Source organism: Symphalangus syndactylus, chromosome 15, assembly GCF_028878055.3.
Source record: "Symphalangus syndactylus isolate Jambi chromosome 15, NHGRI_mSymSyn1-v2.1_pri, whole genome shotgun sequence".
Taxonomy (NCBI): domain Eukaryota; kingdom Metazoa; phylum Chordata; class Mammalia; order Primates; family Hylobatidae; genus Symphalangus; species Symphalangus syndactylus.
In genome coordinates, this window is record NC_072437.2 from 82,330,721 (window position 1) to 82,474,899 (window position 144,179).

Consider the following 144,179-nt stretch of genomic DNA (forward strand, 5'->3'; position numbering starts at 1 on the left):
TCAAATGTGTTTATTTAATCCTCATAGTGTACCTATGAGGTAGGTCTTACCCACCTTTTAGTTGGTTCTTCCTGTGCTATCTTTGAACAGAGTACAGAGTTTCTTAATCAGACAGCTGCTTTCCTTTTGAGGATATTTGCTTTGGAACACCAAAGAAAACTCTCCAAAACAAACGCCCTCAACTACAGAATACCTGACATCTGTGGTTCTCAATTTGAGGGCTCAGATTTCATAAATACTTTTCAGTTTTATATTTCCCTTTGATGATAATTCTTTTTAAAAAAGATATCTTACCGGTTTTCAAGATCTAATTTCTCACAGTAACCCATCCATTGGACGGGCATCATCCTTAGGATGTAACCAAAATGTGAATTTACTTTTGCTTTCTCACGATCCCTAAACTGAAATTTGTTCCATTTTTCTCTTTACCAGTGGATGAAAACTCAAGCAGTAGCAGAAAGCCCTATGGTCACTTTATTTTTATTGTTTATTTTGAGACAGGGTCTCACTCAGTGACCCAGGCTGGAGTGCAGTGGCTTGATCTCATCTTACTGCATGCAGCCTTGACTTCCCAAGCTCAAGTGATCCTCCCATCTCAGCCTCCCAAGTAACTGGGACTGCTGGTGGCACTCACCACCAAGCCCAGCTAATTCTTGTCTTTTTTTGTAGAGACAGGGCTCCACCACGTTGCCAAGGCTGGTATCGAACTCCTGGGCTCAGGAGGCCCACTTTAGCCTCCCAAAGTGCTGGGAGCCTGTGGCCACTTTAAGTAATAAAACACAATCCAGCACAATACACTGCTTAACAGCTCAGTCCTCATTCTCAAATAGTTCGCCCCAGCCCAACTTGGGCATGATTTCTAGCTCGAAGTGGTGGTTTGCTGGAGCAGGCTCCTACTGCCTCACAGGAGCCCATGGTGGGCTTCTCTTCCTAACTCTGTGTTCAGTGACATCGCATTGGTAGCCTGAGATGGCCACACTGGGAGTATTTACCCCATGGAAACAGGTAAATGCTACAAGGCAGGGCTTTTTCCTTGAAAAGCCAGTGTGCTGGTCAAAAAATAGCGATGTGCTGGTTAAATGTCACACCAGGTGTGATCCACTGCTTTCTTTCTTTGGCCTTCTGCCTTTCGAGGCTCTGGGGTCCTCCAAGATAGGAGTGTGGGGTGGGGAAGGAAAAGGGGCACAGGGCCGGGTGTGGTGGCTCACGCCTGTAATCCAAGCACTTTGGGAGGCCGAGGCGGGTGGATCACCCGAGATCAGCAGTTCAAGACCAGCCTGGCCAACATGGTGAAACGCTGTCTCTACTAAAAATACAAAATTTATCCGGGCACAGTGGCAGGTGCCTGTAATCCCAGCTACTTGGGAGGCTGAGGCAGGATAATTGAACTGGGGAGGCGGAGGTTGCAGTGAGCCGAGATCGTGCCACTACACTCCAGCCTGGGCAACAGAGTAAGACCTTGTCTAAAAAAAAAAGTGGGGGTGGGGCACAGAAGTTCCTATTCAACTGGCATTGTCCAATGTCAGCTTCCAGCTCTCTGGGCCTAAACTTGTTTTAGGGCTGACTCCTTTTCTCAGTGGTACTCCGTGGGTTTCTCAAAGGCTTCCCTGGGCCTCTTGGGACAGGGCCTCACAGAAGGGGATAGCAGTGTTTGCCCAGTGTAGGCCTCAGATCACTGGTATTAGGATCGTGATCTGAGGCTTTGTTCACCTGCAGATTCCCAGCCCCACCCACCCAGGACTTACAAATGAGAATCTGAATTTTCACAAGGACTTCCCTCTCCAAATGATTCTGATGCCAGTAGAGTTTGAGAAACACTGAACCACAGGACAATAAATCCCCTTCAGTCGCTAAAAGCCCATGATCCCTGAAGCACAGTTTCTATCATTTCCTGTTCCTGCCCAAAAGCGTGGAAAAATGGCATCTCGTTGCTTGTTTGTTGAGTAAAATCTAAATTCTCTGGGCAAGCTTTCCAGGCTCTCCATAATCCAGCCCTGACATAGCCTGCTAATACTATCCCGCCGCGGCCCTCTTCAGAGGGGCCACATTCCAGATCACCCCACCTGCTCTGTCCTTCCCGTTCCTTTGTTCCACCTTGCTCCCACCTGCTCTGTCTTTCCCGTCGCTTTGTTCCACCTTGCTCCACACCACCTTCCCACTCTTCTTTCCAAGCCCGACCTCAATCCCAAGGCCAGCTCAGCCTTTGAAGTCACCTCAGGTCCTCTTGTTCACAAGGCACTCCCTCCCGCTTCCTCTGAATCCCAAAGCACAGACCTTTAAAAAATGGTGATATAATCTTACGTCTTGCCACCCTTATTATTTCAGTTATTTAATGGGAAAGTCCATGAATAAAAATCAGATTTTGTAATCCCCCTGGGAACCCAGTCCTGCACTCAATCATTCTGTCACATAGTCCTTCCTTTTATCTAACTTAAATACTTCCTGCTGTACTTCTGTATGAAAGCTGCCACCTTTTAACCACCAGCAGGAACAAAATGTTTCTGGGAGGAGGAAAAAAAAAAAAAAACATGAATTTTTGAAGTTTGGCCAGACCAGTAAGTGAGCTGCATTTCTTTAGTTCCACACACACACAAAAAAGCCTTCTTGTTGACACAAGAAACAGTTATTCCTGTTCCCATGCATCTAGGTCTGATTTTCACTGGGCAACTGTCCCATTTTATCCACCATTTGATACTGGAAAAAAGCCCCAAACACATTGTACTTGCCAGGCATCTCCATTAGCCAAAGCAATCTGGGGTGTGATTCAGGCTTGTGTTTGCCAGTCATTTAGGAGTTAGAATGGTTTCCACTTTAGTAGGCCCAGGAGTCATCCTTTATAAGGCCATCACAAATAAGCGCCAATTAAATTCCACTCTCCCAAGAACAGCTCTGGCCAGCACAAACTCATCCTATGGCATAAGGTTAACCTCAAAGCTCTCTTGAGTAACAGCACCTGCCCCTACTGACCAGTGTGAATTAATCTTCATGGCCTAACACTAGGTTCGGTTTCTAAAATAGGGTTTGATCTCAGGAGGCCACTGGAATGACAGAGCTTCCTCGAGGGCTTGATTAGATCATAGAATTCTGCCCCTTCCCTCTGTGCCAAATCTAGCAACTCCTACTTGTTCTATGACTCAGGACAAACATCCTTGAACTCTCCGTGCTGGGTGAGGTGCTCATTCTGGATTATCATTAGGCTGGATGGAGTTCCCTGTTTCCCTCCCTGTGGTAGACAGTAAACTCCCTCATGGCAGAGTCTAGGTCTTACTCTGTTGTATTCCCAGCTTCCAGCACAGTGCTTGGCACACATAATGACTTAATGAATCAGCATTTTAATATAGTAACAATTCTCACAGTGGCACAATGAGATAGGTACCAATAGTCTTCCCATTTTACAAATTAGAAAACAGAAACATAGGAGATTAAGTAAGTTACAGAAGCAGGATTCAAATTCAGGCATTTCATCCGGGCATAATTAATTAATCTTTTTTTAATATATATTTTGTTTAATGTGAGACTTCCTGCACCAACTTAATGAGTCTCTTAAAATATCTTGGTTTCTTTGGGGATCCTCCTATAAAAGTAACTTTTTCCCTTAAATTGGCGTATAACAAGAGAGGACTATTCCTCAGCTAGGTGAAAGTATCTCCACAGCATCTTTCTTTACACATCATCAGCACTCAGTGCATGTTTGCATGATTGATCGCTTGCTTCATTCATTCATCCAATAATGAATCAATCCATCTCAGAGAAATAGTCTTGGTTTCTACCTAGCACCTAAGTGGCAAAGCAAACTAATTGAGCGTCTCAGAAGGCCATAATTTTAATATTTAAGTAACAACAACATAGAACAAGAAACTACATCCCTGTCTCCTAATATCGCTGGCACACACTCTCTTTCTTCCCCTACCTTCCCTTCACCTAATCTGATAGCACAAGACAGGAAGAGCTTTACCAGCCCATCATCATACTCACCCTCATTAGTGTGCTCCTACCAGGGCTCGACCTGGGATGACACGTGCTTTTCTTGTTTTTCTTCAAGAACGCACTTAGGAATTGTGAGTGCAAGCACTTCATGGCCTGGCATCCGGAAAACTTGCCCACCATTGTAGTTTCTTGTTCCATGTTGCAGTTGCTCAAATATTGAAATTATGGCCTGCTGAGATCCTCAGTTAATTTGCTTTGCTCCTTAGGTGCTAGGTAGAAATCAAGTTGGACCTTGTATTGGAGGTTAAAGGTATTTCTGGTTCATTTCTGGACTTCTCAGCAGTAGTTCAGAGTGGAGTGAGCTTTCTAAACTCATTTTCTTCTTTCCTCGTGAGATGATCTATCTCAATAATCTTCAATAGGTCCATGGCCAGGGATTATGCCAAGTTTAATGTTCATCATGACACCCGATATATATTTGACAGTGGTTGATATAAAAACAATAGCTATGACATATAGGATTCACTATGTGCCAGATAATTCTAAACACTTTAATAATTAACAATTTAATTCTCACACTGACCCAATGAGATAGGTACCAATATTATTCCCATTTTACAGATTAGAAAACTGAAACATAAGGAGGTTAAGTAACCTGCCCAAAGTGTGACAACTTATAAATAGTAGATGCGGGATTCAAACCCAGGCATTTCATCTCTGGAGTCTTAATGTATCTTCATATACCTTAATAAATCTACCCTTACTATTATAAGCATATGGCATAAAACAGGGCACTGTCATAAATAATCATAATGATAATGCCTTCAGCAACAATGGCAGCATACATTCTGAAGCCTGATGGCATCTTCAAAGGAGAATGAGGAAGAGGTTATGGGCTCTTCTTAAACCAATAAAAATAAACATTTTGTGATCTAAGACTTCATAGATGCTAACATTGGAACGGAGAAGATGTCTGTCCCTGGTCCCTTCTTCCCTCCTCATCTATCCATTTTCAGAAATATCACCTCATTTATGGCTGTTCAAAAATAAACTAATGTTTATCTCTCTCAGCCCAGTCTAGAGATAGAAATCTCATCATTTCCTCCTGCAACCTCTGCTTAGAAAGAGCTTCACTATTGTTCACTGATTGGTTAATTGATTGATTCATGCAATCAACAAACCAGGCTGGAAGATTCATGAGGCATAAAACATCCTATCCCTCTAAAGCTGCAACCTTCTTGGCATCTACACATGGGCAATTAATGAGGACCTCAGGACTCATATAGCTAAAGCTGAGCTCCTGAGAGTCCATCCCCAACCCCACTCCCCAACCAGCTCCCTCTGCATCTTCTCCATCCCAGTTAATAGCAGCTTTATTCTCCTTGTTGCTCCAAGCCAGAACCCTGGAATCACCCTTGATTCCACTCTCTCTCAGCCTACCTCCAACCCCTCAGAAAATCCTATTGGCTCCATCATGAAAATAGACCCAGAATTGGATCCCTTCTCCAATTCCCCGGTCTGAGCCACCATCCTCTCTCACCTGGGTTAGACTGTGCACCACCTTCCCACCTCTGCAGCCTGTTCTCAACAAGGCAAGCAGAAGGAACCTTAAATCAGCTCATGCCACTTTTCAAAATCCTCCAGTGGCTTTCCATCTCACTCAGAATAAAAACCAAAATCCTGACTATAATCTACAAGGTCCTGCCCGACAACCACCCCACCCATTCATTCTCCTCCCTCCCCATGCACCGAGGCTCCGCTTGCCATTCTTCTAATCCTCTAGATACGTCCTCACCTCAAGGCCTTTGCAGCTGTGTGGGGAGGAAAGCGCTTTCCAGCCACCTGCATGGCTTGCTCCCTCACCTTCCCCAGGTCCTTTAGAAATTATCTTCTCAGTGAGATCTTCTCTGTTTACCCAATCAGAAGCTTCAGCAAATGTCCTGCAGTTTTCCTGCTTTTCACTTTCTCACTAGCGTATACTGATATTTGACATACTGTGTGTGTGCTACATTTATCTTGCTTGTTGTCTGTCTTTTCTACCATGGCACAAACATTTTTGCTGTTTGGTTCACTACTATATCCCCTGCCTGGAACAAAACTTGAAATTTAGTAGACATTCAATAAATATTTGTTGAACAAGTGAATGAATGAGGACAGTAACACAGATAACAGCATTCAAGGTTATGCTGAGCGATAATGACCACCATGAGAATTAAGAAGCATTAATTCTTAATTCTCTCCATAAGAATTAAGATCACTTCTGGTGAGGGCAGTCACAGAAATGTCAAAAAGAAGGTAGGACTCTAGGTGGTGGACAGAACCTAGCATGCGGGATGTAACATGAGCATAACTCAGAAGCAGATTTGGAGAGGGGCCGTTCATTAGAACATGTAGTTAATTTCCGAGCAGTTGATAGACAGTTCCCTACCATGAGAAACTGTTGAACAATAATATCTTTCTTTGGAGTTCTTCTGAGGATAATAATTTTATAAAGGGGACTGGGATGTACTACTGGGTACAGATTAAGTCAGCTGCTGATAACTGGCGCAAGAGGACCTGAATCTCCTCTTAGCAATCCTTTAAAATTAAAAGGCTGTTCAGACTACATCCGAACAGCACTGTCTTCCATTTCCTGTTCTGTTAAAGCTCAGGGTCTTTCCACTCTACCTACAAGTAAACGTTTAATAAACAGCATTTCCTAGTGATCCTGCAAACACCCATCTGCATTGCTGTTAATCTTTTCCCCTATTTCCCTGGACAAAACGTTGAGCAATGAACAGAGCTTGTCAAAGTAGAAGCAGAAATGCAAGAGAGAAGCTATGCAGCAGATGAATCAGAACCACCAGCAGCAATATTCCTATGGAAATAAACAAAGACAACTAAATGAGAAAAGTTAAAAGTGGTTTATTCAGAACTTGCCATAGCAAGGGAGCCAGCCACCATCGCTTGTGTTTTGGTGAGACTCCAAGGCAGGCAGAGGAGCTGGAATGCTTTAAAGTGAGAAACAGGGAAGGTTTCAGGTGTGCCCTGATTGGAGGCTGTCTGCATGGGGGCAGGCTAACTAGAATAGGAACATCTTATGGGATTGGTTAGTGGGGACATATCTGGCTTTCTCTGGTTGGTCCTAAATTAAAAGTAAGAACAAAAATTAGAGGCTGGGCGCGGTGGCTCACGCCCTGTAATCCCAGCACTTTGGGAGGCTGAGGCGAGCAGATCATTTGAGGCCAGGAGTTCAAAACCAGCTTGGCCAATATGACGAAACCCCATCTCTACTAAAAATTTAAATAGCTGGGCGCAGTGGCGCATGCCTATACATCCAGCTACTCGGGAGGCTGAGGCACAAGAATCGCTTGAACATGGGAGGCGTAGGCTGCAGTGAGCCGAGATTGTGCCGCTGCACTCCAGCCTGGGCGACAGAGCAAGACTCTATATCAGGCCGGGCGCGATGGCTCACGCCTGTAATCCCAGCACTTTAGGAGGCTGAGGCCGGGGGATTAACTGAGGTCGGGTGTTTGAGACCAGTCTGACCAATATGGTGAAACCCCGTCTCTACTAAAAATACAAAAATTAGCCTGGCTGTGGTGGCGCGTGCCTGTAGTCCCAGCTATTCAGGAGGCTGAGGCAGGAGAATCGCTTGAACCCGGGAGGCAGAGGTTGCAGTGAACTGAGATCGCGCCACTGCACTCCAGCCTGGGTGACGGAGGGAGACCTTGTCTCAAAAAAAAGACCCTATTTCAAAAAATTTAAGGAGCTGTAAGTTATTAATCAAGTCCTGGGGCTTCTTTTTACAGAAGCTACTGTTTCGCTTCCCGGATTGTTCTAGAGATAGCAGCGTGACTTCCTCCAAGTCTGACTTACAACAGGCTGGTTTCCTGGGCTGTTTATTATGGAGACGGGGCTGTTTCCTGGGCAGGTTGCTGCAGGTTGCGGGCCAGAGCTCCATTTTTACATGTGGTCCAGCCATTGCCCATCTGTGTACACAGTCTCTCATTTCCAAGAGGATCAGCAGTCTCCCTGCAGCTTCAAAACTCCTCTGCATGACAAGATATAATCCAGCGTCCCCTCACTTCTTCCTTCCACTTACCAGTCCGCGCCCCTCTCCTAAGGCCCAACAATGCTTAATCTTCCCTTTGTTTTTTCCTCACTGTAGCATCTCTCCTACCTCACCTATTTGAGCAAGATATCTCTTTTATATTTAAAATCCTTTTGAAAATCACCTTCAGCCGGGTGCAGTGGCTCACGCCTGTAATCCCAGCACTTTGGGAGGCCGAGGTGGGCAGATCACCTGATGTCTGCAGTTTGAGACCAGCCTGGCTAACATGGTGAAATCCCGTCTCTACCAAAAATACAAAATTAGTCGGGCGTGGTGGCGGGCACCTGTAATCCCAGCTACAAGGGAGGCTGAGGCAGGAGAATCGCTTGAACCCTGGGAGGCGGAGGTTGCAGTAAGCCAGATCACGCCACTGCACTCCAGCCTGGGCGACAGAGCAAGACTCTATCTCAAAAAAAAGAAAGAAGGAAAGAAAATCACCTTCATGCAGTCTCCGATACCAGCCCCCTCCCAAAAAACTCCGGTTCCCCTTTTCTTTCTAGAGTGTTTATGGGTCCATTATTTATTTACAGGTACACATACTTATCACGGGGTATTAACATAAGTAACAGTGGCTATGTTTGTTTCCCAAGACTGCTCAGAGCCTGGGATAGTGCCAGAGGTGTGCTTAGTAAATGGTTCTGAAGGATAAAAGACAGAGCTATGCCTTGGAAAAACCGAGAGCAATGCCAGTCAACCAGACAGAAGAGTTTCACATCATCTGCTTGACCCTGGGTGATAGCTTTTCTCCTCAGACCTTCTTTTATTTTAAATTCAGAAACACACCAGAGGCATTTCAGAACTGTGTGCATCCTCTACATTTGGAAAAACAGTTTCCCAGCTCTGTTTGAGGAGTGGTAAAATTATATATAACACCCGATATTATATGCATATAAATATTAAATAACATTTAATGGTTATCATAGGTGAGAATTTAATTAAATCAGTATCTGGATCTGTAAATGAAATCCAGGTACCGATTTAATTAAATTTTCACCTATGATAGCTATTAAACTAAAGCCACATGGCAATAACAAGAATGAAATCAGCCTTCCACATTTACAATCATAACTACAAAGTAAATTGAGTAAGTATAATAAAGATGAACATAACAGCATCGCAATATGACAATGCCCTTTACCTAGATTCAGATTGGCTCCTGAAACACCTTGGATCATCCACCAGGAAAGCCTGATGTGGCCTGAGCTTCTGTCCAATACTCAGTACCAGCACTATAATAAGTTCTATTCAATTAAAATAAATATATGGCCGGGCATGGTGGCTCACGTCTGTAATCCCAGCACTTTGGGAGGCCAAGGCAGGCAGATCACCTGAGTTCAGGAATCCAAGACCAGCCTGGCCAACATGGCAAAACCCTACCTCTACTAAAAATACAAAAATTAGCCAGGCATGGTGGCGCATGCCTGTAATCCCAGCTACTGGGGAGGCTGAGGCAGGAGTATCGCCTGAACCTAGGAAGTGGAGGTTGCAGTGAGCCGAGATGGTGCCACTGCACTCCAGCCTGGGTGACAAGAGTGAAACTCTATCTCAAAAAATAAAAAATTTTTTTAAAAAGTAAAATAAATAAATTTTTAAACCAACCATTATAAAGCTTTCAAATACATACATGGTCAAAATCAGTTCACAGGTATTTTAAAACTGCAACAATACATGCACTACTGCTCTTTTTAAAGATATTCACCCAGTTTATCTGGGTTCAAATTCCAGATTCCAAAAGAAGGGTCAAGAGGGTCATTATGTGTAAACACCGAATCTAAAGAGTGTAAAACTATCCTGTTAAACACCGAATCTAAAGAGTGTAAAACTATCCTGTTAATTTTATAAGTTCTGGCCGGGCACAGTGGCTCACACTTGTAATCCCAGCACTTTGGGAGGCCAAGGCAGGCGGATCACGAGGTCAGGAGTTCGAGACCAGCTGGCCAACACAGTGAAACCCCGTCTCTACTAAAAATACAAAAATTAGCTGGGTGTGGTGGCAGGCACCTGTAATCCCAGCTAATTGGGAGGCTCAGGCAGGAGAATCGCTTGAATCCAGGAGGTGGAGGTTGCAGTGAGCCGAGATCAGGCCACTGCACTCCAGCCTGGGTGACAGAGCTAGACTCCATCTCAAACAAATCAGAAAACAAAGCAAAACAACAACAAAAACATTTGTAAGTTCTGAGTGTTTACGCTCTGTAATCTTGATCTCCTCTGAAATTCTCTGTTGAGGACAGAAACCCATCATCTGCCTGGAACTCAGCCAATGGCCAGAAAGGATACAAATAATAAATACCACTTCTCATTTGCATCCTGCTTTATAGTTTACAAATCAGTTCATGTGAAAGTCATGTGGGCCACAAATGGTGGGTGAGGCATAATCAAACATCTGCTGAGTTCTTTCTCTTACAATATGGCAGTCATTATCAGGGTGGGGGACAGACACAGGAATTTGCGCAGTTCTCTGCAAAGCCCATAAAATTGTATGCAATCCTAAAAAGTAGCCAATGGGGCCTTCTTCCCTGCAGCATATGAACATGTTTCTTTCTGCCTCCTTCCAGCATGCTCTACAAAATAGTCCCGGTAATCGCCCATGTTACCAAGTCAGCTGTCCATGGCTGCTCCCTTCCCCGACCTAAAGAAAGATTCAAGTTCAAGTTAATGCTGGAGACCCCTAGGCAACTGCCCAACTCCCTCCCAGGCCATTCCCTCCTCCCACTTTCTAACCTGTAGTCAAACAGCCTTTTAAAATCCTGTGCTGATTATCTTTTATCCTTTGGGGTACTGGGACTGGGACCCTGCAGCCCAGGCTTCTTTTGGCAACTGGCTGTCGCTGTTTGGCTCTGCCAGGAGGGGTACTAGAGGAAGGGAGCTGTTGGCTTCCTGTTCCTAAGAGTGACCATGATCACAACACCTCATCCCAGCAGCAGCAGTTGCTTCCAGTTTTTCCAACATTTCCAGAATCAGCCTTGCTACCTCCTCCCCATCTCTCTCTGCTCAGACACACCAGCACCTACTGGCTGGCATCCCCTCCTCAGCATGAGGCATCAGGGCCAGCCAAGCGGGACCTTCCTAGCCCAGAGGGCTGAGTCCTCACCCTTCAGGGCCCTGCTCCAAGCCCCTAAGTTTCAAAAAATCTTTTTTCTGACTTTTGTTCACCCAGCCCCAAGGGTGATTGCTGTTTCCTATTCTTCTTTTTTTTATTTTTTTTTTATTTTTTGAGACAGAGTCTCACACTGTCACTCTGGCTGAAGTACAGCGGCATGATCTCGGCTCACTGTAACCTCTGCCTCCCCGGTTCTAGTGATTCTCCTGCCTCAGCCTCCCAAGTAGCTGGGATTACAGGCGTGCACCACCAGGCCCAGCTAAATTTTGTATTTCTAGTAGAGACGGGGTTTCGCCTTGCTGGCCAAGCTGGTCTCGAACTCCTGGGCTCAAGTGATCTACCCGCCTCCACCCCCCAAAGTGCTGGGATTACAGGTGTGAGCCACTGCACCGCACCCAGCCTGTTTCCTATTATTCTTACCTCTGTGATACCTGAGTATCCCCACTTTGCCTTTCTCTTCCCTAATACCTGGCTAACAATCCTTTCTATAAGTTATCTGTTGAAATTCCTGTCGTGGTTTCTGTCTCCTGACTGGACTCAGACCAATAAAAGTCCCTTATAGGAACTCTTTCCATCTGCCTTCTTATGAACAATTAAGAACACAGCTGTTGTTGCAATCTCCCAGGAGGTCTTTATCTTTATTAATTCTTGTTCCAGGGGCTGGTCCTCAACTTGTTAGGCTCAGAAATTGGCTGTGTCAGCAAAAAACAAAAGGAAATCTGTCCCTCATGTCACTGTCATGAGGAGAGAGGCATCTGGACCAGCATGACCACAATTAGCCTGCCACAATTTCATGGATGCTGGAAGGCACAAAACCCCTGAGTCAGAGACAAAGGGCTTTCTATTCATGGCCTTAGCAGTAGCCAGAGTGTCAGTATTTGTACTGGTTCCTCAAGCCCCAATTGCCACATGACACCGTGAAGAGGACTAGGTGACATCTGCATATGCAGTGGATCAAGTTACATAGGGAGCCCTGCTCTTAGGAAACTCATATATTTTATAATGGGCAGTAAGCCTGCCTGTCCTGTGCTCCAGAGAGCCATCATGTCTCTTTTCCAAGGCTGTGTGCTACACAAACATCCTTGAAAAGATAGTCCAGCACAAAGGAAGCGTGAGGGACCCTTGGAGAACTATCTCCCAACACTCATCTAGAGCTTGCAAGTAAACATGGACTTGCAGTGAGGGTAATTAGTTGGATAATTCAATTGGTTTCCATAGCAAAGATCTATCTACAGGAACTAGAGTAATTGAGTCTTTGGGTCAGGATCCCCCCGATCCTTTCTTATTTAGTGCCATTGTGACTCTATGAATCTAGATTTTTTTTTTTTTTTTATTTACAGCATATCAACTCCCCCCAATTTTTTTTTTTTTTTTTTTTTTTGAGACAGTCTTGCACTTTTGCCTAGGCTGGAGTGCAGTGGCGCGATCTTGGCTCACTGTAACCTCTACCTCCCGGGTTCAAGTGATTCTCCTGGCCTAGCCTCCCCAGGAGCTGGGATTACAAGTGTGCACCACCACACCTGGCTAACTTTTGTATTTTTAGTAGAGACGCGGTTTTACCACGTTGGCCAGGCTAGTCTCAAACTCCTGACCTCAGGTGATCTGCCCACCCCTCGGCTTCCCAAAGTGCTGGGATTACAGGCATGAGCCACCACGCCCTAATCCCTTTCTTATTGACATAGATGTGGTTTGGATATTTAAGTATTGTTAGTCAAGCCTTGTTCTAGCCAGTAACTAAACTACCCTGTCTCTATAAAGTGCGTGCGTTTTCTGCACATTACCAATTATGAGATTTAGAGGGCAGTCCTATTTGCAATTCGTTGGAAACTACCTTACTATCTATCCTTTGGCACCACCTATCCCCAGTTCCATAAAAAGACTTAGTTTAAAAATAAAATTGCTTTCTGCTGTTTTTCCTTAATATAAAACTAAAAAAATTTACTTTTATCTATAGATTATATCTTTACAACACACATTGTGGTTTTTAGAATCTCAGGGAAAAAATCCTATCTTAAATGTTAGTAGACTAAGATTCTTGACCTCCTAAATCAGTGTCAAATGTGAGATCAAGCTGATGCCTGGCCTATGTAGTCAGAACTCAATAAATAGTAGTCGTACTGTCAGGACTCTGGAAAATAAGAGAAATGAATCTGAGCAAAAAATAGGAAATTATAAGAATAGCAGTATCTTCTAGAAACACGCAGGCAGAAATGCAGCCAAGTTTGGAATACCTACCCTGCCCTTGCCACTCTGTTTGTACAGTGTGACCCCATTCATTGCTGCTTATTCAGCTACTATGTGCCAGGCACAGTGCCTGAGGCCGGAACACAATAGGAACACAAACAGATACGGTTTTTTACATTGTAAAGCACAGAGGTTACAGTCTAGTGGAGAGAGACAAATCAGATTATCACGCAAGGAAATAAAAAACTGCCACTGTGGTAACTGCTGAGATAGGCAAGTACATGGTGCTGAGCGTGTATAAAAGGAGGACCTGACCCACTGAGGGAGGTCAGCAAAGGCTTCCTGAGGAAGCGATGACCAAGCAGAGACTCAAGTTTAAGCAAGCAATAAGACAATAGGGAAACCGGAAGAGCTTTCCAGACTTAGAGAAGAGCAAACACCTCCTGGCAGGCGGAAGCACACTGAGGAAGCATGGCTGGCGCTCAGGAAGATGAGGAAACCTGCCAGATCAGAGTAAAACCAAGGTCACAGAACAAGGATTTTGCTCACAGCCGCACAACTTCTGGGATACTTTCCTTATGCTACCACCTTCCTAGTCAACAGACATCATTTTCTTTCCTCTCCAAACCTTCCCCTGGGACAGAGGTCCATCAGTTAATGCTCATTCCAGAGTAAAAAAGAAATCACTAAGTAGAACACGAAAAGGAAATGCAAAAACTTGAGCCACAAAAACTGGAGACCTCGCTATGGAATTTTTCTTTATTGAGTGTGCCCAGGAGTCTTGGGGATGGTCTATGTCAGTGATATTCAAAGTGTGGTCCCAGGACCAGCCACATCAGCATCTCCTAAACACTTATTAGAAAAGCAAATTCACAGGCCCCACTCAAAACCTATGAATCAGAAATATGGGAGGTGGGGCTCAGCAATCTGAATTTTAACAAGCAAAAAGCCCCACAAAAAGGGCTCCTGTTGCACAGACAATAGTCTAAATCAGTGCTTCCCAAACCTGTCTGATCATCTGAAGCAACGGGGAGCTTGTTAAAATATTCCTGGGCCACACCCCAATACCTACAAAAATTGAAATCTCAGGGCAAGGCTTGGGAATCTATATTGAGATGATCATCCTGGTTTGAGAACCACTGGTCTATATCAAAGTAACACATCGTCTGACACAGTGAGAAATTAATTTCAAGTGTCATTTGTCCTTGCCAAGTAATTAAGGGTAGTAAGTACCTCAGGCTCTGCCAGTCCAACTCAGTACATTATTTGATTGATATCTTCCATCTCCTTAGCTCTTCCCAATTTTAAAACAATATAAGACACTTCCAATTTTGACATTTATTGAGAAATTTATCCTTGTCTCTCAGTCTCATATCATCACAGCCACCACCAACTGTATGAGACTTAATAAGTGCTTACCAAATTCAAGCATTATGCTTTTAGCTGCAATCTAAAAATCTGTTCTGGAAAATGTCTGTTTCAAAATATCAAAAAGAAAATCATCCAGCCTTGTAATACAAATAGGCACCCAATTCAGAACTTTTTCTTTTCTCTGCCTCTGCGAGGAAATGGATTTTCTACTATTGTGACTCAGTATTTTTTATTTATTTATTTATGAGACAGAGTCTCACTCTGTTGCCCAGGCTGGAGTGCAGTGGTATGATCTCAGTTCACTGCAACCTCTACCTCCTAGGTTCAAGTGATTCTCATGCCTCAGCCTCCGGAGTCGCTGGAATTACAGGTGCCTGCCACCATGCCCGGCTAATTTTTGTATTTTTAGTGGAGATGGGTTTTCACCATCACTGACCTCAAGTGATCCGCCCAGCTTGGCTTCCCAAAGTGCTGGGATTACAGGCGTGAGCCACCACACCCAGCCTCAGCACTGTTTTAAATAAACATACAAATAAATATGGGATGAATTAAGACAATATTATGTTTACAAACAAAAAACCTTCCAGAGCTGAAAGAAGAGATAATATCATAGATTCATTTTCAAGTATCAGCATTTTCAAGAATTTTCCCATATGTTGAAATTTATGCAGCTGATCTACAAATAATATTGACTGGTCTCTTAGAGGTAATTTTACATTTCTCGAAAGCTCTTAAGCAAGACAATGATACGTGACTCACTTCCCACAAGATTTAAGAAGGCCACAGCCCTGGTAAGAAATGAAAAAAAAAAAAAATGAGTAGTCACCTTAACAGGTAAAAAGTGTCTAATTATTGGTTAGGATAGTTTCAGAAAGTTTAGTGGTTACAGGCAGCAACCTTTGAGTACATAAAATCAGAATTTATGAAGTGGCTGCCGCTATGACTCTAATAAAACAAGGAAGCAATTTAATAGTTTTAAGAAAATGGAAAAGAGCATAGGAAGGAAGAAAAGGTAGGCTTGAGTAAATTACTCTGCCCCTGAAGATAGAAAAAAAAAAAACCACTAACTGTAAAATTGTATAATAATAATGAACTGTTTGCTGTGGTATATGGTATTATCATGTTCAAAGGAAAAAAACCCTACAAAACCTAGAAGGCATTATCAAGAAGATAGTCCATGTTATGTGTAAAAGTAAGGGGATTAGAGCAAAAACAAACAAAAAAAGTTGAAGGTCCTCTTCTCTACTTCTACAAAATAGAGAATTTAAAAGAAAAACCTGACAGATCCCTATCTCATACCATATGGAAAACAGATTAAAGACTGATATGTAGTATCACAAAAGTAATAGAAAAAAATACGTATTTGGGGATGACACAAAGCCCCAAAGCCAATGTAATAGATCCAACCTCTGCAAAAGTTAAAACACTAGCAAGAAATTGAAATATTTATCAAAAGATTGAGATCTATAATAAAGTATTTGTACAAATCAAGAATAAAAGGCAAAACAACAGGAAAATAAAGAAAGGATAAGAACAGACAAGTCACAGAATACAAGGGCCAAAAATATACATATTTGAAAAAATGCATGGCTTCACTAGTGTCAGGGAAATGCAAGAAAAAAAGGCATTCTCACCTGACAGAGTAACATTACCATATTTGCTGTTGTGGGATGTCCTTGACTCTCAGTAAGGTCATCTAAATGTAACCTGTGTTGCGTTTGAAAAGTCCAACGCTGGGATCCCTGCACTACTGTTCTGGACTGGGGGCTGCTGACTGACTGGATCAGTCCTCAGGGTAGAGGGTGCTCCAGAAGGAAAGGCACAACTCCCCAACCAAAAGCCATGTGGGGTATGAAAAAGGAGGCCTGGACACTACCTGGTCCTTTTTCCAGTCTCACACTCTCCTGAAGCACCTGAATGATAAGTCCCAGCTGAACTCTGAGGAAAATTTAAATTTTTTTTTCTAAATTAGGATACATCTTACACACTGGCACATTTCAAGCATTGGCAAAACTAGTAAAAAGATTTGTAATACATTGGTAAGAACATGGGTAAAAAGAAATTCTTATGTACTAGTCAAATAATAATTTTCAGAAAGTAAAAAACATAACAAAGTAAGCACAGGTCAAAAAACTGATTAAATTTATTACCAAAGGACCCCGCAAGATGACAAAAGAGAATGTCACACAAGAATGCTGGAATAAGATCTCATAGTTAAATGCTAATGTGGTTAATGTTCTACAAGGCTAAAAAACTGTAACCTCTTTTCTATCACAGAAAGATAACATACCACTCTACCAGATCATCGTTTGAGGCTTACCAAACGATGTACAAGTTAACATCTAGCTCTAGAGTCTGGGCCTTAACAACAGGAAATCATAGTCACAATATGTCAATTACCCATTAGGTGAATTTGTTTGACAATGCTCTAGTACACTGTTTCTCAAACTTTTTTGTTGTTGTTAATTTTTTTTTGAGACAGTCTCACTCTGTCACCCAGGCTAGAGTGCAGTGGCACAATCTTAGCTCATTGAAACCTCTGCCTCCTGGGTTCAAGTGGTTCTCATACCTCAGCCTCTGGCATAGCTGGGATTACAGGCATGCACCATGCCCAGCTAACTTTTATATTTTTAGTAAAGACAGGTTTCGCCATTAGATTGTACATGAATCTAAGTGCAGCATTAGATTCTCATAGGAGAGCAAACCCTATTATGAACTGTACATGCGAGGAAGCTAGGTGTGCTCCTTATGAGAATCTAATGCCTGATGATCTGAGGTTAAACAGTTTCATCCCAAAACCATCCCCCTGCCCTGTGCATGGAAAAATTTTCTTCTATGAAACTGGTCCCTGCTGCCAAAGAGGTTGGGGACCACTGCTCCAAATCTTCAGCCAGTTAACAAGCTCCTTCTCAGTCAAGGTTAAATGCATAAAGACAGCTTATACAAATGCAGGGAAAACATACACCAACTACCAAGAGGGAATCCCTCTTTCCTAGCTAAGAGGGAACATTTAAGGACAAAAGATAGCACACAGAGCCAGTGATAATCAAAGGGGAAAACAAGGAACGGAAAATGTGAAAATTCTGATTGATCTCCTCCGAGATGTAAGGGTACTACACGTATGAAACAAGAATTAGAGGATGGGCGTGATGGCTCATGTCTGTAATCCCAGACTTTGAGAAGCCGAGGCAGGTGGATTACCTGAGGTCAGGAGTTTGAGACCAGCCTGGCCAATATGGTGAAACACCATCTCTACTAAAAATACAAAAATTAGCCAGACGTGGTGGTGTGCACCTGTAACTCCAGCTACTCTGGAGGCTGAGGCAGAAGAATCGCTTGAACCCGGGAGGTGGAGGTTGCAGTGAGCTGAGATACTGCCACTGCACTCCAGCCTAGGTGACAGGGCAAGACCCTGTCTCAAAAAAAAAACAAAAAACGAAGGGCGGCGGGGGGGGGAGCTGGCCATGGTGGTTCACGCCTGTAATCCCAGCACCGAGGCGAGCAGATCACCTGAGGTCGGGAGTTCGAGACCAGCCTAACCAACAGGGAGAAACCCCGTCTCTACTAAATATACAAAATTAGTCAGGCATAGTGGTGCATGCCTGTAATCCCAGCTACTCAGGAGGCTGAGGCAGGAGAATCGCTTGAATCCAGGAGGCAGAGGTTGTGGTGACCCGAGATCGCACCATTGCACTCCAGCCTGGGCAACAAGAGTGAAACTCTGTCTCAAAAAAGAAAAAAAGAAAGAAAAAGAAAAGAAAAAAGAATTAGAAAGAGACAGCAATCTTTAATACATAAATACAAATTACTAGCAAGGCAAGGTGGCTCACACCTGTAATCCCAGCACTTTGGGAGGCCAAGGCAGGAAGATCACTTGGGGCCAGGAATTCGAGACCAGCCTGGGCAACATAGTGAGACTCCATCTCTACAAAAAATTTAAATTTAAATTTAAAAAGTAGCCAGGCTAATAGTGGTGTGCATGCCTGTGGTCCCAGCTAATCAGGAGGCTGAAGTGGGAGGATCACTGGAGCACCAGAGTTTGAGATTACAGTGAGCTATGGTCATGCCACTGCACTCCAGCCTGAGCAACAGAGTGAGACCCTGTCTCTAAAAAATAATTACTAAATTTAAAATGAAATAGAAGAGCTGAATAATAAGGTAATGGATATGTTCAAAGAGTGAATTAGTGGTCAGAATAAATAGATCAAGACAAAATACAGAAGTATAGTGAAGAGGGTAAGTTAATAGGTCTGACATCCACCTAAGAAAAATAATTTTAAAAATCTTATTTAAAATTGCCTTTTAGTACAAGAATGGTACAATGACTCAGATGAAAGGACTGTGGGGTAAGCAGCATGAATGACAAATGTCCCAGGGATCTAGACACAAATTGGTGAAATTTTAGGACTCCAAGCATAAAAAGAAAACCCCAAAAGTTTTTCATGAGGAAAAAATAGGTTACTTATCAATAAATAAAGAGAGGTAACCAGATTGGTGTGACTTTAATCAGCAATACTGGATAATAGTAAATGATTGTGTTATAGCTTCAAAATTCCAAAGGAAAATGATTTTGAGTCTAAACCATAACTCAGTTTAAAAAATTTTAAATTGAAGATTCAACATTTAATTACTTGAAGATATGCAGCAGCACACCAGAAAACTAATCCTGGGATGAAAGTGAAAGCAATCAGAAGAAAACAGTAAAACTCATAGTGGCCTAATAACTATTTACACATACACACCAAGATCCTAGAGATTAATCTAAAACTAAAATCGTATCTGATTACATCACCAAAAGAGGCTGAGGTGGAGAAGTGAAACAATGCTAAGGTTACTGACTTAATTGGGAAATGGAAGATACGGCTACTAATTAACACTAAACTTAAAGAAAAAAGGTAATCACTAAAGAAATAGCAATAGGTTTAATTACTTCCAAACCACTGGAGGAAAAACAAGGAGAAAAAAAATAACAAGCCAGTAAGATGACAAAATAAAAACAAGAAAGCATGATATATAGAAAATACAAAGACAGCCAGGAATAGTCCAAATGTTTTAATAAACTCAATTAATATAAATGTATTAAATTTCCCAGAGCTGGTTTGATTAAGGAAAATAGAAGTCAATTATAGAGGATATGAGAAAAAGTAAAGTATTTCAGTTATAAAAGGCACAACTCACCAATAGTCATGTAATGCTTACATTTCAGGAATTGATTAAATGAACAATAAGATAGGCATGTAGAAGGCAGAAAGTCTGAACAATTAACAAGCTAAATCCAAAAAAACCTGTAACCAAAACAGGCAAAGCACCCCTCTACCCACCCAAAACTCATAGAATATTTACAAATATTGACCATATAATTCCATAAAGTAGAAACCATACAGGCTATATCTCCTTAGAAATTTTAAATACACTTGGAATCTGAAATACCCATTAAAAATAAACAATAGTCACTATAGCTAAAGACTGTCAGACATACAGCCAAGGGAGTACTCAGGAGTATTTTCAGTCCTAAATACATTTATTATCAGGAAACATGAAAAATGGGAAATAAAACTGTTTATATATAATACACCTTAAGGCAGTGTGGGGATCAACAACATCCCTGGAGATATGGTCATCAATGAAAGTAGTCCAGGAGTCCGTGAATTCATTTATTAACCATAAGCCTATAAAATGTGTATGCTAACTAGTAATAAAAGTACAAACTGTGTTATATTTTAGAATATCAGCTCAGTTGTAACACTAGTTACTTCATCCTGATGAGTTGGTTGGGAATCACATCTTTGAATATATCAAAATTAAACTGAGTTCCTTGAAGTCAGACATGGCCTTATTTATTTGTATACCTTTAATATAGGCACAATAGAGGTACATAGAGTAAGCACTCAACAGTGTTAATATGAATTGAATTAGTTAATGTATGAGGCAGATAATTTCCCAAAATATGGGGTTCACTGGAGGAGTAGGGTGAAACAGAATAAACAGATCTGTATGGTGGGTACAAGGCTGGAAAACACTGGCTAAACATGAATCTTCATCTCAGGTCTGTGACGTCACTAGGGTCACATGCCAGGTGTTCCAAGATTCTCGAGAGGATTCTACCAACATGGAGGAGCTATCAGCTTTCTTACCCTTCTTCCTTGACAGCAAGATTCATGAACTTCAATAATCACAATGTTAGGAAAAATTAATCTTCAACTATAACAGATTAATTTTTTTAAAATTTAGTCCCTTTTAGCTGTATGTCAAAAGGGCAGACCAATAGCTACAGCTAGTACAATGACTAGAACACAAGCTCAAATTCCCTGGTATTACAGAAGACAAAAAGATCTCAGTAGCTTTCACTTACTTTACAATTTTTAAAAAGCTTCAATTAAGTACTTCAATTGTATCTAAACATAAACAGAGGCCCCATCTGTATTAATATTTTAAACATTCAATATTTGAGCTATGTAAGTCATGCTAGTAGGTGAATTTAAACATGTCTTAAGGAATATTTACATTTCGAAACCTTCTGATTGCATTAATTTGATCTGGTTTATTTTTAAAATATTCCCCCTTGCTACAGAACATCTTCCTTTTCTGCATTAAAAACAAAATGGCTGTATTTCTCTGCCCAACTTTGCTTAGCTGAATCAATCCTTTTAAAAGCTTTCTTCTTTACTGCTAAACCTATCTTCAATTCTTAACTGACACAACATCAGTCATTCTTACATAAGAACAATACATTAAAATAAATACAAAGAAAAAATTCTCCCAGCAAATACTAGATTCAATCCCAACAATACAGACACAGTCTTAAAAATCAGTTATGTATTTATTTGCATAGAACCAAAGGAAAGACTTAAAATTCCAACATACATCCTACGAGGCTTACAATTTAATTACAAATCCAGTTTTGAGGGAAAAAAGGTTTTGATTTTCCTCTACTAACGAGGATGATACTGTTTCACATGCTTCAGTTATGTATGCTGAAACACCAGACACCTATACATCTTTACTTTTCGCAGAATTAGTATCCAGTCCAAAAAAGTCTTTTTTGATGATGTATCGAACACACTGCAAAATCACATTTCTTTCATGTCGAATGTCCGGAGCTAGAAGCTAAAACACAATTTAAAAGAAGATGAGCTGGTAAATAAATCATATCTGAGAAATACAATCTAAAATATTGCATGTACCCTCTCCATATAAAGAAGACAGAACAATAAGAGATATGTATTATATTTACTATTTTGCTAAAAAACAATGCAAGAACATGTCCTTTTAATTTACATCAAGACTATCTAGCTATTTATTTATTTATTTATTTTGAGACGGAGTCTCGCTCTGTCGCCCAGGCTGGAGTGCAGTGGCGGGATCTCGGCTCACTGCAAGCTCCACCTCCTGAGTTCACGCCATTCTCCTGCCTCAGCCTCCCGAGTAGCTGGGACTACAGGCGCCCGCCACCACACTCGGCTAATTTTTTGTATTTTTAGTAGAGACAGGGTTTCACCATGTTAGCCAGGATGGTCTCAATCTCCTGACCTCGTGATCCACCTGCCTCAGCCTCCCAAAGTGCTGGGATTACAGGCATGAGCCACCGCGCCCGGCCAAGACTATCTAGCTTTTTAAACAGTACTAACGCTTATATTTGGAGTCCTCTCTAAGAGTATCTAGCATAGAACAGGAAAATAGGTTTAACATCTGCAATTCTTTTTTTTTTTTTTTTTTTTTTTGAGACGGAGTTCCACTCTTGTTGCCTAGGCTGGAGTGCAATCGTGCAATCTCAGCTCACCACAACCTCTGCCTCCCGGGTTCAAGCAATTATCCTGCCTCAGCCTCCCGAGTAGCTGGGATTACAGGTGTGTGCCACTATGCCCGGCTAAAAAGTCTACAATTCTTTAACCCAAATTCATAAGCAGTCTAGAAATTGATAAGTACATCTATTTACATGTAACAATGAAAATAGCAGTAAAAAATTCCAACATTCCTTGACTTTTATAACTTTCCATTTTTGTGCTTATTGTAATTAAAAGAAAGCTAAAAATCCCTGGTATTTAGAACATGCACATAATCAAGGAATCACATGTAGTTTGCCAAAAAGGAATTTATTTTATTTTCTGATGTTATTGATAGAGTTCAGACACATCATACAGAAACTTTCAGTGGAAAGCTCACTTAATTTACCAATTATAAGGTAACTTTTTAAAATGTAATTTACTATATATACAAAATGGAGCATATTATTTTCAGATCCATTTTAATAGGAAGCAACTGTGCTACATGTGGTAACTCAAGAGTGTAGCCACTGAACACTTTAGCTACAAAATAAGTACTTAACTTGTAAGTCAAAACCAAACAGACTTTTCATAGAATGTCAACAGTTTTATAACTCCACTAAAAAATGTAAAATACTTTTATCGCTTAGACATGAAAATCTTTGATCTTCGAACAGCTTCATGTCCACTACTGAGAACTCGAACATGCATTGCTTCCTCTTTATAATTTGAAGGCAGCTATTAGATTTTTGAGCACATAATGCTGAGAATAAAGCCACGAATGCACAGAATAAACACAAATAAATAAAGGTATACAAAGAAAAAAAATTAGCATGGTAGTGCATGCCCACAGTCCCAGCTACTTGGGAGGCTGGGGCAGCAGGATCACTTGAGCCCAGGAATTCGAGGTAGTAGTGAGCTATGATCACGCCACTACATTCCAGCTCGGGTGACAAAGCAAGACCTCAACTCTAAAAAAAAAAAAAAAAAAAAAAAAAAAGGTGGAGGAGGGAGGGAAGGAAGACAATCCCAGAAGATAACAAATGAGAATTGTCAGAAAACCTTAGGCCTTTCCTTTTTGTTATGGTGTGGTTCCCAATAGACATTTGTACTAAAAATCTTTTTTTCCCTTCAGCTCGCCTTTGTACTTTTAGCTGTGCTTTCACTGGAAACTTAAAAGAAAGTCAATAAACCTCAATAGATATTTCCTTACCAACTAGTGAAACCTAAATTTATTTTAAGTGGTTGTAAAAATTACATTATTCCACATTCACTGAATATACCAGCTATATGCCAAATGTAGCTGCAGAATTAAGATACAAAGTCTCCAAGGTCAATGTGTCTCTGGTAACCTTAAAACACACACACACACACACACACACACACACCCCAGTGGCTCTATCTTTATGACGTGAGAACACAAAGATTAGAACCTAAAGAAAAATAATTTACCATTTCCAAGAGATATGGATGGTGTGTTCTTGGTTCGAATAACGTTTGATAGTTGTGATAATCTTTTTTCCTCTTAGGGTTTGTCTTTTTAAAACTTTTCTTTCGGTTCTCACTCTTGGCTTCTGAAAAATTTCTAACAGTTGCTTTAACATCATGACTTGGACTCTTAGGAGCACTGCTATCAAGAACCTGGTTTTCTGCCAAAACGTCTGCTTCAGTCTTGATGGGAGTTTCTGAGAGTGATGAAAAACAAACACAAAAATAAACAAAACAAAACAAAACAGACCTTTCAAAAGCAACCAACAAATCCATAATAATCCTCCTAGCCATAATATTGTTCACTTAATAATTTAAAACTATGAAAGATTTTTGCAAGGCATTTATAATGTATTCTAGTATTTTTCAAATTGGAAGCTGTAACTACCAAAAATTAGGAGACTACCATGAAGAGTTACAGAAAGTGATCTCTGTGAAGGAAATAATGCCAGATGGAAACTTGGATCTATACAAAGGAAGGATAAGTGCTGGAAAAAGTAAATATGTGAATAAATATAAAAGACTTTTTTTTCCTCATTGGAAAAATTTTAAAACTAAAGCAAAAATATTAAGTGTATGTGGAATTTATAACATCTATAGAAATAAAATCTATGACAATAGTAAAAAGGAAGGCAGAAGGAATATGTAAGTAGTGTACACTGTAAAATTCTTAAATTACATGTGAAGTAGATAATATCATTTGAAAGTACACTATGAAAAGTTAAGCTGCATACTATAAACTGCAGACCAACTCCTAAAAAGTAAAACACAGAAGTTACAAGGATGAAAGAAGATACCAAGCATATACCAATCGCATGAACGCTGGAAAGGCTGTATTAATGTCAGACAAAAAAAGACTTCAGAACAGTGAGCATCACCAGGGATAAAGAGGAACAGTTCATAATGCTAAAGGGGTCAATTCGTCAATAAGACAAAGAATAACACCTAAGAACAGATTTTCAATATGCATTGCAGCAAAAACTGATGGAACTGAGAAGTAGACAAATCCATTATTATGACTGAATACTTGAACATTCCAATCTCAGTAATTAAAGAAAAATTGGACAGAAAATTCATAGGGCTACAGAATACCGCTAACAATTAACTCAAATTGACAAAGAACACCTGACCTAATATATTTTCGTGACAAGTTCATATGAACATTCACCTTGTGTTGGGCCATAAAATAAGTATCAATAAATTGAAGAAATTGAAAGTATAGAGGTATGTTTTCTGACTGTAACAGAATTAAACTAAAATCATTAACAGAAAACTAGCTAGAAAATCCCCAAATATTTAGAAACTAAACAACACACTTCTAAATAAACCATGAGTTAAAGAACAAATCATAAGACTAGGAAATATTTTGAAATAAATAGGCCAGGCGCGGTGGCTCACGCTTGTAATCCCAGCACTTTGGGAGGCCGAGGCGGACGGATCACGAGGTCAGGAGATCAAGACCACAGTGAAACCCCGTCTCTACTAAAAATACAAAAAATTAGCCGGGCGTGGTGGCGGGCGCCTGTAGTCCCAGCTACTCGGAGAGGCTGAGGCAGGAGAATGGCGTGAACCTGGGAGGCGGAGCTTGCAGTGAGCCGAGACTGCGCCACTGCACTCCAGCCTGGGCGACAGAGCAAGACTCCGTCTCAAAAAAAAAAAAAAAAAAAAAGAAAAAAAGAAGTAAATAAAAATGAAAACATAATGTATCATATTTGTGGACTACAGCTAAAGCAGTTCATGAAGGTACATTTATGGCTTTCAATGCTTAAATTAGAAATGAGAAAAGTCTAAAATCAATTATCTAAGCTTCTACTGTAATGTGGTAGGGTCTGAGGAAAGAGGAAATACTAAAAAGTGAAAATCAGTGGATTAGAGTGAAAATCAATGACAACAGAGAAAAACCAACAAAGCCAGAAGTTGGTTCTTTGAAAAGATTAATAAAATTAATAAATGCACCAAGACTTTTTGAGAAAAAGAGAAATCAATTAACAACTTGAGAAATAAAAGAGGACATCATTATAGATCCTACAGATATCACAGGAAATATTATGAACTATATACCAATAAATTAACAACTTAGGTGAAGCAAATTCTTTTGAAAAACACAAATCATCAAAACCCACTCAAGAAGAAATAGGAAAATATGAATAGTTCTGGACCTATTAAGGAAATTTAATTCATAATTTAAAACTTTCCCAAAAACAAAATGCCAGGTCCAGATGGCTTCACTACTGAATTTTACAAACAAGAAACAAAAAGAAAAACTGGTAGAAATCCTACACAAACCCTTAAAAAAAAGGAGGAAATAGATCCCTACTCATACCAAATCTATTACAATAAAAGAAAACCATAGACCAATATCCCTCATGAACATGTATGCAAAACTCCTTAATAAAATATTAGATCAAATCCATCAATGTATTAAAAGGGTAATAGACCATGACCAAGAAGATTTTATCCTGGGAATACAGGCTGGTTTGACATTTGAAAATCAATTGACGTTTCACCATTATTAACAGAATAAAGGAGAAAAACCATATGAACAGTTGAAAATTCACAAATTTTAAGCTCAGAATCTTCACCTCTCCCCACTCCCCAATGGTTATACTATTTACTTACTATGAATCAGTGTGATATGATATAAAGAATTCTATTCTAGAAGTTGGGAGACAGGGTTCAATTGCCTAGACAAGAGTGGCAAAACCCATAATACTCAAACATTACATAGGACTGAATGTAGAAATTATATTTGAAAAGAAGTATAGGGACAAGTGTTAAAAGCAGACTCTGGTGCCAGACTGTTAGGTTCAAATCCTGGTTCCATCATTTACTAGCTGTGTGACCTTTGGGCAAGCTACTTATCTCTACCTAAATCTCTTCATCTATAAAATAGAGATGATAAATAAGAAAAACCAGGACACTATTTTCTATTATTTCCTTCCCCTCAAGTATCGATCACTCAATTCAGGAACACAAAGTCAAATGAATCAGAACTTATAATTGTCAATTTTCTGCTAAGAAATGAGGACGGGGACTAACATTTATATTTTTCTCTTTCTTGAGATTTACAACATTTCCCACCTAAGTATCATATATTAATGTAATGTTCACCAATTAAAATTTAAATATAGCTCATTCAGTTCTATCAAACATTTAACACCCTTTTTGGTTTGTGGCCTTCTGAAATAGTCTTTAATTTGGAAATCTTCCCATCATAGCTAAATCAGTTTGAGGAAACATAATTTTGGGGAGTTGTAAAACTGCTTAAATTCTAATAGAGTTAAAAAAATGCTAAAATGCTAACATGCAGAATAGCTATTAAACCAACCCATTTGGAAGTATTTCTTATTAAATTTGTATCCTAGTGATTCTTACAGACCCTGATGTGAGTATTACCTCTTCCTTTGCTTCAGTCTTACTTGAGGGACCCTTTCCTTGTTTAAATATCTTTCCAGAAAAATGCTATCCATGTTTAAGATTCCAAACACTTTCATGCAAATTCTTAAGTCAAGACAGATCTTAATTATGAAGACACAATTGTTAAACTCTGTTAGGAAGAAACAGATTGTTCCTATATGCTTAGAATCCAGGTAAATAAGCAGCCTTCTAGATACTATTTCATGGTTAAAAGACCACTTTGTTTCCTTGGTTTATTTATTTAAAACTCCCTATGTGTCAATATCCCGTCCTAGAGCCCAGAATTAATACTGAAAGCTAGAAATTTGCTAGTGACCTGGATGGCTTAATAAAGCTGAATTCAAACTATATAAAATAATTCTTAAGACAGGAATGTGAAGCAAGAGTTTTTTCCTTAAAGCAGGACATTTTAACAATTGGTCAAATATATTCATACAAAATCATATATATAGTTTAACAGATAATATCCTTTGTTATCTATAAAAGAAAAATCTAAGCATTACTGTGCAGGATGACAGTAAATGCCAAAGAGAGAAAGACTATAATGGAAGGCAATGAAAGTTGGTTTCTTTGGACTTTTAAGTCTCTAAACCTATATGTCAGGTCTGCTACATACCAGTTTGCCAACCTTATTCTTTTTTTGAGATGGAGTTTCACTCTGTCACCCAGGCTGGAGCGCAGTGGTGCGATCTTGGCTCACTGCAACCTCCGCCTTCTGGGTTCAAGCAATTCTCCTGCCTCAGCCTCCCGAGTAGCTGGGATTACAGGTGCACACCACCACGCCAGGCTAATTTTTGTATTTTTAGTAGAGATGGGGTTTCATCATTTGACCAGACTGATCTTGAACTCCTGACCTCAGGTGATCCACCTGCCTCGGCCTCCCAAAGTGCTGAGACTGCAGGCATAAGCCACTGTGCCCAACCAAACTTATTCTTTCTATGCTTAAGGTTCTATAAAATAAAGAGGTGATCTCAAAGATCCCTTCCAGTTTCCTTTCTTCCAATTTAAAATGATGGCAGTCTCAAAATTAAGACATGAGTATAAAAATACTGTTCCATCTTAAGAAACACAGAAGCAAGCATTAGTCTCGCCTGTTTTTATGGGATTCTGTAATTCTGGTAATAGTTTTCTTTGCTATCACCTGTTAAGAATACAACTGATAAGTAGGAAATGTAGTATGTGTTTAAAGAATAACTCCATCTTCATACCAATGTATGAGAAACAAGAGCACAAAAAAATGCTGTTTTTCTTAAAATTAAAATGAGGCAACCATCTGTTAAGGAATACTCAGATAAAGCCAAAGTAGCTTATATTTCAAAATTCAAGTAGCTATTAAGAAGCTACCATAGTAAGCCATGGCCTACTTAAAAAAGAAAAAACTTCCCATGTTACAGATACATATAAACATCATTTTTCATATTAAAGCCTAACGGCTCCTTATTCAACATCTTCCAAATACATAAACATTGATTATCTCTAGCCTAGTCAACATTAAAAGTGCTGCCATCTCCATCAAACTACATTTCCTTTTTTTTTTTTTTGAGCCGGAGTCTCACTGTCACCCAGGCTGGAGTACAGTGGCACAATCTCACCTCACTGCAACCTCTGCCTCCTGGGTTCAAGCAATTCTCCTGCCTCAGCTTCCTGGGTCCTGGGACTACAGGCACGCGCTGCCATGCCCAGCTAACTTTTGTATTTTTTCTAGAGATGGGGTTTCACCATGTTGGCCAGGCTGGTCTCGAACTCCTCACCTCAGGTGATCCACCCTCCTCAGCCTCCCAAAGTGTTGGGATTACAGGCGTGAGCCACCATGCCCGGCCCATCCAATTACATTTGAATCTTCTCTTCACTCTATATAAACACTTTTAGACCTGTATTCTTTTTTTTTTTTTTTTTTTTTTTTTTTTTTTTTTTTTTTTTTTTTTTGAGATGGAGTCTCGCTCTTTCACCCAGGCTGGAGTGCAGTGGCGCGATCTCGGCTCACTGCAGGCTCCGCCCCCCGGGGTTCACGCCATTCTCCTGCCTCAGCCTCCCGCGTAGCTGGGACTACAGGCGCCTGCCACCTCGCCCGGCTAATTTTTTGTATTTTTAGTAGAGACGGGGTTTCACCGTGTTAGCCAGGATGGTCTCGATCTCCTGACCTCGTGATCCGCCCGCCTCGGCCTCCCAAAGTGCTGGGATTACAGGCGTGAGCCACCGCGCCCGGCCAGACCTGTATTCTTATCCTCAGTACAGCTCCTACTTTGATTACACATCTTGTCCTGAGACATACACATGAATTCTCTCATGGCCGGTAAAGTCTAAATAAAATGACCACACAGAGCCAGGTATCCACAATAGTGGAACATAGATTTATTCATTAAACATACGCTGGATTATTGATATAAGCCTTGGATTAAAAACTGCTACACTGCATCAGATCAAGAGCCTACTCACGGCTCTTTCAGGTAGCCCTGAAAGAGATGCTGAAGGAAATTAAACTGGTTTATCACAATTAAATTTCACAATGAAGCCTCACATGTTACCATCTGTAACATCATCTTTAAAGGTAAGACATGTATCCTGAACGTTACTGACTTCTCAGAAAGACTCTTGAAAAGATTCAATTTCTTCCGACCTTTAAAATGCACAAGCTAATGAAGACACAAGTATAAGGTTGCTGTGTTTTCCAAATGAGATAATTTATGTAAATATGCTCTAGGAAGAACAATGCCCTATATGCATTAAAAAAATTGTATCACACTTTTTGTCATAAAGGATCTCTCTCCATCTACCAAAGATGCTATAAACACGTTATAACAAGGGTTCTTGAGAGCAGAGAGAAAAAAATGAATTTTCTTTTTGCCATTTCTTTTAGAATTTTCTTCAATTCTGTTAGTGGGTATTTTCTCTTTTCCTTCCTATTCTTTCATTATATTGTATTTTTTGCTTTTTTATTCCCAGAGTAGCAACACATTTCTTTATTACTCCAGAGTTCCTTTAACCCATGTTAACTTTACTTCTGATTCAAATGGAAAAGGAATTTGAAAACCAAATAAAGAATGCACATCCTGAATGTTATTAATGCGCAGCATGCACCAAAGGCAAAAAGCAACAAAACAAAACCCTTTAACAACACATACCATGACTTACCTTCTGGCTCACTCTCTGACCCTGAAAGACTGCCATAGCTACTCATTAATGAGCATAGGGCTGGTGTCACTTCCTTGGGTATCACAGAACGTTGTGGTTTCTCCTCCTTATCAGACTCTGAAGGGAAAAGAAGTCAGATTCAAAACATCTACCACCATAAAAAAGCTGACCATCCCCCACTCCCTCATTTGTTAGTGAAAATTAAGTAATTTCTGATCATTTCCTTAATTTTTCCAAAAAACTAATTCTAGGGGGCCAGAAACACTTCCCCTTGGTTTAGACATCTTCATGGGCCAAGAAACCATTTGCCCCAGAGAAGACAGTGGGGGAAAAGGAAGCTATATAGAGCTCAGTTACTTAGCATGCTTCACAGGTTATACAATCTGAGTATACTCTAAATTAACTTAATTACATAGTCTTTGCTGTTCATTTACAGGTAGTAGGAAGGCCCAAACTTTAACTTCACTGGATTGGGATCACTGCCTCTGAAAATTAGATTTAGAAATAAATGAAGTATTAAAATACCTATGCTTTTAACTGTTTTTAAGACTGTTTTTTGGGATCCAAATAGTATTCAAAGCATTCTATAGGCTTAGTCAAACAGTAATGCTGAAATTAATCCACCCAAAGTTTTTTCTGGGACAGAGTCTTGCTCTGTCACACAGGCTGGAGTACAGTGGCATAATCTCGGCTCACCATAACCTCTGCCTGCCAGGCCCAAGCAATTATCTTACCTCAGCCTCCTGAGTAGCTGAGATCACAGGCGTGTGCCACTATGCCCAGCTAATTTTTTGTATTTTTAGTAGAGATGGGGTTTCACCATGTTGGCCAGGCTGGTCTCAAACTCCTGGCCTCAAGTTGATCAGCTTGCCTTGGCCTCCCAAAGTGCTGGGATTACAGGTGTGAGCCACTGTGACCAGCCCACCCAAAGTTTTTATTATTTAAAACTTCTAAGTACTTAAATAAACAAGGCAACCATGAGAATTTACCAAGCATAATACTAAAGTGCCTGCCAAATGTAAAGTGTCTGATCCAGGCCCAGCAAGCCTAGTTGTAGCCCCAGGACACCACCTATTACATTTCTTTTTGGCAGCTCTAACAATCTATTAACTCTATTCTAGACAACCAATAAAAATAAGGCCTCATTGAAGACAATAAGTAATTTGTCTATTTAATTAACCAACTCAACCCAAAACCAATATAACATGTTTCAAGACTAAGCATTTAATGTTCACCAAGCCAGTCTAGGGGAAACCAAAGCATGCGAGTAGTGAATGGGAATATTTTTCTATGTGAATGTTCAACTGCCACCTTCTGCTGGATGAAGCTAAATCCTCTCTCCTCACTACACACCATCACACCTATAAAAGTACTCCTTGTCAATTTTAAGCTAAATTACCTTTTCTCCTTGATTAATAAAGGGAAAGGAAAGTATGAAGTTTATGTGAATTAGTAGTAGATTAGGCAGAAATCCACCACAGTGTTAGTATGGAGACTTTCCATTCATTGGTTGAATGATGAAAGACCAAACTGTAGCATTTATTTCCAAGACTCAAAGAGAGGTAACAAAAAGTACAGTAATAGTTGAATATTATGCTCTTCAAAAGCATGATCTGACCTAATCCTTATGAGGTATGTGATGAGTGATGAAACAAACATCCAGAGAATTTGAGTAACTTTTCCTTAAGATAACTATAAATCAGTTGGGTCAAATTTAAAGCCTGGCTATCTGACTCCAAATCCAAATTGTTATCAGTGAGATAGAATGCTTCCCACAGACAAATAAAGTCTTCTTAAAATGAAGCCATCCTATCAAAGTGTTTTTATGGTCCACAATAATGCTAATAATGTCTCCCACCTATAGCTCCATTTCTTTCCTCCCTTTTATAGTAAAACTCCAAACAGTTACTTGATATGCAATCATACCTTGGAGATATTGTGGATTTGGTTCCAGACCACTGCAATCAAGTGAATATGGCAATAAAGCAAGTCACACAAATTTTCTGGTTTCTCAGGGCATATAAAAGTTATGTTTACACTACACTGTGGCATATGAAGTGTGCAATAGCATTATGTCTTTAAAAATGTACCTTAATTTAAAAATATTTCATTGCTAAAAAATGCTAAAACTCATCTGAGACTTCAGGAGGTTGTGATATTTTTGCTGATGGAGGGTATTGTCTTGATGTTGCTGGCTGCTGACTGATCAGGGTTGTGGTCGCTAAAGGCTGGGGTGACTGTGGCAGTCTCTCTGCCTTGACTGCTATTCCCTTAGGTATCAGCCCCGCATTTCATTCAGATGTCTTAATGTCACCTTATCAGAGATGCCTTTACTGATCACTTCAGATAAAAGCGCATATCCCCTTTTCTGACCACCATTCCCTATTATTTTACTCAGCTTCAATCATCTTTATAATTCTGTTTTTTTTGTTTTTGTTTTTGTTTGAGACAGAGTTTCACTCTGCTGCCCAGGCTGGAGTGCAGTGCATTCTACCTTCTGAGTTCAAGCGATTCTCCCCTTAGCCTCCTGAGTAGCTGGAATTATAGGCACTTGCCACCACACCAGGCTAATTTTTGTATTTTTAGTAGAGACGGAGTTTCACCATGTTGGCCAGGCTGGTCTCGAACTCCTTACCTCAAGTGATCTGCCCACCTTGGCCTCCCAAACTGCTGGGATTACAGGCGTGAGCCACTATGCCCAGCTCCCACATTTTCTGTATTACTTTTATAATCAGAAAATAACAGAAAAAAATAAAAACAAAGGGAAATTGACTCTGGAAAACTGTATTCTTCACAATCCAATTCATGAAGCATAGTGCAAGGCTTTAATGTCCTTTCCCTCCTCCCTTCTTTTTTAAACTTTGTATTTTGAAACAATTTTGGATTTATACAAATGTTGCAAAGATAGTACAGAGTCTCCATATATCCTTCATCCAGCTTCCCTAATGTTACTATCTGACATAACCAAAGTACTTTATGATAGCTAAGAAGTTAACACTGGTACCACACTAGTATTTAAATTACAGACTGTAATGTAATTTCACCAGCTTTTCCACTAACGTCCTTTTTTCTGTTCCAGGATACAATCTGCAATACTACATTGCATTCGGTTGTCATGACTCCTTAATCTTCTCTAAATCTGTGACAGTTTCTCAGTCTTTCCTTGTTTTTCATGAACTTGATACTTTGAAGATTATTGTCAGGTATTTTTAGAATATCCCTCAGTTTGGGTCTGTCTGACATTTTTGAAGATTAGACTGAGGCTATGGATTTTGGGGAGGAATACCACAGAGATGTGCCCTTCTCATCACAACCCAGGTCCATGATATCAGTAGGACTTATTACTGGTAATGTTGACCTTGACCACTTGATGGTCTGCCTGCTTTCTCTACCACAAAGTTACTATTTTTCTCTTTCATTATTCTATTTCTTGAAATGAGTTACTAAGTTTAGCTCACACTCCAGGGAAGAAGAATTAAGCTTCAACTCAAGTAAGGAATATCAAAGAATTTTGGACATATGTTAAAACCACGGTAATTAATAATTATTGTAATTAATAAATATTTTGGGGGGAGATATTTTGAGGCTATAACAAATATTGTTTCATTTTAACGTTTCACCACTAATTTTACCATTCATCAGTGGATCTTGCCCAAAACAATGATTACTGTGGTGCTCTAATGCTGACTTGCTGTTTCTCTCATTTCTTCTACATTTAATAATTAGAATTATTTTGTAAGAAAGACCTGTCCCTCCTCCCCCACATTTATTTATTTATTTATTTAGGCACTCATATCAGTATAGACTCATGGGTGTTTATTCTATTCTAAGGGTTATAATTTTTTATTATTATTTATTTTGTGGCATCAATTGTTCCAACTTTGGCCCTTGGGAACTCTTTCTAGTATCCTTCTGACATACCCACATCTTCACATTTTTTGAGCATTTTCTTACTTTCTGGTGCTATGAGATGCTCTAGGTTCAGCTTATATTTTCCCTGTTCCAACCCCAGAATCAGCCATTTCTCCAACAGGCTCTGGTTCCTTTACCTGGAGAATAGTATTTGGAAACCACAATTAGAGTGCTAGGTGTACTTGCTCCTAGGAGTGTCAAAGCTCACTATACTTGACTTACCTAAAGGGTAAGTTACAAATTCACACAAATAAACAACTCTTTCCCTATTTTTTCTTCTCCACTCAGTTAAATGTTTAAGGGACAAACCACATGTAATAACACTGTGAAAAATACTGTCCTTTTGGCACTCTCAGAACATCTCCTACAGTAACTTTTCATCAGAAAGAAAGAAAGAAAGAAAGAAAGAAAGAAAGAAAGAAAGAAAGAAAGAAAGAAAGAAAGAAAGAAAAGTCCCTGGGATCTACCTAGTAGTTCTAATGCAGGCATTTTTAGCACCTATCAGTAAAGACTATGCTGAAGGCATTGTACTGGCTGACAAAATAATACTCAAGAAACTTCATTTTATAAAAACAGCTAAAACATCTTTCTAAACTGAAAATACCAGTATAGAGATAGCAGCAATTGATCCGATAAAACCAGACTTTAGCATTTTTATAAAATACGAGCTCAAACAATTTCTCTTACCATTAAAACATTAGCAACACTTTTCTTAGGGTAAATCTCACCTCTCTCTCTCGTATATATGCATCTTGTTCCCACCATCCCCCCCCAAAAAAAACCTAATGCAATGATCTAAAAATTATCCTTAGACTATGAGTTTCTGGAAGGCAGGGAGACTCCTTTGAAATCCTCGGCATTATAGTGAATTACAGTGCTGGGTAAGCCAAACGCAGGACCTTATAAATCCCCACTGAAAGGAAAGTAGCAAAATAACATTGCCCTTTGAATGTCTTGTCCACTCTAAACACCAGCTGTAAAAGCTTCCTATCTGGTTTCTTTCTGTAACTTGTTTCTTTACTTACTTATCCGTACCCCCCACCCACCAACCCCCATCCCACGATTTCCTATTGCCTTTATGGAGCAAAGCACAATTATATGCTCTAGCCCAAGATTTGTAATTAAGTATTCTTTAAAAAATGCAATATATTTTCAAAGTTACCCTCAAAAATAGGGACTTTGCTTTATAGTCTCCAACTCTCAAAGAAGACAGTTACCAATGGGTATCCATGACACGTGATGTGCTGGGCCAGCTTATTTTCTTATTTTAATGCCTACCTTTAAAACAACCTAGGTTAATGTGAGTGCATAGTTAGACTTATGTCCCAGTGTTCTATGACAATAGCTATATTTCAACAAATGACTAATAAATTGGGTTGCCTTTGTCTTGTGGATGCTGAGGCACTTCAGTCACAGATGCTCAATGCCACCTTACTGACCCACTTTCTTCCTAGCTGAGACAACTGACTTACTGTTTAAAACTACAAGCTAGGACAGCCATAAACTTGTTGCATATATGTTTAAACAATGGCAACAAAATGAACTGGATGCTAACTAATGAGATACCAAAATAAACAAAGAAAAAACAATCCTTAAGTTAGGCCAGTCAGCAGAATACACAAGGAAATAAAAAAATATGCTAGTAAGGAAATCTAATGACAGACAATAAGCCACACTCAAAACTGATAAATTGGGAGACTTCTTTAAATAAAAGGCTTTCCCATCAAAACAACATCAATTCTCAATTCAAAGTAGCTGCACAATTACTGAGAGTACATATGGCACCAAATACAATAAAGAAAAGGTGAACCCAGGCAATGATTTTCCAAGCATGACCTGAAAGTTATGAAGATCCTCTAGAACTTGAGTCTTGTTTAAAATGTGAGTGCTCATGTCTGGATTAAGTTCTGAGCCAGAAATAGGCAAAAAAATGGAAGCAATAGGGAGAACTTTATTATTAAAGTGAGCTTAGTGCTGAAAACTATCAACTGCCATATGAGAACAGTGGGTTACGTTATCACAATGCTGGCTGCTAGCCTGCCACGGACAACTTGAATAACCAGATTTTAAGGTTGGCTGGCTCTTGCCCAAGGTAAGAGAAGCTGCCTCCAAACAAGTGGAAAACATATATTGGAGAGTGGAGAATATTTAGGGCAGGGGTGTCCAATCTTTTGGCCTCCCTGGGCCACATTGGAAGAATTGTCTTGGGCCACACATAAAATACACTAAGAACAGCTAATGAGCTTAAAAAAAAAAAATCACACAAAAGAATCTCACATTTTAAGAAAGTTTACAAATTTTTGTTGGGCTGCATTCAAAGCCATCCTTGGCTGCATGCGGCCCGTGGGCCATAGTTTGGACAAGCCTGACTTAGGACATATGAAAACAGGGGGATAGATTGTCTGTAGCTATACCTGCAGTGAAAAGTTAAAGAACCTATGGCCTAAAACAACGGTCCCCAGCCTTTCTGGCACGAGGGACCAGTTTTGTGGAAGATAATTTTTCCAAGGACAGAGGGTAGGGGGTGGATTGGAGATGGTTTCGGGATGATTCAGCACATTACATTTACTGTGTACTTTATATTACTATTACATTGTAATATATAAAATAATTGTACAATGCACCATAATGTAGAATCAGTGGGAGCCCTGAGCTTGTTTTCCTGCAACTAGACAGTCCCATCTTGGGATGATGGGAGACAGTGACAGATAATCAGGCATTAGATTCTCATAAGGGGCACACAACCTAAATCCCTCACGTACACAGTTCACAATAGGATTCATGCTCCTATGAGAATCTAATACTGCTGCTGATCTGACAGGAGGCGGAGCTCACAGTTAATAAGGCAGGCAATAGGGAATGGGTGTAAATACAGATGAAGCCATGCTTGCTCGCTGCTCCCCACCTCCCCATCCCCGCTCCCCACTGGGGTTCCTAAGAGGCTAAGGAACTGTACCAGGTACCAGTCTGTGGCCCAGGGGTTAAGAACTCCTGGTCTAAAACAGATTTGGAAAACGTCAAAGTCCAGAGGAAATCCCAGGTAAAGGATAAGGTGAATTTAAATGACAGCTTTCCTACAAACTTAAGCTACTATAATTTGATCATTAGGCATTGTGATTTCCTTGGTTATAATACAATATTATAAAAATCAATAAATTTTTAAATATTCAAAATTATAAATTTGTAGTTTATATGGGTAATTTTTATATTCAAGATATATGTTCTCATCTTTGACACTCGAAACAGGCATGTTCCCATCCTTGACCCTCATTATAGGTAAGGGTTTCAACATTTAAACCAAAACAAAATTATTTGAGATTTCTCTTTTTTTTTTTTTTTTTTTTTTGAGACCGAGTTTTGCTCTTGTTGCCCAGGCTGGAGAGCAATGGTGCGATCTCAGCTCACTGCAACCTCCACCTCGTGGGTTCAAGCGATTCTCCTGCCTCAGCCTCCCGAGTAGCTGGGATTACAGGCATGTGCCATCACAGCCGGCTAATTTTTGTATTTTTAGTAGAGACAGGGTTTCATCATGTTGGCCAGGTTGGTCTTGAACTCCTGACTTCAGTTGATCCACCTGCCTCAGCTTCCCAAAGTGCTGCAATTACAGGCATGAGCCACCGTGCCCAGCCTGAGAGCTCTCTTTCAACTGCTCCTCAGAATCCAACTGAATTATTTCTACCAATAAGGATGACAGGATTTACCACTGTTTCTCATGTCTAAGGCATCTACTGAGGACTAAGACAAGCTTAAATAGAAGCAAGATACAATCATCTTTTAGTTGGTGTTTTACCAGATTAGTATATACTGAAATACTCTTTTTTAAAAAAAAAAGGGAAAACAGAATTAACCATCTACCAAAGCTAAGTTAACAAAATGAAGAACAACAAAGACTATCCAATATCAGTCTTAGAGTCCTTCAAGTGTTCATTTAGAAAATTGCACAAAGTAAAAGAATTACATAATTTTCAAATTAGTAACTTACTGATTATAATGGTAGTCTTCACATTTGTGTTTTAAGTGTTTTAATGACATAAAAGCTTATATTTAAGTACAGATGGTCTTTTGTCATCAAGGCCACACATTGTGAGCTCTCTCTAAAATTTTTTGAAAGAAAACAAACAAAAAATCAGTGCCCAAGAGTAAACTCAGCACTGGCTCAAAACATCATCTGCCTTTTTCTTGCTCTCTCTCACGTCTCAACTATCCTAGATTCAAACAATATTTTTTTACACAAATTCAGACTTCATATTTAGAGGATGTGTAGTGTACTGGCAGAGTGAGACTCATATGTCCAAATTCTCATTCTGCCACTAATGAGCAGAATGACTAAGATAAACTATTAGGTTGATGCAAAAGTAACTGCATTTTTTACTATTACTTTCAATGGCATAAACATACTTAGTCTCTATGTTCCTCATTTCTAAAATGGAAACAGTAACGGTATATGTGTAAAAGGCTGTCATAAGAAGACTTCATCTATATAAAGCATATAGAGCTCAGTAAGTGCCTTATTCAATGTGTTGATATTAATTTATCATCATTAATGTTATTAAATTTTATCTTCTACTTAGCCTAATGTTCCCTTATGCAATGATCTTTCTCCATCCTAATTCAGTCAACGAATTAGTTATCCTCTCTTTTCTTGCCATTCATAAGTTCCAAAACTTGCCATGTGATTATTATAGAAGCCAACATCATCCAAGCTAAACAGCCTACAATCAAATCTACAATGTCACTAATGTCAGTTCATTCACTAATAATCTTTGGGTATTCCTTTGCAGTACAAAGCATATGCAATTAGATAAAGCCTCACAATGTTACTGGAGAAAAAGGTAGTAAAAATATTTACATATACATCTTATTTTTCAGGAAGAGAAATGGAGTCTCAAAGGCTAAATGATATCTGTATGTGACAGCAGCATTTTAACGCTTTTATTTTTCAACTAATAAGCAAGTTAACTTGCCCTATACGTTTTAGAGGAAATTCAAGAACAAATATATATAAATATAATCTATGCTCTGAAGAAGACAGTACTAATCAAACATAATGAATTAGTATCTTCTGCCCAGAGATCATGCTTATGCTCAGTAGCATAAAGTATACTGACTTCCATTAGAATTGCTGCTGTATAGGTAAAGGGAAAATCCACATATTTGGGCAAATTTGAATGTACAGCATTAATACATTCAAAACAATCTTAAGAAATTTCTAAGATTACATCATACTAATGAAAATTATCCAGCAAATATAGTCTTTCTCCTATAGCCTCCCTGCCCCATGTACCCACCCAAGACTCAGAAAAGATGTTCTGAAATGGCGTTTTAAACAAGATGCTCCTATTAAAAACAAAAGCATCGTTCTGCATTGTTCTACATTCGATATCCAACTTTCCACAAACAAGGCTGTGAATACTCAACTTCAGCATCAGTGTCTATACACTTAGAAATACGTTACTTTCCTGTTTAGCTTACCAGAATCACTGTTTATCAAAACACCAAGAGGATCTGCATTTGCCTCAGGTCGACCTTCTGGCTTCAAACCACACAAGTGATTGCCTGATCCAGTGACTGCTCTCTGTCTAGAATTGTCGTTTTTCCATTTGTGATTCTTGCCAGGACTTCTGATCTTTGCCATTTGTGAATGTCTGGACATCCCCTTCATCTTGCTGGAATAAGAAAATTGCAATTTTTAATATAAAGGCACGGACCTTCCAAGAAAATTTTGAAAAAGACTACTAGATACAGGCCGGGCGCGGTGGCTCACGCTTGTAATCCCAGCACTTTGGGAGGCCGAGGCGGGCGGATCACGAGGTCAGGAGATCGAGACCACGGTGAAACCCCGTCTCTACTAAAAATACAAAAAATTAGCCGGGCGCGGTGGCGGGCGCCTGTAGTCCCAGCTACTCGGAGAGGCTGAGGCAGGAGAATGGCGTGAACCCGGGAGGCGGAGCTTGCAGTGAGCCGAAATTGCGCCACTGCACTCTAGCCTGGGCGACAGAGCAAGACTCCGTCTCAAAAAAAAAAAAAAAAAAAAAAAAAAAAAAAAAAAAAAAAAAAAGACTACTAGATACAAAAGAAACCTAGTTGTAAAATTGATCACTTGTAGCCTAGTACATTAAAGAGACCAAAATAAAAGAAATTCCAGTGACTTTCAAGGACAGGCAAGCCTATGATAGAACTTTAGAAGGACAGCACCCCACAATATACCACACCTTACTGATTCTATGTTGCAAATTTCTACCCATATTGTTATCCCTCTGAAATTGGGCTGCGTCGTATTATCATTAAAGGCCAATTTAACTGGCAGCATTATTTCATTCTTTTATCATACATGAAAGTTCCTTTTTTCTTTTCTTTTTTTTTTTTTTTTTTTTTGAGACAGAGTCTTGCTCTGTCGCCAGGCTGGAGTGCAGTGGCGTGATCTTGGCTCACTGCAACCTCCACCTCCCAGGTTCAAGCAATTTTCCTGCCTTAGCTTCCCAAGTAGCTGGGATTACAGGTACGTGCCACCACACCCAGCTAATTTTTGTAATTTTAGTACAGACAAGATTTCACCATGTTGGCCAGGATGATCTCGATCTTCTGACCTCGTGATCTGCCCACCTTGGCCTCACAAAGTGCTGGGGTTACAGGTGTGAGCCACCACGCCCAGCTGAAAGTGTTTCTTAGAGTTTATAAAGTATATTCACTCTTGTCTACTCATTTTATTTTCTTTTGAGACGGAATCTCACTCTGTCGCCCAGGCTGGAGTGCAATGGCATGATCTTGGCTCACTGCAACTTCCACCTCCTGGGTTCAAGCGATTCTCCTGCCTCAGCCTCCCAAGTAGCTGGGATTACAGGCACCCACCATCAGCCTGGCTAATTTTTGTATTTTTGTAGAGACAAGGTTTCACCATGTTGGCCAGGATGGTCTCGAACTCCCGACCTCAGGTGATCCACCCACCTCAGCCTCCCACAGTGCCGGGATTACAGGCGTGAGCCACTACACCTGGCCTTATCCACTCATTTTTGAGGAGTTAAAGTTTCTGAAGCATTTACAAATATGACTTGTTGGACCTTCATGAACCCTCTGAAATAGGTAAGACAGGTACTATTTTCTCTGCTTTATAGGCCTATCACAACACATAAGCCTATTGCAATTTCACAGCCAGCTCAAATCAAGTGCCCTCTCAACAGCTACAACCACTTTTAGAAAGAAAGCAAGTATTGGCCGGGTGCGGTGGCTCACGCCTTTAATTTCAGCACTTTGGGAGGCCAAGGTGGGTGGATCACTTGAGCTCAGGAGTTCGAAACCACCCTGGGCAACCTCGTCTCTATTAAAATACAAAAAATAAGCTGGGCGTGGTAGCAGGTGCCTGCAGTCCCACCTCCTCGGGAGGCTGAAGCACAAGAATTGCTTAAACTCGGGAGGTGGAAGTCACAGTGAGCCGAGATTGTGCCACTGTACTCCAGCCCGGGCAAAGTAAGACTCTCTCTCCAGAAAAAAAAAAAAAAAAAAAAAAAAAAAAAAAAAAAAAAAAAAAAAAAAAAGCATGTATTTATGTGAGCATCTTCTAATTTAAACTATGTGTGTGTGTGCGGGGGCGGGGAAGACAGTTAAAAAAAAGTTCCTTCATAGTAGACAATAACACAAGGTATTCATTGGTGGGACTGAGTTTTTGCAAAGATAGGCTTTTGACAGTTTGCTATTTATTAGGCAAAATTCATTTTTCATTGATAATTGAGGATGCAGTAAATAATTAGAAATCTGCATCTAAATCTCAACTTTGTCACTTATAGGCTGTGTCTGTTGTACAAATATTTGTATGCCTAAGCCTGTTTACTCCTCTAAATAGAATGGGAATTATACGGACATAGAATTAAGATAATATAAATACAGTACTTCACAGAACAAGATAACACATTAAGCCCTTAATAAATGGTAGTTTACTATCATAACTTTTTTGAAATAATTTTTTAAATCAACATGTTTAATTTATATATCTGCAATCCAGAGATTTTTAATCCCTTTAGGGTCATAACAACCCTTGGAGAATCTCATAACAAAAATTAATATATATGTATAGTCCAAATTTTGCAGAAAGCCATGGACCAATCTCCAATGTCCATCCACAGATGTCAGGCTAAGAACCTAACAGTGTCACTGCAAAGAAAACAGGTCTAGTTTCTGCCTCCGGCCCACTGGCCCCATAAGGATAATGAAGAGATGCCACCTTCTTTGAGCTCCCATTCACAGGTGCCTTCCCTGTATCTTTTCTCTTATAGCATCTGACCACAGCTAGCTTCTGAATGATCATCATTAAGGTATTCACTAATAAGTAATGAGTTAAGATCCTTCACTAATGACATCCATAAGACTTAATTAAGAAAGTAGTATATCTGTTATTTGCACTCTATTTCACCTTCAAGGGAGTAGTTCTGTTATACCACGACTTGACAATCACTTGAAAAGAAAAGTTTATTTAATCAATCATCTAAAAATAGTTACAAAGGCATAATGTAAATAAAAATGTAGATATACATAAAATGGAGAGATTAATAAAAAAAAGATTCCATCCAAAAGAAGGCAAGAAAGGAAGAACAAATTAAAAACCCAACTATATTAGGAATTACATTAAATGTAAATGAACTAAGCACTAGTTAAAAGGCAAAGATTTTCAGTTTGGATTACTAAGAAGACAATTACATAATATATAGGAGACACACTTTAAATATGGAGACACAAAAAGTTTAAAAGGAATAGGTTGTTGAAAACACAATCCTTTCTCCACTGCATTATATTACCAGATTTATCATAAGTTAGGTGATTGTTTCTCAGTGGACCTGTTTGTGGGCTCTATTCTGCTCTATTTATCTATTTATCCTTGGACAACACCACACTATCTTCATTACTCTAGCTTTCTTAGTTGTTGTTCTAGATCCTTTGTATTTTCATATGCAATCATGCGCCACATAATGACATTTTGATCAACAATGGACCACATATATGACAGTAGTCCTATAAGATTATAGCAGAGCTAAATAATTCCCAGTAATGTCATAACATCATAAAGTAAAAAATTACTTAAAACAATTTAGTGTAGCCTATGTGTACAATGTTTTTAATGTCTACAGTAGTGTATAGTAGCGTCCTGGGCCTTCACATTCACTCACCACTCACTCACTGACTCACCCAAGGCAACTTCCAGTCCTGCACGTTCTATTCATGGTAAGTGTCCCATTCAGGTATACCATTTTTTGCCTTTAATGGTGCATTTTAATGAAACTTTTCTATATTTAGATACACAAATACTTAGCATTGTGTTACAACTGGATACAGTAACACACGATATGGGGATGTAGCCTAAGAGCAATAGGCTTTACTGCACAGCCTAGGTGTGTAGTAGGCTGTATTATCTAAGTTTGTTTAAGTATACTCTATGATGTTCATAACGACAAAATTGCCTAACCCGTTTCTCAGAATGTATCCCTGTCATTAAGTGACACACTATAATTTTAAAGCTTATCAATCTCCCCTATCCCTCCTCCACCGAAAACAACAACAACAACAACAACAACAAAACTTCCTGGAATTTTGACTGTAATTAATTGTATTTGGGGGAGAATTAAGATAATTATATTGTTCTCCAGTCCATGAATATTATATATTGCTCCATTTATACAGGCCTTGAATTTTTCTGAGCAATGTTTTGTAGTTTTGAGCATAGAATCTTGCAAATCTTTTGTTAGGTTTATTCCTAGGCATTTGATGCTATTCTAAATGGTATCTTTTAAATTTTCACTTTTTAATTGTTTGTTGCTACTTTATAGAAATAGAGTTGATTTTAAAAATATTGATCTTACATGTATTTGGCAACCTTGCTAAATTCATTTATAAAAGTGGTAACACTGGACATCCTTATCTTGCTTCTAATCTTAGGGGAGGTGGGGGAGTGATCACTACTGCACCATTAAGTACAATGTGGCTAAAGAGTATTGATAGATATTACTCTTTATTAGAGTAAAGAAATCATTTTCTATTACTAGTTTGCTGATATGTCTTTTTTATGAACAGGTGGTACATTTTATCAAACTGTTTTCCTTACTCATTAAGTTAATAGCATTTTCCTCCTTCACCATGTTAATGTGATAAATAAACATGCTCCTGGAATAAATCCCATTTAGTCATGATGTTATATCCTTTTAACATATTGCCAGATTTGATTTGCTAACATTTTGTATAGGATTTTTGTCTCTCTGCTCAAGAGTTGTGTTTGTTTCAAAATTTTCACTTTACATATTTTAAAGCTATGTTCTAGACACATACAGATTTAGAATTGGTATGTCTTCTTGTTGCACTGACTCTTTTAACGTTACAAAATATTCCTATTTATCCCTAATAACACATCTTGCTTTAACATCTATTTGGTCTGACACTAATATTGTTATACCAGGTTACTTTTGGTTGGGGTTTGCATGGTATAACAATTAGTGCTGGATCAACTGTAATTCATATGTGAAAAAATTTTAAAGGTCCTTAAACTCTACACTATGTACAATAATTAATTCTAGACATATACCAGAAAGGCAAAGCAATAAATCTTCTAAAAGAAAACATAAAGAAATAGTTTTATGATCTCCAAATAAGCAAAACTTTTTTTTACGGCAGAACACACACAGCACTGACCATAAAAATAAAAGACTAATAAGTCAGACTTCATGAAAATTGAAATTTTTATTTATAAAAGATACCATTAAGAACTTCTTTTTTTTTTTTTTTTGAGAAGTCTCGCTCTTTCACCCAGGCTGGAGTGCAGTGGCGCGATCTCGGCTCACTGCAGGCTCCACCCCCCGGGGTTCACGCCATTCTCCTGCCTCAGCCTCCCATGTAGCGGGGACTACAGGCACCCGCCACCTCGCCCGGCTGATTTTTTGTATTTTTAATAGAGACAGGGTTTCACCGTGTTAGCCAGGATGGTCTCGATCTCCTGACCTCATGATCCGCCTGCCTCGGCCTCCCAAAGTGCTGGGATTACAGGCGTGAGCCACCGCGCCCGGCCTACCATTAAGAACTTCTGTTTCTGGCCAAAATAAAGTAACAGGGACTGAATTTATCCTCCTACCTGAAATAACCAAAAAACTAGCCAAAATGAATAAACAACAGTCTCTATGACACAGGGCATCAAGCAACAAGAGCAGTGAGCCCTGAAAGACAGAAAATAAATGAATAGTGAACCCTGAAACTGCCCTTGCTTACAGCCTTAAAGAGTTTCCGGACCGCAGAGAAGAGGAATCCAGATGGGACCTGGCAGAATCCCTGAGTTGAGGAACTGGAGTTGAGACACCAGAGAGAGCAAGACATCTAGAGCTTCAGGACGTACCTGAGAGGAAAAAACTACAGAGAGAGAGAGAACTCTAGAGATTTGCAGAGGATTTACCCTGGACTATTTAACAGAAGACTGATTGGCATGTATTTGTCAGGAAACTACCCAAGATTGGGGAAAAAAAACCACCCAAAAGGATCAGAGTTAACAGCACCTCATCTTCACTCGGAGTCATAACTAGGGCCTGTTTGTACCTCATATTTCACAGGGCATGGGGTAAGATACCCAGTAAGATCTTACATCAGTAGTGAGTAGTTAGTTTCAGACTAAACACTGCTCTGGTTTCATCTAACAAATCTTAAAAGCAAGATCCAGAAGGATCAAACTGTTTCTAAGTAACTCAGGTGTGTTCCCAGAAAAAAGTTCAAGAACATTTATAGAAACACAAAAAATATACAGCACCTGGTGTGGTTTGGCTGTGTCCCCACCCAAATCTCAACTTGAATTGTAACTCCCACAATCCCACATGTCATGGGAGGAACCAGGTGGGAGGTGACTGAAATATGGGAATGGGTCTCTCCTGAGTTGTTCTTGTGATAGTGAGTGAATGAGTCTCATGAGATCTGATGGTTTTAAAAAGGGGAGTTTCCCTGCACAAGCTCTCCTCTCTCTGCCTGCTGCCATCCATAGAAGATATGACTTGCCCCTCCTTGCCTTCCTCCACAATTGTGAGGCTTCCCCAGCCACGTGGAACTGTTAAGTCCAGTTAAACCTCTTTCTTTTGTAAACTGCCCAGTCTCGGGTATGTCTTTATCAGCACCATGAAAATGGACTAATACAGCACCCAATAATGTAAAATTTCCAGTGTCAAGTATCCAATCAAAAGTTACCAGGCATGGGGCCAGGTGCGGTAATCCCATCACTTTGGGAGGCCAAGGTGGGCAGATCACGAGGTCAAGAGATTGAGACTATCCTGGCCAACATGGTGAAACCCCATCTCCACTAAAAATACAAAAATTAGCTGGGCATGGTGGCACACGCCTGTAGTCCCAGCTACTCGGAAGGCTAAGGCAGGAGAATGGCGCAAACCCGGGAGGTGGAGCTTGCAATGAGCCGAGATGGCACCACTGCACTCCAGCCTGGGCAACAGAGTGAGACTCCGTCTCAAAAAAATAAATAAATAAAAATAAAAATAAATAAATTTATCTTTTTAAGTAAATAAGTTACAAAAGCAAAGATTTCAGAATTGAGTACATAAGGGTTTTAAGATTTTGTTTTGTGCTCCTTTTCATTATTCATAAGCATAAGAAACTTACCCATATTGTGTTGTTGTCAATACTGCTCCTCTCTTTTCCTTTTCAAGTTTTAACTTCTTCTTCCTTTCAATATTGGCCAGAGTTGGATAGTTTCTAGAAAATAATAAAAGTTAATTATAATAGGGTTTTTAGAGTACAACTTTAAATAAGCAATCAAGCAATTGCTGAATTTAGCAATTTTGTTTAACAACTAACACAGCAAATTATAAACCTTTAACTGCTTCTACAATTTTTTAAGAGGGAAAAAAGTACTTATAACAATGTTACTCAAAGTGTGGACCACCTGCTGATCCACAAACTTTGCCAGCAGTCTGCAACTAGGTAAGTGTACACTGGAATTTAAATCAAATATATCATACAATGTGCTCAAACTGATCTAATTCACCTATATGGCATGTACCTATAAATACTGTAAAAAAAAATTTGTAAGTCTATTCAATTTATTCTAGACATTACCTTTTATTTCTTTCTTATTTATTTATTTATTTTTGAGTCGGAGTCTCGCTCTGTCACCCAGGCTGGAGTGCAATGGCGTGATCTCAGCTCACTGCAACCTCGGCCTCCCGGGTTCAAGCAATTCTCCTGCCTCAGCCTCCCAAGTAGCTGGGATTACAGACACCTGCCATCACACCCGGCTAATTTTTGTATTTTTTGTAGAGATGGGTTTTCACCATGTTGGCCAAACTGGCTTGAACTCCTGACCTCAGGTGATCCACCTGCCTCAGCCTCCCCAAATGCTGGGATTACAGGCGTGAACCATCATGCCCGGCCAAATCTATTCAATTTCTTATGCAAACACATGCTAAGTATATCGAAGTTACCAAGATGAGGAGGAGACAGCTCTCAAAAAATATACACGGTGGCTCACGCCTGTAATCCCAGCATTTTGGGAGGCTGAGGTGGGCAGATCATTAGAGGTCAGGAGTTCGAGACCAGCTTGACCTGTGTAGTGAAATACCATCTCTACTAAAATACAAAAATTAGCCAAGTGTGGTGGCAGGCGCCTGTAATCGCAGCTACTTGGGAGGCTGAGGCAGGAGAATCTCTTGAAACCAGGAGGTGGAGGTTGCAGTGACCTGAGATCGTGCCACTGCACTCCAGCCTGGGTGACAGAGCAAGACTCCCTCTCAAAAAATAAATAAATAAATAAATAAATAAATAAATAAATAAAAATAAATACTACAGGAAGATAAGAAAAGCACACAAATAGTGATAACATAAGACAAAAGTACCCAAGAGGGTATAAAGATTGGGGGGTGGGGATGGAATGGAAAGACTATATCTAATTGGAAAAATCCATAAAGAAAAGAAATGAAAGAAATTGGTCTTAAATGGTAACAGAAATCAGAGTGTGTCAAGTAGGCCAAACAATGCAAACAAACCAAGACTTCAGAAAGTGAAACAGGCCGGGTGTGGTGGCTCACGCCTGTAATCCCAGCACTTTGGGAGGTCAGGAGTTCGAGACCAGCCTGGCCAACACAGTGAAACCCCATCCTATTAAAAATACAAAAAATTAGCTGGGCGTGGTGGCGGATGCCTGTAATCCCAGCTACTCAGGAGGCTGAGACAGGAGAATTGCTTGAACCCAGGAGGCGGAGGTTGCAGTGAGCTGAGATCGCGCCACTGCACTCCAGCCTGGGCGACAGAGAAAGACTCTGTCTCACAAAAAAAAAAAAAAAAAAAAAAAAAAAAAAATGAAAGAGTTATCTGGAGAATGACAAGTAGTTAATGTGGTATGAAACACAGTTATAGGCAATCAGACTAGAAAGGGAGACTCAGGCCAAAATGTGTCTTGAATACCAAACTAGAAAGTTTATATTTTAATTCAGCAGGTGATAGAGAGCCACAGAAAGTTATAAACAGGGAGAGATATGTACAAAGCAGTGATTAAGATGAAATCCGACAGAAGTGTGCAAGATGAATTGCTTTCTTTGTTTCTCTGCACAGCTGTGTGGAGATGCAGACACCAAACTTTCAGGATGAGGGTAATAGATTCTAGGAGTATAAAAAACACAGAAGGAAGGGAACACAGCTCTCTACTACCCCGTATGGCTGCTGATCAGAGTAAGTTTGGAGAAACATCAACCAATGTGTTCTGCCATTGCTTCTAGGACACTTCTCTACCTTCTGCCTTCTTTTTTAACATTTGCATTACTGACTTGAATAGCACAGACAATATATAAAGCCTATGGGTGGGCCATACTGAAAGACAGGAATGGAAATGACACTGGGTGAATGGTTAAGTAATCAGAGAAAAACTCAATGAATTTCAATGAGGACAGTGTGAAGCAATATATACCCAGTCAAGAAAAATAGACTCCATAAAAAAAAAGATGATTAATGTACAAACTATAAATAAACATAAAAGGAAAAGATCAAGGTCATAGGAGACAAAAATCTGACAGTCAGCAAGCAATACATGACTACATTTTTAGAAAGCAAACATAATCTAAGGTTATATGAAGTAGACTCTGGCACTTGCACGAGTGTGAAATCTTCCTCCAGGATACTCAAAAGCAGTCAGATACTCTCAGGGCACTGTGTCCAGTTCTGTACTTCTAAACTAAAGGAACACTGAGAAAAAAAAAAAAAAGACTTGGAAGGGATTCAGAAGAGACTCAAAGATGATTAATAGGATGAAAAATAAAACCTCCAAAGAAAGATGAAAGGAACTATTTGCAGCCTTTAAAAGAAGATGAGAAGCGACAATAAAAATAGTTTTACAGAGAGGATGGTCCAGTTGTTCTCAAACTGAAGAGAATATGCAGAAGTAGAAATGAGAAAAACAGTGATGACTTTCACAGGCCTCACAGTGGTGAGACACGTAACTCACAGCTACTCAGCACCCTCCACAATTCTCAAATTTACTTATTACTTAAGTTTCTTCAACATTTTTGCAGAGTATTGCAGACTCTTACCATGTTGGGCGATATGTTACATGATAAAATTTGGCACTACAGTGTACTACGTACTAGAGAGCAGATGCTACGTAACTCCTTTTCATTGGTAAAGAATTTAAACTTGTTATAGCAAGTGGATTTTAGGTAAGATATAAGAAAGAGTTCCCTAAGTGAATCACCAAAGATGTGATGTGTAGAAACTCCTTTGATGGAAGCCTTTCAAAACAGCTAATTTTCTCTTTCGGGCAGAGTGCAGTATCATGTTCCTAAAGGTAAGGAAACTTGTCTTCCTAAAATTAAGTATCACTTTCCTAAAAGTAAGATTAGAGTTTTAAAAAGTTGTAAGATTTTATTTTTCTTGGTGCTGAAATCAGTAAAATCCTCTTCCAAAATTTTTACATTCTTATTTACACAGAATCCAGATATTTAAAACTAGAGGGAAAAATGGTTGCTAGAAAGCAAATTATCCCAAAAAAGAAAAATCAGAAACACAAGACCTAATTACACACACAAACAACAGTAGGAAGCCCCACTCCACCAACATGAAGCTGAGATAAATGAATAACGAAAAAGAAGGAGTTCTGATGAAGGAGTTCAGGTTCCTAAAGTACAAGAAATAACAAATCCAAAGACTATTGAAAAAAATATAAATTATGTCTTATATTGCAGTTACATACATGTAAAGCTTAGTCCAATATCTCCTGTTAGAGAATGGATAATATGAAGTTATAAAGACCGTGACAAGGGAAATTTTCACAGTTGGTTTTTCTATATTTTTATCTACTAACATCATTTTCTACCTGTACTTCTATCTTTCCTCAGTTCACTAAGAGGAAATGGTCCTGAAACTATGCTCTTTTCCTTCCTCTCTTCTTTCATTTTTTACCTCTTCTTCACCTTCCCCATTGCCTATACCTTATGCCTCCAGTGACAATCTTTAACCACTACAGAGCCAACACATGGGCAAACTGTGCTGACCACTATCTTAGCACAGACCATTCTGGTCACATTATTCTCTCCAATTTTTTTCCTCATGCTCAAATCACAACCCATATATTGGCTTTTCCCCTCTGCCTGTTCTATAAAACACAGTTACTCTTCCCACTGTCATTGAACCACAGCTGCTTCCACACAAGCTACACTATTGTACTTTTATTTCTTTCTGAACATCAAAAAGATATAGCATTCTGTAGGAGCAGATCTCCTGTGTTGGAATTCTGCATGAACCAGGGAAACAAAAGGATTTCCTCAAAGCCACAGTAAGCGTTGAAATAAATTGTAAAACTACTCCACCTAGTGGACTCCCAGTCTGCTGTGAAAAATGTTCCACTGTTTCTATAATAAAAGCAAGGTTTTGGAAACAAACGTCTACCACTCATTTTCCCTAAAGCCAAATCATACAGCATTGGTACTGCATAGGACAGGAATTAAGAAAAAATCATTTTTTTTGGTGGCTTTTTGGGGGAGGTAGGGGAAAGGTTATTAGTGGAAAGCCTTAAAAGTTATTAAATTAAATACACTCGGTACCTCTGAGTCTGACTAACCTGAAAAATACAGAGATGTAGAAGACAAAGATGTACTTTTGTCAAAGATAAGGAAGCCATATGCCAATCAAACCTTCAGTTTTCTTTAAGCTTTAAAATTCTTATTCTGTGAAATCTTTCACAAGTTTTCCTAGTAGAGCAACTACATAAAGACCTTATTTTTCCTGCACGTCAAAGAATATAGTGGCTTCATCAGAAAGAATGTAGCTATCACACAAAGATTAAATTCATGAAATAAGGACTATTCTGTCACACCAGTGTGGAACTTCCTCTTTTTAGGAGTTCAAGTAATATTTTTTAAAAATTGAGAATGACAGGAATGTAGAAAGTAAGTATATTTTTGTAACAGGTTTTTTTTGTTTGTTGTTTTTTTATTGAGACAGTCTCACTCTGTTGCCCAAGCTGGAGTACAGCGGCGCGATCTTGGCTCACTGCAACCTTTGCCTCCCGGGTTCAAGCAGTTCTCCTGCCTCAGCCTCCCAAGTATCTGGGATTACAGGTGCGTGCCATGATGCCCAGCTAATTTTTGTATTTTTAGTAGAGACAGGGTTTCGCCATGTTGGCCAGGCTGGTCTCGAACTCCTGACCCCAAGTGATCCGCCCGCCTTGGCCTCCCAAAGTGCTGGGATTACAGGTGTGAGCCACCATGCCCGGCCCATAATAGGTTTTTAAAAAATTGCTAGTGGGGATAGTATTTGTATATTTTTGAGAAATCCATCAAACAAACCAAAAGAAGAGCAGTATTTCCCATATCCTCTAATAAAATATACATACAGAAAAAATATATATGAACTCTTCAGAATATGTTAAAGAGCAAGAACCTGAGAAACAAACTATGGAAGAACCTCAGATGAACTCAGCCAGTGCCCAGAGAATTTTCAGAGCACTTACTAAACAAAGCAACATCACAGGTACAAATAACTTCATCCAAAATTGCCATCTTCACCTCATTTCCTCATTCTCTTTAAACACCTCTAAATTTCACAAACCTATAACCTCACTTATTCCCTCAACAGATTTTGCCCATTCCTCTTCCAAGGCACTTCTGCCTGCTGTCATAGCATATCTCTGGAAACCAGAGCTAAACTCTATCCCCTCAGCCCCCACCTGTCCTACATAAAAAGAGTCACCAACAAGCCTATTAAACGCTTGCTCAAGCCAATCCTTTATTCAGAAGGACAGAGCTGCTTCCAAAATTCACTTATAGTTTTGAAATTCCACTGTGCCACCAAGAACTAAAGCAAACACTGCTAATTGCCTATTCTCCCCCATTCTTTAACAATTTTGTTTCGGGCATCCATCCCATCAACTCCACTGCCACCGAAGGTGGTCAAGCAGCCCACTTCTAGCCAATGAGATCCATATAAATTATCTCCTGGTTGGAACTAAAAACAAAGCTACTGTTTTCCCAATGAAAAGGGGGGAAACTAGGCTACATGTACCTTTTGTCTTTTTCTCTTCTTTCTGCCTATTCTGTGGCTTAATATTTGCATATGCAAGAACATTCTGGTGACAGACAAGAGGAGAGCCACCTACTCCAGTGCAACGAGAGACACCCTACGTCCATGGTACCGTCATGAAGCAACAGCAGCCCTGGATTTTTTTTTTTTAACCTTGGGAAAACGACACCTCTTTGCACTAAGCCATGGTAGTAAGGTTGCCATTCCATTTCCTAGAGCATGACTAGCTGATGCAAGCACCACTGCACTCTACCATCTCCTTTTATCTGAATACTTTCCATGCTCAAATAGGCATATCTTGATTTAAAACTATCCTCCTAAACAGTTTGGCAGTTTCTCATAAAGTTAAACATATGCTTACCACATGACCAACCAATCCCACTCCTGGATATTTATCCAAGCCAAATAAAACCCTATATTCAAAACAAAACCCTACACATGAATGTTTATGAAGACTTTATATAAAGGCTAAATACTGGAAACAACACACAACTGAGAATGGATAAACAAACTGAGATACATCCATACAATGGAAAAGAGTAATACTCAGCAATAAAAAACAAACAACTGCTACATGCAACAACATGGATAACTCTCAAATGCAGACTAAAAATAAGTGAGTCAGACTAAAAATGCCACATACTGTTTGATTCCATTTATGTGATGTTTCTGCAAAAGTATGAATATAAGAACAAAAAATAAATCAGTGGTTGCCAGTGGGTGGAGGGGAGGCTGCCATCAGGGCATAAGGCAATTTTTCCAGGTGAAGAAACACTGTTCTATATCTTGATTCTGGTGGTATTTATAAGACAGTATATATTTGTCAGAACTATCCACTAAAAAGGGTGAATTTCACTATATGTACAATATACATTAAGATAAATTGGGGAAGGGAGGCACATCACCTCTTATAGGAAGTCTTGAAAAACAAATTGACGCCCCTCCCCTCCAAAAACTCAAATATCCCTTGACCAGTCAGGATTATCCCTACATAGCTAAAATTAATGCTTCAGTTACTTGTGGTCTTATGGCCACCTCATGTATATTTATTCATTTCACACTACAGTGAGAACCCTAAAGGCAAGAAGTTACTTGTGTCTGTTTTTGGTGAACTCAGCCACATATAGCAAAATCTCTGTCCTTTCAAATACTGAATGTTTACCTCTAATTTGCAAACTAAACTATTGTCAAGAAGTTATTCAAAGATAAGCAAAATGTCTGTTAACATATATTGAAAGGTTGGTGAGATTTCTTGCTAACATTAGAAAACCAAACTAGTCTTCTACCAGGAACTTTATATAAATACATGCTGCCTAAGCTAGTTTCCATCTTCAAATATTAACATTCCTCAAGTTTCTGTAGCCAGTGGAAATTTTTTCCTTTAATCATTTGTTCACAAAACCACAAGGGGGCATAGTTCACACTCGTGTAGGGAAAAGCCATTAATACTTTAAAATATGCATGTATTTGGTTTGTCCCGGTGATGGTCTACCCTATGTAGTGAGAATTTAATGTTCAAAACCACAGCAGTTTAAGTACTATTAGTTACACTATAATTTCCAAGCATAATTATTAATCATATCAAAACATTTCTGCCTAATTTCTCTAAAAACAACAAAGATATAGCTCAAACATGACTTATGAGCTAAGAGCAATGAGCAGAACTTTAAAGATGGAGAAGGTAAGATCTTCTAGAAGCGGCACCATGAACAAAACTAAACGGGCGGAAGTTCACAAACCTGGTATGAGATATGATAAATAACAAGTTTGACTGAGACAAAAAGCCCCTATAAGCAAATAATGTGGAAATAACCAGAAAAGACAAGTTAAGCCCACATTATAGGATTCTGGTTGCCAGTTCTATGGAGTTTTATTTTCACGGGCATTTTAGCCGATTAAAAATAAAATCAGTTTAACAAACTTTTAAATTTTACACTACACAGTCATCTACATAACTAAGAGACATATGCATATTGAACATCTAATTTTGCACCACAAAACAACAAATACAAAGAAAATACCCTAAACTTCTCTTTGGTCAAGTCAACTCCTTAAGTCAGATAGCACTGCCAAGTGTTCACTTGCAGACTACATTTCAATTGTGTGGTTTTCTTGAACAGTATGTAGCAACTGAGCCAGAGCTGGGATTTTGCCAGACGAGTGCAATAGAGGATGACGGAAGAAGGAAGCTGAGATATCGACTAGAGCAGCTGAAGTGAACTAGGCTGGGAAGGGAAGTGAAGGAAGGAGGAAGATGAAAGAAAAACAAGGTAAAGTGGATGGAAGCCTCAACTATTCCAAGCCCTGGTAGAGGTGACAGTGAGCCGGACGGATGGAAAGAGGAGTATGTCCAACTTTAGAATCCAGGATGTGGCCATGAAAGTAAGTGGCTAAAACCGCATGAAGGTGAAGGGCACTGGAAATTTATTTTGTTTTGTTTTTTTGAGACAAGGTCTCGCTCTGTTACCGAAGCCGCAGCGCAGTGGCATGATCATAGCCCACTGCAACCTCAAACTCCTGGGCTCAAGGGATCTTCCTGCCTCAGTCTCCTGAGCGGCTTGGACTACAGCTGCCCACCACTGCACCTGGCTAATTTTTTATTTTTGTAGATACAGGGTATCACTTGGTTGCTCAGGCTTGGCCGTTAGAAACCTGAAAGTGAAAAGGTACTGAATGAATTCAAAATATACACAATTCCACTGCAGCATCTAACATGCCAACGGCAAGTGACAAAGGCAATCAATCCCTGGGGAGGGCGTGAGAATTGAAGACAGATGGCACAGAGCTCAAAGGAGAAGGGCCAAGGAGTAATCATCTGGAATCCTCATCAAGGAGGCCCTGTATATGTCACAACATCACTCACTTTTTGTTTTTGTTTTATTTGACCTTTCCATTGTAATCTGCACTGCTAACCATATCTTCCTTCTCAAAATTTTCCCCTCCACCGGCTTCCAGAGGAAGTTTTCTTCTACCTCTCTGGTTCCCACTCAGCAGGCTTGTTGGATTTTATTCTCTATTAGACCTTCAGATGTTGGAAGGGATCAAGGTTCAATATGAGGCTACCTTCTCTTTTCACTCTACCCTGTCTCTGTGGGGAATCTCTTCCATATTCCCAGTTTCATGACTCAAAAGACTATCTCCAGTCTAGTCTGGTCCAAGTCCCAGTGCCTACACAACATCTTCAAATAGATGCCTCAGGATCTCCTCAGACTCAACAATGTCCAACCCAATACCTCCAAACCCCATCCTCTTCCAGTGTTCCCCGCCTCAGTAATAGGAACCCCCTTTCATAGAGGTGCTCAGCCTAGAAACCTGGAAGTCTCCTAAAACCTCTCTCCTCTTCAACCTCACAATCATTTAATCCCCAAACACTGCCCATTTTCACCTCCCAAATGTTCTACATCTACCTAGTTCTCTCCATCCCCACAACTGCCATCTTTGTAAAGCTTCTATTTTCTCTTACCTATACTCACAGTTCCTTAAACATGCTAACCTCTGTCTGACCACTAATCCCTGCCTCCCCTTATCTTTTCCTAGTTAGTTCTGAATTCAGCTACCCCTGCCTTTGTCATGAAACACCCTAATCTTCCAGACTAGATGAAGTCCCCTTCCTCTTATATGCTGAGCGAGGGAATAGCAGAGGATAGTGGGAGAGTGAAAGTGCTATAGACATCGTAGAAAAGAGTAAAGTTGGTTACCATTAATTTAATAGCGGTTCCACATTTCCCAGTTTAAATGATTTAATTTATACAACCACAAGATAGAAGAACCAAAGTTGGCAAATCAGGGAGTCACTTCAGACCTTCCCTATGCCCTTCAGTAAACTCAAAGCTTCAGAAATTTAACAGTTTAGTTAGATAACTTTTAAGTTGCTTTACAATCAATGCTGACTAGTAACCGCTACCATTCCCCTCCAGAGAATTAAACATTTATAAAAGGGACTGACACCAATGAGTTGAACCAACCTCTAACTGATCAAAGTCCAGGCTCAGCAGTAGGGGGAAAAAACCTAGTGTCTTAGCAGTTAGGCCATTTCCATCCCATCCAGCAGGATACAATCTTCCATACCATCATCATCAGCTCTTTATAATGTACATATCAGAAAGGAAGTGGAGTTAACTTCTTGTTTGATTACTGCTCTATGCAAAAAATGAAGAAGAAAGAAGGAAGGAGAAGAAAGGAGGAGGAGAAGGAGGAGGAGGAGAAGGAGGAGGAGGAGAAGGAGGAGGAGGAGGTGAAGGTGAAGGGGAGGAGGAGGAGGAGGAAGAGGAAGAGGAAGAAGAGAAAGAAGAAAAACAACAACAACAAGAGGAGGAGGAAGAAGAAACAACCAACAGATAGAAAAGAAACAAGCAGAACAAACAAAACATTTTTTTTTTTTTTAATTATACTTTAGGGTTTTAGGGTACATGTGCACAATGTGCAGGTTAAACAAAACATTTTTTAAAAAGTCCAGCTACTTGGGGAGTGGTGTCATGAGGAGAAAACCTTCTATCTATAAAGAAGCTACCTACAGAAGCCAAGGAACCTCAGATACTGTGCTTCAAAATTCCTATATCAAACTACTTCATGGTCTCAGTCCATTTTATGTTGCTATAACTGAATACATCATAAGATTGGATAATTTATAAAGAAAAGAAATTTATTTCTTACAGTTTTGGAGGCTGGGTGGGAACTCTCCGTAGAGGCCCAAGGCAGCAGAGGGGCAAGGGGGCTCAGAGGAGACAGGCAAACTGATCTTTATAATTGACTCACTCTGATGATAACAAGCCCACTCCCTTGATAATTCACTACTCCTTTAATCCATTAATCCACCGATCCATGAATGAATTAATCCATTTATGAGGGTTCTGCCTTCATGACCCAATCACCTCCCAAACGTTCCCACCTCTCGACACTGCCACACTGGGGACAAAGTTTCCAACAAATGAACTTTTGGGGGACACATTTAAACCACAGCATGGTCCACACTCCTTCAACTTCTAAGTTTGACCTTGCAATTGGGTAAGGCTCCCTTATCACTGCCAAGGTTAAGTATTCCCACACTACACTATTAAAGTACTTCAGTCAACAAATATGTATTTCTCACATACTAAATTCTAGGCACTGTGCAAAGCACAGCAAAATCAAAGATGTACAAGAACAGGGCCAACTACAATGTAATGTGACAAACGTACTATGGTTGTATAAACAAGCTATGTATTTGCAAAGGAGGTAGTAAATAATGCTTTAGAGTAGTGTGTTTCAGGGACTGGCAGCCAGCCAATCCACACACACCAGAGTAGAAATCAACTACGTCACTAAACATGATATTTAGTTCAGCTGATATTTTTTCATTTTTTCTTATCAATAAAGGAAGTAATATACTGATTTACATTCTGGTACAAGCTCTTTTGTTATAGACTGGCACTCTGGTAGCACTGACATAGAGAAAGTGAAAAGTAAGGAGAGAGTGGTAAGTCAGGCAACCTTTAAAACAGGCCTAGAAGATAAGTAAGATTTTGCCAAAGAGATCAAAGGAAAAAGGCATTCTAATATACTCTACTACAGGTGGCCTAGATTCCTTCATTTGTTAGCCACAGATGCACTTGAAATGCTATACAAGTCCCCGTTGACTGGTTGGACCCGACTTGTTTAAAAATTGAATTCCTCAGCTGGGTGTGGTGGCTCACGCCTGTAATCCCAGCACTTTGGGAGGCCAAGACAGGGAGATCACTTGAGGTCAGAAGTTCGAGACCAGCCTGGCCAACATGGTGAAACCCCATCTCCACTAAAAATACAAAAATTAGCCAGGTGTAGGGGCGCACGCCTGTTATCCCAGCTACTTGGGAGGCTGAGACAGGAGAATCACTTGAACCCAGGAGGTGGAGGTTGCAGTGAGCTGAGATTGCGCCACTGTACTCCAGCCTAGTTACAAAAAAATTGAATTTCTCTAATTGTCCCTTCACCCTTATCCAACTCTTTCCTTTGCACATAGTATTAATACCTGATACACTTTTGTTGAATTATATTTATTCTCAGTTAGTTCTGCATCTTCGTGCTTCTGCTGGTCTCCCTCAGAATTACCTCTAAAGCCTTAAAGGGCAGCATTTAACTTTTTCACAGAAGAGTACATCTGGCACATCACCACCCATGACAGTGGATTTAAACTGAACCTTAAACTAAGGTGAGCCAAGTACAAATGTAACCTGCTGCTCATAAGAGTCTGAAGTATCTTTCTTGACCTTTAAGGATAGTTCTTCTTGTTTTCATCCCAGGCTCTCTTCATTTTTTAATTCCAGGAAAAGAGCAGTTGACTTTAAAAGTGCAACTGATCATTACAGTAGTTCTGCATAGTCTTCTGCTTGAGGATGAAGTGTTCTAGTCTTTTCTGAGAAGGCAGTATAACAGTGCCCTAGTGGAATTTTAAGTATATTACAGCTAAACATCAACTAAACTTTCTTCCTTAGTAAGTGTAAAACCACAAGTTACATGGTGATGCTCAAATTTCTTTAATTATAGGAATGAATTCCTGATCTTCTCATTGTTAAGAACAAGCACCTGTATCTCTTATTCTTAGCACCTGTATATCTTATTTAGACGTAAGCCTGGCATGAAAACAAGAAGAACTATCCTTAAAGATCAAGAAAGATACTTCAAACTCTTGTGAGCAACAGGTTACATTTGTACTTAGCTCACCTTAGTTTAAGGTTTCAGTTTAAATCCACTGACATGGGTGGTGATGTGCCAGATGTACTGTTCTGTGATAATACACTTCTGTATAATACACTTTTTGGTAAGAGTACCCACCCATTATTGCCACAACCACTGAACATATAACAGGTGACATGCAGTAGCCCCCCCCGGAGAGCAATTTGCTACTTAAATGAAGAGTTCTTATTAGGTCTTCCTAAAACTACATTCAATAATAGTCTTATATAATATGCCTTACGGTCCTGTTCCCTAGTTCCAACATTCTAAGGGAATTCAATGAATTTAACTACATTAATAAGCCTTGTCAGAGTAAAATAGTTATTTCACCAGTTCTGAACTCTACTCACTTCCTTCTTTCTTCCCTCCACCGTGCAATTTCCTCTGGAGTGTCTAACTTGATCTTCTTCATGCCAGGAGCATGCATCTAGGGGGAAAAAGCCTGCTGAACATCAGGAGGCAACATCATATGCTTTTGACTAATTTGGAGACTTTGTTTCTACAAGTAAACTTACGTTGGATACAATTTTAAAACTAAGTAAGCAGGTTGTATCTATCTGTATTATAACTTTTCCTTTAAAGGAAGAAGAAGAATCTATCATGTATTTAATTAGTGCTATTAATAGAGGGAAAAGGGGTAACATAATTTTTGATTACAAAGTAGATATGTCACCCATTCTCTCCAACGACACTGAACACCCAAATGAATGACTTACCAATCAAAACCTAGAGAGGCCACTAAAGATATGAGTAGACGTGACAATCTGTAGCAGCATGGTGTAGTAAAGCAGTATACAATCTGGAGTCAAGAAACTGAGGTCCAAGAATCAATTCTCAGGCCTTGGGCAATTCATTTTTAAAAATATTTTAAATGGGGCCAATATAAACAACCATAGTTGTTTGTGAGGAAAAAGTTGAATAAATGATGTCAAAATCCTTACAAAGCACTCCATTAGTGTTACCTATTATTAGGTATATAATGAACAGTTGTGAAGATAACAGATCAATAAAAAGAGCATGTATTTAAAAATAGGATAAAAAAACAGAACTTACATTTCTCCAATGGAACTGGACAATCTTCTCGTGTGCAGTAAAAGAGCAATCTACTTCAGGGCACTATGAGTTTTTAAAAGAAAAAAAAACTATTTAATAAATGTTTTCCATGTTAAATTTACCCCACTATACATACACAGACATATTCTGGCTGTATTACATAGTTATCCCATCTATATAGTATTATCTCTGCATACAAAAATGACTCTAAAACAGGGCTGCCTTTAGGCAAAGGAATGACATTCTCAGAGTACATGGCACAATAATATATCTTATTTACTTCTCCATTTGAACAAAGGCATACATCAATAAACCTGTGAAAAGTTCTTAATTCCTAAAGTTGAGGGGCATTCCCAAAAACAGAAAAAGAACCTTTCAAAACCAAAGGCTTCCTTTTTAACCTTTTAAACATTTTGGTTAAAGTTTTCTAGATAGTACCTGACAAGGTGTGGACCAGCCTTTGAGGGTGATAGGCATGGCCACATTACACAGTATGGTTTAATGGTCAAGGGCAGACTTAAAGGGGAAAGAACTCATCAAGATGCACAAGGTAACTAGAGGGGAGGACAGCCTCTTCCCAAGCAGTAGAGGTACACACATACAAAAAGCCGCCAGAGCACCCTTTTTTGCTACCACCTTACCTCGTCCCTGAAGCAGTGGGATCCCCACTTTCAAACCCCAGGGTCACTGCCCCTATCTGTCAAGTTGTCTAACTATACTTCTATGGAAACTATAAACTTTAAAGGAAAACAAGCTTGGAATTTCTACCAAATATACAGATAGAAGAAGGCCACTTTGCTACATCAGTTTCAGGACAACTAAGAAAACCTACTTTTGTATGTTCAGACATGTGTTTGTCATACTTTTCTTGATTTTTAAAACCACGATCACAGGTATCACAAAAAAAGTGAAAAACTGGTTCCTTTCTTTTCTGCAAACAAAAACAGAGAGGAATTAGGCTTTTGGTGAAAAATCTCTAATCAATAATAAAAACATAACTATCTTTGTAGTAATACACACTTTGATGTTTCCAATAACCCTTTCATGTGGGAGAAGCTTGTGAGTATATTTCCAATGAAGAGATTACTCTATTTCTTTCTTTCATTTTGTTTTTAACAAATATATTAGTGAGGCCGGGCACGGTAGCTCACGCTTGTAATCCCAGCACTTTGGGAGGCCGAGGCGGGCGAATCACGAGGTCAGGAGATCCAGACCACGGTGAAACCCCGTCTCTACCAAAAATACAAAAAATTAGCCGGGCGTGGTGGCGGGCGCCTGTAGTCCCAGCTACTCGGAGAGGCTGAGGCAGGAGAATGGCGTGAACCCGGTAGGCGGAGCTTGCAGTGAGCCGAGATTGCGCCACTGCACTCCAGCCTGGGCGACAGAGCAAGACTCCGTCTCAAAAAAAAAAAAAAAATATATATATATATATATATTAGTGAAACCCAGGCATAATTGTAAATCCAAAGAGTGCTAATATAAATTATGAGCAGATTGCAAATTGGTTATCTAATTAAGACTCAGTACAGAATATGATGAAATGATCTGAAAATAAATAGAATAAAAACAGCAGCTCATCTTTTAGAAAAAAATAACTACAGCTGACCCTTGAACAACACAGGTTTGAACTGCAAGGGTCCACTTATAAAAGGATTTTTTTCAATAAATATATTGGAAAACTTTTTTGGAGATTTGTGACAATTTGGAAAAACTCACAGATAAACCACATAGCCTTAGAAATATCAAAAAAAAAAGTTAAGTATGTCATGAAAGTATAAAATATATGTGGACACCATTCTATTTATATATTAACGGACTATTTATGTTATTGGTAAAACTTCCAGTCAACAGTAGGCCATTAGTAGTTAAGTTTTAGAGGAGTCAAAAGTTACACACAACCTTTTGACTGCACCCCTAACTGTTGCGTTGTTCAAGTATCAACTATATGGCCAGGCATGGTGGCTCACGCCTGTAATCCCAGCACTTTGGGAAGCGGAGGTGGGCAGATCACTTGAGGTCAGGAGTTCGAGACCAGCCTGGCCAACATAGTAAAACCCCAACCCTACTAAAACTACAAAAATTAGCCAGGTGTGGTGGTGCACGCCTGCAGTCCCAGCTACTCTGGGAGGCTGAGGCAGGAGAACTGCTTGAACCCAGGAGGTGGAGGTTGCGGTGAGCCAAGATCATACCACTGCACTCCAGCCTGGGCGACAGAGTGAAACTCCATCTCAAAAAAAAATAAGATAAAAGTATCAAATATATATCTATTTTTAAAACCACAGAAAAGAAAAAAAATTTAGGTAAATATTATTTTTGAATCCCAATTTGCTATATTCATGTTTAACCATAAAATTCCTTTTTATAGCAAGGCTCCACTGTGTCAATAATGGAAGCAAAACACTGAAGACAGTTATGACAGAAATGCAAGATATGAAACATTAACATAGGGAGCAAGGGGTCAAATTCAAGAACATCTTTCAAATACCTTTTTTTTCTGCTTCCTACTGGGAGGTAAGCTGAAGTCATCATACTTTCGTGGATAATAAGAATTTTTAACTAAAAAAAAAAAAAAGATCCATAAATGTTTGCAACATTTAAATTATAATTAAATTTTACCTACTATAGCATGTTACAAATATTTCAGTAAAAACACTAGTAAACTACCCTTCTAGGAAGAATAGTAGTTCAAACAAAATAATAAAGATGAAGATTAGTCTACCAAATGACTATTTTTCAAACAAAGAAAGACTGGTGTGATTATATGTCCACAGAAACTTTAGGCATCAAAGTGCAGAAATGGACAACCTAACCTGATGAAATTCCTGTTATTTCAAATATTAGAAATGTAATCAGTAAAATCCCCAACACTGCTCCTTCAGCATCCATTTCACACCAGGAAAACAGAACCTTGTGAAATATATCTCCTCTCAAATCCCACTGCACTTTTCCATTCTTATTACCATGCCCCAAGTCAGAAATTCTGATCTTCCACCAGATTACTCTTATATTGTCTTCCAGTTCCTAAGCCCCCTCTTCCAACAAACCTTGCATACTGACACCAAAAAAAAAAAAAAAAAAATTCTTCAATCCTGTCACAACTTGGCTCCAAAATTTGCATATGGGCCAGGTGTGGTGGCTCATGCCTATAATCCTAGCACTTTGGGAGGCTGAGGCAGGAGGACTGCTCAAGGCCAGGAGTTCAGGACCAGCCTAGGTAACCTCACATGAACGCATCTCTACAAAAAAATTTAAAAATTAGCTTGGCATGATGGCATGTACCTGTAGTCCTAGCTACTGTGGAGGCTGAGGTGGGAGGATCACTTGAGCTCAGGAGTTTGAGGCTGCAGTAAGCTATGATCATGCCACTACACTCCAGCCTCGGCAATAGCACAAGACCCTGTCTCTGTCTCTTTTTAAAAAATTATTCTTTTTATAGAGATGGGGTCTCACTATGTTGCCCAGGCTGATCTCACACTCCTGGGCTCAACCGATCTGCCTGCCTCAGCCTCCCAAAGTCCTGGGACTACAGGCGTGAGCCACCATGCCCAGCTGACCCTGTCTCTTATTTATTTATTCATTTATTTTTGGCGGGGGAGACGGAGTTTCACTCCTGTTGCCCAGCCTAAAGTGCAGTAGCACAATCTTGGCTCACTGCAACCTCTGCTTCCTAGGTTCAAGCGATTCTCCTGCCTCAGCCTCCCAAGTAGCTGGGATTACAGGCATGTGCCACCACACTCAGGTAATTTTTGTATTTTTTAGTAGAGACAGGGTTTCACTATGTTGGCCAGGCTCAACTCCTGACCTCAAGTGATCCACCTGCCTCGGCCTCCCAAAGTGCTGGGATTACAGGCGTGAGCCACCGCACCCGGCTCCCCCGTCTCAAAAAAAAAAAAAAAAAGTTGAGGGAGGGGCTGGCATGATGTCTATAATTCCAACACTTTGGGAGGCCAAGGCAGGCCGACCACTTGAGCCCAGGAGTTTGAGATCAACCTGAGCAGCCTGGCAAAACTCTGTCTCTACAAAAAATACAAAAATTAGCCAAGCTTGGTGGTGTGTGCCTATAGTCCCAGCTACTTGTGAGGCTGAGATGGGAGAATCACTTGAGCCCAGCAGGTTGAGGCTGCAGTGAGCCATATATGTGCAACTGCACTCCAGCCTGGGCAAGACCCTGTCTCAAAAAGTAATAATAATAAAGGATGAGTTTGACCTTCTCTCACTCTCTCTCACCATGTGATGCCTTTCTTGATGTCACAATGCAGCAGCAAGAAGGTCCTCAGCAGCCCCTTGATCTTGGACTTAACCTCCAGAACTATGAGCCAAATAAATTTCTGTTCATTATATATTACCCAGCAGGTCATACTCTGTTATGGCAGCACAATAGGGACTAAGACAGCTTCCTAGAGACCTTCCATGAGATTCTAATTTATTTTCTTACCCTACCCTTCCCCCATACCTTTCACATACTCTGCTTCAGTCATACCAGAACCCTGCAATCTCCAGAACTTGCCTTGTACTGACACCTCTTTCTCTACCTAGGAAACATCTCTTCCCAAATTCTATAAATCTCCTAAGACACTTCTTCCAAAAGCTTTTCCCAGTTTCCTCTACATTCTGAAATCAGCTATTATATGCCTCTATCATCAGTCACACTGTATTTTGATTCATACTTATGAACATATCTCATCTGACTTAGCCAAGTCTGTATTATCAGCATCTGCTATACAATAAACACTAACTGTTTGGGCCAGGTGTGATGGCTCATTCCTGTATTCCCAGTGCTTTGGGAGGCCAAGGCAGGCAGATCACTTGAGGTCAGGAGCTCGAGACCAGCCTGACCAACATGGTGAAACCCAGTCTCTACCAAAAATATAAAAAATTAGCCAGGCGTGGTAGTGCGTGCCTGTAGTCCCAGCTACTCAGGAGGCTGAGGCAGAAGGATCCCTTGAACCCAGGAGGTGGAGCTTGCAGTGAGCCAAGATGGTGACACTGGGTGACAGAGACTCTATTTAAAAAATAGAGTCTCTGGGTGATAGAGAGAGACTCTATTTAAAAAAATAAATAAATAAAATAAAAATAAACAAAACACTAATTGTTTGGATTCAGTTTAACGCAGAATTGAATTTTATGCAAAGTTGGAGAATGGTTTTAAGTGAACAATCTTGCAGCTTGAAATATGATCTGTATGGTGTCAACACCCAAATTTGTAGCTCCAGCCACAAATCTCCCCTGAAAGTACAGACTAATAGCTAAAAGCCTATTCAATATCTCTACCTGACACAAATGTATTCCAACTTTAATTCCTGGACTTCCTTCCAAATCTGCACCATCCACATTGTTACCTATCTCAGTTAATAGCAACTCCATCCTTCCAATTGTTTGGCAAAAAAACTTTAAATTATCCTTCTCTCCTCTTTATCTTGCATCCCATATATCTTGTTTTTCAGTAAATCATGCAGTAAATCACCTTTAAGGTATAAAAGCACACCTCATTTCACTGCACTTCGTTTTACACAGCTTTTTGCAAGCTAAGGGTCTGTGGCAACCCTACATCAAGCAGGTCTATCAGCACCATTTTTCCAACAACAATGTGCTGTCTCTGTGTCACATTTTGGCGATTCTCGAAATATTTCAAACTTTTTCATTTTTATTACATCTGTTATGCTGATCTGTGATCAGTGATCTTTGATGTTACTGCTGTAATTGTTTTGAGACACCATGAATCATGGCCATATGAGATGGTGAACTTTATAAATGCTGTGTATGTTCTAACTGCTCTACCAACCGGTGGTTCTCCTCTCCCTCTCCTCAGGCCTCCCTATCCTCTGAGACACAATATTCAAAAGTAGGCCAATTAATAACCCTATCATGGCCTCTAAGTGTTCAAGCAAAAGGAAGAGTCGCATGTCTCTCATTTTAAATCGAAAGCCAGAAATGAGGCTGGGCGCAGTGGCTCACGCTTGTAATCCCAGCACTTTGGGAGGCCGAGGTGGGCAGATCACGAGGTCAGGAGATCGAGACCACAGTGAAACCCCATCTCTACTAAAAATACAAAAAATTAGCCGGGCGTGGTGGCGGGCGCCTGTAGTCCCAGCTACTCGGAGAGGCTGAGGCAGGAGAATGGCGTGAACCCGGGAGGCGGAGCTTGCAGTGAGCCGAGACTGCGCCACTGCACTCCAGCCTGGGCAACAGAGCAAGACTCCGTCTCAAAAAAAAAAAAAAAAAGAAAGTCAGAAATGATTAAGCTTAGTGAGGAAGACATGTTGAAAACTGATACAAGCCAAAAGCCAGGCCTCTTGTGCCAAACGGCTAGCCAAGTTGTGAATGCAACTACTGAGAAAGGGTCTCACTCTGTCAGCCAGGCTGGAATATAAAGGTGCAGTCATAGCTCATTGCAGCCTCAAACTCCTGGGTTCAAGGTATCCTCCTGCTCTGGCCTCCTGAAGTGCTGGGATTACAGTTGTGAGCCATCACGTCTGGCTGAAAAGTTCTTGAAAGAAATCCACAGTGATTCATAGATAGTGATTCCTCCAATGGATCTGAGCAAAGTAGATTAAAAACCTTCTAGAAAGGAGGTTTTGATTCACTATTCGAGATACCATTAAGAACATTCATGATTTATGGAAGGAGGTCAAAAGATCAACATTAACAGGAGTTTGAAAGAAGAAATTCCAACCTTCATAGATGATTTTGAGGAGTTCAAGACTTCAGTGGAGGAAGTCACCTCAGATGGAGTAGAAACAGCAACAGAACTAGAATTAGAAGTGGAGAGGCCAGGCGCAGTGGCTCATGCCTATAATCTCAACACTTTGGGAGGCTGAGGTGGGTGGATCACGAGGTCAGGCAATCGAGACCATCCTGGCTAACATGGTGAAACCCCATCTCTACTAAAAATACAAAAAAATCAGCCGGGCGTGGTAGTGGGCGCCTGTAGTCCCAGCTACTAGGGAGGCTGAGGGAGGAGAATGGCGTGAACCTGGGAGGCGGAGCTTGCAATGAGGCAAGATAGCGCCACTGCACTCCAGCCTGGGCAACAGAGCGAGACTCTGCCTCAAAAAAAAAAAGAAGTGGAGCCACAAGATGTGACTGATTTGCTGCAATCTCACGGTAAAACTTTAATGGATGAGGAGTGGCTTCTTATGGATGAGGAAAGAAAGTGCTTTTTTGAGAAGGAATCTACTCCTGGTGAAGATGCTGTGAAACCTATTGAAATGACAACAAAGGATTTATAATATTATATAAACTTAGTTGATAAAGTAGCCTCGACTTCCTGGGCTCAAGGAATCCTCCTGCCTCAGCCTCCCATGCATCTAGGACCACAGGCATGCCACCATGCCTGGCTAATTTTATTTTTTTTGTAGTCGGGGGTCTCACTTTGTTGCCCAGGCACGTCTCAGACTCCTGGGCTCAAGCAATCCTCTTGCCTCTGCCTCTCAAAATGCTGAGATTAGGCTGGGTACAGTGGCTCACGCCTGTAATCCCAGCACTTTCAGAGGCCAAGGAGGGCGGATCACTTGACGTTAGGAGTTCGAGATCAGCCTGGCCAACATGGTGAAACCTCGTCTCTACTAAAAATACAAAAATTAGCCAGGCGTAGTGGCAGGCACCTGTAATACCAGCTACTCGGGAGGCTGAGGCCGGAGAATCACCTCAACCTGGGAGGTGGAGGTTGCAGTGAGCCAAGATCGCGCCATTGCACTCCAGCCTGAGCAACAGAGAGTCTGTCTCAACAAATTAAAAAAAATAAATAAATAAAGTGCCGAGATTATAGGTGTGAGCTACCCTGCTCAGCCTAAAGTATTTTTTAATCAAGGTATGTAAGTTGTTTTTTAAGACATAATGGTATTGCACACTTACTAGACTATGGTATAATGTAAAAATAACTTTTTTGCCCTATATTATCTACAGGAAAACATAACTTCTACATGCACTGGAAAACCAAAAAAAAAAAAAAATTGTGTGACTTGCTTTACTGCAGTGGTCTGTAACTGAACCCACAAGAGCTCCAAGGTATCCCTAGATCTAGAATCCGACTACTTCTCACCATCCCTTGGGCCTCACTCTGGTCCAAGTCTCCAATATCTCTTGTTTAGAAAAGTAACTACAATAGCTTCCTAACCGGTTTCCCTTTCAGTCAGTTCCCACCAACAGACACATTAATCCTCTTAAAACATAAATCAGATCATGTCAATCCCCTGTACTACCCACCTCACAACAGTAAAAGTCAAAGTCTCACGATCTACAAAGACATACCAGGTCTTATTCTCTTCCCCCATCTTCTACAATTATACTCCAGACTCAGTTCTCTGTAGCCACACTGGTTCCCATTCTCATGTATAGCTTCTAAGCCTCAAGACCTTTGCACTTGCAGTTCCTTCTGCCTGTACCCCTGTACCCCTATTCTCCCAGTAGTATGCATGGCTGTGATCCCTCACCTCCCTGAAGTCTTCGCTCATATGTCACCTTCCTTATGACTAACAATGACATTTAAAACTGCACTACCTGGCCGGGCGCGGTGGCTCATGCCTGTAATCCCAACACTTTGGGAGGCCGAGGCGGGCGGATGCCTGAGCTCAGGAGTTCAAGACAGGCCTGGCCAAAACGGGGCAACCCCCTCTCGACTAAAAATATAAAAAATTAGCCGGGTGTGGTGGCACGTGCCTGTAGTCCCAGCTACTCGGGAGTTTGAGGCATGAGAATTGCTTGAACTCGGGAGGCAGAGGTTGCAGTGAGCCTCTCTGCAGAGACTGCATAGGCTGGAGTGAAGCAGATCGCGCTACTCTTCACTCCAGCCTGGGCGACAGAGTGACACTCTTGTCTCCAAAAAAAAAGAAAAAAAGAAAACCCTGCACTACTTACCATTCTTCTTTGTTTTATCTCTCTCCACGGCACTCATAACCTTCTAATGCACAATATTTTATTTTGCTTATTGTCTTCCTACACGAGAGATATTAATATTAAGCTCCATAATATTTTTTGTATGTTCTGCTCACTGCTATATACCCAGATTCTGGTACATAGTCGGAATTCAATAAATAACTGCTAAATGGAATTAACAGGCAACAGGAAAACATTCTAGTCAGACATATTTTGAGAATAAAGGATTTACAATATTATATAAACTTAGTTGATAAAGCAGCCTCGACTTCCTGGGCTCAAGGAATCCTCCTGCCTCAGCCTCCCATGCATCTGGGACCACAGGCAAGCCACCATGCCTGGCTAATTTTATTTTTTTTTGTAGAGACGGGGGTCTCACTTTGTTTTGAGATACTGATGACCAGACTCCAAGAGTGCAGAGGCAGGGCAGAGTGGAGAGAGGAAACGGAGAAAGGGGAGAGAAAAGAACGGGGGAAAAAGGTAAAGGGGTCGACCACGTGGAAAAATAGCCTACCTGAAGGGTTGAAGGACTTCTGATGCCTAGGAAACCTATCAGAAGACTGTCTCCAATACCACGATGTGGAAGCATGGAAATTCCAAGGCTGGCCGCTGGGTTGAGGCTGAGAATCAAGAGGGGATTGGGCGTCGAAGGGGGGTTGCGCCCCGGGAAGAATCTGGGCGTCGAAAGGGGGCGGCGCCCCGGGGAGAGACTGGGCCTCCATGGGGGGCTGCGGCTCAGAGGAAGGCTTTGACCCGGCTGCGGGAAGCGAGGACGTAAGCGGTGGTGGCGGTGGCGGCAGCATTGCCCAGAACATCCAGCTGTCCCGCGGCGGGGCAGTGTCGCTCAGGGGCCCTACCGTGGGAGTCAGCTCGGGAGACGCACGCCACCCGGTAGGAGTCGCGAAATCACTAGTCGGCTCAGCCATACCACCAGCAGGGTCGGGAGTCTAGCACGCGACTGTGGAGCAAGCATTAGCCGTCACTTCCTTTACAGTGAACTACACGGCTCAGCCAACCACAGGCTTTACGTCATTGGTCGGCGCCGGGAAACTTGCCATTCTTCGCTGCTGATCGCGGGATTCTTTTTGGATAGGTTTGACGTTCGTGGATAGACTTGTATCTGTGACCAGTGTCCGCCACCGCGGATGGCAAGAGACCTGATCGGACCGGCCCTGCCGCCCGGCTTCAAGGCCCGCGGAACAGCAGAGGACGAAGAGCGGGACCCGAGCCCTGGTAAGCGGCGGCGTCTCCGCTGCCCACCAGGCCCATCTACCCCCTCCCTGGCCGGGCCCTGCTAGCTGAAGAAAGTCGGAGGCCTAGGAGGGCGGAGGAGTGGGGAGTGGGCACGGCCCGACCCGAGAGAACTTTTCTCTTCCCAAACAGTAGCAGTGGGGAGGAGGCTGGGGGACCCTCCTAGAAACCGAGCTTTGGCGTTGTTTGGCTTCGTGATGACAATACATTCTCATTTAGCCTTAATATGAGCTGCACGCTGCCCTAACTGACTGATACCCATTCAGTCATTTAAGCCGTATAAGAAAAAAACTATTTTCCCATGTTGCAAATGGGTACGCCCAAGCCCATGCCAGTGTCTAGATCATACTGCTAGATCATGGAGCGCGACTTGGAAGCGGTTCTCCTAACCTCTGTGCCATATTGCCTTCTGATTACAAGAACCTTGCAGATCCTGTTCTCTCCAGCCCCCTACCTGCCTTCCTAGCCACTCATTCTGTTATTGCATCTGACAAACACAGCCCAATACTCAATCTAGTCTGAGTTGCTGCGCAGTTCCTTAACGCTCTAGGCTTCTGGACTTCCTCTGGTTGCATTTCTAAACATAACTGACAAACTTCTCCCCATCCTTCAAGGCCCAACTTAAATGTCACACCAATAAAACCTTTCCAAATTTCCCGAAGCATTGTCATGCCTTTCTTTTTGCCCTCGGGTTTTTTCCTAATTACATTGCATATTTAGGACACTGTATTTGAATAATTTGTCGACATAATCTGTCTTCACCATTGCACTATGGTCTTCCACCTGAACACGCAACAGGCACTTGGCATATACGAAACAAATGCTTCTCGGATTCCGGCATGCATACCTATCTGCTTTAATGTTTGTTCACATCTGTAAACTAGCACCGAGAACCCAGTTGGAGACGAGAAAGCTGAAAGAGTAACCCTGCCATTTCTGAATGTAATTTTTCTTCCTGGTCTACCCGGAGGCCGTCTTTCTACTACAGGCCCCTTTCCAATCTAATTTCTGTCATAACCACTTTAAAAATTACTCTTTCCAGCCGGGCGAGGTGGCACAAGCCTGTAATCTCAGCACTTTGAGAGGCCGAGACGGGTGGATCACTTGAGGTCAGGAGTTCGAGACCAGCCTGGCCAACATGTTGAAAGCCCATCTCTACTAAAAATACAAAAATTAGCCAGACGTGGTGGTGGGTGCCTGTAATCCCATCTGCTCTGGAGGCTGAGGCAGGAGAATCGCTTGAACCCAGGAGGCGGAGGTTGCAGTGAGCCGAGAGTGCCACTGCGCTCCAGCCTGGGCGACAGAACGAGAGTTAGTCTCAAAAAAATAAATAAATAAAAGTAAATATAAAAATTATGCTTTCCTTCCTGTAGGAGATAGCTTTAAAAAAATAAAATAAGGCCAGGTGCAGTGGCTCACGCCTGTGAACCCAACGCTTTGGGAGGCCGAGGTGGGCGGATCACGAGTTTAGGAGTTCAAGACCAGCCTGGCCAACATGTTGAAACACCCATCTCTACTAGAAATACAAAAAGTAGCTGGGCGTGGTGGCACGCGCCTATAATCCCAGCTACTTAGGAGGCTGAGGCAGGAGAATCGCTTGAACCCAGGAGGTGGATGTTGCAATGAGCTGAGATCGTGCCATTGCACTCCAGCCTGGGCAACAGAGCGAGACTCCGTCCCAAAAAAATAAAATAAAAAATAATGATTTTATTTTAGCAAGAAAGGTTCCATTCGACCAAGGTTGAAGAAAGGTGTGCTTAACCAATTTAGCTAGTTGGGTTCCTATGTGTATGTTGTTCCTGGTTCACCATATTCCCTGATTTTATTTTATTTTTTATTTTATTTATTTATTTATTTATTTTTAATTTTTTTTTTTTTTGAGCCCGAGTCTCACTCTGTCGCCCAGGCTGGAGTGCAGTGGCGCAATCTCAGCTCACTGCAACCTCCACCTCCCGGGTTCAAGCAATTCTCCTGCCCCAGCCTCCTGAGTAGCTGAGATTACAGGCGCATGCCACTGTGCCCGACTAATTTTGTATTTTTAGTAGAGACGGGGTTTCCCCATGTTGGCCAGGCTGATCTCCAACTCCCGACTTCAGGTGATCTGCCCACCTCAGCTTCCCAAAGTGCTGGGATGATAGGCGCGAGCCGCTGCACCCGGCCCATATTCCCTGATTTTAAACCAACGCAGGATTTGCGGATAAGCAACCACCATCTCCTGCATAGATAATTCTGTTACGGTTTGCTTCCATCATTCTGCCAGCTTTTATGTCAAGTACATCTTTCTTTGTCTACTCTCTTCTGTTTGTTTCTTTTATGTGTTCTTCCTCCATTCCCCCCAGCACTTAAGGCTGTGCATGTGTAATGTGTATATTGCCCTCTACTTGAAGGAGTTGTATTACAACCTGCCTGGCACATAAAAGATTCTTGGGGCCGGGCGCGGTGGCTCACACCTGTAATCCCAGCACTTTGGGCGGCCGAGGCAGGCAGATCATGAGGTCGAGAGATCGAGACCATTCTGGCCAACATGTTGAAACCCTGTCTCTACTAAAAATACAAAAATTAGCCAGGCATGGTGGCACGTACCTGTAGTCCCAGCTACTTGAGAGGCTGAGGCAGGAGAATTGCTTGAACCTGGGAGGCGGAGGTTGCAGTGAGCCAAGATCGCGCCACTGCACTCCAGCCTGGCGACAGAGTGAGACTCCGTCTCAAAAAAAAAAAAAAAAGAAAAAGAAACATTCTTCGTATGTATTTGTTGAATGACTTCTTTTCGTCAAGCACAATATCTTAAACGTGATGTGTCATTTTTAACACATAATCTCCCCTGCTGTAATTCCATTCCCTTCATAACCGCCTAGATGGCTGAACCTAAAACAGTTGCCAAAAAATCTTCATATATCATTTTTATTTCATCTATCTGGATTTTTAAGAAGTTTGCCAGTACCAATGGCCTTCACATCCACTATATCACACCATAGAAGCTGCACTTGGAGCATCTTCCAGTTACTACCTGCATCACCACCCCTCCTACAACCAAAGGGTAACTGCTCTCTTGATTTATAACATCACAGATTCTTTTTGCATGTTTTCTCTTTCGTAGCTGGCTTCCTATCTTGGTACTACATTACTCTGTGAGATTCATTCATGTAGATTAGCATTATCATAGATTGTTGAAGTTCGTAATCTGGTCTTTAAACAAATAGAATTATTATAGGTTGTTTTTTTACATTGCTATATAGTCATCCATTGGATGAATGTTCTGCAGTTTACCCATTTTACGTTGGATGGACATTTGAGTAATTTCCATTTGGAGGCTGTTATAAAACGTGCTCCTATGCATTGTAGTATATGTCTTATGGTAGATACTCCCAGCTTCCAAAGTCACCAAAGTTCTCAGCATGTATGAGAATTCTAGTTGTTCCACATTCTAATACTTAGTTTTTTTCTTTTAAATCTGGTAGTTTGTAGCAATATCTCATGGTAGTTTTAATTTGTATTTCCCTGGTGACAAATGAAATTGACTAGCTTTTCATGTGTGACTTGACCATATGAATACATGCTGTGTTCAATCATTTGCTTATTTTTCCATTGAGTTGTCTGTCTTCATATTGATTTATAGAGTTCTTTTTATAGTCTGGATATGAGTCATTTTCCAGATAGGTGTATCAGAAATATCTTCTCTAATTCTGTGGTTGTTTTTTCACTCATGTTGGTAGTTTGGATTAACATAAGTTTTTAATTTTAATATATTCTGACTTTTAATTTTTTTCTTTTATTGTAGAATTTTTTGCATCCTATTTAAGGTATCTTTGCCCACCCCAAGGTTATAAAGCTGTTCTATGTTTTCTTCTAAAAGCATTATTGTTTCAGCTTTCACATTTATATTTGCAATTCATCTGGAATTAATGTTTGTGTGTGGTGTGAGATACGGATGAAAATTTTTTGCCCCTGTAAGGGTATCCTGGCACCATTTATCGAACAGACCATCCTTTCTCCACTGTCACCTTCCTTATAAATCAGGCAACCATATATATGCATCTAGTTTTTTTTCGTATATTCTGGTAAAATATACACATCTGTCATATTAACCATTTGTAAGCATATAGTTCAGTGGCACTTAGGAACAGTCACATTGTTGTGCAGTCATCACCACTATCCATCTCTAGAACTATTTTCATCTTGCAAAACTGAAACCTATACCCATCAAACAATAACTCCCCATTCTCCCCTCTGACCCAGTCCCTGGTAACTACCATCTACTTTCTTTTTCTGTTAATTGGACTATTCTAGGTACTTCATTTAATGGAATCATACAGTACTTGTCCTTTGGTTACTGGCTTATTTCACTTAGCATAATTTTTTCAAGCTTCACATATTGTAGCATGTTAGAATTTCCTTTCTTTTTAAGACTCAAAAATATTCCATGTATGTATATACTGTATAGACTACATTTTGTTTATTCATCTTTTGCTGGACCCTTGGGTTGCTATGTATGCTATTGTGAATAATGCTGTTATGAACATGGGTGTACAAATAATCTCTTCAAATCCCTGCTTTCATTTCTTTTGGTCGTATACCCAGAAATGGGATTGCTGGACCATGTGGTAATTCTACAACATTTTGAGAGGCCGGGCACGGTGACTCACACCTGTAATCCCAGCACTTTGGGAGGCCGAGGCAGGTGACCTCACCTGAGGTCAAGAGGTCAAGACCAGCCTGGCCAACATGGTGAAACCTCGTCTCTACTAAAAATACAAAAATTAGCCAGGCGTGGTGGATTACCCAGAGATCCTGTTAAGATGCCAACTCTGATTCAGGTGATCTGGGACCTGTAGTCCCAGCTACTGGGGAGGCTGAGGCATGAGAATCACTTGTACCTGGGAGGTAGAGGTTGCAGTGAGCCAAGATCGCGCCACTGCACTCCAGCCTGGGCGACAGAGCGAGACTCCGTCTCAAAAACAAAAAAAAACAATTTGAGGAACTAGCATACTGTTGTCTACAGCAGCTGCACCATTTTACATTCCCACTAGCACTGTACAAGGGTCTCAGTTTCTCCACATCCTCCCAGTGCTTGTTAATTTGTTTGTCTTTGTTTTGTTTTTTTTTATAATAGTCATCCTAATGGGTGTGAAGTGGTATCTCATTGCTTTGATTTGCATTTCCTTAACGATTAGTGATGTTGAGCACCTTTTCAATGCTTATTGGCTTGTGCATCTAGGTTTAAGAAACTTGGGTCAGGCATGGTTGTTTATGCTTGTAATCCCAGCACTTCGGGAAGCTGAGGCAGGCATTCTTGAACCCATGAGTTCAAGACCAACCCGGGCAACATGGCAAAACCCCACCTCTACAAAAAATACAGGTAGTGCATGCCTGTAGTCCCAGCTACTTGGGAGGCTGAGGTGGGAGGATCACATGAGCCCAGGAGTTGGAGGTTGTAGTAAGCTACGATCATGCCACTGCACTCCAGCCTGGGTGATAGAGTGAGACCCTGTCTCAAAAAAAAAAAAAAGAGAGAGAGAGAGAGAAAGTAACTTGAATTTAGAGTCTAATTTCTAAAAAAAATGCTGTCTCGCGGCTGGGCGCGGTGGCTCACGTCTGTAATCCCAGCCCTTTGGGAGGCCGAGGTGGGTGGATCACCTGAGGTCAGGAGTTCGAGACCAGCCTCAACATGGAGAAACCCCATCTCTACTTTAAAAATACAAAAATTAGCCAGGTATGGTGCTGCATGCCTGTAATCCCAGCTACTCAGGAGGCTGAGGCAGGAGAATTGGATTACCTGGTCTTCTCTGTTCCTGCTGCCCACCGTGTCCCATCCTACCTTAAAGTTTTCATGTTGTTCCCTCAGGTTTGAGTGCTCCCTCCCATCCCTTAGTTTCATTCATTTTGCTAGTTTTCAGAGCTCAGTACAAAACTTAATCTTGGGATTCAGGTATTATGGGCCTCCTCACGTGATAAATATAAAGTCACACAGTTTTCCAATATACATGGTTTTCTTAATAAAAGTATTCTTGAAATTATTTATTCGTGATTTTTTGTTGTTGTTGTTGATTTAGGGTCATTGTTCAGAATATCACATCATATATATCATTAGATAATTAGAAATGTGAGGCATTGGAGAGAGAGCATTTTTTTTTTTTTTTTTGAGATGGAGTTTTGCTCTTGTTGCCCAGGCTGGAGTGCAATGGCACGATCTCAGCTCACCACAACCTCTGCCTTAGGTTCAAGCTATTCTCCTGCCTCAGCCTCCTAAGTAGCTGGGATACAGGCATGCACCACCACACCTGACTAATTTTGTATTTTTAGTAAAGAAGAGGTTTCTCCATATTGGTCAGGCTGGTCTTGAACTCTCGACCTCAGGTGATCCTCCTGCCTTGGCCTCCCAAAGTGCTGGGATTACAGGCGTGAGCGACCGCACCCAGACTCAAGCCCCTATCTTTATACATACACACACACACACACACACACCTCTTCTTTCAGTTTCTATGATACCATACTCCCCTCATTTTTGTCTTCTCTTTGGGCAGCTCTTCTTCATCTCAAATAGTTTATCTTCGATTAAACCTTCAGGTGTTAAAGATTCTGAAAGCTGACTCCTAAGCCCTCTTTTTTTTTTTTATACTCTATTCTTTCTTTTAAGTGATGATATTCCCACCCATGGGGTGAAGGTTTTTATATAAGAACTTAGATGCTTATCTAACGTCTTTGTTTAATGATTCCCAATGAGAGTTCCTATCAGAATCTTTAAAAAATGATATGAACTTCTAAAAAAAGTCTTTCAATGTTCTAGCCAGTCTCTTCTTTCCTCCCCTGACAGGATTTTAATGTATTACAAGTTCAGGAGCAAAGACTAAATTACCCCCTCAGTCCCTGGGACTGTCCCAGTTTTAGCACTAAAAATCCCACATCCCAAGAAGCCCTTCAATCCCAAGCAAACCAGCACAATTGGTCACCCTATTTCTGTCTTCTGTAGCAGTGCACCTTAAACTTGAACATGTACATGGATTACCCAGAGATCTTGTTAAGATGCCAACTCTGATTCAGGTGATCTGGGTGAGACCTGAGATTCTGCATTTCTGACAAGCTCCCAGCTGCTGCTGGTCCTGCTGGTGCCAAGACCACAGTGTTTGTGGTGAGGGATGGGAGCACACGTGGCTTTCTCTATCTGTAGTTATTGTGCTGGATTGTTTGCTGGTTTGCCCCACTAAACCATGAGGAAAGGAACCACGTCCTAAGCCTCTGTAATCCCCAATACTGGCAGGGTACCCAGCACAAAGTGGGTACTCAGTAGATTCCTTTTGGCCGACTAGAGGACAGAGTAAAAATTCCTGGTCAGGCGCAGTGGCTCATGCCTATAATCCCAGCACTTTGGGAGGCTAAGGTGGGAGGATCACTTGAGCCCAGGACTTCAAGAACAGCCTAGGCAACATAGTAAGACCTCATCTCTACTAAAAATTTAAAAATTAGCCAGGCATGGTAGCGTGCACGTGCAGTCTCAACTACTCGGGGGGCTGAGGCAAGAGCATTGCTTGAGCTCAGGAGTTTGAGGTTGCAGTGAGCTGTGTGATCACACCACTGCACTCCAGCCTGAGTGTTAGAACAAGACCTTGTCTCAAAAAAAAAAAAAAATTCCTTAAGAGGGGCCCAGGATTTATGGGGGTTGGGGAAGCCAGGACCTGCGTGAATGCAGCTAACCATAATCCTTTGTATGGAATCTGGAAGAAACCTAATGGCTGGCTGGGAAGGGGATTTTTTTTTTTTTTTTTTTTTTTAAACAGCGTCTCACTGTCACCCAGGCTGGAGTGCAGTGGCACGATCTCAGCTCACTGCAGCCTCTGCCTCCTGGTTCAAGTGATTCTCCTGCCTCAGCCTCCTGACTAGCTGAAATTACGGGGATGCATCACCATACCTGGCTAATTTTTGTATTTTTATTAGAGGTGGGGTTTCACCATGTTGGCCAGACTGGTCTCGAACTCCTGGGCTCAAGTGATCCATCCACCTCAGCCTCCCAAAGTGCTGGGGTTACAGGCATGAGCCACTGTGCCTGGCCTCTTTTTTTTTTTTTTTTTTCAGTTTTTAAAAATTGTGATAAAATACACATAACATGAAGTGTACCATCTTAACCATCTTTAAATGTACAGTTCAGTGGCATTAAATACATTCAGATGACTGAGCAACTATTACCACCATATCCACATCTCTTTTCATCTTGTAAAACAGAAACTCTGTACTCATTAAGTAATAACTCCTCATTCCCCCCTCCAGCTCCTGACAAGCACCATTCTACTTTGTCTCTATGAATTTGACTACTGTAAGTACATCATTTGAGTGGAATCATACAGTATTTGTCTTTTTTTTTTTTTTGGACTGGCTTATTTCACTTAGCATAATGTCCTTAAGGTTCTTCCATGTGGTAGCAGGTGTCAGGATTACCTTCAAGTGAAGACTCCTGAATCCAGTCTGTTATCTGCCCTGTGTTCCTCACACTCTCCTGTCCCAGAAAGAGATCTGACAAGCATGACCAGAGTAAAGAGGAGAGAGGGAGCACACAGGTCTGAGATGGAACAAGTTAACTTCATTTGAATACTCTGAAAATTGACTGCTGGGAAATGTCCCCCGAAGTCATGCCATTAGAAACCCTGGGGTGCAAATATTTTCACAAGAGCAGTCCACACACTCCATATGCTGTTCTATGGAAGCTGAGTGGAGCCTTGGCCATTTTGACTCATAACTCCAGTCTCCTTATCTGCAGTGACCTTCACCTCCACTAATTTCACCTACATTTTAAGCTGGAATAGGGGGTCTACCCTACTCCAGCTCCAAAAACTCAAATTCAAATCTCATTCTCAGCAAGAACCCCTTATTCATTCATTGTTCCCACTCAAGTTACTCCCATTTCATTTGCTTTTTATTTTTGTTTTTTAACCCCATTGAGCCTTCTATCCCTAAGTACTTCCATCTGAGAGGAGTGCTTATACCCCTACTCCTGTTAGACTCCATGGTCCATCCATTCATCCACTCTCTTGCTGGTGCTCTCAACTGCTTTATCCCATTGGGTATTCTGCCAAACCCATCTAACAAAAGCCCAGCCCTGGATCAGTCCAAGTGTTTACCCCTTGTGAGCATACAGCCAGGCTACCTAATGCTGCTGGAAGAAACCTCATGCCTCCACAAGCTAATGCTGCCAAAAGTTAGCCTGTTCCCTAACTGGGTCCATAGGTCTGTCCAGTAATCCTCACAGGCTTCTCCTCCCTTCTGTTCCCCAATCTGCAACCATGGCTTTTTAAAACTTTCCCTTTCTTTCTAAAACTTTTATTTTTCCGTCTACTTCATTGAATAAGTAGATGCCATCATAAGATAACTTCCTCAATTTTCTGTTACTATATCTAAAAACTTTCCTGAACCCATGCCAAGCTTTTTGTCTGCCCTTTGGTAACAATGGAAGAGGTATACTGCTTCCTTCTAAAGCTAATCCTTCCATTTTTACTCTGACTCCCTTCCCTGTCCTTAGGGCCACCTGCCCTTAGCATTTAACCAAAACATTCAAATCTTTCCCATCTTTGAAGAAAACTTTACTTCATATCCCCCTCTAGCTGCCTCTTTTTCTTTCTCACTGTCTGTGGGTCTTCCATTTTCTCCTTAACCCATTGCATTTCTGCCCTCACCAGTCCGCTGAGACCCTCACCAATTCAAGGCTCCCTTTTCAGTCCTAGTCTTCCTTGACCTCACAGCAACATTTGGCCCCTCTTTCTATCCTCTCTTGGTTCCAACCATCCTGAACACCTTTCAGTTTTCTAAATGTGATGACTCTTTTGCTTTCAGGCTTTTGCAGATGCTTTTCTTTCTGCCTGGACTACTCTTCCTCCAGTCCCCACCTTCTTTGCCCAGCTAACTCAGGTCCACCCCTACATCACTGCTTCTAGGAAACATTCTTTGATGTTAACTATCTACTGCCTGTAAAAGATGGGTTGGGTGCCCCTTCTTTATATTTGCATGACTTAACTATGTCATGGGGTCAGCAAACTTTTCTTGTAAAGGACCAGATAGTAAATACAGTTGACCCTGTCTGCAGGTTCTGAGTCTTCAGGTTCAACCAACTCTAGATTGCAAGTACAATGTTCAAGGGATGTGGAACCAAGGCCATAGCCACAGATTTTGGTAGCTGCAAATTGGGGAGTTGGTCCTGGAACTAATCTCCCAAGAATACCAAGGGACAACTGTACTTTTGACTTTGCAGGTCAGTAGGCAAAATCAAGATTGTTGTGAAAGTATGTGTATAACAAGGAAGCAAACTTCACAAAATTTTATTGTTGCAATCTTAAACATAATACCATATAATTTTTTTGTAATACAGGTCTACTAATGAGAAGAATAGAATTGGTTTGGGGGAGTAACATTTCATTTCATCGGGGTTCAAGTTAGCGTTCCTAGTCATCAAAATCAGTTGTGGATGTTCATCTGTTAATGCTGATCTGTAATGAGATTTTGTGTATTATACTGAGTTCATTTTTTTGTACGCATAATTCTGTGTGATATGAAAAGGGAAATAAAGTGAAATATAAGGAAGGCATAACTCCTGTTCTCATGGAATTTATAATCTTTGGAAAATTATCATTGCAATAGGAGAGCCTCCTTAATGACGACAAGCATCACTGCTTTAGGAGAGATATGGAATAGTTCATTACATGTTCCCAAAATAATTTTTTGAGATTATTCATAGTTAAGAAGGATATCTATAAAAAAGTGAAGCCAGACACGTCCTTACTTTTATTAGGAGGTCTGTATTGTGGCATATACTGACTGATACTTTTAATATTCTTCTCTTTTTTCTTTTTTTTTCTTTTTCTTTTTTGAGACAGAGTCTCGCTCTGTCACCAGACTGGAGTGCAGTGGCGTGATCTTGGCTCAAAGCAACCTCCGCCTCCCGGGTTCAAGTGATTCTCCTGCCTCAGCCTCCCGAATAGCTGGGACTACAAGCACATGCCACCACGCCCAGCCAATTTTTGTATTTTTAGTAGAGATAGGGTTTCACCATGTTGGCCAGGATGGTCTCGATCTCTTGACCTCATGATCCGCCTGCCTTGGCCTCCCAAAGTTCTGGGATTACAGGCATGAGCCACCGCGCCTGGCCTCTTTTTTCTTTTTTATATTGCCATCTCAATATTCTGTCATTTCATGATGAAATAGTTGTTTATTTTGACACAACTCAAATAGAAATCAATGGTACTATGTGCTGAATGTTACTTTTTTATACTATTTTTCCTGTGATTATTTTTAAAAGGCCAGGATTTCTTAGATGAGTTTTATCTTCATCTGCTTATTATCTTTTTAAAAAATGTGTATCCCATTTGTTTCTTTAAAAATCCAAAGCAATTTTTTAGTTGTAATAGCACCAGGTGGGGTGGCCCATGCCTGTAATCCCAGTGCTTTGGGAGGCCAAGGCAGGAAGATCACTTGAGGCCAAGAGTTCAAGACCAAGCTGGACAACATAGTGAGACCCTGGTCTCAAAAAAATAAATAAAATAAATTTAAAAATTATTTGTGCATGGTGGCAAACACCTGTAGTCCTAGCCACGCAGGAGGCTGAGATGGGAGGATTGCTTGAGTCCAGGAGTTCAAGGTTACAGTGAGCCATGATCACTGCTTTCTAACTCAGGCAACAGAGCAAGACCCCATCACTAAATAAATAAATGAGTGAATGAATACATAAATAAATAAAATGTTATGTATGTATGTTATAATACCAAGAACAGCACATATTTAGACCATATTACACAACTAATTGCTTAAAATATATAAAAGAATAATAAAAATTTTTCTTGATACAAACCTATCCAAAATTGACCAATAGTATACAATTGATAAATTACATTGATAGCAGTCACATATAAGAAGAGAAAGAAGCAGAAGAGGAAAAAACATATCTTCCCTCTTTAATGTACTTAGAATCAAGAAGATGAAAAGAGCCAATCACTCCTATGGGGTCACACATCAGGTTAGAGGTCACATATAGTCTCTATTTATAATTGGGGAACACTTACGTACTAAGACATTAAGTCTTTTTCAGTAAACCCTAAACAGCAGTTGGAGATAGGAATCCCATCCATGATGCTTGATGTTTTCCTCTTTTTGCTGTAATGCAGCATGCCTTAGTTATTCTTTTCTAAGGCATGTTATGAGCCTGTTCTATAGTAATGCACCAAGAGAGATAGGAAAAATTTTTTTGAAATAGGCCAACGATTCCAAAACTAGCCTTAGTTTCTCCCCTGAGCTTTACACTGTGATAATGTTTGGCTGTGTCCCCACCCAAATCTCATCTTGAATTATAGTTTCCATAATCCCTGCATGTTGTGGGAGGGACCCAGTGGGAGGTAACTGAGTCATGGTGGTGGTTACCCTCATGCTGTTCTTGTGATAGTGAGTGAGTTCTCGAGATCTGATAGTTTTATAAGGGGCTTTTCCCCCTTTCTCTCTGCACTTCTCCTTCCTCCTGCCATGTGAAAAAGGATGTGTTTGATGTGTTTGCTTCCCCTTACACCATAATTGTAAGTTTCCTGAGGCCTCCACAACCATGCTGAACTGTGGCTCAATTAAACCTCTTTCCTTTATAAATTACTCAGTCTCAGGTATTTCTTCATAGCAGCGTGAGAACGGACTTACACACCCTATACACCCTCGTATGCCCAAGTACCACTGATAGCACCACCTAAATTTTTAAGGCTGTATGAAACTTAAAATGTGAAAAATGAACTCTCAACTCTCCCCTCCCAGCCTATTTTCTTCCCAGCCTTCTCCATGTTAGAGAATAGCATTGCCATTCACATGCCTAGCTAGTCAGGCACAAAACCTAAGACCTATCCTTGGTTCCTTTTTTTTTTCCTTCTCACCTCTAACATCCAAACCATTAGCAGTCCTCTTTGCCCTTCCATCAGAGTATGTTGCAAATCAAACCTTTTTTTTTTCTTTTTTTTTTTTTTTAGATGGAGTCTTGCTCTGTCGCCCAGGCTGCAGTGCAATGGCATGATCTCGGCTCACTGCAACCTCCACTGCCAGGATTCAAGCAATTCACCTGCCTCAGCCTCCCAAGTAGCTGGGATTACAGACACACGCCACCACACCCAGCCAATTTTGTATTTTTAGTAGAGATAGGGTTTCACCATGTTGCCCAGGCTGGTCCTGAACTCCTGACCTCGGGTGATCCACCCACCTCAGCCTCCCAAAGTGCTGGGATTACAGGCATGAGCCACCACACCTGGCCCAAACCATTTTTTATCAGCTTTCTAATGCATATCCCCTGTTGCTGATCTCTCTTGTCTGTTGTCCACAAGCAGTTTTTTGTTTGTTTGTTTGGTAATTCATATCATGTCTCTCCTGACCCACAACCTCCCAATGACTGCCTGTTGTAATTAAAATCCAAACTCCTGCTGGATGTGGTGGTGCATGCCTGTAGTCCCAGGTACTCAGGAAGCTGAGGCAAGAGGATCGCTTGAGTCCAGGAGTTCTGGGCTATAGTGTGCTATGTAATCTGGCGTCCACACTAAGTTCAACATCAGTATGGTGACCTCCGGGAGTGAAGGACCACCAGATTGCCCTAAGAAGGGGTGAACCAGCCCAGGTCGGAAACAAAGCATGTGAAAACTCTCATGCTGATCAGCAGTGGGATCGCACCTGTGAATAGCCACTGCACTCCAACCTGGACAACACAGTGAGATCTTGCCTCTTAGGGAAAGGGAACAGAAAAGGGAAAGGGAAAGAGAAGTCCAAACTCCTTATTGTAGCCTGTACTAGCATTTATTGAGCACTTGCTATATGCCAAAGACTTTGTTAGGTGCTTTGCATATATTAACTGATGTAATCTTCACAACAGTCCTGTGAGGTTGAAACTATTATTAACCTCATTTTACAAAGCAAGAGTGTAATAGGAAGGTTAAGTAACTTATCCAAATCACACAGCTAGTAAGTGGCCAACCTGGAATTCGAAGCACAGAGTCTGACTCCAAAGCAAGAATCTGGCCCCTTTATACCATCCAACTTGATCTCGTCATTTTGCTTTTCTTTAGCCACACTGGCCTTTTTGTCCATCAAGCACATCAGGCTTGCTCCCTGCATAGGAGTTTTGCACTGGCTGTTCCTCCATCCATGGCCTCTGTCATCTCATCATTTAAGTCTCCATTCAAATGTCTTTTTCTCAGAGAGATTTTTGCCTTACCGCTGTCTTTAAAATTACCCTCCCACATATACAGTATCACCTTTTTCCTATTTTCATAGCAGCATTTACACTATCTTAATTGATCTTAATTCTTTTAATGTTTGTTTCTCTAGAAGTATTTACTTAATAACTGTTGTTGGATGGGTGGTTGCTGACTATTGAATATTGGCTAGGATAGTGGTTAAGGATATAGGCTTTAAAATCAGACTCCTGGGTTCTTATCCCAGCCCCACTATTTAGTTATATGAAGTTAGGCAAGTCACTTGACAATTCTCTGCCTCAGTTTCTTCATCTGTAAAATAGAAATAATACCTCCCTTATAGGATTGTTATCAGAATTAAATAGAATAATGTGTATGTCTCTTAAAACAATTCATAACACCTAAGAACTCAAACCATGTTATTTGTTTTTTATTTATTACACTTAAGTTTTTGTAGTAACAAATATTACTATTACTACAATATTGAATGAATGGCATACCCAGAATACTCTTCGGAAAATCATGTTTCCAGGCCCTCCTCCAGGCCAACTGGGTTAGAATATCTGAGAAAAGGGCCCATGAATCTTTTAAAAATATATATATATATATTACGGAGTCTGATAAATATCCAACCTTAGGAACTATGACAGTAGCCTTTTATCGTCACTATTTAGGATCAACCTGGACAGTTGTGTCTGTGTGACATCATCATTGACATCATGACACTGCAGTGACACCATGTAGTAATTTGTAATTTTGCTGAGATGTAAAGTGAGAGCAAGTCATTCTGATAAGTGGACCTAGAAGACCCTTAGCACTCTCTCTAACATCCCCATTACAGTGCAGCCTCATTCTCTTCTCTGTATCTCTGTTGGCAAGCAGTAAAACTTAGAGTGACTCTAATTTTATTTCTGCTTGGAAAATCATCTCAAAAAGAAAACTAACCAAGAAATATGGGGATGCCAGGAAAGATTTTTTTTTTTTAAAGTAGTGGTTCTACCGTAAACTGTAAGAAAAAAAAAATCATGAAGCCGTTGGGGCTTTTTTGTTTGTTTGTTTGTTTGTTTTTGTTTTTTTTTTTGGCAGGTGCACCAACCAAGGCAAAAACTGCACATTATCAAGGAAATTACATGCTATTGCTATATCTATAAGTTCGGGTTTATAAGTTCAGATATTAACAAAGCTTTTGTGAATCTCATGAAAGAGATTGTGTAAGACATGATTTCTGCCTTCCTAGAGCTGGAAAGACAAAACCACTGTACACAAACAACAGCAAGTGAGATTAAAGTGAATAATAAATGACAGACAGCCAGGGCTGTTTATTTCAGAAAAGAAAGTGAAAATATCAGCTAGAAGGGTTCATTGAAACAGTAGTGGCTAGTGATGACAAACAACAAGTCTTCTTTAGTTGCAGGACCAGCTCTGCCCCCTAATTATAAAAGCAGTAATTCAGATTCATCAGACAGTGATGAAGACAGTAGTTCTTTGTACGAAGAAGGAAATCAAGAATCTGAAGAAGATGACATTGGTCCAACTGCAAGGTCAGTCATTTAATTAAATTAAATGATAGACCAAACTTCAGAGCTAGTATAAGTTGGCTGGAACAGATAGCTAGTAAAGGAATATCATATTTCCATTTATACAGCACAGGGAGAAGTCATTTTGTGTGGCATTTCATCCTGAACTATACCTTTTACAAAGAAATTTATTCTAGTAGTTTGCAGCTATAGAGATATCTAGAATTTCAATATATATATATTTTTTTCCTGAGACAGGGGCTCACTCTGGCGCACACGCTGGAGTGAAGTGGCACGATCTTGGCTCACTGCAGCCTCTGCCTCCCAAGCTCAAGCGATCCTCCCACCTCAGTCTTCTGAGAAGCTGGAACCACAGGCGCCCAGGAAATTTTTGTATTTTTTGTAGATTTTTTGGTATTTTTTGTAGAGATGGGGTTTCATCATGTTGCCCAGGCTGGTCTCAAACTCCTGGACTCAAGTGATCTGCCCGCCTCAGCCTCACAAAGTGCTGGGATTACAAGCATGAGCCACCACACCAGCCAATAAATTCTTACATAAATGATTTTTGTTAAGATGTCATTGAAGTGACAAAATAGGCTACATAAACCATAGAATTTCTTCTTAAAATTATATATGCAGTGTATGTTTTCTTTAAATAAACTAATGGTTTTCTTTTTTTTTTTTTTTTTTTTTGAGACGAAGTCTCACTCTGTAGCCCAGACTGGAATCCGGTGGCGCGATCTCGGCTCACTGTAGCCTCTGCCTTCTAAGTTCAAATGGTTCTCCTGTCTCAGTCTCCCAAGTAGCTAGTTGGAACTACAGATGTGTGCCACCATACCTGGCTAATTTTTGGATTTTTTAGTAGAGACAGGGTTTCACCATGTTGGCCATGCTGGTCTTGAACTCCTGACCCCAAGTGATACACCCGCCTCCGCCTCCTAAGGTGCTGGGATTACAGGCGTGAGCCACCGTGCCCAGCTGAATGATTTTCTTCTAATCTGGCCTTACCCACTGTGGGTCTATGTAAATGAGAAGTCAAATCTTTGTTTATTATTGAGTAACAAGGTTTTCTGATTCATTTTAAATATTATCAAGTGGAAATAGCAACTTAAAACCCTTACTTAAATGAGAATAAAAGTCACAGTCATAAACTTTTTACTGAGAAACATCTGACCAATAGACTTTGAAACTTCATTGAGGGGAATCTTTAATACCACAGAAAATATAGAATAGTGATATATTACTGCTGTAAAGAAATAACCAATGTGTATTTTAGGCCAAAAATAAATTCCAGGAAAAGACTAGTTACGAACTATTGTCGTAGGCCAGGTGCAGTGGCTCACGCCTGTAATCCAGCACTTTGGAAGGCCAAGGTGGGGAGATCACTTAAGGTCAGGAGTTTGAGACCAGCCTGGCCAACATGGTGAAACCCCGTCTCTGCTAAAAAATACAAAAATTAGCTGGGCGTGGTGGCACTTGCCTGTAATCCCAGCTACTTGGGAGGCTGAGGCAGGAAAATTGCTTGAACCTAGGAGTGGGAGGTTCCATTGAGCCAACATCACGCCACTGCACTCCAGCCTGGGCAACAGGGCAAGACTTCCTCTCAAAAAAAAAAAAACAAAACAAAAGAACTATCATAGTATCCAGTTTTTATTTGGCAAGATTAATTTACTGCAGTGTTTATACAACTAGATTTAATGCTTTTTAAAAAAAAAAACTAAAATGTGTTTTTGTGAAAAAAATTTTGACATGTATGCATAAAGTTATACTACTGTGTTTTCAGAAAACAGAGGAAAAATCAGGATGATGACAATGATGATGATGATGATGGGTTTTTTGGACCAGCCCTTCCTCCTGGATTTAAAAAGCAGGATGATTCTCCTCCAAGGTGATAATGTGTAATATTTTAGGCTAGTCTTTCTTTAAATATTTTAACTAATGAATCTTTAATGAATTAAAGAATTGTCTGAAATTATGTTTTAACTGAAATATTTATATAACATTTTGAAATGGGTCATTCATCGGGAAAAGAAGTTGTTTCCTACAATAAAAATAATTATTTACATGTTTATGACACTTTCATAGTTTACAAAAAACTTCCACATCTGTTATTTGGTATTCACAAAAGTGTTTTGTGGTAAACGAGGTGGATCATCCCTCTCCCCACTTTATAAACAAACAAGGTCACACACATAGTAGCAGACCTAGAGCTAGAATCTTGATGTTCTGACTTTTAATTCAGTTGTTTTCTTAATTATTTATCAATAGAAGAAACAAATCCCCATGTGCCATATTAGACAATTGGACTAACTTCTCTGAATCTTAAATTTGTTATCTGTAAGCTAGGATAACAGCATGTACTTTACAGAATTGTGATGATTGAGGTTTCATAGTTATATACCTAGACTTTGTGTGTGTGTGTTTAATTTATATGGAGCCTGGCACAGAGTGAGTATATAGTAAATATTTATTCCTGTCTTCTTCCCAGAATTGTAAAATTTTTAAATGCCAAATATAAGATCGCACATCAAATTGTTTATAATTCATAATACTGTATACCAATATGCAAGAACAAGCAGAAAAGGCTTTTTATTTTATATTCAAAGTTTATAATCACATTTAGCAGCTCCTAACTTCCATTAACTTTAGTTGTTTTAGATATACAGGGATAGGCAATCTACAGTCCCCAAACTAAAAATGATTTTTGTATTTTTGAGAGTAGCTAAAAAAACAAAGACAGATATGCCACAGAGACCCACCTGTGGCTCTCAAAGCCTAAGAGTTACTATCTAGCCCTTTATAGAAAGTTTGCTGACCCCTAGGATGTAACATTCCTTTTAAGAAAACACATTACTTAAATGTATAGCAGTTTTTTTGAGAATATTATTTTGGCAATAATAAAATATATGTGTAAAATAAACAGCTGGCATTATATATTGGAGTTAGAAACCTTTTATAGTATCATAACATGCCATGGTTTTATTCCTTTACTATGTTTTATGATTTTATATACCAGTAATTTTATCACCACCAATCCCCTGAGGCCACAAAGTTAAGCTATAATTGCATTTGTAGATTGCTAAAAATTGTACTCAGAAAAATCCTATGCTGTACTCATAGCTTATAAATGATACCTAATTTTATCTTTTTAACAGTGCCAAACTTCCCCGTCTTTCATAAGCAAATTGTTCTGCTCAAAGCAGTTTCGTGAATCAAGACAAGAGATTATTAAATGGTCAGGATGGGAATCCAGACTTTCTGACTGTCAGTACTGTTTTTTCCCCTGCCAGGATGCCTGTCTGTGAGGTTCTGATAGAACATGGTGCAACCTGGAAATTTTAGCTCAGGACTTCAGTGCCATCTGGGTTGGTAACACTGGCACAGTGATAACTATGGAAAAAACATTTGTACAAAAGCAAGGATGAGGAATCTTAAAAGTGTGAAAGAGAGCATTTTTTTATTTTTTATTTTTATCTTTTTAATTTTTTCCTTCATAAAGTAAGGCTGTCTCCTTTTAAGACCCAGTATTAAGGCAAGTCTCTCTTTTGAAGTGATGACAGTTGCCTCATTATGTGGCAGTAGGGCAGCTGGAAAGAAAATGCACTTTGACATCAAGTAGACCAGGGTTTAAACTCTAGCTCAGCCACTTACTAATTGTGTTAATCTTGGACATGATTTTGCTCATCTTAAAAGTGGAGTGACTTACACTGACCAGGATTGTTTTAAGGAAACAGATGCACTGCTTGAAATGTGGTTAGCACAGTACCCTTTTCCCTTTCTGTGGGTCTTAATGAACTAGCTGCATTCTTCTACAGTTCCACATCATTACTGAGGACAATGTATAGATTTTTAATACTGCCATGTTATATAGACTGCAGATTGCTGGCATTGTCTGCACATGCTATATATGTCCTTAGAAGAACTCAATTTCTACTTTGGTAGTTCTGACCATAATTATAATGCCCCAAGGTATCTTTCATGGGATAATGAATCTCAAAACTGAAGGAAAGCCAAGGCACAAAATAAAAAAAGACCATCACAGATTTCAGTACATCAACTTTTTAAAAACATTGCCATTTTTATTTAATATAGTTCTTTTTAGGAATCGTGCATATGCCAGTGTCACAAAGATTGAGAATTATTGGCTTAGTCTCTAATTATTGACTAACAAGTAGAAAATTCAAATGTGAAAATTAGGTTTTTAAAAGACATCTAGCAGAAAGATACTAGGTAATACTAGTAAAAATAAAGTGTTAAATAAAATTCTTATTTTCAACATTTGTCACTATTTGGCTTTATTATTTTTGTGAACTTTTATTCTGAAAACTGCTTTTTAAAGTCAGGGAGAATGATAAAAGTACATTTGATTTTTTAGGCCCATAATAGGTCCTGCATTGCCACCTGGTTTCATTAAATCTACACAGAAAAGTGACAAGGGCAGAGATGATCCAGGACAACAGGTATCATCATCCCATTTCAACTCTAAGGTTTGGAAAGTTTTCATTGAAAGAATAAGATGTATTGTAACAAACTCCAAACTTTATGCATGCAGTTACTACAACCACTGGACTCAACTGTCATGTAAGACTCAGTTATATTCAGATTAATTTAAGATTGTAACATAAGTAGATGAAATAAAAAGCTGTTCACAAACCTGAGATTCTGTTAGGAAAGTAACAGGGTTGACGGGGTGTTACCTATTCATACTTCTTATCTTTAAGGTGTTAGAAGGGGGGACTTTAAGGTGTTAGAAGGATGGAACATGAAGAAAAGTTTAAGGAATGATTGTGATTTGGCCTTTAGGAGAGAAGGTTGAAGAGCTTTTTAACAATGGTCTTTACCTTGAAATTTACTTTCTCCTAACCGAGCGCTAGTACCTGTGTATAAAAAAATGCACTGGTGGGTAAGTGATTTTAGGAAAAGATAGACCAAATGACTTTGGAGTAAAGTATAAAGGCTGTTTTTCTCCTTAACAAGAGTTGAGATTTGTGGAGTACTTTATAATTTGTAATGCATTTTCCCTGTATGTGGACCTTATTTTATCTTCTCCACAGTTTCATGAAATAGATATTATCTACACCTTACAAATGCCAAAGACCAAAAAAATTGGGTACCTTATCCAAGATTACACAATTTTTACTGATCAAAGCCATGGCACAAACCCAGTTCTTATGACTTTAAATCACTGTTCAATCTGTTATACTGCAGTGCCTTCCTATATATGAATTCATATATTCCAGAGAATCCTGTTTATCTCCACTAAGAATTCAACAGTTACACTGAGGTTGTTACTCAAAGGATGTATAATGCAGTGGTTAAAATTATGAATTTCAGAGTCGTTTACTTATTCTTTCAACAAATGCTCATAGAATACCCGCAGTGTGGCAGGCACATAGTCACAGAAATGAATCTGTCAACAAATTATTTTGTTCCTATCTTCATAAGACATCCAGGACTCAGCCACTTCTGCTCCCACCCTGGTCCAAGTAACCATCAAATTTCACCCCTTTTATTGGTCTTCATGCTTTATGTAGCCCTTTCTCCTCTACTACCCCTTTTCAACACAACAGCTGAAGGGGTCCAAATGAAACAAAGGCAGATCAAAGTCAGATCATGTCACTAACACTCAAAACCACCAAATTACTCCTCCTCTCCCTAAGTCAAAACCAAAGTCCTTTTAGGACCCTATACAGTCTGGCCTCCATTAGCACTCTGATTTTATCTTTTGCTTTGATGTGACCACACTGGGCTCCTTGCTGTTCCTCCTCAAGTACAGCAGGCCAGTTCCTACTCCTGAGCCTTTAGGCCTGCTGTCCAAGCCTATGCAAAATGGTCTTCTCCTACATATCTAAGTGGCTGGCCTCCTAGACCTTCAGTTTTTTGTTGGAATATTATCTTTCCAATACAGTCATCTCTGGCCTCCAAATTAAACCTATGCTAACCTCCTCTTCCCTTCTTTAATTTTCGCCATAGTATTTATTACCACCTAAGATACCATTAATTTTACTGCTTCTTTTTGTTTATTGTTGGCCTCTTTCCGCTAGAATGTGGCTCCATAAGAACAGAGATATTTTTTATCTTATCAGCAGTGCCTTATACGTAGTAGATATTCGGAAGTATTTGTTGAATGAATGAATGAATCAAACACAGTGCCTGCCCTCATCACACTTACAAGGTAGTGGGGAATACATACATCAGTTTCTAACATTGTCAATTATTCAAAAGATGAGACAAAATATAAATGGAACCATGATGGGGGAATCTAATCTGGAAATGAGAAAAAGTCTTTTTCAGCAAGGCGCAGTGGTTCATGCCTGTAATCCCACAATTTGGAAGGCCAAGGCGGGTGGATTGCTTGAGCTCGGGAGTTCAAGACCACCCAGGGCAACATAGCAAAACCGCATCTCTACCAAAAATACAAAAAAATTAGCTAGGCACGGTGGCACATGCCTGTGGTGCCAGCTACCTGGGAGCTGAGGTGGAGGATGGCTTGAGCTCAGGAGGTGGAGGTTGCAGTGAGCTGAGATCATGCCACTGCACTCCAGCCTGGGTGACAGAGCGAGACCCTGTCTCAAAAAGAAAAAAAAAAAAAAAAAAGAAAAGGTCTTTTTATCTGAGTGAATGTCTACTAACCTGAAGTTTGATGAACTGGAGCTAGCTCAGCAAAGAAGGCAAGGAACATTGTTCCAGAGAGAGCAGATGGTTTATTTGAAGGCAAAAGAGGGTGTGGAGAGGATGAAAGTTAGGGTTAAAGAAGTTCAATATGGTTAGAATGGAGAATGCAGGGAGAATGGTGAGAGAGAAGGTGAGGAAAGTAGGTAAGAGCTGTTCAAAGCTTTGCATTGAGCCTAGCTTGGGTAAGCTTAGCTTCATGATCAGTAACATGCAGGTCATTACACTTACCTCATAGGGTTGTTGTAAGGATTAAATCAGAATAGTAGTTGTATTAGTCCGTTTTCACACTGCTAATAAAGACATACCCAAGACTGGGTAATTTATAAGGAAAGAGGTTTAATTGACTCACAGTTTAGCATGGCTGGGGAGGCCTCAGGAAACCTACAATCACAGTGGAAGGGGAAGCAAACACGTCCGTCTTCACATGGCAGCACCAAGGAGAAGAATGAGTGCCCAGCGAAGGGGGAAGCCCCTGATGAAACCATCAGATCTTGTGAGAACAAACTCACTATCACAAGAACAGGATGGGGGAAACCACCCCGTGATTGAATTATCTCCACCTGGTCCCTCCCACGACACGTGGGGATTATGAGAACTGCAATTCAAGATGAGATTTGGGTGGGGGCACAGCCAAACCATATCAGCAAGTATTCAACTTAAAATACTTCTGATTATTACCATTGTTCTTATTGCCTCCACTATGGATGCCATGAGCATAACTGAAGAATTTAGGCTAAGTATGAGGACTCCTTTCTAACAAGGGCATTGAAGAAAAAATTACCAGAGGAAGGACTTCCAGCCATATGGAAGACTGAGATGACATCGTCAGGCTAGGCATTCCCTGCCATGAACACAAAGGAGTGCTAGGGGAAGAAATAAAATAACAACCAATTTAAAACACAGCAAAGCTCAAAAGGAAGAAAGGAAAATCCACACATACGAACAACATTGAGGGAATTCAAAGCCAGACACAGGTTTACATAGCAGGGGACCACAGTCGTTTGAGAGAACCCAGTCATAAACCCTAGAGAATCTGGGAACAGGAGCCTTGGCTTCTGGCTCACTCAGCCAGAGGAAATTGAATTGAGCACCGTGCGTAAAACCTGCAGCCTCAAAGTTCTGCTCTGTCTGTAAAAGGAGGACAAGGGGACTAGAGGACTAGAGAAACGTAACCCACTGTCCCTAGGAAGGTGGCAAGGAAATTTGCTTCTGCCTAGAGCCTTGTCATTCTATCTGTAACCTAATTTCAAATGGTTCTGAAAAAAAGTGTGTTTGTGTCTATCTCATGGGGAGAGGGACAGAAAACAAACCAAAAAAAATGAATGTGTTAAAATGTAATGTGCCACTCAGTTGGTCAATCTGAGTGAGGACATACTGATGTTTATTGCACTCATCTTAGCACTTTTATATAGGTTCAAAATTTTTCAAAATAAAAAATTGGGGAAAAAATTTTTCAAAGGAGTAGCATAATTCAGCATAATTCACACTTGGAATTTTGTCCTAACCTACCTAGTTAGCAAATGAGTAGCTTACATCATTTCCTAGGTGGTACACATTCTACATTCCCTAGCTTCTTTTGGTAGAAGGCGAGGGTCAGGCTGGGACAGAGATTACACTGTAGGTCCATATGTGAGGTATTCTTGCTCTGATTGTTTGCCTTATAATTTCCCTTTAATTGAACCTTTTTCAAAAGACCTTTCTTTTTCAGTTTTGAGATTTTCGTTTCTCAAAGATGGGCTTTTCTTAGCCTCATTCCCGGCATATACCCCCAAATTAAGATATACACAATAATACTAATGGTTGACCTTTCTTGAGCACTTACCACAAGCCAGACACTGCAACAGCAGCATAAACTTAACTTAATCCAAACAACAATCCAGGGAGGTAGTGTATCAGCTGAATGCCTTCAGCTACAAATAACAGAAAATCCAACTCAAAATGGAACTTTATCTTAACCTACTTAGTTAGCAAATGGATTAATTTGCTTGGTGATGTATGTTCTGTATTCTCAAAATAAGGAAAATATGTTTCATACATAATAAGAGGTCAAGAGGTAAGATCATCCCAGGCTTGATTAATTCATTCGCCTCATGATACCATCAAAGGCTCCAGTTTTTCTACCTTCCTGCTCTATGAGAGAATTAACAGTATGTTAATCCTGCCTTCATCGTACCAAGCAGCCTGCCAAAGTTCTAAGACTTAGGCTGACTGCCTTCATCATTCCAGAAGCCTGCCAAAGTTCTAAGACTTGCAAGCAGCTGGCAGTGTCCAGACACAGAAGAGGAATGGTCCTTTCCCTGTGCCTCTTTTGTAGAGAAAGGAAAACCTCTACCAGTTTCCTACAGACCTTTTGTGTTTATTTCACAAGAATTGTGTCATGTGTCCATGCCTAAACCAGTCAGCTGAGCAAGAAGAATAAGACCGAAGTGACTACTTTGTAATATTTTGTAAATATGTCCATACAATAGTTACTACTTTTTTTTAGTGACTGGCCTAGAATGACCAATATTTTTCCCCAGGTGTTAAAGAAGGCCCCAGTTCCCTAAGAAGGGTGTGGCTTTAAAGAGGATAAAGAAAATGCAGGCTTCTCTTGGCAATAGAGTAGTTATTGGTAGAAGCTGTTATAATTCCCATGTCAAAGACAGGAAAACCAGGGCTTAGAAAGGTTAAATAACATGCCTGAAGTCACAGGGCTAGTACAATGGCAAATGAGGCCTTCAACAAAGTCAGCGCAAAGTATAAACCAGTAGGGTACCTAGTTTCTGTTGTAATTCTGGATAAAATGTGCACCATTTTTTTTATTAAAAGAAATAACTCATCCAGGACACCAAAATAATTTAATACCCATAGATAGGAATTGGGCATATTATTCTGTTTCTGATTTTCAGTTTAGTGTGTTTGGCCTAATTTTCTGTTTGCTTCTCCATCCCCGCTTTCATTTGCCCCTGAACATAAGTGATACCTATTTCTAAAAAATTGCAGGCATCATCCTACCAGGACATGCTGAAATTCTACCTTTATTAAACCATCTCTTATTAAGATGGAAGTGAGACTATCATTAGCTTATTCCACTAATACTGTATTGGTACCATGACTCTTAGAGTTTGTGTTTTATTTTGTTTTCATGTCTCATAGTTTTAAAATTTCATTATAGCTTTTACATCTCAACATTTTGCATCACCAAATATTTATATCTGTAGGGGGTTATAAATACATTTAACATAATGTCTGTAACATCAGAAAGCTTACTATTGTAGATATAAGCTAGAAACACTTAAAGCTAAATCACTAACAGTTGAGATAAAATAATAGAGAGGCTGCTGTTGTATACATAGAAAAAATATACTGGCCTTGATCTTGGAATATTTGATTCTTAGATAATAGTTTTATTACACTCTAAGCCTAAGTTTCCTCCAAAAAAAAAGAAATCAGAAATAGTGCCATTTTACAGTTTTGTTACAAGGATCAAATGAGGTGTATGACAAAATCCATAGTTATTAAGAGTGTGTTTGTGTGTGTGTGTGTGTGTGTGTATTAGAGTAAGCCACAGGATAGCATATAATTGTCTAACTATTGTACTATGTTGAGAAGAGCTCTAAGTCTACGTCCTTCAGGAAGAGAGTGAGGTCTGTCATGGACACAGGAAGAGAGGTAGGAGGTGGGAGAGAGTCTACATACCATGGATTTGTCATCTCTGTGCTAGGCACTTGAGGAAGGTGAGGAAAAAGTCCTCGTGGTTCAGTGATGAGCCAGCAATGCATTGTTTACTTTTTTAGTTTTTATGGATAATAAGTTTCAGTTAAATGCAGGTAATTTAGAATTATTTTTATAACCTGTGGCTCTGCTCTTGGTTTAAAAGTAATGTCTTGTTTTAAAAGGAAACGGACAGCAGTGAAGATGAGGATATTATTGGACCAATGCCTGCAAAAGGACCAGTTAACTATAATGTAACGACAGAGTTTGAAAAAAGGGCCCAGAGAATGAAAGAAAAACTGACCAAAGGAGATGATGTAAGTTTAAAAACACTTTAAGAAATACACTAAATAGATTAAAAATCTAAATTTTAGAAATAAACACTAAACTATATAACTTTTAATATATTTTGTTTTTATGTATAACTTTTTTTTTAATTTAGGAGTTAGAACCCAGAAACTCTAAACGAAAAATAACAAATTGGATGGAAGTCTTTGTAACGTATATGACAAATATATGTGACAAAAACATCAATCCTTTATATTAGAGTTTGTTGAGTAACTTTAAAACTTCAGTTGCATGACACAGTTGCTTGTACATATATATGTACTCATCTTATACACGATATATACTTTCCATGCTGCGTTATTTTTTTTCTCTTAAAGGATTCATCTAAACCCATTGTAAGAGAGTCATGGATGACTGAACTTCCTCCAGAAATGAAAGACTTTGGTCTTGGGCCAAGGACTTTTAAGAGAAGAGCTGATGACACATCTGGAGATCGATCAATCTGGACAGATACTCCAGCTGATAGGGAAAGGAAAGCTAAGGTGAGAGGTTTTGTTTGTTTGTTCATATATTTCTGTTCATGTTGGCTGGATTTTGAAAAGATACAATGCAAAATTATTTAAGGGTACTATTTTTTAAAATTATGATTCCAAAAGGATAATGCAGATTTTCCTCTGGAGGAAGAGTATGAGGAAGGAAAGTGACACCAGTTGCTTGCTGTTTACGTACTATTTCCCAATAAACGGTCTCATTTAAACCTCAAGAAAACTCTGAGACATAGATATGATGACCTTATTTTATAGATGGAGAAACTATCCTCTATGAGGTCAATGTTTCTAGGGTCACAAAGCTAGTAAGTGATGAAAAACAATTTCCTTTTAGACCTTTCTAGCTCCAGATTCCCTGGTCTTTTTATACCATACTATCTTTATGAACATGTATCTTTTAAAATATTTTAGAAAAAAAAAAAGCTGCAGATTAACCTAGCAAATTAAATGGTGCCTAGAGAATCTCTCTCAAAATGACCATATCTCAGGTGCACAAAGCTTCATGTTACTGTCAAGATAGACAAGAACCACTGTCATTAATACATTAAGTTATCCAGCCAGCCGCAGTGGCTCACGCCTGTAATCCCAGCACTTTCCAAGGCCAAGGCAGGGCGGATCACCTGAAGTCAGGAGTTCGAGACCAGCCTGGCCAACATGGTGAAACCCTGTCTCTACTAAAAATAAAAAAATTAGCCAGGCGCGGTGGCATGAGCCTATAATCCCAGCTACTTGGGAAGCTGAGGCAGGAGAATCGCTCGAACCCAGGAGGCGGAGGTTGCAGTGAGCCAAGATTGCGCCACTGCACTCCAGCCTGGGCAACAGAGCGAGACTCCATCTCAAAAAAAACAAAAAAACAAAAATCTGTATGCATAAAATACATTATTTTTAATTTTCTCTTCTTGAATCTTTTTCTGTTTATTACAAAATATTTCATTGTATATTAGGAATTAAACCAGTATCCCCAGTACTACTCTTTCAATTTAATCCACCTGTGGGTTTTTGGTTTTTTCTTTTTGTTTTTTTTTTGTTGTTTGGTTGTTTGTTTTTTAAGAGACAAGGTCTCTCTGTCACCCAGGTTGGACTGCAGTGGCACCATCATAGCTCACTGCAGCCTCAAAGGATCAACCCTCCTGGGCTCAGGTGATCCTCCTGCCTCAGCCTCCTGAGGAGGTGAGACTACAGGCACACAACTAATTTTTTTATCTCTTATTTTTGTAGAGACAAGGCCTTGCTATGTTGTCCAGGCTAGTCTCAAACTCCTGGGCTCAAGCAATCCTCCCAAAGTGCTGGGATTACAGGCACGAGCCGCTGTGCGCGGCCTCTCTCTAAAGGTTTTAATTTCTGTAAGACACCCCATTCAATTCTCAAATGCTTGACTAATTGTCACCTTATGATTATAAATTCATCAGTTCTGACTAAAGCAGTTCCACACTTAGTTCATTCCACTAGTTCTGTTTATATTACTCATAAGTACCTAGAATTGTCAGGATTTCTGTTTTCAATCTGTAATGATCAATTTTCCTGTTTTGTTAGGAATTGTATTTGGTTGCAGGTGATAGAAGGAGTCAAGAGCTCCTTAAGGACTTTCCATTTTAGTGGAGAATTGCCTGTGAAATAAACAGTGGTACCCTTAAAGTGTGGAGGGCATGTTTCAGTCTCCACACTTGAGCACCCTGCCTGTATATTGGGCAACATTATACATAATTTCTTTTTTGTCCTAAGATTAAAGAGAATCTGAGAGTTATAATAGGAAGGTGAGGTGAACCAACACACACAGGGGCAGGAGAGGCAGCAAAGGATGTGGATCCAAGAGAGCCACAAAAACCTTGAAAGGGTGGTGTTGGAATGCCTATTATTTCTTAGCTGGTTTTGAAATAATAATAATTTATTGGAGTTTTTATAATTTAGCCTTTAAGATTATCTCCAAAAATACAATTAATTCCCTTGCTTACATGCCTTTTTATTTGTGTCCATATTTATTTGTTCTTTTTTATATCCTGTTTCTCATTGTAGATGAATAGATGTCTAGCTTACAGCCAGATATGTAAGGAGTCTTCCTTGGAGGAAAATATCATGGAATAATGGAACACATGGAAACCAGGCTATATTGTTTGAACTTAAGAGATTTTAATCCCTATGACTGAGTTCTTTAGACCTGGTCATTCTTTGCTGTGCTGAAATGTTTTGTTTAGTATTTACAGTGGACTCATAAAGGGATTAATAAGTCTTAAATTTTATATAATACTACATTACAGAATATAGTACCACAGACATATATTTATGTCACAAACTATATAGTATCACAGAGCTATTCATTTTCTGTTGTCTTTGATCCTGTGTAAAGTTCATGACTAATTTTTATAACAGATCTTAGCCATATTTCCTTCTTGATAGGTTCCCTCCACTCCATCCTACTTATATTTGATTTTCCAGCATACCTCTCATACCTCTACTGTTCTCACATTAATTTAGCCAATATGGCCTAAAAGAAGATTGCTCTTGTCTGGGAGCGGTGACTCACGCCTGTAATCCTAACACTTTGGGAGGCTGAGGTGGGCAGATCACAAGGTCAGGAGATCAAGACCATCCTGGCTAACATGGTGAAACCCTGTCTCTACTAAAAATACAAAAAATAAGCCAGGCATGGTTCCGGGCGCTGGTAGTCGCAGCTACTCGGGAGGCTGAGACAGGAGAATGGCGTGAACCCAGGAGGCAGAGCTTGCAGTGAGCCGAGATTGTGCCACTGCACTCTAGCCTGAGTGACAGAGCGAGACTCCATCTAAAAAAAAAAAAAAAGAAGATTGCTCTTTAGAAAGTAATGAAAACGTTTTACATACATTAATTGAATGAGATCAGTTACGTCCTCACTTTCCAGTCTTGACGATATCTACTACCTCTTAATATTAAATGGTTAGGTTTTTATCTCCATTGTACCATAACATCACTTTTCTTTTTTCATAAGTAAAACATCTATTTTCTGGGAAAATGTAGAAATGAGCTATTTCTATGTTTTTAACTTACTTTATTAAATACAATGTTGTTTTAGTCCATGAGGCCTCCTAAGCAAATAAAAACGATATAAGAATATGCTTAGAGACCAGTGGTTTTCAGTAGTTTTTATATGGGCCTTCCCCTTACCTGTTTGGGAGCATATGCTCTAGAGTATTACTGTAACATTTTTTCAAATTAAAATGTGTTAGACTAGGCACTTCGTGTGTGTGTGTGTGTGTGTGTGTGTGTGTGTGTGCTAATATAAATGATAGTTTTGTTTCAAATTCCAGTTGTTTCTTGCTGATATATATATATATATATATTTTTGAGACAGAATCTTGCTCTGTTGCCCAGGCTGGAGTGCCGTGGCACCATCTCAACTCAGTGCAACCTTTGCCTTCCAGGTTCAAGCAATTCTTGTGCCTCAGCCTCCCGAATAGCTGGGACCACAGACACTCACCACCACGCCCAGCTAATTTTTTGTATTTTAGTAGAGACAGGGTTTCGCCATGTTGCCCAGGGTGGTCTCGAACTCCTGAACTCAGGCAGTCTGCCTGCCTCTGCCTCCCAAAGTGCTAGGATTGCAGGCGTGAGCTACCACGCCCGGCCTCTTGCTGCTATATTTTGTATGTTGATCTTGTATCCTGCAACTTTGCTATACTTGCTTAGTAGTTCCAGGAGTTTTTTTGGTAAATTCTCTGGAGTTTGCTACGCAGTCCACAGTTTGCTACACAGTGGTAGGATCTGTGAATAAACACAATTTTTCTTTTTTTTTTCAAAATGTACACCTTTTATTTCCTTTTCTTTGTTTTTTTTCCCCCTCCAGGGTGATTTTATTATTTTTGAAAACAGTAATGTAGGATATCTTTTTAAGCCTTATTTTCACTTCTACATCTCACCACTATTAGTCAAACATACTGAGTTCAATAAATAGGTTGATTAAGTGGGGTGGGGTTTTTTTTTCATTGTTTTCAAGAAAATCATAGACTAGAGCAGTAACTGATCCCTTATCAAGTATGTTAATATTTTGATTTTTTTTTTTTTTTTTTTTTTTTTTGAGACCAAGTCTCAGTCTGTCTGGCTCACTGCAACCTCTGCCTACCAGATTCAAGCGATTCTCCTGCCTTAGCCTCCCCAGCAACTGGGATTACAGGCGCCCGCCACCATGCCTGGCTAACTTTTATATTTTTAGTAGAGATGAGGTTTCACCATGTTGCCCAAGCTGGTCTCAAACTCCTCACGTCAGATGATTCACCCACCTTGGCCTCCCAAAGTGCTAGGATTACAGGCGTGAGTCACTATACCCGGCCAAGTATGTTAATATTTCTAATCAGAAGGGATTTCACAAACCTGGCTTAGTTGTGTCTCTTGTTACTTAATCTAAGTAAAAATAATATTTATTTTTTGTTTTATCTTAATTTTATGATTCAGTAATGTGTTATCTGTGTTCATTCCTTAGGAAACACAAGAAGCAAGGAAGTCATCCAGTAAGAAAGATGAAGAACATATATTATCAGGAAGAGATAAGAGACTGGCTGAGCAGGTATCTTCATACAATGTAAGTAAGAAAATAAGATATATAGAGCCAGGTGTGATGGCTCTTGCCTGTAATCCCAGCTACTTGGGAGGCTGAGGCAGAAGGATCACTTGAGGCCAAGAGTTCAAGGCCAGCTTGGGCAACATAGCAAGACCTTGTTTCTAAAAACAATTTTTTTTAATTAGCCAACTGAGTTGGGAGGATCACTTGAAGGCCTCCCTGCCTAATGTCTCAAAAAAAAAAAAAAAAAAAGAAGCCAGAAACAAAATATATAGCCTTTTTTCTCCTATCTTTTAGTTCTCTGTTTATTTTTTTCTCTTTTACTTATTTCTCTTTCTTTTATATGCCTACCTCTTTACCATGCACTTTTTATACATCTATCCTGAAATAAACTATGTTGCATATGTATATTTTTTTTATAAAATTCTTGTTTTTCATGAATATTTCTAATTCACATTTTACGTATTAAATTAGCAGAAATCTAATTATTAGAGATAGGTAACACTTGATAAGAGAAAGCAAGACCCCTACACACTCATGGAGATCTTCCATTTATAAATGTTTAAATTATAAACAGATTTGGAATGTTGGATGTAAATATTTAAATATGGGAGAAAAAATGTTTTTTGAATGTAGTTCAGTCTAAATTTATAGACTAAACAGTCAGTATTCATTTGGCATATTATTTAGTTATCTTCTGTCTTAAAAAAAAAATGGTAAATGTTGGATGGTGCCTGCCCAAAAAGAAAAAACGATAAATGTCCCTGCTCAAAGAATAAATGTAAATTATTGAACCCATTGGTCCCTGAAAGGTGTTTAGGAAAATTATTTTCTGTTCCCAGTGTATTAAAGAAAATTCCATAAGCTCTAAAATGTAGTTAGCTTGATTTATTTTATATATATTGACCAGTACCACAGTGAAGCATGCTTAAAACATTTTGGGAAATTGACCAAAAACTTAGCCACTTGAAGTATTTATGAAAACTGACCAGCTCAGAAGTCAAATATCAACAAAATCGAAAGAATTACTATCATTCAACCCAAATTATCTGACCACAAAGAATTGAAGTTTGGATTCAGAATAACTTAAAAACTCACTATGGCCAGTAGTAGTGGCCCATGTCTATAATCCCAGCACTTTGGGATGCTGAGGCGGACAGATAGGTTGAGTCAAGCCATGGCTGTGCCACCGCACTCCAATCTGGATGGCAGAGCGAAACCTTGTCTCAAAAAAAAGACAAAAAAAAAAAACTGGAAATCAGAAAAACTCAAAATTTAAACTTTGCATCAAAGAAAAAATGATAATGGAAGTTAGAAAAATGTAGACCTGAATGACAAAAATACAACATATCACAATGTGTGGGATGCCATATGAAGCGGTATTTAGAGGAAAAATTTAGAGCTATAATGAGTTATGTAAGAAAAGACCAATGGCTGAAGATAAATAAGCTAAGCCTTTTTCCAAACTGGCATTTCTTATCAAACTAAACAGACACGTACCCTGCTATTTTCCTCCTGGGTATTTACCTAAGACAAATGAAAACATATGCACACGAAGAGTTGAACATGTTATTCTTAATAGCCTCAAAAAAACTTATCCAAGAATGTTCATAGATGCTTTATTCATAATAGTTAAATACTGTAAGCAGCTCAAATGTTGATCAGTAAGAGAAAGAAAACCAAACTGTGGTATAAATGAAACTACTCACCAATAAAAAGGAACACATTACAAATAAATACAACATAGATGAATCTCATAGTCATACTGAGTGAAAGAAATCTTACACAAGCAAGTACATACTTCTTATTATGTTTATATGGAGCTGTACAATAAGCAAAATGCATCTATGGTGGGAAAAAAATCAGAATGCTAGTAGTCGGAATAGGGGTATGGAATTTGACTAGGAAATAGCATATGCCTGAAGTGGCAGAAAGGTTCCAGATCTTGATTGGAGTTTTTATCATATGTATATTTATCTTAAATATATATATATATAAAACAAATATTGAACTCAATTGCATGCTTAGGCATTTAGGGGGACATGTAGTGATGTTTACAGTTTACTTTAAAATGCATCCAAAAAATTAGGGTTCTAGTCTGAACCCTGAAAGCTGAAATTCCAGATACTTTCTATTCAAAGTATTAATATAGTCTTAAAACTAAGCCACTCTAGAAACCTTAGCTTTTGATAAATTGAGCAGTCTTTAAAATACTTTAATGAAGACAAAAACCAATCAAGTAGAAGTTTGACAGTTTTCAAAAGCTGTTACAAACCCATCTTATTCAAAAATGAATTGCTCTTGGCCAACCATGGTGGCTCACACATGTAATCCTAGCACTTTGGGGGAAACTGAGACGGGAGGATCTTCTGAGGCCAAGAGATAGAGACCAGCCTGGGTAGTATAGCAAGACCTCATCTCTACCAAAATAAAAAGGTGAAAAATTAGCCAGGTGTGGTGGCACACACACACAAGTCCCAGCTACTTGGGAGGCTGAGGTTGGAAGATCACTTGAGCCTAGGAGTTTGAGGTTACAGTGAGCTATGACCACACCACTGCACTCCACTGCAGGGTCTACACAGAGCAAGACCTGTCTCTAAAAAACTTTTTTTTAATAAATAAAAAATGCTCTAAATATTGTATATTGTTAGCAAATGCAAACATTTGTGTTAAATGATTAAATGTGGAAGTCAGCAAATTAGTCATTTAGCAGATTAATCTCTTACATCAGCTGGCTTTCAGCTTTTCATTTTCAGTGAATTAACTGCTTCTAGGTGTTATTTATTATTTTATTATATTTTAGCACTAGTTTGGTCCTGTGTGTCACAATGTGCAAATTATCCTAAATCCGACCAACAGCAGTACACCTGAAACAACTGATATAAAAGTTTATTTCTTTCATCATCATGAATTTGAGCACTTGAATTGTTTGGATTGATTGTATAATAATAGTCCAGTGATTTAATGTATTCCTCTGTCTCTATTGATGTTTAATTTACTAATATAAGGAATTAGTACATTGAAACCTGACATCTTTCTCCATTTTCTCCATTTTTGTTTGCTTTTTGTTACCTTACATACAATTTTGCTCATCATTATAAATCATTTTCCTCAGTAGTGGCTTTAGGTAAAGTAGTAAGATCCCTACAACTCCATTCTTTCTCACATCTCCACACATCTGCTCAAACTTTGTTCTCTGTTTTCTCCAGGTCTTTCTTATATATTTAGGCCTTCCCCTTCCAACTCTTGTTAGCCTGTCAACCTTCATCATTACTACCTCACTAAGGAGTTATTATCTCGCCAGCAAGGAAAGATGTGAAAGCAAGGGAAGGGAGGAGAAATGGAGCTAAAAGATCAAGTTTTGATAGTGTAGCTTTTTTACATTTATACATACATATAATGCTACATATATGGTTTTCCATCCTAAAATTCACCTTACTACACTCCTTTGTATTGGCATCCTATCTCCTATTAATACCAAACTACTAGAAAGAATGATCCACAAGTAGGTTCCACATCCTGTGGATCACCTCTATCAGAACTTGGGTGGTAAAAGCAAGGTTTCTGAGACCCACAGTTGGCAGTTTTGATTAACTAAATTTATGATAGGACAGGCAATCTATATTTCTTTTCAACCCATCAGTGCCGGAGACCAGCAGCCTTCAAGTGTTTTTGCTTTGGCCCTAAAACTCTGTGTGTGTGTGTGTGTGTGTGTGTCTGTGTGTGTTTTGAGACTGAGTCTTGCTCTGCTCCATTGTGTGTGTGTGTGTGTGTGTGTCTGTGTCTGTGTGTGTTTTGAGACTGAGTCTTGCTCTGCTCCATTGCCCAGGCTGGAGTGCAGTGGCGCGATCTCGGCTTACTGCAGTCTCCACCTCCTGGGTTTAAATGATTCTCCTACCTCAGACTCCCGAATAGCTGGGACTACAGGCACATGCCACCATACTAGCTAATTTTTGTATTTTTAGTAGAGATGGGGTTTCACTATGTTAGTCAGGCTGGTCTTGAACTCCTGACCTCAGGTCATCTGCCCGCCTTGGCCTTCCAAAGTGCTGGGATTACAGGTGTGAGCCACGGCACCTGGCCCTAAAACTGTGTATTTTTAAATTTGACATCTAAAATTTTTCATCATAAGGGCTGGGCATGGTGGCTTATGCCTATAATCCCAGCATTTGGGGAGGCCGAGGTGGGCAGATCATGAGGTCAGGAGTTCAAGACCAGCCTGGCCAACATGGTGAAACCCCCTCTCTACTAAAAATACAAAAATTAGCTGGGCGTGGTGGCGGGCACCTGTCATCCCAGCTACTCAGGAGGCTGAGGCAGGAGAATCACTTGAACTCAGGAGGCTTGCAGTGAACCGAGATCCCGCCATTGCCCTCCAGCCTGGTGACAGAGCAAGACTCTGTAAAAAGTAAAATGTAAATTTAATTTACTCTTTTAGTGAAAGACTTTTTTTCTAGTTATTTCCTGGTCTTTGGATGAATGTTACTTATTGCAAGAATAAGACAGGTTTCATACAATGTATACTACTTGGTTGACTGGTACACTGAAACTTCAGACTTCACCACTGTACAATTCATCCATGTAACCAGAAACCACTTGTACCCCTAAAGCTATTGAAATAAAAATAGAAAGAAAAAAAAATTAAGACAGATTTTACCATCAATTGTGTTTTTTTATACTTCTAAGAGTTAAGAAACCAGGCTTTTATAAAGAAGTAAATGAAAATGAACCCATTTTAAATAGCCTCTTAACTGTCAAGTCATTAGGATCTCCTTTGATTTTTTTTCCACATTGATCCTATTAATAAGTTTTCTCATTCTTTCCAAGTCTGTATAATGAGAATAACAACATTTAATTTACAGAGATGTTGTGAGGATATAGTAAATGCTCAATATCTCTAACATTTAGCATTTATTCATTGTTTCTTATATAGCCAACACTGTACTAAATCCTTTGTATTCATTAGATCATTTAACTCCTCCCTCCCTCCCTCAAATATTTAGAAATTATTATTATGACTACTACCATTTTACAGCTGGGGAAATGAGACTTAAATTACTTGCCCATTGTTACCAGTGTTGAAAGCAGCAGGACCATCATTGCAATGCAGATTTTTCTGAATTTGGAATTTAAGTTTTATTTCTCCATGCTCCATGTATTATCTATTTTTTTTAGAGTTTTGCTCTTGTTGCCCAGGCTAGAGTGCAATGGCACGATCTCGGCTTACCACAACCTCCACCTCCCGGGTTCAGGCGATTCTCCTGCCTCAGCCTCCGAGTAGCTGGGTTTACAGGCATTCGCCACCATGCCTGGCTAATTTTGTATTTTTAGTAGAGACGGGGTTTCTCCGTGTTGGTCAGGCTGATCTCGAACTCCCGATCTCAGGTGATCCACCCACCTCGGCCTCCCAAAGTGCTGGGATTACAGGCGTGAGCCACCACGCCCAGCCTTGATTACCTATTTTTTCTTAGCAATATTTGAGAATTTTTTTTTTTTTACCTCCTTCAATTTTGTTGAACATAAAGAATTGGAAAGCACTTGATTTGCTAATTAGTTTGTTTCTAAAGACTTTTATCAATATGTATAAAATACTTAAGAAGTACTTTGCTTAACCCAGTATGTTGAGCGAAATAGGAAAATGTGAATAGTGTCAACTTAAATACATATTTACTAATGTATCTTTTGGACATTCTGCTAAAACCTTATGGCTCCAGACTGAGTTCAGTTAATTTATGAGACATGTCTGTCACATAATCTAATTGACAGAGTCATTTCTGGTTGTCAGATCAGCCAGACCAGACTTACTTTCTGATTCACTTTTTCCATTCAAATAAATGTGTTAATGACCATTCATATGACACTTTGAATTCTGATCTAGGTGCCATTTTACTTTCTGGATAAAATAAGATACTATCACTTTCAGCATTTTTTACTAGTGCCTTGTTATTTTGCTTTTACTGAGCTTTCTTCACTCCTTCCCCCTCAAATACATTCTTTGGCAGTAGGAGGGGCCTGGAAGAGATATGGTTGTTAAGCAAAAATTGTCTTTTCTTCCATTACCCACTCTTCAATATATCTGAATTCAGAACATTTCAATAAAAGGTAAAATACCCATTTCTAAAGGACACTACACTCTTAGGAGAAATGTGTTTCAGACCCAGAAGGACACAGAACCCTCCTGTGTTTATAGTTTCTTGATTAAAGGAAGTTTCAATCATACCAGTATTTTAGATTTTTTGTCTCATACCCTGAAGACTTTTGCTTTCCTAAACAATATTCTATAGTCTCCTTTGTTAAGTGAGAAAGGGCTATAATGAAAGGGATGGCATCTTCACAAGAGGTAGTCTAGGCCAAATCAATTGTAAGAAAGACTACATGAAGAAGTAGAGAATCATGGAAAAATAACCTTAAAATTACCCATGCCTTCATACTCCATAGACTCTATGTGGCCCCCAGGGATACGTGTACCCCAGATTGAAGGCTGCTGGTCTGTACTACCTGCATCTCCTTTTCCATCTCCTTCCCTGCTCCTTCCATCCAGGACTGTTCTATCCTTTACCTTAGTCAATACTCAGTGGTCTGTAATCAATCCCTAGTTTATTAAATCAATTGTTTTTGCTCAGACCTTGTCTTGCTAGATACATCTGAAAATGTGAATACCTACCCTAGCTAAGAAGAAAAAAAAATGAGGGATTTAAGGGAAAAAGAGAAAGACAGAAAACTGAAAGGAACAAAAATTATCCTAGCTTATGGAACATGCCAAAATACGCTGCACAGGCCTTGAATTTTGCCACGTCCGTGTTCTTACTACTTTTCTTTTACCTTTGTTTTTGCTTCAGCCTGACAGTGCCTTGCCTTCCTATCCATCCATTTAGCCTTCAAAGACCAGCACATCTATGAAGTGACAATATGATTGCTCTTTCTTTCACACCCCTGTTCTTGGTTTGTACTCTGATGTTTAGTATTTAAATAACCATAATGATTTTCATTACATATTTTCTTTATAAATGCTGTCTTGGATTTGGGAAAAAAAAAAAACTATTGGGGTTTCTAAATAGCCCTCCTTAATGTGCACCATTACTATCTAATTATTCCGTTTCATGGTCATATTCTGTCAATAATCTATACAAACTATAGTTTTTATTTCTGCTCTCCTGCTCTCTCCAGGAATCAAAAAGATCAGAATCTCTTATGGACATACATCATAAAAAGTTAAAGAGTAAGGCTGCTGAAGACAAAAATAAGCCTCAAGAGAGAATACCATTTGACCGTGATAAAGATCTCAAGGTTAATCGGTTTGATGAAGCTCAGAAAAAAGCCCTAATAAAAAAATCTAGAGAACTAAACACGAGATTTTCACATGGCAAAGGCAATATGTTTTTATAAGTAAGTATATTTCAGTGAGGTATATTTTAATACTGATCAATGTGAACTTTTCTAAATACTCTGTTGTCTTTAATAATTGTGCTGAAATCTATTTCCTTTTATAATAGATTAAAAATTATATATTTTTTATAAGTAAACAGTGATTTTTGAAAAGTCAGCCTTGTGGGATGAAAAATATGGCTTACTGGAAAAATCCCTCATAATAACCTAATAGGGCATTGCTATTAAAAATGCTAAAATAAAAATTCAGCTTATGAGAAATGGCAAAGGAAGGTGTGGTTTGATACTTGAGTAAATATGCATGCTTTATTAAAGATGAAGAAAGGCTTGCTGGTAGTTTGTATGTTAAACAAAATCCCAACTAGGAAATGTTTGTTGCTTAGAAAGGTCCCCTATAAGTTAAGGTTCAAAACTATTCCAATATTCACCCATAGCCCAATCTGGCAAGGGTTCAGAATGGTGATTAAGAAATTACATAAAGCTGGGTGCAGTGGCTCACGCCTGTAATCCCAACACTTTGGGAAGCCAATGTGAGAGGATCACTTGAGCCCAATAGTTTGCGACCAGCCTGCTTAAGATGGTGAGACCCCATATCTACAAAAAACTAGCCAGGTGCAGTGGAGCACACCTATAGTCCCAGCTACTCGGCAGGCTGAGGTGGGAGGATCCCTTGAGCCCAGGAATTCGAGGCAGCAGTGAGCTGTGATTGTGCCATTGCACTCCAGCCTGGACAACAAAGTGAGACCTCGTCTCTTTAAAAAAAAAAAAAAAAAAAAAAGAGGCCAGTGGCTCACACCTGTAATCCTAGCACTTTGGGAGGCTGAGGCGGGTGGATCACCTGAAGTCGGGAGTTCGAGACCAGCCTGAACAACATGGTGAAACCCCATCTCTACTAAAAATATATATATATAAAAAATTAGCCAGGTGTGGTGGCACGCGCCTGTAATCCCAGCTACTTGGGAGTCTGAGGCAGGAGAATTGCTTGAGCCCGGGAGGCGGAGGTTACAGTGAGCCAAGATCCTGCTACTGCACTGTAGCCTGGGTGACAAGATTGAGAGACTCTGTCTCAAAAAAGAAAGAAAAAGAGAAGAAAAGAAATTACATAAAAACTGAGGTTGCTTCTTAAAATCTTTATGATTTTTAATTGTATGAAACCTATATCAATATTCAAATGTGATTTTTGAGGAAAATATATTTAAATTTAGAAATTTTTCCAACTTACTGAGTTTTCTTATTCTTACCTCAGGGGGATTTCCCTGTGAAATGAAGAAAAGTTGAAGAATACTCTTTGTCCATCTTTATTTCTTTGTTTTTGGCTTCTTAAGATTAGAGATTACTTTAATCTTAAAAAACATACAAATTTACCTTGTTCTGTGTGTCCTTTTAAGGTCATGTGGAAACATAAAACGAATGTTTTTTATGTAGAACAGAATATTCTGTGTGCCTTTAGCTTCTGTGGAAGTATGGGGAATTATGGGCTTTTCTTCAAATAATTATTTTAAGAGGCTTCCATTCCCCCTGATTTTTGTGGTGTCTCACAAGTACCCTCTAAGGTCTGGTCAGGACTGACCACCAAATCTCTACCACAGCCTGGACCTCCTCGTGAAATATACCTAACCTGCCCTAGAGTCAGTGTGTCAAGTCCTTCCTGTAAATCCATGACTTTGAAATTTGTTGTTTTTTCCCTTTAAACTGCAGCCAGTGAATACAAATTTACTTGAAAATAGAGGTATGGGGTTTTGCCTGTTTTGTAATCAGTTTGCTTGTTTTAGCACTCAGGACTTTTTATTTGTTATTTAATTTTTTTAATTGTTTTTAAGTCAGAAAGATCTCTGGGTTATCTCATGTGCTAAGGAAAAACTATTTTGGTTTTTCCAACTTTAGTAGTTAGTATTTCTAGGGGAGGCAATCAGGATAAGATATGCCATTAACTGTTAGCAGTGTGAAATCTATAAGACTCAATCTCTATGATCTCAACCAAAGCTTTCTGAGTCCTGGAACTTTGCTTTGGGACAACTTTACTTTACTCATTTAAATACTGTACTTAACAGTTTGTAGCTAATTTACGGGGTCGTGTCTTTTTTTTAGCTAATTTACGGGAGTCATATCAATCATGAATAGCCTTTTTAAAAAATTTAATAATCCCTGAATACAAAAATGGAAATGGAAAATTTATAATCATAACCCCTCTAATTGGGAGTATTATAAGTTTGTAGGCCAGGCGCGGTGGCTCACGCCTGTAATCCCAGCACTTTGGGAGGCCGAGGCGGGTGGATCACGAGGTCAGGAGATCGAGACCATCCTGGCTAACACAGTGAAACCCCATCTCTACTAAAAATACAAAAAATTAGCCAGGCAAGGTGGCGGGCGCCTGTAGTCCCAGCTACTCGGGAGGCTGAGGCAGGAGAATGGCGTGAACCCCCGGGGGGCGGAGCCTGCAGTGAGCCGAGATTGCACCACTGCACTCCAGCCTGGGCGACAGCGAGACTCTGTCTCAAAAAAAAAAAAAAAAAAAAAAAATAAGTTTGTAATGCTTTAAGCACTGCCTCTTAAGATGATAAATTTATAAGATGAGAAATTCTATTTAAACTGTTAAACTATTGTTAAATAAATGCCAATTCTATAAGTTATATTTTCTTGCAGATTAATCCCAATTGTTCCACTAGTATTCTAGTTTTGATGAGACACAAATTTTTGTTGTTATTTATTTTTGTTTTTTTGAGAGATGGAATCTTGCTTTGTCACCCAGGCTGGAGTAGAGTGGCGTGATCTTGGCTTACTGCAACCTCTGCCTCCTGGGTTCAAGCGATTCTTCTGCTTCAGTGTCCCAAATAGCTGGGACTACAGGCATGCATCACCACGCTCAGCTAATTTTTGTATTTTTTAGTAGAGATAGGGTTTCACTATATATTGTTCCAGGCTGGTCTTGAACTCCAGACCTCAGGTAATCTACCTGCCTCGGCCTCCCAAAGTGCTGGGATTACAGGCATGAGCCACCACGCCTGGCCAAGACACAAATTTTTAATGGAAAAAGATTCTGATTCCCAGTTCATGTAAGCTTTATGAAAACTGAGTATACTGTTTATATGATGGTACAAATTATTCTTTGTCTAATAATAGCAATACAATATATTTTTTCCATAGCATCAGTGTAAACCATAGCAAACTAAAGGAGCATTGCTATTAAAAAGATGAATTAGCTGGGCACAGTGGCTCACACCTATAATCCCAATGCTTTGGGAGGCCGAGGTGGGTGGATCACCTGAGGTCAGGAGTTCAAGACCAGCCTGACCAACATGGTGAAATCCTGTCTCTATTAAAAATATAAAAATTAGTCGGGCCTGGTGGCGGGTGCCTGTAATCCCAGCTACTCAGGAGGCTGAAGCAGGAGAATCGCTTGAACCTGGGAGGCGGAGGTTGCAGTGAGCCAAGATCACACCATTGCACTCCAGCCTGGGCAACAAGAGTGAAACTCCATCTCTAAATAAAGAAATAAATAAATAAATAGATGAATTATTCTCCTAAGCAAATTGAAAAAGCTTCTTGTGTACTCAAAATTGAACAGAGCTACCTTTTGACTAAAAATGTCATTTTTAATGAGCAGTATTTTCTGAACACAAAATTTTGTACAAGAGTGTCTCCATTGCATTAATTTAATTTTGTTATAATTTTTTCCCAATGAAAGGAAAAAGTATTTTCTAGCTCCTCTTCCTTATGTAAATTCTTAACATATATTTTTGAGAAATTTGTATTTTTTAAAGTAAAATTGTTATCTTTGGATACTTACTTTTCTTTGTTTTCCTCATTTAAAGAGAGTAGGGATATTTCTGTATTATATATTTACTGTTTCATCCCTCACCTTTGGGGTGACCATGACCTTGGCATGAAGGAGAGAAACCTCTGCTTTCCGCCTAATGCTTCCAGGAGTTACTACCTTACTGGCCTTGGAGCTAATGCTCTTTTATGCCAACCTGAGGATAATTTTAACAAAATGTAAGGCCAGTTTCAGAGGTTGTTTTGCCCCACAGAGAGACTAATCCCAATACAAGAATATTGACAACAAAAGGACAAAGTAGTTATTGCACAGGATGGAAAGGTGTCTTTATTTCATCCCCTCCCCACTTCCAAAGATGCAAAAGGCCTAACTGAATCAAGTCTCCTTTCCATCTGGCAGGAGACATTTTAATAAGGACTTTTTAATTTCCTACATTTCTTGGCCAAGTGTCATAGGAATGTGGCCTCTTTTGAAATTTAAAAATGAAGAAAAAAAGAGCAACACTAAGTTCATATAATGGAGCAGATACTTTTAATGTTCTAACCATTGAATGCGCCATTTAAGTTTGTTATACTTGAAATTATATGATTTTTGTCCAGCTCTCTAAATTGTCATCTCCAATAGATTTGGATGCTTCAAATAGTAACCACATTACTGGTAAGTAAATGGTGGGGTTATTGGGTTTAGCAAGTGGGGAAGTAAGGAGAGGTGAACAAAACACGAGAGATGGTGGCTACACCCCTAGTAAGACTGCCTTACCAGATAAATGAAATCCTTGGCCGGGCTCAATGGCTCATCACTGTAATCCCAGCACTTTGGGAGGCTGAGGCAGGCAGATCATGAGGTCAGGAGATCGAGACCATCCTGGCTAACACGGTGAAACCCTATCTCTACTAAAAAAATACAAAAAATTAGCCAGGAGTGGTGGCGGGCACCTGTAGTCCCAGCTACTCGGGAGGCTGAGGCAGGAGAATGGCGTGAACCCGGGAGGCGGAGCTTGCAGTGAGCCGAGATGGTGCCATTGCACTGCAGCCTGGGCAACAGAGCGAGACTCCGTCTAAAAAAAAAATTCCTTTTTGTATTAGGCACAACATAGTAAATTCAGTCTTGCTCAAAAAAAAAGAAAAAAGAAAAGCCCTGATCTAAGAGTTTTTAATCTTGTTTAGATATAGCAACCACTTGACATTTAATTTATCATCTTAACATTGAATGATTCTTTGTTTTGTTTTTTGTTTTTGAGATGGAGTCTCACTCCTGCTGCCCAGGCTGGAGTGCAGTGGTATGATCTTGGCTCACTGCAACCTCCACCTCCCGGGTTCAAGCGATTCTTCTGCCTCAGCCTCCCGAGTAGCTGGGACTACAGGCGCCCGCCACCGTGCCCGGCTAATTTTTGTATTTTTAGTAGAGACGGGGTTTCACCATGTTAGTCAGGCTGGTCTCGAACCCCTGACCTCAGGTGATCCACCCACCTCGGCCTCCCAAAGTGCTGGGATTACAGGCATGAGCCACCTCGCCTGGCCTGAATGATTATTTGAATTAACAATTTATTTAGCAGTGAAGTTGAGATTGGCCAGGTGTGGTGGCTCACACCTGTAATTCTAGCACTTTGGGAGGCTGAGGCAGGTGGATTGCCTGAGCTCAGGAGTTCGAGACCAGCCTGGGCAACACAGTGAAACCCTGTCTCTACTAAAATACAAAAAATTAGCTGGGCATGGCGGTGTGCGCATGTAGTCCCAGCTACTCGGGAGGCTGAGGCAGAAGAATTGCTTGAACCCAGGAGGCACAGGTTGCAGTGAGCCAAGATCGCGCCACTGCACTCCAGCCTGGGCAACAGAGCGAGACTCCATCTCCAAAAAAAAAAAAAGTGAGGTTGAGGTTTGCATGGTACCAAGGCTTACATGCTTTAGAATAGATCAGTGGTTATTGTATAAATAATTTTATCCTAAAACATTATGACATTTTTTGTTTCTTACTGAGGGTAGATAATGTTAATATTAAACTACTAATAGGAGGCCCTTATCACTTCTCTTTTCATTTTTTCCATGCAGTGATAGGTATTATTAGAAAAAAGTTATTTGTTGAGTTACACCTAAGAGGAAGAAGTAACATGATGGAAAGTGGTTGGAGATAGCACCCAATTAACATCAACAGCCAAGTCTTCTATTTCAGAATATTGATTTATTTTGCTTTGGCTTTTGATGCCATCGTGAGATTTAAGACTGCAGTTTCAAAAGCTCATGCTACTTAGAAGAGGTGATTTTTGCAGCTTAAAAAATTGCTTGTGACTGCAGTATGTACACAGTTAAAAAGCTGTTCACTGCCCCTTTCAACCTTTTCATTTTGAGCTTTACTAAGAAAATGTTTTTAGGAACAGAATTCCTAAAGTGTAATTTTTTATGTATAAATAAAGTTTTATCTATATCTGAGAAGTTGTATTTATTTTTGTTTTAACATTGTTAGCTTTTCTGAAGCAGGCAGTATTGGTAAAGAGAATATTCTGTAAAGGTTGATTCCAGCCAACCAGATCATTATAGGCTATTGTAAAAAACAACAACAACTTTAACTCCAACTCGCTTGCCAGGTTTTCATTATCCTAATGTAACTATACAGATATTATCTGTTTATTTAGAAACACAGACAAACTGGAAATGTTCTTGAGAGCACTGTGACACTGGGTTATAACCACGATTCTATTATTCCTCATATCACAGGACCTGTAACAGTGGGTAGGTTTTATCTGGATTGTTTGAGTATGAGTTTCTTTGGTTTGGTTTGGTCTCTCTACCTCCCAAATTGAAAGTGACCGAAAGAGATGCTTTGCAATCTCAAAGCTAAGCATTGAATGATAGGAATCTGAACATGTAGGGTCAAAAAGAGAGCCTTTGCTTTCTCAGATCATTTCCCTATAATAAGTATTTCTTGAGGAACTTAAATGTTTGTTCATTTATTCAATAAACATGTATTAAATTCCTCAGTGTATGCTAGGTGCTAAGAACACAATGGTGAACCAGGCAGGCATAGTCTTCCTCCCTGGGAGAAGATTCTGTGCTGGTCCCTTATAGGGTATTCACAGATAAGTGAAGCAGATTCCTTGATTTGTGATTTTATATTCTAGTGGGAGAGCAGAAAAAGATCTGAGTAAAAAAGATCAAGTAATTGCACATTGTTGATAGGTGTTAGAAAGAAAACAGGGTAGTGAGAGACTAGAACAAGTAGTTGAGGATGGGAATTCTATCTAGTTAGGGTGATAAGAAGTCTCTGAAGATGTGTCATTTAAGCTGAAACCTAAAAAAATGAAAAGCTAGCAGTGTGAAAAGTGACTGATCACATATGCAAATGCCCTGAAGCTTTAGTTCTTTGGTGACAAGCTGGATAGCAGTATGTCTAAAGTGACGTTCTGCCAGTTTAACCAACCAGTGAAAAGAAAGCTGCTCTTTCCCAGTAGTTCCTGCCAAAGTCCAAGAACTGATGCTGATTGGCCCACCTTTGGTCACTTGTTCACCCTAAATCAATCACATGGACGGGAGATAAAACACCCAATAGCCCAGGCTAGTTCCTATCTCCACCCACGGAGCCAAAGGGTGGGTTAAACTCTATCTAAACAACCTAGAACAAAGACTTGGCAGGGTAGTTCCCTAAAAGAAAGTGGAAATGTTATCATTGGAAACAAAGATTACACATACTATAAAGATAAAAACATCTGATGCTATGGCTCCGTCTCACCTTTGATTCCCATTAGTTTTCTAATGAGAATACTGACATTGTATTTATCAAATTGAGGTCTCACCCACCTAACCTGTCCATTCATCTCAGGTCTACCAGTGTTAGCACCTGGCCATTGTGAACCCCCTTTTCATTAGATATCTGCTAGTCCTGTCTCATGGTTATGAATTTTCATGTGCAGAGGGGATGGGGCACATGCACACATCAACATGCTTCAGAGACGACTCAGCCAGGGTGGGTGCCGCCCAGTAAGATGGCATTGTTTCTAAAATGCCTGCTCCTCCCCCTGATTTGCTTCCATCACATCCTCTGACATCAAGAAGTACATTTAGCACAAACAAGGTAGATGAGAAATGAGCTGTCACAGTTTATTCACCACATTCTGCTGCAATTTATAAATCACAGTACAATTCAAAATGATTTATTTAGCCTTTCCATCTAAAAAAGAAGAAGAAAGGGAAATGAAAAAAAATATGAAGGATTACCAGCTCCAACCCAATCAATAGCAAGGAAGCCTGCCTGACTCTGCCAATTAATCGTGTCTCTTGGATATGAGATGTCCAATGACAGAAGGCTTGGAGAGAGGTTAGCCATAGTCAAAACCAGATTCGCCCCCAAGGGGCCTAGAGTTAGCAGCTCCCAGCTAACCATTATCATTGGTTGAGGGCACTGGTAGGCCACTGCATTCCTCAGCTTGCTCTGCAGTTCTCTAGCCTCTGTGCACCGTAATGGTTCCCTAAAGGAAACTGGAGGTACTGTTACCAAAAGAAGATAATGTATTCTGGGTAGGCAAAAACATAAAGAGGAAGAAAGAAACTACAATCAGTAAAAAGCCAGACATAGAGTAGTTCGAAAAGGAATTCTTAAAGCATTGTAGAGAGGTAGGTGTTTAATAAATGGTTGTTTATAATTAGCAATCAAATATGATGCTATAATCCTGCTGGCCTCCCATACATGGCCATTAGATAACTTGTAAATATATTATTCTAAAGAGAACAGAAGGGCAAGCATGGTGGCTCCCACCTGTAATCCCAGCACTTTGGGAGACAGAGGCGGGGGGAGCACTTGAGGTCAGGAGTCCAAGACCAGCCTGGCCAACATGGCAAAACCCCATCTCTACCAAAAATACAAAAATTAGCCAAACATGGTAACACATGCCTGTAGTCCCAGCTACTCAGGAGGCTGAGGTAGGAGGATCACTTGAACCCAAGAGGCGGAGGTTGCAGTGAGCCAAGATCACGCCACTGCACTCCAGCCTGAGTGGCAGAGCAAGACTCTGTCTCAAAAAAAAAAAAAAAGGCGAAGGTATTTTTTTCTTACATAGGTAAATATTCCTAAATGAGCTTTGTTTATACTGCCTAGTAAGCAGTTGAACTTCAGTATGAGCAATGACATTAATTTAGGCATTTAATAATACAAATTATACCTATTAGAGTGTGAGCTTTGAGTTCTCAGTAATAATGCAAAAAAAAAAAAGCGGGGGTGGGTAGCTATAGCCAAAAAAAAGCTAGTAGAATAATGGATAATAGAAGACAGAAAAGAAATACAAAAGAAAAAAAAAATGTGCTACACTTGGACAAACCTATGGTGGATCTATCTAAAAAACTGTTTCTTGGCCAGATGCAGTGGCTCATGCCTGTAATCCCAGCACTTTGGGAGGCCAAGGCGGGTAGATCGCCTGAAGTCAGGAGTTTGAGACCAGTCTAGCCAACATGGTGAAACCCTCATCTCTACTAAAATACAAAATTAGCTGGGCATGGTGGCTCACGCCTGTAATCCCAGCTACTCAGGAGGCTGAGGCATGAGAATCACTTGAACCCAGGAGGTGGAGGTTGCAGTGAGCTGAGATCATTGTCATTGCACTCCAGCCTGGGCAACAGAATGAGACTCCGTCTCAAAAAACAAAAACCTGTTTCTTATTCTAGTTTTGATACCTCAAGAAAAAACATGGTAAGAAAAGAAGATCTAGAGAAGAACAACTAAATTGATTAGTAGTTCTTGTCTACAGATATTTATCGAGCTTCCACAATGTGTGAGACTGGTCTGGAGATAAATATAAAAGACACTGTCCTCAGCTTCACAGTCTAATGGGAGAGACAGAGACACAGAAATAGCTCTAATTATGCAATGTGGTGAGCAGAGAACAGAGATATGCGAAGGACACTGATTGAGGTCACAGAGGGGAGGCACTAGGAATGGCTAGGGATGAGCTGAAAACAGACAGAACGAGAGAGGAATACAAAGTGTCCTGTGGGTGTTGTTGCTGCTGTTGTTATGGTACATTTAGGAGTGAGAGAAGCCAGTTTGAAAAGAAGAAGCAATGGAAGGGGAGAGCTGGAGTAACTAAGAGAGAAAACAGATCCAACGGGAAGGCTAGAGTTATGGGATGATGTATAGTGGGTTGGCCCAGAATAAACAGGGAGAGGGGCCCAACCCCCTCCAAACCCAGAGAAGAGCAGATAAAGATGGTTATGGGCAGTGATAAACTTGGAGGTAGAGGGCCATAAAGTTAAGGGAGATCAGACCTGGTATATTCAATTTGTTGGAGCAGAGGTTTTTAACCTTTCAGGATGTTGAGAATCTGATGAAAACTACAGATGTTTTTCTCTCAAAAAGGCACATTAGGCCAGGAGCCATGGCTCACGCCTATAATCCCAGCACTTTGGGAGGCCAAGACAGGAGGATCACTTGAGCCTGGGAGTTCGAGACCAGCCTGGGCAATATAGTGAGCCCTCGTCTGTACAAAAAAATAAAATAAAATAAAACTAGCTGAGGGTGATGGCGCATGCCTGTGGTCCCAGGTACTTGGGAAGCTGAGGTGGAAGGATCACTTGAGACCCAGAACCAGAGGCTGCAGTGAGCCACGATCATGCTACTGCACTCCAGCCTGGACAACAGAGCAAGATCCTGTCTCAAAAAAAAAAAAGAACATTACCCAAATTTTAACATATAATTTCAGTTTCTCAACCTGCTGAATCCCAACCACAGACACCAGGCGGAGAGCCTGCATTCTACCCATTCTGCGTCATTTGCTGATAGTAAGGAATTGGGAGGACGGGGGTGCTTAAAGGTTTGGAATAAACACTGCAGCCCAAGTGAGAGGGACCAAAACAAAGACAAGCAGACGACAGAGCTAAAGTTCCTGGCCTGGGTTAGAAACAGTAGTGTGACATGTCTGTCAGCACAACTGTGCCAAGGTGAATTGCAGCATTGATCCAGGCTGGGAACTTAAGAGAGTAGAATGCCCATTAGGAACATCTAAGTGATCAATATGAATTCCAGAGCAGGTAGGGAAGAAGACAGCCCAGGAGGGGACTGACAAACTGGGAGAGACGGCTTTGTGAGCTGGAAGGGATGCTACCTCACATTATACCCAAAACTCCTGGAAAAATGCAGAGCTCCTACCTCCTCCCTTGCTGAGGTAGGCACACCTGTCAGCTCTTTGGATCTGTCACTAATTGTCATAACCCATCTTCCCTTCATGGTCCCATCTGGGTCTCCTCTCCACCTCTCCCTGACCACTTGCTCTTCTCCCTCCACATACAAACATGCTCAAGGCTTTCCCACATTCAAAAACAAAACAACAGAAACAATGAACCTTCCTTCAAGGACAAGGTTAGATGGAATTAAAGCTCATCTGCTGGCCAGGCACAATGGCTCATGCCTGTAATCCCAGTACTTTGGGAGGCAGAGGCAGGTGGATCACCTAAGATCAGGAGTTCAAGACCAGCCTGACCAACATGGTGAAACACCATCTCTACTAAAAATACAAAATTAGCTGGGCATGGTGGTGGGCGCCTGTATCGCAACTATTCAGGAGGCTGGGCACGAGAATCACTTGAATCCAGGAGGCGGAGGTTGCAGTGAGCCAAGATCATGCCATTGCACTCTAGTCTGGGCAAAAAGAGCAAAACTCTACCCAAAAACAAACAAACAAACAGAAAACTCATCTGCCATAGCAAATTCTGAAACAGACATATATATAAAGATAGCATTTCAAATCAGTGGGAAAAAAAATAGATTACTCAATAAATGGTGTTGAGACTACTGGGTAGACATGTGGGGGAAAAAAATACATTAGATCTCTGTAAATCAAAATAAGCTCCAGATAGATTAAACCTTTCTTTCCCCTGGGGCAGAGTCTCACTCTGTTTCCCAGGCTGGAGCGCAGTGGCACCATATCAACTCACTGCAACCTCCACCTCCCGGGTTCAAGCAATTCTCCTGCTTCAGCCTCCCCAGCAGCTGGAATCACAGGCACACACCACCACACCTGGCTAATGTTTGTATTTTTAGTAGGGACAGAGTTTCACCATGTTGCCCAGGCTGGTCTCGAACTCCTGACCTCAAGTGATCCACCTGCATTGGCCTCCCAAAGTGCTGGGTTTACAGGGGGAGCCACCGCAACTGTATCATATATATATATGATACAAAATAAAAGTCTTTTTGGTAATGTTGAAATTGGCAAGAACTTTCTAAGAATAACATAACATCCAGAAGCCCTAAAATAAAACATCCATAGGCTGGGCAGGGAGGCTCGCGCTTGTAATCCCAGCACTTTGGGAGGCCAAGGTAGGTGGATCACCTGAGGTCAGGAGTTCGAGACCAGCCTGACCAACATGGAGAAACCCTGTCTTTTAAAAATACAAAATTAGCAGGGCATGGTGGCGCATGCCTGTAATACCAGCTACTCAGGAGGCTGAGGCAGGAGAATCGCTTGAACCCAGGAGGCAGAGGTTGCAGTGAGCCAAGATCCCGCCATTGCACTCCAGCCTGGGCAACAAGAGCAAAACTCCGTCTCAAAAAATAAATTTAAAAATAAAACATTGATAAATTGGTATATATTAAAGAAAAATTCTGCATAGAAAGCATAATCAAAAGACATGAATATTTGCAACTCACATCACAGACAAAAGCCTAAGTTCTTAGCATTTAAACAGCTGATAAAAATAAGAAAATAAAAAAGAACCAGCAAGCTAATAGATAAGTGGGCAAAGAATCTGAACACGATTCACAGAAGCAGGTGTGGGAAATTGGCTGTCTCATGCATTGCTGGTCAAATATAAATTGGTGTGGCTTTTTTGTTTTTTTTCTTTTTTAGATGGAGTCTTGCTCTGTCTCCCTACAGTGGCGCGATCTCGGCTCACCACAACCTCTGCCTCCCAGGTTCAAGCAATTCTCCTGTCTCAGCCGCCTGAGTAGCTGGGACTACAGCACGCGCCACCGCGCCCAGCTAATTTTTGTATTTTTAGTAGAGACGGGGTTTTACCACATTGGCCAGGCTGGTCTTGAACTCCTGACTTCATGATCTGCCCATCTTGGCCTTCCAAAGTGCTAGGATTACAGGCGTGAGCCACCACACCCGGTGGTGTGGCCTTTTAAAGCCCATTAAAAGGGGCCTGGTTAAATACATTGTTACCTCCATTCTACCTCTACTCTACACTGCTATTTAAAAGAATGAGTCAGTTCTATATATCCATCCCCAAGATATAATAAGAATACTGAAGTGTAGAATCATGTGTTACCAAAAAAAAAAAAAAGTAAGGAGGGCCTACTCGGTGCTCTCTCCACTTGGATGATCCACGAGCACTTCAAACACACACAGCAGGACCAAAGGAGAATTCAATAATTTGCTTTAAATCAAAATCTGCCTATAGAAGCAAAGAATATCTCTGGCAGAAGGCGCAAGAAACCAGTAAGTGTAGCTGTCATGTTCCAACCTCTTCCCCTAATATTCCCTCTTTCTATGACTCAGAAGCACAGACAACGAAGTCGCCCAATCCAGGGCTGGAGAGTCATTCTGGAACTTGGTTATGAATGTAATGCCGTAGAAACAAATCTGTAAAATTCAAATTTGATGACATTACTCACCTACTTAAAGTCATTCATTTCTGCCACCCTCCTCACACCGCTTCCCTCCCTCCCCCTACCCAGTGCAGGGCCTGTTTCTGCAAGGAGGTGCCTACCATCTCTGCTCTGGATGCTTGCAAATGTCCCGAAGAGGCTTTCATATGTTGTCTAATACTGATAGCTGCTTCTCAGGTTTTTCCACCAGCACTGCCTGTGTACCTGCTTCTGCCTGAAGAGCTGTTTGGAAGGTAGCAAGCATATGAACCCAAATGAAGACAGGAATTACTACATGTTATTCTCTGGTTTATTTTGATGACAAAGTCCCCCCTACTGATAAAACATTGCATTATTTCATCTTTCAACCTTGAAGGACAGAATCCTTGAACACCCAGCTCAAAAATGTTCTCTAGCGCCGGGCGCGGTGGCTCACGCCTGTAATCCTAACACTTTGGTAGGCCGAGGCGGGCAGATCACGAGGTCAGGAGATCGAGACCATCCTGGCTAACAGGGTGAAACCCCGACTCTACTAAAAATACAAAAAAATAGCCAGGCGTGCTGGCAGGCGCGCGCCTGTAGTCCCAACTATTAGGGAGGCTGAGGCAGGAGAATGGCGTGAACCCAGGAGGCGGAGCTTGCAGTGAGCCGAGATCGCGCGACTGCACTCCGGGCGACAGAGCGAGACTCCATCTCAAAAAAAAAAAAAAAAAAGTCCTCTAGCTCGATAGCTTACACAGCTTTCCCAGCCAGTAGGTCACCCCACTGTCATTCTTCCATTAGCTCTTGGGACTGTTAGGAGCTGTTTACTTGTTTTGCAACGGATTATGAAATGTGTGAAGGCAATATCCTATCTTTTCTATTAGTATTATTTCTAGGGCCTAGCTGAAATATAATAGATACTCAGTGAACTTTGTAGGAAGGAGGGAGGGATGGAGATACATCAAAAGAAATGGAGAGAGATTTCTTAAATCCTAACAGTACAAACTTGAGTTCTTTTCCAGGTGAGGTAGACCTGGAAATGTTAGAGATTCCACAAGGAGGCACTAGAGTTCCACCTGTCTCCCTCCGCCGAGAAAAGCCGGAGCCAACTAAGTCTTGCTCCGGCTGGTACTTTGCAGCAGATGCCTGCTTTAGCCGAGTAAGCCAAGAAAGCTGATTTGAATGAGGACTGAGGGAGGAATGAGTGCAGGGAGGCCACAACACTGTTATGGTAAAGAAATGATCATTTTAAAGGGAATTCAATAGAGAGCCCCCCACCCCCCACCGCTGCACAACATCCTACTCCTAGCGCTGGGAGCCACGTATCCAAACAATAGGTATTGTTTTCTCAGTCCAGTTTTTCCGCCTCCTCTAATTAAGCAAAACACTAAGGCTCATAAAATATTGGGTTATCATTCTAGCTCCACAGTATTTCCCAGTTGAGTGCTCTCTTCCTTATTCCATGATAGATCACAGCTGTCACAAATCTTACCATTTCCTCCTTGGTAACCTCCCAAGAGGTCACTGAAACTTTCATCCTGGACCTCTGAACCCTAGATTTCTGTGTAGGCTGACAAGAAAGAAAAAAAAAAATCCTTTTAAATTTCAAATATATATCAAATTCCTATGAGAGACCTGGAAATGTAACCATGGAAACCAGAGCATGAGTGTAACCATGGAGACCCATTGAAACCGGCTGGGCCATTACCATCTAGAAGCTGGTGGGGCTGTGGCAATTAGAAGGACTGTTAGCCCTAGTTAATATGGTCAAGTGATGTCGATTGTTTAGGTGAGTGTTTTACAGACATTTAAGTAATTTCTGGGTACTGCCAATGCTTTAAAATGTTCAAGAGAAGGCCTTTTCGTAGGGCTTCCTATGTTAGACTAATTTCTGAAGGATCCTCCACATCTTTCTCCCCAGCCCTCTTACCACACCTCCAGAGTCATGACTTAATCAGTCATTCATTCAGCAGACACATGCTAATTACCTTGTAATCACCTTGGTGTGCTGGGCACTACTGGATCCCATCATATACATTATATAATATGGTGTATATACAGATATATGCATTATCTGTATATATCCCAGTTCATATACATTGTCTGTCCTAGCAGCTTTAATGCCCAGGCAAATCTTGAATAAAAGGGTCCATTTATCAAAGGCTTCTTTACCAGAATCTGTCAGAATTTGGGTTTGTGCTTTCAGTAAGTGAGATGAGAACTAGATTTCTTTCATTTTGAAGGATATGTTCATTATTCCAATGTCATAGAAGTCCTTCACAAAGTCAGACCATTCTCTCCATCCCATTTCTTTTCTTCTTTCCCTGTGTGCATTACAATCCCATCACTCCTCCCACAACCACAGGTTCAAAGGCCTTGATGACAGTTTGTCGGGGGAGCTGCTTTGTTGTGTGTTTTGAACACCAGTGTGGTGAAAAGGTAGAATGCAGTGTCAAATCACCTGTGCCTGCCACTTACCCGTGTGTCACCCTAGACAAGCTATTAAACCTTCCTAAGCCTCAAGTTTCCTCATCTACAGAGGGGAAATAAAACCAATCTCTTTAGGTTATTCAGTGACAACTTCACACAACTGTGAAACTTTAGACTGCTACCAAGTTTTATCTTCTGGTTTTACCTTTACTTCCCAATATCACTCAGCGTCTTTCATGTTCTTAGCCCTTTCTCCTATTTTACTCAACAGATAGTCTAAATGTTTACAACTTCCAACAATGCATTCAAAACTAGCCGAGTATAGTGGCTCATGAGTGTAATCCCAGCACTTTGGGGGTCAAGGTGGGAGGATCACTTGAGCCTAGGAATTTGAGGACGGCCTGAGTGAGACCTAGTGAGAACCCATCTCTACAAAACAAATTTTAAAATTAGCTGAGTGTGCCTGTAACCCCAGCTACTCAGGAGGCTGAGGTGGGAGGAGCACTTGAGCCTGGGAGGTGGAGGTTGCAGTGAGCCAAGACTGCACCCCTGCACTCCAGCCTGGGTGACAGAGTGAGATCTTATCTCAAAACAACAACAAACAAACAAGCAACCATCTGTCTCAGCAGAAAATGATGGAGACAACGATGACAACCGCAGTTGTTATATGAGGCTTATTATATACCAGACACTGTTCTAAGCACTTCACATATTTTAACTCATTTAATTCTTACCACAATCCATTGAGGATTATTGTCATCTCCATTATACAGATGAGAAAACTGAGGCACAAGGTGTTTAGGGAAATTTCCCAAGGTCATAAGCTACAGAATGGCAGAAAAAGCATTTGAACCCCAGTAGTGCCTCCAAAGTCAGCCCTTTCAGCCACTGTTCAATAGTCAGGCTTTCTCCAGTGATAATGTTCACTGTGAATAAAGAGTCCAGTGGATATGAATGAACTCCCTCAGATGTCTCCTGTTCAATGCCAACATCTGCCTGCACTAATCCGCATCTTCATCAGCCCCTAGTCCATGTTTCAGAAGAAAAAACCAGCCTTCCTCTAATCCTCCCACCCCAATTTCAAGTTCCTTGCTCCCTCAGTTACCCCTTTGTTTCTGATCCCCAATCCTTCCTCTCACGTGGCACTTTCCTCTCAGTATGTCAGCAGGTGCAAGCCCATCCTGCCTTATATATTTTTTCCCCATTCTTGAACTTGGCTGAAATGTCCTACCTTACTTTTTAATTTTATTTATTTTATTTATTTATTTATTTATTTATTTTGAGACAGAGTCTCACTCTGTCACTCAGGCTGGAGTGCAGCTCACTGCAACTTCTGCTTCCCGGGTTCCAGCGATTCTCATGCCTCAGCCTCCCCCAGGTAGCTAGGATTACAGGCACCCACCGCCACAACTGGCTAATTTTTGTATTTTTAGTAGAGACAGGGTTTCACCGTGTGGCGCAGGCTGGTCTCGAACACCTGACCTCAAGTGATCTACCCACCTCGGCCTCCCAAAGTGCTGGGATTACAGGCTTGAGTCACCGCGCCCAGCGCCTATCTTACTTTTTTCAACACCACTTGAGTCTCTCTGCTTGTTATCCTCTCTCCTCTCCACAGCCAAGTTCCTGGCTCAAGTTGTCTATGCTTGTCTCCACCCCTTCATCTCCCATGGGTGCTGCACCCTCTGAGGTCTGGCTTCCTCACTTTACTGCAGTTGCTGTCCCGGTGGCCCCCAAGGTTGCTAAAATAAACGGCTTTTTATTTATTTATTTAATTTTTTTTTTTTTTTTTTTTTTTTTTTTTTTTGAGACGGAGTCTCGCTCTGTCACCCAGGCTGGAGTGCAGTGGCGCAATCTCGGATCACTGCAAGCTCCGCCTCCCGGGTTCATGATAAATGGCTTTTTAAAAGTCTCAGTCCCACTCCTCTCTGCAGCATTTAACTCTATTGATCACTTTCTCCCCTTTAAAACCTTCGCCTCCCTTGGCCTGACCTTCTTCTGTGCTTCCACTCTGGATTTTCCTTCTCTGTCTCCTGTACTGGCTCCTCCCTCATGGCCTATTCGTTACTTTGGGGTATGCTTCTGGACCCTTAACCTGCTCTTCCTCTCTCTGAGCACTGTCAGTATCATGTCTGTATCTTCAACTAAGCCTCCATTCTGAATTCACATCAATGGATAAAAATGGCAATTGACTATCTCAGCTGCATGATCTGTGGACTCCCCATCTTCAACTCAACACTGCATCCACCCAGAAGCCCAAGTCACAATATCTGAAGTCATTCTCCAGTCCTTCGTCCCTCTGACAGGCATCTCCATGACCCCTCATGTGTAGCTTTCTGTTCCATGTCCTGACCCCTCCACCACTGCCTTAGTCATCCTTTCTCTCCTAAAACATTAAAATCACCTCACCAGTCTCCCTTCTCCTTAAGCCTCAACCGTAAGGACACCAGTGAGGTCTCTCTAATATGCATCTCACTCCATTCCACAAAACCAAAAGATCCCTAATGCCAACATAATGAAACCAATTCCTTTGCATATGACCTGACTCCCATCTCTCTCTCCAGCCTCACCAGCTGTCTGGCCACCTCCCTAACCCCTGCCTTTCTCGCACTGTGGCTACAGTACTGGGCCAGATGGAATGGCCCCAAGCGTGTCTCTCACACCTCCCCACTTGGCACATCCATTCCTTCTTTCTGGAACATTTCCCTAGGGTGTTCATCTGGCAGACTCCTCCCCCGTATTCTCTACTTCCTCTTTGCCACCGTCCATTCCCTCACAGGCCTGGCTTTCCTTGTGCCTTTTACATTCTCTCATCCAACAATTCTCTGCTTGCACTATAATTGTTGGACTCATCTATTTTCCTTCTTAGACTTACTAGTTCTTCAAGGACAAGTACTACTTATTTGTCCTTGTATTTTTTGTCCCATCAGTGCCCCACAAAATTTCTTGACAACAGTAGACATTTACTAAATATTAGGTATTAATATTGTTATCAAGGAGACAGCAGAGAAACTGCCTTGGCAGCTAACACTTTCCATCATCATCACCACCATCAACATCAGAAAGCGCACACCAAATGCCTCTGTAAACTGACCATGTCGTAACTTAGACCGTTAGTAGAGATAGTATCCCCACATGTGTGATGTACACTCGTTGGTATACAGACCTCATCAATGCACAGACAGGTGAGTGGTTACACTAGATGACTTCTTTTTTTTTTTTTTTTTTTTTTTTTGAGGCAGAGTCTCACTCTGTCGCCCAGGCTGGAATGCAGTGGCGTGATCTCTGCTCACTGCAACCTCTACCTCCCGGATTCAAGCAATTCTGCCTCAGCCTCCCGAGTAGCTGGGATTACAGGTGCACGCTGCCACACCCAGGTAATTTTTGTATTTTTAGGAGAGATGGGTTTTCACGTGGTGGCCAGGCTGGTCTCAAACTCCTGATCTCAGGTGATCCACCCGCCTCGGCCTCCCAAAGTGCTGGGATTACAGACGTGAGCCACCACGCCTGGCTAGTACTAGATGATTTCTAAGGTCTCTTCAAAGTCACATCCTGTGAATGGAGGCATTAAACCAAGACATCCAATTAAATCAACCACCATGTGCACACTTATGACGCACAAGCTATTGCACTAAATGCTGTAATAAATGGATAGGAATGAACACTTACCAGTATTTAGATCAAAGACGAATACAATTAAAGGCCATTTCAATATGAGACTGGGTAGGTAAATAGGAGAAGACAAAGGAGGGTACTCATTCAATTAGCTCAGCTGACATTTGTCAGGGCCCAGCTCTTTGCTGGGTCAATGTCGGAAGCTGGGTGGAACAATGAAAACCATGTGGTCTCTGTCCTTTATGTGCTCCTGGCCCAGCAAGGCAGACAGCCACACAGCCTTCAAACGCAAAGGGCAGGGAAAGAGGGCTGCAATTAATTCTGTCTGGAAAGAGAAGGCAGGTCTTAAGAAATTTCTCAGTCGTGACATTCGGTCTGGCTCTTGAGGGTCTAATGGGTTTTTTCAAGTGTAGAAGAGAGAGTTCCACAGCGAGGGAACAGACTGAAAAGGAGGACATAGGCTCCAACGCTGAGGCTCCTTGGAAACCATTGATTTTCCCAGGTCACAAGCAGCGGCAGCTGAGCCACTACCCTGAACTCCACATGAGAACATCGGCTTCGTGAGCCCCACAGGCGACATGTGCAGGGTCTGGAGAATGATGGCTGGGGCACAAGATGTAGGTTCGGAAGTGGAGAAAGCAGGGTCACCAAGGTTAATACAGGTCATTATTCAGGTATGCAGAAAGAAAACTATTTTTTTCTTTTCTTTCTTTTTTTTTTTTTTTTTTTTTTTTTTTGAGACAGGGTCTTGCTCTGTCACCTAGGCTGGAGTGCAGTGTTTTGATCATAGCTCACTGCAGCCTCAAACTCCTGGGCTTAATCAGTCCTCCCACCTCAGCCTCCCAAACAGCTGGACCACAGGCATGTGCCACCACACCCAGCTAATTAGTTTTAAATTTTTGGTAAAGACAGAGGTCTCATTATGTGACATAGGTTGGTCTTGAACTCCTGGCCTCAAGAGATCCTCCCACTTCACCCTCCCAAAGTATTGAGATTACAGGCATGGGCCACAGAAGTGACCAAATATTTAATACAATAATTTGGCCATCCATGTAGGTCACCTACGTCTGTGTGTGTGTCTTATGCCCTCTGCTTCTCTCCCTAAGGGAGCATGGAAGATTATGGTTTTTATAACTTCATGATGGCCAAAAAGAGTTGGGGACCTCAAGAACATAGGCAGCATCTCTTTCCTCCAGGGTGCTCCTGGCAGGGCTGGCATTTGAGGCTGAAAGTCCATGGCTATCCTAGTCTAACTTAGCTTGACCTGGCCCAGGGGTGCTGCCTGGACTATGAACACTTACTGGGCCCCTTAACACAGTGAAATCTGTCTGTGTTTCTCACTCAACCCTGGCTTGAGTGCTGTTCACTGCACAGTTCTTTGCTGTGGAACTACTTCTCCTCCACCATGTCAAACTCCTCAGCTAAACTCTAGATTTTATCTGTAACATACAGGCATCAAGGGAGGCTTTAAACAACTAACTCTCAGAGACTCTCCAAGATGAAATGGGTGCACCTAGGAGTCATTCGAAATACTTAAAAGCCAGTAAGGTACAAGCACCATACAATCAGCATGGAAACTGGTCCTTATGAATCAAAACTGGCTGCAACCTCCCCAAGTGGCTCTGTGAGTGCAGAATGGTACAAGGGCATCCTGCAAGAAGGCCCCTATCCTCCCCGATTTACTGTATACTACCTGCTCTCCAGGCACATTTCTGCCCACTCTGTTCTCCCATCTCACTCTTCTTGTTCTCTCCACAGTTCCTCACACCTCAAAAGGCTTTTATTTCATTTATCGCTCAGTTTTTAGGTGCAAGGAACAGAACCGATGCTGCTGGACTTAAGGAGCAAAGGAATTTATCAGAAGGATATTGGATGGCTTGCAGGAACCTGAGAGGCCCAGAGCCAGGCACAGGAACAATTGCCCACAAGAAAGCCTTAGAAACACTTCTGCGCTGGACCCCACAGGTTTCACCACTGACAACACGGGCTGAATAATGCGGCTACAGTCATTGCCGTCATCCACTCTGCACCACACCTGCTTCTTCCAAACCCCTGATTTCTCATCAATCAGGGTTAGGGAAGATGTCCCTGACTGGCATGTGCCTTCAGTTGTACTCAAGAAGGTGGAAAAGCAAGATCTGATACTTTCTGATTCTCTAGTGGGAATGGGTTCTGCTCAAATAGAGAAAGGGGCTTTCAAGGTTTGCCTGTCTGTGTGACTAGCACACTCTACTCTTCCCTCCTGGTTTATTTTCCCACTATAGATACAGTGGTACTTATCTAGCTGTCCTAGCCTTAAGGGGTGGGAATGCCAGGTTTACAAATAAAAATACAGGTCGGGCACAGCGGCTCACGTCTGTAATCCCAGCACTTTGGGAGGCCAAGGCAGGCAGGTTGCTTGAGCTCAGGAGTTCGAGACCAACCTGGCCAACGTGGTGAAACCCCATCTCCACTAAAAACACAAAAAATTAGCCAGGCATGGTGGCATACACCTGTGGTCCCAGCTACTTGGGAGGCTAAGGCACGAGAATTGCTTGAAACCAGGAAATGGAAGCTGCAGTGAGCTGAGATCACGCCACTGCACTCCAGCCTGGGCGACAGAGTGAGACTCCCTATCAAAAAAAAAAAAAAAAAATACAAGATGCCCAGTTATATTTAAATAAACAGCAAATTTTTTAGTGTAATTATGTTCCATGCAATATTTGGAACATATTTATTCTAACAAATTATTCATTGTTTATCTAAAATTCACATTTAACTGGGCATTCTGCATCTTCTCTGGCAGCTCGCCTTAGGAGTATCTTCTCTACGCTGGACTGCCCTTTCCTAAACTGAGCCAGGCCCCGGTTTCTGGGTGTGATAAAGATGCTGAAGTGCAAAATCCACCTTCAAGATGAAAGCCAGCTGCCTGATCCTGGTTTTGAGTGCCAAAAATTTGAAATTACCCAGTCTTTCTCTCGGCTTTCCTCCCATAACAGATGTGCATCTTCTCCAATCAGACAGACGCCTGGAGCCAGCTAAAGTACGGGTTGTGTCCTTGGGAAAGCGAAGGAGAAGCATATTAAAATTTAAAAAAAACGATTACCCAGTTGCAATAACTAAAAGTGGAGTAAGTGGTGCAGAAAGATTTCATGAATTTTTATACTGGGCTCTCTCAAATTCCAGTACTTCAAGTTTCCTGTGACTCACACTTTACAGGGCTTTAATAGGAGGTGAAGCTATAAAGTAATGAAACTGATTTTCATGTGTTACCACACATACATGGAGATGAGTCAACAACTACTTTTGCTCTCACCTCCCACATCCCAGGGTGGATCCATTACTCAATTGCCGATCTGTTCCTTTAATTCAAAAAGGCAAATGATTTTCAAAGCCACTGCATTTCAATATATTATAGACAAGATGCTAAGACTGTTTCCTAAGCTTTCTTAAAATTATAAATAACACAAACGAGGCGCACAACTTTGCCAAATTCTTCTAAAGCAACCCACACAAAGACTTTACTCATTTACCCAAGTCTTAGACAAGGAATAATTAGACCTTCTCAAACCAATGTCAGCTTTCTCTGGGCTGCCAGACAAACCACCGTGGGATGTTTCCAAGCCACAGAAAACAAATGGTATCTGTGAGAGCTGGTGCTTATGTTGGAATATCTTTCACTAGCCAGGCTCCATTCCTTGGGAAGAAACCCCATCTATGCGTCTCCTTAAATTAAGCCTTTTTTCAATTCCTCAAACATGCCTTGTCCTTCCCACTTTGGGGCCTTTGTGCAGTGTTCCTCCATCTGGAACCCTCTTCTTTGCTTCATCCAGTGACCTCTGTCAGATCTCCGCTCAAAATCATTTCCTCTGGAAAAAGTCAGTTCCCTAAACCTCCTCACCCCAACCCCTGTGGCTGGATCAGGGCTCCCTGTTATATGCTTTCAGAGTTCATGCTGCCACTCCTTCTTAGGCTTATAAGGCTATTGTTGTGTGATTTGGGGATTAAGGCCAACTCCTGTCTTACTCAGTCATGGAAGTTTTGGCCGGGTGGCTGCTTGTCCGAAACCCCATCTCCCAGCCTTCCTTGCAGCTAGGTGTGGCCTTGTGACTGGAATCTGGCCAATGACATGCATTCAACTTCTGAGTGTAGCACTTAGAAGGAAAGGAGGGGAGCCTCCTCTTTTCTGTTTCTCCCTTCAACAGCCTGAAGGGAAATGTAATGGTGAACTGATAAGGGACAGGAGAGAAGAGGGACAAACGGAGCCTGGGTGTCCATCACTATCAAGCCACCAGACTAGCTCCACTCACTATCTGGATTGTGAACCTGAGAACTGCACAACTTTCCTGGTTTGGTGGTGGTGGTGGTGGTTGTTGTTGTTGTTGTTGTTGTTGTTGTTGTTTGGAGACGGAGTCTCTGTCGCCCAGGCTGGAGTGCAGTGGTGTGATCTCGGCTCACTGCAACCTCTGCCTCCCAGGTTCAAGCGATTCTCCTGCCTCAGCCTCCCAAGTAGCTGGGATTACAGGCACGTGCCACCATGCCGGACTAAGTTTTGTTTTTTGTTTTGTTTTTTGAAACAGAGTTTCTCATCACCCAGGCTGGAGTGCAGTGACGCAATCTCGGCTCACTGCAACCTCCACTTCCTGGGTACAAGTGATTCTCCTGCTTCAGCCTCCCGAGTAGCTGGGATTACAGGTGCCTGCCACCACACAGGCTAATTTTTCATATTTTTAGTAGAGACGGGTTTTTATCATGTTGGCCAGGCTGGTCTCGAACTCCTGACCTCAGGCAATCCACCCACCTCGGCCTCCCAAAATGCTGGGATTACAGGCGTGAGCCACCGCACCCAGCCTAAGTTTTGTATTTTTAGTAGAGATAGGGTTTTGCCATGTTTGCTAGGCTGCTCTCAAACTCCTGGCCTCAAGTGATCCACCTGCCTCAGCATCCCAAAATGCTGGGATTACAGGCGTGGGCCACCATGCCTGGCCATGACTTTCCTGTTTAAGCCACTGTACTGAGTCTCATGAAAGTAGCCTATATCTAGCAAATGCAGATTGGAACCCAGAGCCACTTGATCTCAGAATCCAAGCTCTGAACGACCACCACATGATGTTTTCCACACATGGGCCTCTTCTCTATTATACATGTTACATATGCATCTTACATTTCACAGATCATATAGCAGACCACTTTGAAGAACGTGGGGCTCACTTCCTGGATCTGTACTAGATTCCAGAGTGAATATGGTGCCCTCCAACTCATGCAATTCTCCTGCCTCAGCCTCCCAAGTAGCTGGGATTACAGGCATGCACCACCACACCTGGCTAATTTTTTGTACTTTTAGTAGAGACAGGGTTTCACCATGTCGGCCAGGCTGGTCTTGAACTCCTAACCTCAAGTGATTCACCCACCTTGACCTTCCAAAGTGCTGGGATTATAGGTGTGAGCCACCGTACCCAGCCACGTTGTATGTTTGCCATACTTTTTCCTTCTCACTCAATTTCCATCTATGTTTTTACCCCTGAGAGTCTCTGATAAGGTCCTCAGGACCACCTTTGTTTCTATTATTATTAATAAGTAACTTGGTTCCCAGCATGCCCTCACCCCTGCCCCATCACACTCAGGAGAAAGGAAAGCTGACCATGATGGAGAGTTCTGACCTTTCTTGGAGGCCAGCATCACTCAAGGCTGTTCCACCCCACTGCTATAAGTTTGGTGGAACCAAAGCTAAAGAGAAGCCTCCTGATATCAGGAAGCAAGTAGTTAGCCTTTTCTGCATAACTTATTTCTTTTTCTGTTTCACATATAATTTTATTTGTTTTTTGTTTTGTTTTGTTTTGTTTTGTTTTTTGGGACAGAATCTCACTCTGTCGCCCAGGCTGGAGTGCGGTGGCACGATCCCGGCTCACTGCAACCTCCAGCTCCCGGGTTCAAGCAATTCTTCTGCCTCAGCCTCCCAAGTAGCTGGGACTACCGGCATGCACCACCATGCCCGGCTAATTTTTGTATTTTTAGTGGAGATGGGGTTTTGCCATGTTGACCAGGCTGGTATCAAACTCCTGACCTTAAGTGATCCACCTGCTTCGGCCTCCCAAAGTGCTGGGATTACAGGCGTGAGCCACCGTGCCTGGCCACGTATAATTTTACATAGATGTACATCACTGGCTATTTGGGTGCAATGCTTCCTCTTTTTTTTTTCTGCTTGATTTCCCCCTTCTCTTCTTCTTCTCCTTTCTCCCCTCCAGCACCAGTCATTGCTCCACTAACACGCACAACAAGCCAGATCACCAACCAAGTATGCACACTCCTGTATTTTTCTCCATGCTTACAAAATCTTGTGTAGAAATTGGGAGTTTGGACATTTTCTTCTTCATAAAAGTGAGAACGTGGCTGGGTACGGTGGCTCACACCTGTAATCCCAGCACTTTGGAAGGTTGAGTTGGGTGAATCACTGAGGTTAGGAGTTCAAGACCAGCCTGGCCGACATGGTGAAACCCTGTCTCTACTAAAAGTACAAAAAATTAGCTGGGTGTGGTGGTGCATGCCTGTAATCCCAGCTACTTGGGAGGCTGAGGCAGGAGAATTGCATGAACCCAGAAGGCGGAGGTTGCAGTGAGCAAAGTTTGTGCCACTGCACTCCATCCTGGGCATCCGAGTGAGACTCCATTTAAAAAAAAAAAGTGAGAACATATCATATACACTTTTCTGCATCTTCCTTTTCTCATTCAACTATACCTCATGAACATCTGTTTAAATCCATTGGTTTAGATTTATTTCATTATCTTTAATGGCTGATTAATAATTCCTTATATTGATATGCCATAAATTATTCAGCCATGGGCTTTGTTTTGTGCTTTTTGTCACAACAAATAATGCTGCAATGGCATCCACGTGAACTAGTGGTTTTATCTCTGTGGAATAGATTCCCAGGCATGAGCTTGCTCAGTCAAAAGCCATAAGAATGTTTAATTTTAATCAACATTGCCTTCAATTGCAGTGGCTTGATTCCTTCACATCATCCTTTTTTTCTCCCTAGCTTCCTACAGTTCTCCATTTGCCCCTCTTCCCTGCTACATCCTTTCTTGCTTCTATTTTCTGTAATTAAATTAAAAGGCTGAAATGTTTTATTTTAGGTCAATCTTACAGGCTAAAATGTAAAACATTGGTGCTACTATATAAAAATGCAATAAATATTATATAATAAAGAAATCCCCATTGTTTTAAAAGGCTTAAAGAAAGAAGCCCTCTTCTGCCTGAGACCAAATAATCAATAATGTGACTACAGGTTTGTAATATGATACCTATTTTTCCTCTCTTTCATAGTTAACCAAAAGATACATTCATAAATTCTCAAACTCTATGGTAACTGAATATTATCAGTAGCAAATTATGCAGTCCCCTGCCAAAGTTTCCTAGGTAATTAATCATATGAGATATTGCTTTTCTGGAGCATCCTCTGCCCCAAACCCCATTCCTAGGACGATTTATTCATTTGGCAAATATCTATAGAGCTATTGCTATGTGCTAGGCACTGTACTAGATGTGGGGCACATACCAGGGAATAAGATGGACAAGATCCCATTCTCACAGAATGCCTAGTAGAAGGAAAAAATAGTGAACAACAAATTACGCATGCTTTTGGATAATATTATTTTAGTTGGGGTAAAATACACACAAAATGCACCATCTTAATCATTTGTAGATGTACAGTTCAGTGGTATTAAGCACATTCACACTGTTGTGCAACCATTACCACCATCCATCCACAGAGCTCTTTTCATCTAGCAAAACTGAAACTCTGTACCCATTAAATGATAACTGACCGCCCTCTCCCTCCACCTGCTAGTAACCACCAGTCTTTCCTATCCCTATGAAACTGACTACTCTAGGTACCTCATACAAGTGGAGTCACAGTATTTGTCTTTTTGTGCTACGTCACTTAGCATAATGTCCTCAAAGTTTATTCATATTGTACTGTGTGTCACAATAGCTTTCCTCTAGAAGGCTGAATAAAATCCCGTTGTAGGCATACACTGTATTTTATTTATCCATTCAACTGTTAATGGACACTTGGGTCACCTCCACTTTTTGGATAATATTTTAAAGCTATTTTTGGCCAGGCACAGTGGATCACTCCTGTAATCCCAGCACTTTGAGAGGCTGAGGTGGGTGGATCGCTTGAGTGCAGGAGTTTGAGACCAGCGGGGCAACATATGGAGACCCCATCTCTACAAAAAATAACAACAAAAAGAAATTAGCTGGCCCAGTCTCTACAAAAAATACAAAAAAAAAAAGGATGTAAGGGCAATCTGGCTGCAACATCTGTCACCCCACTGATCACCAGGGTTGATTCGGCTAATCTGGCTGGCTAGGAGGGTGTCCCCTTCCTCCCTCACCGCTCCATGTGTGTCCCTCCGGAAGCTGTGTGCTCAAAGAGGCGACCATCCCCAACAGAGGAGGACTGGTCTTCGGTCAAGGGTATATGAGTAGCTGCACTCCCCTGCTAGAACCTCCATTCAAGCTCTCAAAAAATACGAGAAAAAAATTAGCTGCTTGGGAGGCTGAGGTGGGAACCTGAGCCCAGAGAGGCTGAGTGAGCCATGATTGTGTCACTGCACTCCAGCCTGGGAAACAGTGAGACCTTGTCTCAAAAGAAAAAGAGATATTTTAAAAATTTTTTAAAAGAGGTTTAAGTTTCCACACTAGACTTATAAAGCCAGTAAACACTGGCAAACTATTCCTCTCATATAACTTTAACTACACATTCCCAGACAGAGTAAATATATATTTGACCTACTATTTTTAAAATATTAACCATTGTTTATTCTCTCTAGCTATTTCCTTCCTCTCCCTGTGTTCTCCCCATTTAAACAGTGAGGCTGGCCAGACAGTGGCTCACACCTGTAATCACAGCAATTTGGGAAGCCGAGGCAGGAAGATCACTTGAGGCCAGGAGTTTGCGACCGGCCTGGGCCACATAGCGAGACTCTCATCTCTTACCAAAAAAAAAGCTTGAGCAACACGGTGAAACCCTGTCTCTACAGAAAATACAAAAAATTAGCTAGGCATAGTGGCATACGCCTGTGGTCCTGTCTACTAGGTAGACTGAGGTGGGAGGATCGCTGGAACCTGGGAGGTAGAGGTCACAGTGAGCCAACATCATGCCACTGCACTCCAGCCTATGCCACAGAGCGAGAGCCTGTCTCCAAAATAAATAAATAAATAAATAAATAAATAAATAAATAAATAAAGGACGTGTTCACTGCTCAGAGGAGGTGTTAGCAGCAAAAAGCCTTTTCCAAGAGTCTCTCTGGCCGTGGCGTCTAATAGCCTAGGTACTTACGTAGAACCATATAGGACTTTAGATTATCTTAACAGACAGCTTTATAGACAGGTAACACTGAAGATAAGGGGGGCACCCCCAACACTTTCCTCTCTTCTCCTCTTCACCCCAACTATAGAGGCTTAGTCCTATGTAACTATAGAAACTTTTGGGGTTCAGCGCTGTGGCTCATCCTGTAATCACAGCACTTTGGGAGGCTGAGGTGGGCAAATCCCTCAAGGTCAGGAGTTCAAAACCAGCCTGGCCAACATGGTGAAACCCCATCTCTACTAAAAATACAAAAGTTATCTGGCTGTGGTGGCATGCACCTGTAATCCCAGCTACTTGGGAGGCTGAGGTGAGAATCGCTTGAACCCAGGAGGCGGAGGTTGCAGTGAGCAGAGATCATGCCACTGAACTCTAGCCTGGCCTACAGAGTGAGACTCTGTCTCAGAAAAAAAAAAAAACCCTTTGGGACTCCCAAATTGACTGAAATTATGATTCTATCACCATAGTTGAATGAGATCTTTTTTTTTTTTTTTTTGAGATGGAGTCTCGCTCTCTCACCCAGGCTGGAGTGCAGTGGCATGATCTCAGCTCACTGCAAGCTCCGCCTCCTGGGTTCACGCCATTCTCCTGCCTCAGCCTCCCGAGTAGCTGGGACTACGGGCACCCGCCACCACACCCAGCTAATTTTTTGTATTTTTAGCAGAGATGAGCTTTCTCCGTGTTAGCCAGGATGATCTTGATCTCCTGACCTCGTGATCTGACTCAGCCTCCCAAAGTGCTGGAATTACAGGTGTGAGCCACCACGCCCGGCCGAATGGGATCTTAAAATATAAATTAAGTTATATTTCTTGCTCACCTGAGGTGAACTGAAACCCCTACTCCTATATGCAGTTAATGAGTCTATTATAATGGTATTAGGCTCTGTGAAAGAAGGACTGGGGTTCCTGAGAGCCTATAATGGGCATCTGATCTTGTTGGGAGAAAAGGTGGCAGCAGGCGATTGGGTTAGGCTTCCTTGAATTTGAGCTCAGATCTCAAGGATGAATATGAAGTTACTTGACAAAGGATGTGGTCCAAGCAGTTGTATCTCATCTCCAGTGCTTTTAGCTCCAACATTCTCATGTCCTTTCCCCCCACCAAAAACATTCCCGCCATTACTTTGTTACCAGGAAAACTTGTCCAGCCACATCCCCTTTCAATAGCCTTAGTTTCTCAATTCTTAGATGCCCAAAGTGTCTTATGGATGTTATCATTTTACATGGAAAATTTTCTTTCTTATTTGTTATTTATTTTACTCTTTATTTATTTTGAGTCAGGATCTTGCTCTGTCACCCAAGCTGGAGTGCAGTGGCGCTTCTCGGCTCACTGCAGCCTCGACCTCCCAAGGCTCAAATGATCCTCTCACCTCAGCCTCTCAAGTAGCTGGGACCACAGGTGCACACAACTACGCCTGGATAAGTTTTTGTATTTTTTGTAGCGATGAGGTCTCACATTGTTGCCTCGGCTCGTCTCGAACCCCTGGACTCAAGTGATTCTCCAGCCTCAGCCTCCGTAAGTGCTGGGATTATAGGCATAAGTCACCGTGCCTAGCCTATATTGAGAATTCTCTAGATGTTTTAAGATGCCATCTTGATTTTTGCAGCATATCTGTGACACATCTAAACATTTTCATACAACTCAGCCATATCAGCTCACATATTTTCCCCTCATAGTATTCATATGGAACCATAATACTCCACCTATCGCCATACAAATCTACCATGTTGAGTAGCAAATGAAGGAAAAATATTTTCCCACATCATTAATTACTCCACTTTTAAGCAAATACTTTTCCTCTTTGGCTTTAGAACAGCTATTATGACTGCCAGCTGGGATTCCCAGGAGGTTTATTAATCACCAGAATATGCTTTGTTCTTTTTTAAGGAAAATAAGACTAAATTAAGCTGGGCATGATGGCTCATGCCTGTAATCTGAGAGACTGAGGAGGCTGATGTGGGAGGATCGCTTGAGGCCAGGAGTTCAATACCAGCCTGGGCAGCATAGTGAGACCCTCATCTAAAAGACTAAATTAAAGACACACTCAGGTATTTTTCCCCTGGTTAGAAAAGGCACAAAATTTGGTGATTAACTTCCTAATACCCACTAGTGATTTTTTCAGTTACTATAATTTTAGTTATTCTTAATTAAATATCAGCAAATTAAAATTTAACTCTTTAGCCTAAATCTATTAATATTTTCTGAGCTCCAAACTCCCAAATCCAATTGCCTTCTGACTTTATTTATTTATTTATTTATTTATTTATTTTGAGACGGAGTCTCACTCTTGTTGCCCAGGCTGGAGTGCAGTGGCGCAATCTCAATTCACTGCAACCTCTGCCTTCCAGGTTCAAGCGATTCTCCTGCCTCAGCCTCCTGAGTAGCTGGGATTACAGGTGCCAGCCACCATGCCCGGCTAATTTTTGTAGTTTTAGCAGAGATGGGGTTTCACCATGTTGGCCAGGCTGATCTCGAACTCCTGACCTCAGGCAATCCGCCCACCTTGGCCTCCCAAAGTGCTGGGCCTCCCAAAGTGCTGGCCCACCTCGGCCTCCCAAAGTGTGAGCCACTACACCTGGCCACCTTCTGACATCTTTTAAATTTCTCATGGGCATCTCAAGGTAATTATGTCCAAAACTGAATTCTTGATCTTTCTCTTCAAATCTGCTTTTCCACCAATCTTCTCATATTGATAAATATTATCAATATTCACCCATTTGCTCTATTTTTGGACTCTGGAAGGCACTACACACACTGCCCTTCAGTCTACAATGCACTTCTCCCACTCTTTACCTGAATGGCTTCTGTCTACCTTCAGCTTAAATGTCACTTCATCAAAGAGGCCTTCCCTGACCCTCTCTCAATCCAAATGGCATTCTCTCCTGTCCCCATACTTCTTTGTCACAGTGCTTATCACAGCTTTTCATGGTGTGTCTGAGGACTGCCAGTGCATTGCCTGGCTCCACTGCCCATGTGTGAGCGTGGAGGAAACAGGAACCCTGGCTCCTGCTGTCAGTGCCCAGCAGAGTGCTTATGACAAAGCAGGGATTCAGTATTTGTTGGATGAAGGAGTGAATTGTCCATATCTGTGTTTCGTAAAGTAGGGGCCACAGAAATCATTCTCTTGGATGACAATATATGTTTCTAGACAGAAGGGTTCTGTGGTCAAATAAGTTTGTTAAATAACTGAGTTAAACAAATTTCAACAAGTTTCTGTACTGCAGGACATCTCAGAGCCTATAATTTATTAAGGAACACTGTGAATACAGAACCTGAAACAGGAAGTGTATGTGATGTTTCTCAGACAAGTTACATTATAGAATCCTTATTTTACTGTCTTTTTATTTTTATTTTTCTTTAGATAGGGTCTCACTGTGTCGCCCTGGCTGGAGTGAAGTGGCGCAATCTCAGCTCACTGCAACCTCCACCTCCCAGGTTGAAGCAATTCTGCCTCAGCCTCCTGAGTAGCTGGGATTACAGGCACGCGCCACCAACCCCAGCTAATTTTTGTATTTTTAGTAAAAATGGGGTTTTGCCATGTTGGCCAGGCTGGTCTCGAACTCCTGACCTAAGGTGATCCACCCACCTCGGCCTCCCAAAGTGCTGGGATTACAGGCGTGAGCCACTGCACCTAGCCCCTGTCTCTCTTTTTTTTCTTTCTTTTTCTTTCTTTCTCTGTCTCCCTTCCTTCCTTCCTTCCTTCCTCTTCCTTCCTCTTTCTTTCTTTCTTTCTTTCTTTCTTTCTTTCTTTCTTTCTTTCTTTCTTTCTTTCTTTCTTTCTTTCTCTCTTTCTTTCTCTCTCTCTTTCTTTCTTTCCTCCTCTCTTTCAAGACAGGGTCTAACTCTGTTGCCCATGCTGCAGTGCAATGGCACAATTACAGCTCACTGACTGCAGCCTCAACTCCCAGGCCCAAGCAATCCTCCCACCTCAGCCTCCAGAGTAGATGGGACTACAGGTGTGTGCCACCACACCTAACTAATTTTTTAAAATTTTTCTGTGGAGATAGGGTTTCACCACGTTGCCCAGGCTCTTCTCAAACTCATGGGCTGAAGCGTTCCTCCCACCTCGGCCTCCCAAATTGCTGAGATTACAGGCATGAAACACCGCGCCCAGCCTATCTTTCAAGATGAGTGTTCTAAAGACCATATGGTGGAAATTCTAGCAAATAACAATAATTTGGCACTTAATAAATGTTTTTGGTTGGGTGCAGCAGCTCAGACCTATAATCCCAGCAATTTCGGAGACTGAGGTAGGAGGATCCCTTGAGTCCAGGAGTTCGAGACCAACCCGGGCAACATAGTGAGATTCTGTCTCTACAAAAAAAAGAAAAAATTAAAAAGCCAGGCATGGTGGCACACACCTGAAGTCCCAGCTACTCAGGAGGCTGAGGTAGGAGGATTTCTTGAGCCCAGGAGGTCGAGGCTGTAGTGAGCATGATTGCACCACAAATGTTTCTTTTAAAAATATATATTTATATGTATTGTGCAGTCACTACCTAAGCCTTCTGTAAGCATCATTTTATTTACCTTTCACAATATTCCTAGATGTTATGCAGTTTATAGATGATCAAGCAGCTTGTAAGAGGTGCAGTCAGGGTTTAAATCTGCTCATTTTGACTTCAAAGCCTGAGCTCTTAATTACTAAACACAGGCTCTCAAAAATATCCTCCAGAGGGTGCGGCAGTGCATGCCTCTAGTCCCAGCTCCTTGGGAAGCTGAAGCAAGAGGATCACTTGAGTCCAGGAGTTGAGTCCAGCCTGTGCAAAATAACGTAGACGCCCGATCTAAAAAAAAAAAAAAAAAAAAAATCCTCCAGACTCCTTCACCCTATCTGCACATATAACCTGCTCTAGAGATAGAGGTAGCTCCGCTTGTAATGCGGTAGCATGTCTGACATGAAAGCTTTCTTGTAATATTATCTTTTCATGCATGTGGTAGTTTTCTATTATTGTGTAGCAAATTACACAAACTTAGTGGCTTAGAACAACACTCATTTCGGAGCCCACAGTTCTATAGGCCAGAAATCTGGGCAGATTTGACTGAGTTCTCTGCTCATGGTCTCATTTGGCTGATATCAAGATGTTCGCCAAGCTACATTTCTTGCGGGAAGCTCTCAAAAACAAAACAAAAAACAAAAAACTCCTTCCAAGCTCATTTGGGTTGTTGGCTAGATGCAGTTCTTTGAGGTTGAAGAACTGAGGTCCTTCTTTCCTCTCTGGCTGTTAGCCAGGGGCCACTCTCATTTCCTAGGGGCCACCCACGTTCTTGGCCACATGGCCCCTCCATCTTCAATGGAGAGTCTTCATCACATTAAATCCCTCTCACATTTTCTTTTTTCTTTCTTTTATTTTTTGAAATGGAATCTCGCTCTGTCGCCCAGGCTGCAGAGTGCAGTGGCGTGATCTTGGCTCACTGCAACCTCCGTCTCCCAGGTTCAAGCGATTCTCCTGCCTCAGCCTCCTGAGTAGCTGGGATTACAGGCGCATGCCACCACGCCCAGCTAATTTTTGTGTTTTTAGTAGAGACAGAGTTTCGCCATGTTGGCCAAGCTGGTCTTGAACTCCTGACCTTAAGTGATCTGCCCGCCTTGACCTCCCAAAGTGCTGGAGGCCACCACGCCTGGCCCCCTCTCACATTTTCGAGTTTTGACTTCCCCTGTCTCAGACCTCCAGACCTAGACACAGATTTAAAGAGCTCATGTGATGAGGTCAGGCCCATCTAGGTAAAATCTCTTTATCTTAAAGTCAACTGACTTGGGACCTTAATTACATCTTCAAAATCTCTTCAGAGCAATGCATAGATTATTGTTTGGTTTACTAAGTGGGAGAAGGTGTGTGTACACTTGGGGCTAGGTATATTGAGAGCTATC

The 144,179-nt window shown here is 40.8% G+C and overlaps 2 protein-coding genes and 1 long non-coding RNA gene across 7 annotated transcripts; 2 read left to right on the plus strand and 1 right to left on the minus strand.

Moving 5' to 3' along the window:
• Positions 1–19,712: 19,712 nt before the first annotated feature.
• Positions 19,713–70,589, minus strand: NUFIP1 (nuclear FMR1 interacting protein 1). 2 transcript variants are annotated; one of them, XM_055245264.2, is made up of 10 exons: positions 70,044–70,589; positions 63,141–63,211; positions 61,488–61,586; positions 60,656–60,718; positions 59,953–60,029; positions 47,009–47,101; positions 39,860–40,053; positions 30,476–30,592; positions 23,891–24,123; positions 19,713–21,782 (listed from the first exon to the last, which is right to left on the minus strand). In XM_055245264.2, the coding sequence occupies exons 1-10, from the start codon at positions 70,453–70,455 to the stop codon at positions 21,666–21,668; spliced, it is 1,476 nt and encodes a 491-aa protein (XP_055101239.1). In that variant the 5' UTR covers positions 70,456–70,589; the 3' UTR covers positions 19,713–21,665. The 2 variants fall into 2 exon arrangements, 1 of the variants encoding a protein (XP_055101239.1); XR_010116018.1 differs by lacking the exons at positions 19,713–21,782; positions 23,891–24,123 and adding an exon at positions 27,904–29,214 and having other exon boundaries at positions 29,556–30,592; positions 70,044–70,501.
• Positions 70,556–115,799, plus strand: GPALPP1 (GPALPP motifs containing 1). 4 transcript variants are annotated; one of them, XM_055245265.2, is made up of 9 exons: positions 70,556–70,762; positions 86,372–86,504; positions 88,264–88,368; positions 90,856–90,940; positions 97,034–97,165; positions 97,514–97,678; positions 102,135–102,233; positions 109,380–109,598; positions 110,845–112,121. In XM_055245265.2, exons 1-8 carry the CDS (start codon positions 70,675–70,677, stop codon positions 109,596–109,598), a joined length of 1,026 nt encoding a protein of 341 aa, XP_055101240.1. In that variant the 5' UTR covers positions 70,556–70,674; the 3' UTR covers positions 110,845–112,121. The 4 variants fall into 4 exon arrangements, with proteins under 4 accessions (XP_055101240.1, XP_063475209.1, XP_055101241.1 ...); XM_055245266.2 differs by lacking the exon at positions 110,845–112,121 and adding an exon at positions 115,422–115,799 and having other exon boundaries at positions 70,617–70,762; XM_063619139.1 differs by lacking the exon at positions 110,845–112,121 and having other exon boundaries at positions 70,583–70,762; positions 86,378–86,504; positions 109,380–109,926.
• Positions 115,800–124,598: 8,799 nt separating this feature from the next.
• On the plus strand, positions 124,599–131,307 carry LOC129464176 (uncharacterized). Its single transcript, XR_008651460.2, has 3 exons — positions 124,599–124,711; positions 129,467–129,638; positions 130,765–131,307. It is a non-coding gene; the product is annotated as an uncharacterized lncRNA (long non-coding RNA).
• Positions 131,308–144,179: the final 12,872 nt, after the last annotated feature.

Excerpts from the sequence above, each read along its gene's own strand:
- NUFIP1 (XM_055245264.2), bottom strand. The coding sequence starts at position 70,455 with ATGGCTGAGCCGACTAGTGATTTCGCGACTCCTACCGGGTGGCGTGCG. Across the intron at positions 60,719-61,487 it reads ACATGTCTGAACATACAAAA|TGCCCTGAAGTAGATTGCTC; the intron begins GTAGGTTTTCTT and ends AAAAACTCATAG. Across the intron at positions 40,054-47,008 it reads TTGACAACAACACAATATGG|CAAGATGAAGGGGATGTCCA; the intron begins GTAAGTTTCTTA and ends TTCTTATTCCAG.
- GPALPP1 (XM_055245265.2), top strand. The coding sequence starts at position 70,675 with ATGGCAAGAGACCTGATCGGACCGGCCCTGCCGCCCGGCTTCAAGGCC. Across the intron at positions 70,763-86,371 it reads AGAGCGGGACCCGAGCCCTG|TTGCAGGACCAGCTCTGCCC; the intron begins GTAAGCGGCGGC and ends AGTCTTCTTTAG. Across the intron at positions 102,234-109,379 it reads AGCAGGTATCTTCATACAAT|GAATCAAAAAGATCAGAATC; the intron begins GTAAGTAAGAAA and ends TGCTCTCTCCAG.